This window comes from Procambarus clarkii, chromosome 43, assembly GCF_040958095.1.
Source record: "Procambarus clarkii isolate CNS0578487 chromosome 43, FALCON_Pclarkii_2.0, whole genome shotgun sequence".
Lineage (NCBI taxonomy): Eukaryota > Metazoa > Arthropoda > Malacostraca > Decapoda > Cambaridae > Procambarus > Procambarus clarkii.
The window spans coordinates 37,181,087-37,302,625 of record NC_091192.1 but is presented as its reverse complement, the minus strand read 5'-3'; the positions used below and the strand labels follow the sequence as shown (position 1 = coordinate 37,302,625).

The window sequence follows — 121,539 nt, the reverse complement described above, 5'->3', positions numbered from 1 at the left end:
TTTCCTGGTGAAGCCTTGTGGTGTCTTACTCAGATAAATTATTTTTATTCCAGAGTTTTGTAGTTATATACTGTATGCTCCAAGACAGTTACATTTCATGTGTTTGCAACTGTTTGTTATTGTTTACCCTTAGTGCTCTCATGGCCTTGAGTCCTTCACCCTTCTCATCCTGTGTCCAGTATTGGTTGTACCTCATCCTCAGCAGATGAGTCTGGTTTTGCTAGGTTCCCAGCTAGCCAAAATGATCTAGCAGATGATGATGCTAGATTATTTTGGCATAAACATAAAGGTGATAGTTATAGCTTCTCCCAGAAGCTTGTGCCTTTATACAGGTTTATACTTGTACCATTATCCACAAGTGCTGGAAATAACAAATTATGCATTATCAAATATGGCCTTCCTCCTGTCACCAAAATAAAAATTGGGAACTTCTCTAACTAGGTCACGTATTAGTTCACAAGATTTACCTACGAGCACTTGATGGAGACAGTATTGCAGGAACAAATTCACAAGGGCCGTGATGAGGGTTTGAACCTATGTCCGAGAGATGATCCCAGATGCGCCTTAGTCGATTGCACCACGACATGGAAAAGAATTGCAACTGGGAGGAGTACTATCCTCACACGGATCCTGCAGTCTCTCAGACACAAACCGGGATCATAATCTCGTACACAATTTCCCCATGCACCCGGTGTTATGACCCCCTGTAGCCTGGGTGGAACAAGTCTACCCCAGTGAGTTATTCTGCTTTTCGGACCTAAGATTAAGAGGTCAGAGAGAGAAAATATATAATAAACGCTAGTGAATAATTTAAAAATACAAACAGAGGATGAGTGTTTGGTACTAAGCGACATGAAATGAGATGTCACGTCAAGTCACGAAAGTATCGATGTTAGCAGGTCATCGTGACCTCACTTGAGCAACAGCAGTCGTCAGAGATGACTGTACTTCGTTGATCTCCTGGAAGGCGGAAGAATATAGTTCCCTGTATTAGTGGTGGAGTGAAGGCTACTTGTTTGCAAGTGTGAGGAAGCTGTTGGGGACATAGTACACCATTTCTCTGTAATTTTCATATATTAGAGGTGACCTGGGAGTGTGTTAATCGTGCCTTTGTGGAACTCTAATTGTGTGCCTTCAAGAGGACGGAAGTAAGCAGGCATTTCTGTGTGGAGCCTGCTGGGCAACTCTGTGCACTCAAGTCATGGACTAGAAGAAGCCTTGCGAAGCTGTTCTATAGCGATTTTGTGGGCGGCCTGTGTGAGCGCCAGGGCCTGAACAACCCTGTGTCATAGATCCCTGCGGTAAGCCTGTTTAATAAGTTGTTAGATTAGCTACCAGTATTTGATCGTGTGCCCAGCGTTATTGTTGTTATAGATTCAGCCACTCGGAACAAAGTTCCAAGTAGCACGGGCTATGGTGAGCCCGTAATTTACCTGGCACAGGAGCGGGGCAAGCAGCACTGGCTATGGTGAGCCCGTAGTGGACTTACCTGGCACAGAAGGCTACTTGTTTGCAAGTGTGAGGAAGCTGTTGGGGACATAGTACACCATTTCTCTGTAATTTTCATATATTAGAGGTGACCTGGGAGTGTGTTAATCGTGCCTTTGTGGAACTCTAATTGTGTGCCTTCAAGAGGACGGAAGTAAGCAGGCATTTCTGTGTGGAGCCTGCTGGGCAACTCTGTGCACTCAAGTCATGGACTAGAAGAAGCCTTGCGAAGCTGTTCTATAGCGATTTTGTGGGCGGCCTGTGTGAGCGCCAGGGCCTGAACAACCCTGTGTCATAGATCCCTGCGGTAAGCCTGTTTAATAAGTTGTTAGATTAGCTACCAGTATTTGATCGTGTGCCCAGCGTTATTGTTGTTATAGATTCAGCCACTCGGAACAAAGTTCCAAGTAGCACGGGCTATGGTGAGCCCGTAATTTACCTGGCACAGGAGCGGGGCAAGCAGCACTGGCTATGGTGAGCCCGTAGTGGACTTACCTGGCACAGGAGCGGTGCACACGTGCCCAGCAATCATAGTGAACATATGTACAGTGGTACCTCAGCTTACAAATTTAATCTGTTCTCAAAAATGGTTCGTAAGCCGAAAATTCGTAAACTGAAGTGAATTTCCCCATAAGAAATACAGTAATGGAAATTTAATTAATCCTTACCATACTCCCCAAAAAATTAACTTCAAAGTAAATTTATACCAAATTCACCCAAATCTTCAGTACTAAAGTATATACAAGTTATTACTTAACCTTTACTGATGACTCTTGTTGGCATATGGAAGACGGGGAGGAGGAGAGGTGTTAGTGTTTAGAAGGGGAGTCTCCTTCCATTATAACATAAGGCAGTGATGACTTTTCTGGGGTAATCTCTTCTACGTTTTGCAGGCATACCACTAGGATCTGCTTGTGGCTCACTGCTTGATTTTCTCACTATAAAACGATCCATAGAGGATTGTTCTTCCCTTCATTGTAACACTTGTCTGTAGTGAGGCATCACATTGTCATTAAAAAAGTTAATGCAACGGCCTACTACAGCTTGCTCTGGGTGAGTCGTTTCAACAAAAGTTTGCAGTTTGTATCGTTGACATAAATTTGTTGTACTGCCTAGCTAGTTCAACAACCCGTGTACCATTTTCATGTTTACGATTGATCTCTTATTTTTCCTCTATGGTCATTCTCACATGTGTTTTCTTGGGTTGAACCTTACCACTGGCTTTCTTGGGACCTATGGTGAGATATGTAATAAAAAAAAATATGTTCAAATAACCCAAAATCCAAAAAATATTTAATTCTCTACAAAGAATTCAGGCACGATTGTCATTAGGTGAGAAGCACTGATAAACTGAGGCGCGATCTCTGTGCCACCACATGCTAGGTTGGCCATATGCGTATCAACAAATTGGTTTCCCGAGGCAAAGCTCGTAACCCGATTAAATTTTTCTGAAGAAATTGAGCTCATAACCCAAAAAATTCGTAAATATGGGCATTCGTAAGCCAAGGTGTCGCTGTATATATAGAGTAGTAACTTTATTGGGCCAGTGAACTGAAATAAGAGAATAGAGATAGGAGAACTTGCTGGAGGGAGGAGTGGTACATCTTTTCTCGAGTGGATGACTGAGGGGGTAACTGCCCCCCCCCACCCCTCCCTGTGTCGTGACGGGAGCGGCGGCCCCAGCGATATGTCAAGACATGTTCCCAGGTGGACACGACCAGGATGTGGGGAGGACCCACCTCGGCGGTGCCGTAGTGTTTAAAAGGGTGGAGGAGTTTATTTGCTGTGAATACGTTTATTTATGATTGGTCATGAAAACACTTTATATTGACATGGTGATGGATTTGCAGATTTGTGTGGGAGAAATTAGTGAAGGAACTTCGTACCAGAGGAACAATGTATGCTGAACTCCAAGTGTGAGCTGAAACTCCAAGTGGGAACTAAACTGCAAGGTGGAGTAGGACTTCCAGTAAGGAGTGGAACTCCATGGACATAGTGAATCTTCAAGTCTGAGCTCTGTCAACAAGCTGTTCTAACTCTTCACCCTTACTTCAATACACACAGAAATCACAATAGGTGATACATCAAATGAACAAATCAAGTATATTGAAGTAAGGGTGAAGAAGTAGAACAGCTTGTTGACAGAGCCCGGGTGCATGGGGGGAATTGTGTAAAACCCCGGTTTGTGTCTTGAAGAGACTGCAGGATCCGTGTGAGGGCAGTAGCACTCCAGGTTGCAATTCTTTTCCATGTCGTGGTGCAGTTGACTAGAATCGACAGTCTGGGATCATCTCAGACGTAAGTTTGAACCCTCATCGCAGCCCTTGTGGATTTGTTTATTTGATGTCTCATGCTATTGTGATTTCTGCGAGTATCTGCATCTTGCTATTGGAACTGCAGTGTTGCGCTAACAGTTGTTCACCTAATCATGAAAGTCTTGATTTTTAGAACAGTTGGAAATTTTGTTTCCCACTTCCTGTGATTCAATTGTCCCTCGGTAAAATTCTTGTAGAGTCTTGCTCCCTTGACATTGCTTATCTTGTGTCTTTCTACTTTTGTGTTTGTCCTATATATCCAGAAACTACTTACCATATTGAATAATATACTGTATTTTGTATCAGATATTGCTATAGACATCTTGGCTTAGTGCCAGGATGTCTATAGCAATAACTTTTCATAGGTCTATTATAAGCAATTACTGTATACAATCTTAGGCCTAATTCTCACATGTGCTATACTGCATTAGATTTAGGAGAAATTAGGTTTGGATGTTGACCGATTTCTTGGGCCCTTTGAAGTGAAGTTGAAAATGTTTCTTTGGGTGCCACATGCCACTTTTTTACAGTAATTTGTAGGAAATAGGCTGTAAAGTTGTTACATAGCTCTTGGTATAGTTTCCTATTATTGGGGATGAGAATGTTCTTAGGCTTATTGAGGTCACCCCCTATAGATGAAGGGTGGTAAACCAAAGGCACGTGGCATAAATGCGGCTCCTAGATTCTTTAAACCCCATCCATAATAAATGAATATAGAATGATTTTCTGGGAGAAGCCTCTTGTAGTTCCAAGGACTACAAATGCAGATGAAGTCACAATAACGTGGCTGAAAAATGTTGACCAAACCACACACTAGAAAGTGAAGAGACGATGACATTTCAGTCCGTCCTGGACCATTATCAAGTCGATTGTGATAAGAGGAAGGAGGCAATGGCAATAAATAGGCAAGAGAGAGGTGAGGAGAAGGAAATCTTAGAGGAAGAAAAAGCAAGGCAACAGGAACTGAAGGTAAGGTGTAATAAAGGGGGGGGGATGTAATAATAGGAATAAGAAGGAATCGTACGAGAAAACAAGGGAAAGAAAAAAAAGAAAGGTAAAAGGAAGGGATAGGCTTATAAAGCAGAGTTGGTACCATCCACTAGGTCGTATCAGCAGTGGCGTTCTGTAGGCCTACTGGGGACCAGCACCAGAACTTGATCCCCCTCACAGAACCGCAGGGAGCGGCGACATTATATTTTCATAACCTTGCTTGGGATAGCAACCAGAAAGTTAGCAAGTCAAATCACTGCTGGATTCAAAAGACTGAAGCACCAAGACCCACCTAAAGAAGTTACAATCAAATTGTCTTGGAACCAGCACAAGCTCGTTCACCCCACTTTCCCAATTACTGTAGTTTGGGAAAAGGTAGCTCACTGCTCACCACGATCTAAGCTCCTAGTTCTACAGCTGATGTAGTGTGTACCAGGTGGCTTCTCTTCCATGCTGGCTCCAGAGTGGTTTATTCAGCCAATTGGTGGTGTTTCCTGTACAGTGTGGTGTAGCATGAGTCAAGTTTTGAGAGTGGAGCTGCATGTGCACAGGGTTACCTTTCCTGTGTGCTCCCTAGCACTGCCCTTGCATTGCCAGGATTATCTTCCTGAAGTGTTCGGGAGATGCTTCCTCCCTTCCTCGCTTGTGGTGGCCCTTGCTCAGGAGAATCAAGGGTCTTGGGAACTTCCAACTTGGGTTGGGAACAACTTCGGCTGGTGGGATGCACTGGGGTTTCATGTGCTTCTCTCAGCGCACAGAGGTTGGCCTTCAACCAGCCTACACAGTCTGGTTGAACCAGACTGTGTAGTCTTATTCTAGGGTCAGGGCGTAGTTATTCCAGTACCTGAATGTCATACTTGGTTTACTCTTCAGGCCCTGGAAATCCCATTTGGGTTTGGTCATCCTATGGATATTTCCCCCAAACCTACTCTCGCTTCATGCGAGTGAGGTTGTTTGTCGTCCGTGCCATGGGGCAATGATCATTCGATCTGCCTCCACCATGCTGCCCATTGGGTTCGTGAGACCTTCGACCTCGAGTCCGTAGAAGTTGCTCTCCCCATGTGACTTTTTTTTCCTGACCCTCCTGATGAGGTTAGGGCTTATCAGGCAGCTACCACTTTATGTATTCATATTGCTATTATTGTTGTGTGCTCAGTTGGATGCCCCAGAACTGCCCAGTTGGTGTTTAGGGACCCAGAATTGGAGGGGTTGGTGAAGTCTACCTTGGCTTCCTCTGCACCTCTTCCTTCCCCTTCAGGAGTGATTTGCCCTTCCTCTGATCCTTTAGGTTTAGCTTGCGTTTCTTTGTTCCTTCCTCTCAGTTTATGGTGTCCCTTTTTGTCAATGATTGTTTCCTTAAGGGGCCTGGTGCATGTGGAGACTTTTCAAAATATTAAATATAGTGAAAATTTTAAACAAATCTCCTGTTATTTGGCATCAGCATCGAGAAAATTTCATCCCAATATGTTAAGAAATGGATTTTTTATGATTTTTTAAATAAATGCATGTGCGACGGGCAGCAACCTGTACTGATAATAACTATAACACATCCAATTTACTGGCAATCAGTGATAGAGAGATGCAATCACCTGTCCGATGCACAAGGAAGACAAGAAGTAGTAGTAGTAAGGAGGGGGCCTGTTCATCTGCAGCCAGCTCCTTTTCTTTTGAAGGAGTCAGTTGGCTTCCAGTGGGGTCCTTTGATGCTTGGTTGGTTCGGCTGGGGGTGCATCATGTACTGTGTCTAGTGGAGGCTCTCCACTGCTACCTTCATTCCACTAATTCTGCCTCTTTGGATACCTTGAGAGTTGATTCTCTTTATTAACTTGGCTCCCTGTTCTAAGACTCGTCTTTCTTAGGTCATCTGCAGTGTTATTAATCCTAGCCAGCCTACAGTCTACCCTTGTGCGTATGTTAGGAAATATGCTGGTCTTTCAGCAGTCTTTGCGAACATGTTCTAATAGTTGGGTGCATGGGTTTTGGAAGTCCAACAGAGATCTGGTACCTAGTCAATGTTCCTGGGCCTCGGCCTCCTAGTATGGCCTTGGGTTCTCTCTCTCTCAGATGGGAATCTCATGTTCATCATGATTCCTGGAGCAATTCCTCCTCCCTTGTGAGTTCCCATTCATTTTCTTTCAATGTGGGTAGTTAATTTCAGGGATCTACAATGGGCTTCCCCCAGAAAATCAGCGTTGATTGTAATGACACTTGAATTTCTGGGTGATCCCCGGTGACTTCCTGATCTCCTGCCTTTCTAGGTCGTCAGTTGGTTGTCTACATCTAGAACTGGGCTTAGATGCCAGCTGATAGTAAGGCATCTTCCCCTCCATTTACCAAATGAGTGGAGGTGGTGGAGCGAACATGCTCCCAATGGTTGCGAGACTTTTGACTGTTTAAATAGTCAGTGGAGTTCTGCAGGCGTGTTTGAGGTGTCGGTTTCTAGGTATAAGCCAGGTATAATTTTTCTTTTGAAGCCATCAGTTGTTTGTTTAGACTCGATTTTTCTGGTTACCTTTCCTGGTTAGGTAGTGAAAATCAATGTTACCGTTCCCTGTGCCTCATTGAGGGGACCAGGTTCTACCATTGATCTCCTGTAGGTCCATAGAACTCCACGGCTGATGTGACCTAGTAGATGGTATCATCTCAGCATAGACAGGTGCAGGAAGCTACTGGGGCTTACCCAAAAATCAGCGTTTCATTACATTCGATGCTTTTTTTTTTTTTTTTTTTTTTTTTTTTGTTCTGAGAGTTATGAATTGGTAATCACTGCTGGGGAGTTCATTTAATACTTCCATTTAGTGGATTCTGCAGGAATAGTTGTGCTATGATTTACTAGAAATGTGTTACTAATTTACACGGGAGCAAATGATATGGCAAGAAATGCAGCATAGAACCAGTGAGGAGTAGAGATGTGATAAGTGTAATCAGAGAACACTTTATGAACATCGGAGGTCCATGGCTATTCAATACTCTCCCAGCAAGCATAAATATTTCCAGAACAAAAGTAGTCTTCTTGCAAGAAGTGCTAGACCAACCGGGTTGTAGTGGATCTGTGCTCTAAGCAACAGACGGTTGGATCAAGTTGCCACAAGTCGAGCCTTGCCCCAGACTAGGGTTGAGGGATAGAACTCGCAGAACCCAGTCCAGGTATAAGCCAGGTATAATTTACAAATCCTAAGATCATTAGCATTATTGTTATTTCTTAAAAGTTCTAATATCAAACACCATTATTAAGTATTGGTCAAAATATTGTATTGTTATTGGCACAGTTCAAGTTTGTTATCGTCCTCTCTGAGGTGAGTTGGAGGATACAAAAATTTGTTAAAAAAAAAAAAAAAAAAAGGTAATCTTTCCCAGCTGACAAAAGAAAGCAAGACCAGATTAATGTTATCTTATATTAAAATTTATTAAAAGTATTACAAGTCTAAACTCTGATACTACTTACATACCGCAATCCTTACTAAAGTTGCAGGACACACTCAAAACAGAACAAATCACAATAGCACTAAAATCTGTGCAACTTTAGCTTAAATTCTATAAATAACTGACCATGTGGTACAAGTACACAAGTTTAAAACTACTGGTAATACTTTACAATTTTCTCTTGTAATGTAAACAACTTTTCCGAACTAATGTTTTTAAAATGTGTGTCGAGATCTTGAAAAATACAAATTTTGTACTGAGAGAAGCTTTTAAGAAAAGTTAATGATGATGTAGGTAGCAGGCTACTGTAGAAATGGAACTGTCCTCTACAAAAAGCCAATTCCATACATGGAATAATGGTTCCATGATTCCATACAGGAACCCTTTATCATCTTAGAATATTTACATTTAAAAGAAACCCATTCCATTGAACTAATAATGGTTGAAAGAGCAGTCACTTGACCTCGTAAACATACATAGTATAAGAGTACAAATAATCTGATTATCATATTGGTAACTTGCAAAGCAATTTAGGTTAATAAGTTGAGTGAAATTGCCACTTTCATCCCAAATGAGGCTTAAGTACATTTGTGATACAAAGTGTACAATATTTACATTTTCAAAATATATTAAACTGATGATTCAGTGAATGACAATGAAATGTTTTGAAATGGTGGAAGAACCTGATCCACAGAACTCCAGCGTGTACGTTAAGGACTAAGGCGCTGCTGTGCCCGATATTCCTCGAGTTGAGGGAACTATACAATACTATAATGGGGGCAACGCGTGAAATGTGAGAAGCTAAAATATAAATAATATTTTTCATAATACAGGGTACATGATTGTGTATTACTGGCCAGTTTAATACTATAAGTTATCTTCCTAAAAATGTCCCTGATCATGAGCAAACTATATTAGTAGATGAATTAAGAGTATCACAGTTTGTAATTCTACCAGATCGCTCACATACGGCAAATATCCAACCCGTCCTCTTAAAAATAAAGTTTCTTTTCGCTCGAATGCGCGCCATGGCCAAAAACGGACGTAATTTGAAATGAAATCGGTTTTCGAAAGTGATGTACTGTCCCGTTTTCTGTTTGAGTTGTCTGGCTTATTTGGTAAGGTTAGGAGAGGAAGCTTTCAATTAACGTTTTTCATGACGTTTTGAAACTTTAGGAGAATTTCCTACCCTCCTAACCTACCAGAGAACCCTTAACTGTTTTGGAAAAAAGTTCAAAATTTATTTTAATTTTTTTTTTTCATTTTCAAATTACATCCATTTTCGGCCATATGGGCAAGCGGGCAAATTCAGACATAATTTGTAAGAGAACAGATTGAAATATCAACCATCCTCACACTTGCGAAACTTGTCAAAATGCCTCGGCCTAATCTTGGCAGTCCCATTGTGAATTTTGTTTTTAAATGAATTATGATACTTGACTTTCCAATTTCCCAGAGTGCTACAATTACCTTAACCAACAGGTCTCATTACTTAATAACATATGCAATTAAACTGTTTAAGGTAAATATTACTGTAGCTTTAAATACCACGTTATTTACAAATATAGTAAACCAATGGATTAATATTTACAGATACGTATGTACTGTAAAATAAATTGCTGTATTATTAGATGTAACCAGCCAAGGCTCTATTGCACACTACACTTTATCTATGCCCATCCAACTACTAAGCCTTTGAAGAGTACAATAAATTACACTAACTGCAATGTATCAGTTAGCTTTACTGTTCTTTATTACTAAAAAACTTAATTAAGTTTTCCAAACCAAATATATAGTTTTCATCCCTTTCACCAGAGGAATGAAGGACATGGGCAAAATCTATCATCTTCACTCTTACTTTGGGTGTGAGCTCACACACACCTGGTTCACCATTTACTGCTGCTGTTACAGAATCATTACTTGATATTTTAGGTGTCTCTAGCTTAGCGGCATCATACAAAATGAGTACGGAACCACACCGTATCTTGTAACTACGTTGCTTGAGGAACCATTCATGAATGCACATGAGCTGTGTGACGAAAGCACAGCACAGACTGCTGCAGAAATTGGTGTCCTTCTGGCAGAATTTATCCAAGCCTGTCCAATAAAGTGAAGCATATGAGATTAACATCAGGTGGCATATGTAGTTAATATCAGATAGCACATTACAACAATCCACACACTACCACACAACAATCCACACATTTGGGTGGAGCAGGAAGCCACCCATAAAAACAAAATATTAAAGCAATGGATGTATGAAACAATTGTGAGGCTATGTATCCTACCTTCATGTACTCTGTCATTCCAAGAAAATAACATAATATCAACAGCAGTATTTGGGCCATTTCTAAAATTATAATTCAATACCTCTTAACAGATTCCACTCCAACTTGTTGGACATATTAGATTACCCTTCACAAACCACATCAATCACACTTTTATTCATTATATCTCGTACACTTGAGGGAACAATACAGTCCAGTACAATAGTGGAGTCGCATCTCTGCCAAATGCCAGGCCTTTTACCAAGTTTTTCACACATATTCCTTTTCATTTCTCTTCTCTATTTTTGCATTCACCTCATCAATATCTGATGACTTCCAATATCTTTACTCTGTAGATACTCATACTACTAGTACTAGTATTATCTATCTTTTCCAAGGATGTCTCTTAACCCTTAAATTGCACATATTGGGGGCCCGAAAGCAAAAAATATTTGAATTATGTAAAAATAACTTAAAAATGTTAAACAAATCTCCAACTTATTGGCTTCAGTGTCGTGAAACTTTCATCAAAATATTTTCAGAAATTGATTTCAGACGAATTTTTAAAAAATAAGAGCATTTTGTTGATCAGGAGAACACCTAATAACTGGAACTGGGGGATAATGCAGTAATAGAGATGCAAGCACCTGTCCGACACTCAAAGAAGAAGAAGAATTGTAGTAAGAAGTGTCCACAAAGTGGATATACAGCTGGTGCCTTTATATCTTGAGATGATTTCGGGGCTTTAGTGCCCCCGCGGCCCGGTCCTCGACCAGGCCTCCACCCCCAGGAAGCAGCCCGTGACAGCTGACTAACTCCCAGGTACCTATTTACTGCTAGGTAACAGGGGCATTCAGGGTGAAAGAAACTTTGCCCATTTGTTTCTGCCTCGTGCGGGAATCGCACCCACGCCACAGAATTACGAGTCCTGCGCGCTATCCACCAGGCTACGAGTAATTGCTGAGTAATACATAACACCACAAATAATAATAATGAGTAACTATGTTATTATGCTCTATTTTGTTATATATCATATACGTACATTGTCCAATGCTAATATATGCTACTTTCATCAATGTCCCAAAAATATTTTTGTTTTAGGGGAATTTTTTTTTTTTAAGATTTTAGTTATTCTTTCTCCTTTGTTTATTATCTGATTTTGTTGTAACGTCTACATCCTGGAGAGTGCATACCCGTCTCTAACTATGTCAACATAGAATGAAATTGTCAACAAATAAGTCAGTCAACTCACGGAACTTTGAACTTTGAATTTTTTTGGGGCTGATTTTTTCTCAGATATCAAATTCTATTTTCTTTGTCTCTTTGGGTTATTTTGATGATTAGGGACCATATTAGGGCTTTTTCACTTAAAGTATACCCTAAATATATCCCCTAAATCATCATTATAATTATAATAATTATACCTATATTTTGTTTTTGGGGATTTTTTTTTTCTTGACTTCAACACCTATTGACCTACAACTTTCATATATTTAGGTACGAATGCCAAAAAATGTTTATTAAAATATACAATTAAATTAACGAATTAGAACTACCGTTATTCATTGTCGATAACTTCAACTTCAATTATCTCTGAAACTAGAGTTTCAACTTTGAGCAACTTCTAAAATTCCAGTTTTTGACCGATTCTGTTCTACAATCCCTTGACAATGGATTTTTTTTACAAACACTATATGTTTGGAGTTATAAATTTTTTTTGGTCTAAATTTACCGCATATTTCAAATGCCATATTGACAATTTTTTTATAGTAAACTATACTGAAAACTTATTTTCTAATTTCATGAAAATAAAGATCATATGCTATTCTGAGAGAATAATAACACCAAATAAACAATTGGTGATAGTTTATATTTTTTATTCTGATTTGAAAATTTGGAATTTTCAATATTCAATTTAAAATTATTTATGATTCTCTTGTTTTTCAAAGTTACATTGTGATCACTTGACAAAGTTGGAGCATTTGCTTAGTTGATTATGCACAAAAAATTGGAAAGTGTTTGTGCAAGTTTTAAAACTTCATCTATGTCAAATCGTATAAAGTATGTATGTTTTGCGTGGTTTAAGGTTTAATGTTGTATCTTGCTCTCCTCTCCCACTATACCTCTTAATCATCTTCACAATTTTATCATCTCAAAATACACTTCTACTTTTTAATTCCATTATGTGACATAACCCCCTCTAATTAACCCCTGCCCCTTAACCCCCTCCCCTTATCCCCTGCCCCTTAACCCCTGCATACTCATCCTTAACGTTCCCACACCCACCAGTATCCTTCCTCCAGTCACTTTTATATTTCTTATAAATATAAAGAATTATTTATTTACCAAGGACCTCGCTCGCCCCTGACTCCCCATTTTTTATGCTACAAGTCTTTTTGATGAACCTTTCATTAGGTTTACTTCCTTAACCACTGCACTGTGCAACGCGCCTTGAGGCTCTCGACGGGTGGTGCACAACGTGCCTCAGGGATCTTATTGGTATAGCGTATCATTCAAAACTCCCACAGCTACACGGGGTTCACATCAGCTTCCTCAGGGCTCTTCTAAACAGACGCCATTAAAAAAAAATTGTGGGCAACATTCCAGGGTGTGAAGGCTTCAGTACTGAGTGAGCAACCAAGGCTGGTGCATGCAGCATGAGCTAACAGCATTGCTGTTCAGCTTTTGACCACAGCATCGCCTAAAATTTTCCAAATATATATGTATCTTGTTTTATTTAGCCATGAGAGTATTACAGAAGAGCCTGACTGTGATAAAGACTGTATATAATGTTCAGAAATCAGTGAATAAATGCTGTTCAAGATGTTCACAGTGCTAGCCACAGCACACTGCCATTATTTCGTCCATCTAATATTCTTCAAATGATTTCTCATGTTCCTTTATAAAATAAACATGTGGAAAATTATTCATTTACATGATTTAGTGACCAGGATTCTGATAATAGCAGGATTGTGGTGAGAATTAGCGATGTGAATTCGCAGTGGGAGGAGTACTGTTGGTGAGGGAGGGAGGGAGAGGTGGCGTCGACTGCTGGCTGGTGTGTGGCAACATGTTATTGTCTGGAATCACTATACCAGCTTTGTGGTTCGCTATGGGGAACACAAATGTAGATACTTATATATAACATGCGTATAGAGTGTAATAACAGCTAAAGGCTTATGTTTGGAGGAGCCATTTAGGTGATAGAATGAAGCTGTCATCTGCTGTATGACTTGGCACAGTGGCCACTATGCTGTTTGGACACCATACCAGCTTATTAGTATAGTTATGGTGAATAAAGCACGTAGATACTTATATATAATGTGTATGTATATATAGTGTAATAACACCATAAACAGTATTGTGGGAGGAGTAATATTGGCAAGTTAGATGTTGAAGGAGTGAGGGAGGGCTGGCTGAGTGTGGCAGCCCACTCTTGTTTTTTGGGCTCACCATACTAACATAGTGGTTCGTTATGGTGAACACATATGTAGATAGGTATATACAATGTGTGCATATAGTGCAATAGCAGCAAAAACACTGTCTGATTGATCGTAGAATATAATATACATGACACATACATGAGCCCCATAATTTTGAGCATAGTGATGTTCCATACATTGAACTATATAAATTCCACAAATTACACACTTTTGAATAATATTACAGTACAGCACAAAACCTGAGAAAAAACGAATGAGAAACATAAAAATAACTGTGAAACATTATATTCGCTGCAACTGCCGCCCCACTGGGTGGCGGGGCCTAGCGACCTTGAGCGCTCCATCGCTCAGCGCACATAATATGCTCAACTTCCCAGCTCCATCGCGGCTAAAGTATGTGACATACAATATTTTTTTTAGTTTTCCGTGATCAGAGATTGCATTTTAACAACATAAGAAGAGAAAATAATTTGTTTGAAAGAATTTATTTTCGGTGCACCACGGATGTGTTGTATTTTAATGCAGAGCAGTGCAGTGGTTAGGAAGCATGTTAGGCTTATTGGCGTCCCCCTAAACCAATGACTGTACTATACTTTCCATTGGATGCAATTCACAAGTTATTTAACTCCCAGGTGCCTATTTGCTGCTAGGTGAACAGATGCATCAGATGAAAGGAAATGTGCCAAACTATTCCTGTTCTACTAGAGTACTGAACCCAGGCTCCTTAAGTGTGAGTCTTGAACATAGACCACTGTATACAGTGGTCTATGTTCAGTACTGTACAGTGTAGCTTACCAAGCTTGGCATTTTGCATATTCCATAGATTACCATACAAACTGAGAATGTTAAACTATATTTCTGGCTTTTTTCACTTCTTTTTATTAAACACTTCCTTGTATTCACCCACATGCCATTAGTTTATAGCTCAACACAACCTTCCATTACAGTACTGTATTATACTGTGCCTTATGTACATTTGAGAGTACCCATCATCATGCCAGTATATACCTTATTATATATCTGGGTGGTACCATTTTACCTTGACAGTACCTTGTGTACATTTGTGAGGTACTGTTATGTGTGCCATCTGCGTACATGCCTTACCCACCTAGTATCATATTCCTCCCTGTAAATACGTAAAATGGCTTCCTCCTTCATTTCTAAAATGTCAATAAGGAGGCAGGAAGCCCAGAAATTTTAATTTGCTACATTTTAACTTTCTGCAGGGGAAGAATCCTAGTCATTTATTCAACATGCTGGGTGCCAGGTGCTGCTGCAGAGAGATTCATGCTAAGATTTGAGAGGGAAAGCAAGATAAATGGGCGCTTGCTAGCATAATTTACCAATGAGTTGTCCTAAGGTCACGCGATACACTGAAGGAACCCTGACTAGTGCAGGCAGCCACCTTGGGCGAAACTGCGCTCTGAATTATCAGAAAGGATGTTATGTGGTCAGCTCTGAGGAATTAAGAGTATTTCATGCGGTGTGAAGAGCCTTGGTGTAAGAATCTGAAGTAACGAAGGAGTGACAGATCAGAGTTTCCCGGGGAAGTATTCAGAGATAAAATTTGCACAAAGTTGAAACTCAGAAAATGTTTGTGATCTGGGATTACCTGTGGCTACCTGAATGGCTGGGCTCAGGAACCAAGTGGTGGTTACACTTCGCAGCCTCTTCATCCTCTATGCATCCATGTGAAATTATTGTGTAGTCCTGGTTAACATCAATCATCAAAAAGAAGTACAGGTGAGCAGTGCGAATTCCAAGTGACCAGTGAGGCAGTGCAGTGTGTGTGTATAGGATCACTGTTATTTCAGTGTAAAGCAGCAAGTGAACTCCAGCTGTGAGGAATGTGTAGAGTACCGTAGGGTGCTGCATCACTCTAGTTAGGATACCAACAAGCATGCCGTGCACCCAGTAAGGTATCAGTGATGTTCTGAGGCATGGTTGCCTGAAATGCATAAGTTACCATTGAAATTCTGAGGCATGGTTCCTTGACGTGTGAGTAGCCACTTGGACTCCTAGTGGGAGTAGTAGTGACATCCTGTGTGAGTGAAGGGGTCACCAGTCCACAGTTGTCGGTGCACAGAGGAGTATTGTTTTCGCTACAATTGATGAATAGTATGGTGGTTTTCTTGTGCCAATGAGAAAAATGTATCACTCATAGCTAGAAGAGTAAGGGGAGGCATGATAACCACCTACAAAATTCTCAGGGGAATTGACAGGGAGGACAAAGACAACTCTTCAGCATGGGTGGAACACGTACAAGGGGGCACAGGTGGAAACTTAGTACCCAAATGAGCCACAGAGAAATTAGAAACAATTTTTTCAGTGTCAGAGTAGTTAACAGATGGAATGCATTAGGCAGTGATGTGGTGGAGAAAGACTCCATACACAGTTTCAAATGTAGATTTGATAGAGCCCAGTAGCCTCAAGAATCTGTACACCAGTTGATTGACAGTCGAGAGGTGTGACCAATGAGCCAAAGCTCAACCCCCGCAAGCACGAGGTGAGTACATCTCACACCATATTTATAACATGGATGCTGTCATTTGACACTTACAGATACATAGGCAACATTATGTGCAGGACAGAAATACCACTTTCAGGAAGCCTGTTATGCTTATAGAGGTCATCCCCTGTCTAAGATGAGGCTATATGCACATTCACCCATCTAGTTTCTGGGCATACCCGGGAGTGCCTAACCTGACACTAGGTGACGTGTACATTATCTACCGTCTACATACAAAACAGCCAAGAACATACATTCACATACATGGGTCCACAGAGAACCAACTAACCTTCAAGTGTTTCAGAGATGGAGAGTTGTTTGCAGGTATTAGGTCGTAGTTCGGTGATCAAGCGACCACTTGCTGGATGAAAGACTCTAAGGCCTGTCACACAAAAGCCCAGTTCACTCTGAGTAGCATATTTGATCTGTAAATTTCCACACAAGAACAGTAACAATTATGAGCCATTGCAAGCATCTTATCTGGCAAACTGGATCACTACATTAACACCGGGTCATTACCAGTGCCTCAATACACCGGGTCATTACGAGTGCCTCAATACACCGGGTCATTACGAGTGCCTCAAGTAATACACCGGGTCATTACAGTGCCTCAAGTAATACACCGGGTCATTACGAGTGCCTCAAGTAATACACCGGGTCATTACAGTGCCTCAAGTAATACACCGGGTCAGTACAGTGCCTCAAGTAATACATCAGGCCATTACTAGTGATAGTGCTACAGGTCTTCCTCCACCATGATAGTACAGTGACTTTATACGAGGGACATTCTGTATTTAATGAGGGAGGGTTGTATTAATAAGTAAGGGCTGTATTTAATGAGGGATGGCTGTATTTAATGAGGGTGGGCTGTATTTAATGAGGGAGGGCTGTATTTAATGAGGGTGGGCTGTATTTAATGAAGGTGGGCTGTATTTAATGAGGGAGGGCTGTATTTAATGAGGGAGAGGCTGTATTTAATGAGGGAGGGCTGTATTTAATGAGGGGAGGGCTGTATTTAATGAGGGGAGGGCTGTATTTAATGAGGGAGGGCTGTATTTAATGAGGGAGGGCTGTATTTAATGAGGGATAGCTGTATTTAATGAGGGGATGGCTGTATTTAATGAGGGGAGGGCTGTATTTAATGAGGGAAGGCTGTATTTAATGAGGGAGGGCTGTATTTAATGAGGAATGGCTGTATTTAATGAGGGGAGGGCTGTATTTAATGAGGGAGGGCTGTATTTAATGAGGGTGGGCTGTATTTAATGAGGGAGGGCTGTATTTAATGAGGGATGGCTGTATTTAATGAGGGGAGGGCTGTATTTAATGAGGGAGGGCTGTATTTAATGAGGGAGGGTTGTATTTAATGAGGGAGGGCTGTATTTAATGAGGGTGGGCTGTATTTAATGAGGGAGGGCTGTATTTAATGAAGGAGGGCTGTATTTAATGAGGGAGGGCTGTATTTAATGAGGGAGGGCTGTATTTAATGAGGGTGGGCTGTATTTAATGAGGGAGGGCTGTATTTAATGAGGGTGGGCTGTATTTAATGAGGGAGGGCTGTATTTAATGAGGGTGGGCTGTATTTAATGAGGGAGGGCTGTATTTAATGAGGGTTATATTTAACGAGGGAGGGTTGTATTTAATGATGGAGGGCTGTATTTAGTGAGGGAAGAGCTGTATTTAATGAGGGAGAGGCTATATTTAATGAGGGAGAGGCTGTATTTAATGAGAGGCTATATTTAATGAGGGAGAAGCTATATTTAATGAGGGAGAGGCTGTATTTAATGAGGGAGAGGCTGTATTTAATGAGGGAGAGGCTGTATTTAATGAGGGAGAGGCTGTATTTAATGAGGGAGAGGCTGTATTTAATGAGGGAGAGGCTATATTTAATGAGGGAGAGGCTATATTTAATGAGGGGGAGGGCTGTATTTAATGAGGGAGGGCTGTATTTAATGAGGGTGGGCTGTATTTAATGAGGGAGGGCTGTATTTAATGAGGGATGGCTGTATTTAATGAGGGGAGGGGTGTATTTAATGAGGGAGGGCTGTATTTAATGAGGGAGGGCTGTATTTAATGAGGGGAGAGCTGTATTTAATGAGGGGAGGGCTGTATTTAATGAGGGAGGGCTGTATTTAATGAGGGATGGCTGTATTTAATGAGGGGAGGGCTGTATTTAATGAGGGAGGGCTGTATTTAATGAGGGAGGGTTGTATTTAATGAGGGAGGGCTGTATTTAATGAGGGTGGGCTGTATTTAATGAGGGAGGGCTGTATTTAATGAAGGAGGGCTGTATTTAATGAGGGAGGGCTGTATTTAATGAGGGAGGGCTGTATTTAATGAGGGTGGGCTGTATTTAATGAGGGTGGGCTGTATTTAATGAGGGAGGGCTGTATTTAATGAGGGTGGGCTGTATTTAATGAGGGTGGGCTGTATTTAATGAGGGAGAGGCTGTATTTAATGAGGGTGGGCTGTATTTAATGAGGGTGGGCTGTATTTAATGAGGGAGAGGCTGTATTTAATGAGGGAGAGCTTTAAATCTCTCATAATTCACTAATATATTCCCATATCTTTTTAATAATTAAAGTTATATTATTACAAATTATTGGACAGAATATTTCACTGGACAATATATTTAGCACAAAAATCAATATTCCCAACAAATAAGGCCCAAAGTTACAAGTCACAGCAACAATGTACGACAAATTAAGTCAAGAGAGTAAATGTGTGTTGTTTCCATATCCAACATAATTTGACAACAACATTCATCAAATGTTTTAACTGTTAACCCTTAAACTGTGCAAAACGTCATATGATGTGTGACATTGAAGGGGGGTGTAATTTGAAAAAAATATTTGAATCATGTAAAAATTACTAAAAAATGTTAAACAAATCTCCAACTTATTGGCTTCAGCTTCGTGAAACTTTCATCAAAATATTTTCAGAAATTGATTGTAGACGAATATTTAAAAAAAAAAAAAAGCGTTGAATGTAATGAAACGCCATTTTCTGGGTGAGTCCCAGAGGCTCTCCGGAGCTTACTAGGCTGATATGCTAATTTCAGACTTTGACATCAGTCATGTGTATGGAGTTTTTATGGGCCTACCGGGGACCACGAGCCAGAACCTGGCCCCCTCTAGAGAGGTAAGGGGAGCAATGGCCTATAGAAACCCCTGTGTGGTTGGAAGCATTCTATGTCTGCCATTGACCGGGTTAGGCACCCAGAAAGGTAAGCTTCCCAAAACAAACCCCTATTCTGGTGAAAATTGCAACCAAAAGCCAAACAAGTGGATAGAACTCCCAAAACAAAAACGAGCAAACTAATATGACGTCGTTGTCGTCGTGCCGCTGTCTGCGCAGCTCCCCCCTTTCCCGGGAAGGGGTAGCTCCAGTCCCACTGTGCCTGTGATCCACACCCCAGTTCTGAGGCTGGATGTCAAAACACACGAAAAAAACGCAGACTGGAGGGAGGGAGGGATGCCGGGAAGCCTCCGGGACTCGCCCAGAAAATGGCGTTTCATTACATTCAACGCTGGTTTTCTGGGGGAAGCCCCCTATGGCTTCCCGGAGCTAACTACCCACAGAGGAAAAGAATAGGGACTTACTCGGGAGGCAGTTGCTGCTCACTCCTCAACCCGAAGTCGAGACAACTGGCTGCATCCACCGACCCAAAGCGACACAGGCCCGACTGAGCCCCAGGAACGTTTACAAGGTAACGACCAGCCAGGACCCCGTTCAACCGCCAAAATCCCTGCGCCTGAATGTCAGCCCAGGACATATTGCCAAAGATAGCGGCAAGAGCCGCGAACTTGCGGATGTCATGGGCATGGGGATAGACCGCAGGCTGGCTAGCCTTAATAACCCTGCAAGCGACCTGGGAGACCCACACCCGCGAAGAGGGAAGAAGGGAAACTGGATCAACCCAAAGCATGTCCATGGACACAGAAGCCATGGCGCACAAATAACGGTGGAGAGCCGCAACCGGACATAAAACATGATGCACCCCCAGGCCTAACCAACCAGGCATCAACAACCCAGGGACCCCTCCTGAAAGCAGCAGTCTAATTCTTTGCCAGAAAAGAAGGAGAAGGCTGCAAACGAATAAACCAATCTCCCCGACCGAAGCAGAAACCTCTGCGCCGGAGGAGATCATGAAGCTCACCAACCCGACTCCCAGAGGCCAATGCCAACAGGAAAAGAGCCTTTGAAAAACAATCCGGAAACGAAGGGGTCACAACAAAACGAGGGGAAGAAAGAAAAGAGAACACTCTGTCCAAAGACCAGGACGGCTCAGGTGGCGCATGGAGCCAGATCGTCGACCCACAGGCGACTAGAAGCCTTCGAATAGCAAACCACACTGCTGCAAGCTCCCACATAGTGCTGTGGGCTCGACGGAAGGACAGACCCCACCGTCCCTAGCCGACCTGGTGAGCACTGGTCACAAAGTCCCAGCCGAGAGACAACGAGTCCGTGAACACATCGAGCAAAGGCTCGGGTAGGCGCCAAGGCACTGAACCCTGAAAAACCCGAAGAGGTAGCTGGCGACGCAGCAACTGATGCAAAGCCCCCGGGGACCGAACCCAGCGATCATGAGAGAGGTGGAAGGGACGTCCCCAAAAGAACCAGAACAGCCGATGAAGCCAAACCCAACCCAGTGGGTAGACCAGCATCGCAAAGTTCAGGCTCCCGCACAGACCCTCGAGCAACCGCCGGATAACCCGGGAACCCCCCAGAAAAAGGCACATGCAGGACTGCAGCTGCAGGAGAGACTCCGGAGGAAGAGACAAGGAAGCGGTCCGAGAGTCCCACACACAATGCCCAGCCAGGTCCGAACCTGGGAGGGAACCAGATGGGACTTCCTCCAGTTCACCAAGAACCCGAACCCGGTGAGCTGAGAAAGAACCAGATCCCTGGCCAGCAGACAAGCGGACTGGCGGGGAGCCCAAACCAGGCGGTCGTTGAGGTAGGCCAACACTCGAAGACCTAACAGATGCAGACGGGTCACCACGACCTGCGTGTGGTGGGTGAAAACGTGTGGTGCCAGGTTCAAACTGAACGGGAGACAACGAAAGCTGTAAGCATGAAGCCCCACAACAAAACCGAGCCAGTCCCTGAAACCCGGATGAATTGGGACGTGCCAATAAGCGTCCCGGAGGTCCAGGGACACCATCCAAGCGCCCGGCTCCAACAGGAGCCAAACCTGGGACAGCGTGGTCATCCGAAAGGAGGAGCAATGAACCCAGGGGTTCAGACATCACACGTCCAGAATGAACCGCAAGTCCGCGCAGTCTCGTTTCGGGACTGGAAACAGACGGGAAACCTATCTGAGTGACGTCGTCGTTTCGACCACGCCCAAGCAAACCCTCTCCAAGACGACCCGACAGGGAAAGAAGCCTGCCCTGCCAGCCCCGAACCCCCCACAGGGGGAGGGGCCACCCAACGCCACCAGAGGCCGTGCGAAACGACCCAAAACGCCCACAAATCGTAGGACCAGGCGTGAAACAGCGCAAGCCTTCCCCCCCTCGCCCCATCAATGGGGCGAACCACGAAAGGGCCGGTGCCCCTTATGAGACCCAGAACCTCACACAGAGCGAACACTGCACCGACCAGATGAAGGGGGGTCTGAAGGAGGAACCGAACCTGAACCCGACACCGGTGGCCTACCACGACGAGAGGAACCCAGAGCCTTGGCACGACCCTTCCGGGAAAGTTCACCACTGGACCCCTGGAGAACGAGCAAGTTCGATATAGGATGGCAAGAAGCCGAAGCAGCCTGTATATACCGCGCAATGGCGGAAGCCTCAAACAAGAGAGGACAAAAAGGGGAAGACATCCTAAGAGCCAAGGCCCAAGCGGATTCCACAGAGGAGGCAAGCACCGTCTGCCAACACACGAGCCGGAAAGCATAAAACAGAGCCACTGCATCTTGCAAGATCGGCGCGAAAAGCTTCAGCAAGGCAGCCGATGAGCGAGCCGTGAGGCCAAGGCGCTAGACCCAGGAACAGCCCCAAGAGCCCCCACATCCTCTGTGAGCCAGTTGGAAGACAGCTCCAGGAAGGAAAAGAAGTGCAAAGCTGCAACCAAAAGGCCCCGAGCTCGCAAGTCCTCCGCTACCTGCACCGCCGAAAGGAGGGGAACCTGCGCATGGCGCTGAATGACACCAACATTCCAGGAAAGGGCAGGAGCAAACAAGCACTCACTGAGGTGCTCAAGGTCGCTCCCCAGGAAAACCTGAAGCACTGTCGAAGCCTTCCACCACTCAAGCGTGCGGGAACGGCAGAAGGAGTGCCAAGTTTCCAAGGCAGACAGGACAGTCCGCCAGCCAGGACGACTCCGGAACCTCGTAACAGAGCCAGAAAGGGAACGAAGTCCCAAACCTGAAAGCCGAGTGATCCATTGCCGAGGCATAATCCGGGTCACGCAAGAGGTTTGCCACAAGGGCCGCCCGCACCGCAGCAGGTTGGATGTGATAAGCCGAAAACCTCTGGAAAGATGGAGCCGAAGCACCCAGGGGAACACAGAACCGAACTAGGGGAGGGGCAGACACCAAGTCCAACTCATATGTAGAGGGGGAAAAGAAAACCCCACTCCTTTTAACAGTAAGCCCCACTCAGAGGGTACAAAAACCCAGGCGGGGTCCAGCGAGGCTCAAGGCCCCCAAGTCAGCCCCTCCCCAGTCCCAGGGTCCTCCTCCACAGGACCCGGGGCTGAGTCCTCCCCCCAAGCACCGACCCCACCAGACAAGGCCGGCGCAGCCGTAGAAGGTTAGAATGAGGCCCATTGGTCAGACCCAGAGGCTCCGGTCGGGGGAGGAGACTCGAATGCCTCCGTCGCCACACCGGAAGGGGCATCCCCCGAGGCTGCCCAAATCTCAAGACCAACTAACCCCTGCCCCGACTCCGAAACCCTCCGACGTTTCGGGGCCGAAAACAGGGGAGGGGGACCAGAATGAACAACAGAAGGGGAAGGACTAGGAGGTGCAGACTGAACCAGGGTCGAAGCGACCCCCACCCCCAAGTCCGGGTTTCTATAGGCAAAACGGGGCAGCTGTGGGGCATCCGGATGAGCAACCAACCGAGCGCGTTGCAAAAAACGAAGCCTAGAATGCAACGCCTGCGCAGCCTGTACCCGAAGATGATCATCCTCAGATTGGGTAAATTAGGTCACCAGCAAGCAGCAATGCTCACAGGACTCAGGGTCGAAAGTGTTACCGACCCAACAGGCTGCATGACGGTGGCAAAAACAGTGAGCGTCGCCCTGAAACAAGGGGACCGAACAACCCTCAAACTCGCATGAAGCGAGGGGGGACTCCGGGGTCACATCCATCGGACCCACGCGTCCCCAAAGAGATTCCCAGGGTCCCGAGCATTTACTATAAGAGGACTCGCGCCCAGGTAAACCCAGGCAGGGTACTGCTAACCGGCACCCAAAACTACCAAACAAACTGTCTACAGTTGAACCCTAGGGACGTGTACGCTCACGGGGACCTAGCAGGGGGCACCACTAAGTATCAGGATGAGGTCAAACACCAGTGGCAAGTAGGGCAGAACCCTCTACCATGGCAAAAAGAAAAATAGAACCCCGCAAGAGGACAACGTACCCCAAGGAACAGAGCCGGCCGCTGTGATAGGTGACAACAAACTGCACAGCACCCTGCACCCGTTACCAGTGCAAAACTGCCTCCTACCCTAAGGTAAACTAGGTAGACAAAACACCCAAGTACCCAAAGGGAGGCCGGGAAACCGAGCAGTAAAACGGACACACAGAGGCAGACCTCGAGGAACTTGTGGAAGGTAACCCCAAGCTCCAAGGGCAGTACTTACAAGGCACCTAGGGTAGGGAACCCTAAGCACATGCAGCCTGAGTACTGAAGAATAACTCCTGGCTCTCTCACCCCTGGAGTACAGCCGCCACACACACAAGGCACAGCGCCACAAAAAGACCGGAGCCAGAGCACACAACCAAGCCGATAGCATCAGCCTCAAGAACTGGGGTGTGGATCGCCGGCTCAGTGGGTCTGGGGCTACCCCTTCCCCCTCCTGGGGAGGGAGAAGCTGTGCAGACAGTGGTAGGACGACGTGTGACGTCATACTAGTTTGCTCGTTTTTGTTTGGGGAGTTCTATCCACTCGCTCGGCTTTTGGTAGCAATTTTCACCAGAATAGGGTTTTGTTTTCGGACGCCTACCTTTCTGGGTGCCTAACCCAGTCGATGGCAGACATAGAATGCTTCCAATCACACGGGGGTTTCTATAGGCCATTGCTCCCCTTGCCTCTCTGAGGGGGCCAAGGTTCTGGCTCGTGGTCCCCGGTAGGCCCATAAGAACTCCGTACACATGACTGATGCCAAAGTCTGACATTAGCATATGAGCCTAGTAGGCTCTGGGAAGCCGTAGGGGCTTCCCCAAGAAAAGAACGTTTTGTTGATAAAGAAAACAGCTCCTATTAACTGGAACTGATGGATAATGCAATAATAAGAGACACGCACAAAGAAGAAGAATAGTAGTAAGAAGTGTCCACAAAGTCAATATACAGCTGGTGCCTTTATAGCATTGATGAGTAATACATAACACAAATAATAATGATTAATTATGTTATTATGCTCTATTTTGTTATATATCATATAAATACATTGCCCAATGTTATTATTAGTTACTTTCAACAATGTCCAAAAAATATTTTTTTTAGGGGAAATTTTTTTTTTAGGTTTAAGGTTTTTCCTCCTTTGTTTATTATTTGAATTTGTTTTAACCTTTACATCCTGGAGAATGTATACTCGTCCCTAACTATGTGAAGCCAGAATTAAATTGGTCAACAAATATATCGGTTACAACTCTCAGAACTTGGAACTTGGATTGTTTTTTTGGCTGATTTTTTTCACAGATTTCAAACTCTATTTTCCTTGTTTCTTTAGGTTGTTTTGATGATTAGGGACCAGATTAGGTTTTTTTTTACTTATATAAAGTATACCCTAAATATATTCCCTAAATCATTATAATTATCCCTATATTTTTTTTTTTTTCGGGGGGGGGGGGGGGGGGTGTGATTTTTTCTTGACTTCATTTCTACACACATTGACCTACAACTTTCACATACTTGAGTATGAATGCCAAACAGTGTTTATTACAACATAAAAGTAAATTCATGAATTAGAACTGCCTTATTCATTGTCGATAACTTCAACTTCAGTTGAAGTTATAAGTTGAACTTCTATAACTAGAATTTCAACTTACTTCAGTATCCAAAAATCTAGTTTCTGACTGATTCTCATCATTTTACATATAGTGTGCACAGCTGTCTGTTCTACAATTCCTATAGAATTGATTTTTCATAAACTCTAAACGTTTGGAGTTATAAATTTTTGTTGTCTAAATTGGCGCGTATTTCAAATGCCATATTAACAAAAATTTTTTTACAGTAAACTATACTGAAAACCTATATTCTAAATAAATGAAAATGAAGATCATATGCTATTCTGAGAGCATAATAACACCAAATGAACAGTTGGTGATATTTTTATATTTTAGCAGCTGATTTCAAAATGTGAAGTTTTCAATATTCAATTTTATAATTAATTTTTATTTTCTTGTTTTTCAAGTTACACTGGTATCATTTAGACAAAGTTGAAGCATTTGCCTAGTAGATTATGCACAAAACATTTGAAATTGTTTCAGAAAATTTATGGAACTGAGTTCAAAGTCACACACATGACATTTTGTGCAGTTTAACACTATCGGCTGCGCCACACGCGCACCGCAGACTTTGACATCATGGGGCTATTGGTGTGGGCAAGCGTGCGGCAACGCCTAAATGTGTATACTCGTTTCAGTTTTCTCACCTTAATTCTTGTGCTACGTCATTCGTTTTGGTATCATTGTGTTCGCAATGAAATTCCCTGCAGATGTATATGCATATAATGTCCAAAAGCCTGGCGAGACTCCCCGCAGCAAAGCCTAAAGTTACCCGTGAACGAGCACCAATTTGCACACCACAACCTAATGTGTATACTCGTGCAGTTTGTTAACGTCAATTTTCATGGTACATCGCTCATTTTGGTATCAAATTGTTCACAATATAAAGGCACGCATTTTAAAACTAGTTCCATAATAATGGCACAATAAATAGAATTTTAACAAATATTTAAAAATTCAAATTTAGACCCAAAAACGTATTTATAATCTTTCAAGTGTTCTGACATCAAGTTTCGTGTTACATCTTTCATTCTGGTATCAAATTGTGCGCATTCTAAAGGCGTGTATTTTGAAACTACCCCGAGGTCGATCGGATAAAAAATGAATTTTATACAAATATTTTTGTTATGGATGCGAGTCCTGTCCACGGCTAGGACTCAAGAGAAAAAAAATAGACGTGATCGGTGTCCAAAGCGAGCGATAGTGTTAAGGGTTAAGTATACAAGCATGATAGCCAAAGGCAAGGAATAACTCGAGAGAAATATCTTTAATGCAGTGTAGCTAGGACAAGCTTCATAGCACACCGACGGGGTATTTGGAATACTACAGTAGCTAGATAATGAAGAGAGGAAACTATCAATACAGAACACAACCCTAATTTATCCAACACTTCAAACTTTTTGGCAATTTTTTCCAAGTCACTGATAGCCTCTGTACCTTATAACTATACTTTATATTGAAGAGTAAAAAAATAGCTGGTACCTACCCTTTGTTTATTCTTTTCTTGGCCTGGGTAGTAGAAGTTACTGCCCATTTTGATGTCTGCCACACAAGGAAGATCAAAGCCTGCAGCCAAGTCTTCCAGGATCAAGTGAGGAATGACTGTACAAAGAAAGATTTACAGTAATATTTGCACTGAACAAAACACTTTTGTACTTCACTATCCCATTGTATTTCCTAGTAAATGGTGATGGAACAGATGCCAAAGCCTGATAGTGATTTTAACCTCCCTAATAGGATGATTAACTACATAACCTTCCTTGGACTACACAACTATATGAAAGTACTACAATGAGATGAATAAGAAAAAACCAGCGTTGAATGTACTGAAATGCCATTTTCTGGGTGAGACCCAGAGGTTCCCCAGAGCTATCCAGGCTGATATGTATATTATTAGACTGGCATCAGTCAGTGTGAATGGCGTTCTAGACCTACCGGGGGCGAGCCAGAACCTGGAGAGGCATGAGGAGCAATGGCCTATAGAAATGCACATGTGTAATTAAGTGTAGCTGCAGGACGAGAGCTATGCTCGTGGTGTCCCGTGTGTGGAGCATTCTGCATCTGCCATCAACCGGGCCGGGCACCCAGAAAGGTAGGCGCCCCAAAACAAACCCCTAATCTGGTTAAAACTACTACAGAAAACTAACAAGTAAACAGAACTCCCTAATTGAAAAACGAGCAAACGAGCATGACGTCATACTTGTCGCGCCGCTTGTCTGCGTAGCTCCCCCGCCCTGGGAGGGGAAAGGGGAAGCCCCAGACTCGTCGCGCCGGCTATCCACCTGTCAGTTCGAGGCTGGATGTCAAAACACGACCCCACTGACTGGGGGGAGAGAGGGTTGCCGGGGAGCCTCCGGGTCTCACCCAGAAAATGGTGTTTCATTATATTGAACACAGGTTTTCTGTGGGGAGCCCCTTTGGCTCCCTGCAGCTACCTACCCAAAGCCACGAACAAAAGAGAGACAAGCCCGGTAGGTGGAAACCCCGCACTTAAAAACCCCCAAAGCAAGACAACAGGCAACACCGAAAGGACCCCGCAGACGACCCGGGAGACCTGAACCCCAGAACAGGGACGAAGGGAGCCCCGGGCAACTCAAAGCGTGTCTATGGCCACAGAGGCCATGGCACGCAGGCAATGCCCGAGAGTCACAACCGGACACAAGAAGATGCACCCCTGGCCAAAACCAACCAAGCAACCACCCCAGGGACTCCTTCGGAAAAACAGCCGATCCAATCTCGCCAGAAAAAGAAGAATGGCTGCAATAAATAAACCTAACACCAGAACCCAAAGGAGCAGAAACCTCTGAGAATCGTTCTAGAACCAAAGGGGCTACAACAAACCGAGGAAAAGAGATAAGAGCATTGTGTCCAAAGACTACGATGGCTCAGGCGGCGCATGAGCAGGCCAGAGGTGAAACAACGCCCGAGACAGCTTGCGAAACAGTGCAGAAAGAACATCAAAATCGAAAGCAAGCCATAGCGGCTCTGCCAGCGCTGCACGATACGAGGCAACAGAATGCGGCATACGAAGACGGTCCTGAAACAACCATGAGAGAAAAGAACAAGACCACCTCAACAAAAAGCAAAGTATACCTATGAAGAGGCAAAAAGAAAAAGGAAGGACCGCCAGGAAACCCCATACTGCCACCTCGATGAAGTACGCAGGTGGGAGGCCGTCAACAAAGCCACCTGATCACCAACAGGAGGTGATAGACTCGAGTCAAAATCACCAGACGCGAAGGCTTGAGGAGAAGACCAAACCAGCCCCGTAAAGGATTGGACCGAGCATCTGAAAGAGGCGGAGCCGTGTGAAACCCCTACAATAATAAAGCAAGACAGACACCAAGTAAGCAGCACCTGAAACCAAGGCTGTCAGGGAACCAGATGGAATATCCAGCAGGGCACCAGGAATCCGAACCTGGTGAGCTGGGAAAGAACCAACCCAGGGCGAGCAGACAGGCCCTGTCCGGGAGGATCCCCCCCAGGACCCTTGAAGGACCAACAAGGCTGATAACGGATGACAACGTGAAGAATCCGCTTGCAGAAACAGCCCAACCGCAAACCCCGCAAACAGCAAGGAAAAAAACCAGCGTTGAATGTAATGAAACACAATTTTGTGGGTGAGTCCCGGAGGCTCCCCGGAGCTATCCATGGCTGATATGGATACCCTAACTATTTTGCATCAGTCGATGTGGGTGGAGTTCTAGGCCTACCGGGGACCACGAGCCAGAACCTGGCCCCCCTCAGAGAGGCACGGGGAGCAATGGCCCATAGAAATGCACATGTGATTTGGAGCATTCTATATCTGCCATCGACCGGGACAGGCACCCAGAAAGGTAAGCGCCACAAAACAAACCCCTATTCTGGTTAACAACAAAAATCGACAAACGAGTGGACAGAACTCCCCCAGGAAAACGAACTAACAAGCATGACGCTAGCTTCGCCGCTAGCTTCCTCTTCGGGGGTTTGGGGGTTCAGTGCCTTGGCACCTACCCGAGCCCTCGCTCGACATGTTCATGAACGAGTCGTCTCTCGACAGTGCTCTCCAGGCCGGCCAGGGGCGATAGGATTCCGTCCTCCCATCGGGCTAACAGCACAACGTGGGAGTTTGAGGCGGTTTGACTTTCGCTTCAGAGGGTTTGGGTCGCTCGGGGTTCAACCATTCAGCTCCATTCAGACTGTTCTCCAGTGGTTCATTGTCTGAACCATGGAGGGTTCCCTTCGGTCCTTACCTCTTTGAGACAGGTCACTTCAAGTGGCTCGTCTGCTTGCTTCTCGGGGGGTTTGGCTCTCCGTGCGATTCATATCCGAGGAGTGTCCAACGTCCTGGCAGACTGCCTGTCCCAGTTCATTCCTCTGTCCACAGATTGGATGGTTGAAGCCAACTCCTTCAGTTGGCTCTCCCGGCAGTACAAACTCCCGGACGTGGACCTGTTCGCGTCAGCGTGGTCTCAGCATCTCCCGATCTACACGGCACCCTTTCCCGACTGTGAGGCTGTCATGGTGGACGCCTTTTGGAGGGACTGGTCGAGGTGGGGTTACCTATACCTCTTTCCCCCAGTCCAGCAGTTGCTTCAGGTTCTGGACGAGAGAACAGAACTTCAGTTGGCGTTCTACCAAGGGAGAGAAGTCCTCATGGCCCCTTAGTGGCCAGCCCAGCCTTGGTTCCAGGCACTGCTTGCTCGGTGTGCGAACCCCGGGGTGTTTTCCACGGTTCCACCTTTTCCAGCTGGTTGGACCTGTACAGTACACTGATCTGGTCTTCTCCTCCTCCTCCGCTCTTCACGTCTGGTCTTTTTGATGTGGGTTTATCACCAATTGTATGGTGGTCAGGTGGCTTCATTGATGGTGTTCCACCTGAGAGCTTTGTCTTGACGACAGTATGAAGTTTTCTGGCGTTCTTTCCGCCATTTTCTTTCTCTCTTTGTAGGTTGTCTTGTCCTTTCTGTTTTGTCTTTTCAGGACCATTATTTAATGCCTAATACTATCGCCTCATCTCGTGTGGTGCTGGTGGAGCCACTCTAGCTTGTGTTCGGGGTGGATGTTACTTCTGTCTGACCACACAAACCGGCCGAAGGTTTGACCAAACAAACCGACCACCAGGACCGAAAGAGCAGAAACCCCTGCGTCGGAGGAAAGAATGTAGCTCACTGACCCGACCCCCAGAGGCCAATGCCAATAGTAACAAAGCCTCGGAAAAACAATCTTGAACCGAAGGGAGCACTACAAACTAGCCCTCAAGTTTGTTTTTCCGAGGCTCTGTTACTGTTGGCATTGGTCTCTGGGGGTCAGGTCGGTGAGCTACATTCTCTCCTCCGGCTCAGGGGTTTCTGCTCTTTCAGTCCTGGTGGTCGGTTTGTTTGGTTGCAGCCTTCTCCTTTTCTGGCGAAGAATGAGATGGCTGTTTTCCGGAGGGGTCCTTGGATCATTGATACTTGGTTGATCAGGCCGGGTGTGCATCACGCGTTGTGTCCGGTTGAGGTTCTTCGCAGTTACCTGCATGCTTCGGCTTCGGTGGCTGCGAATATGCTTTGGGTTGATCTGATTTCTCTCGTTCCCTGTTCCAGGGTTCAGGTCTCTCAGGTCCTCCACAGGATTATTAAGTCTATCCAGCCTGTGGTCTATCCTCGTGTCCATGCCGGTAGATGGTTTGCTGCACTGGCTGCTGTATTTGGCAACATGTCCTGGACTGATATTCGGGCACGGGGATTTTGGAGGTCGAACAGGGTCCTGGCTGCCCATTATTTGGTTAATGTTCCTGCTCCTGGGTGTTCCTGTGTTGCTTTGGGTCGCAGGTTGCAGCCTGTTGTCTCAACTTCACATTGAGGAGTGTGTGTGGCAGCCGGCTCCCAGGTAGGTTTCCTTTTTTATTATTTTTGGTTATGTAGCTTCAGGGAGCCAAAGGAGCTCCCCCACAGAAAACCAGCATTGAATGTAATGAAACACCATTTTCTGGGTGAGCCCCAGAGGCTCCCTGGCAACCCTCCCTCCCTCCTGTCGGCATTTTTTTTGCGTTGTTTGATGCTTAGCTTTCGAACTGGAGTGCTGGGCAGCCAGCACAGGGAAGTCCGTGACTCCCCCAGCTCCCCCTCTTGGGGAGGGGAGGGCTGCCCAGACGAGCGCCACAACAGTGGAGCGTGACGTTTGCTTGTTTCCTTGGGACTGAAGGGAGTTCTGCCCCTTTTTTTTTAATTTATAGTTGTACTTTTCTTACCATGTGGGATATGTTTTGTTATGCCTACCTTTCTGGGTGCCTAATCCCGGTCGATAGCGGATAAGGAAACCCCCCAACCACACGGGGGGGGGGGGGGGTCCAGGGTCATTGCTCCCTGAAACCTCTGAGTGGTCCCCAGTAGGCTGAACTCCATAGACTAATGCCCCGGTCTAATATATCACACATTAGCGCGATAGCTCCAGGGAGGCTCCGGGGCTCGCCCAGAAAATGGCTTTTCGTTACATTCAATTACATTCATTTTTTTTCCGTTATCTAATTATAAATTCATTGTGGTTATTATAACTCTTGTTCCATTATTTCAGATAATTGTCGTGTATTACTTCCATGCACTTGTCATTGACACATGATGATAATTTTGTTTTAAGCAATACTTTTTAAGTACGTATTGTTCTTATCTGATACTGTACATAGACATGTATATGTTCTTCATGCTCTTGCTCCAATTAATGCATTGTTACCATGATTTTTCACCGAGTAAGATTATGTTCTAATTTTTGTGCACATGCCGAACGGTGTCAGTATTAATGCACACCCGATCTGTCTTTTAATGTGTAATCTGATATTTTACATGCAAGTTATTATTGTATGCCACCAAGGTCCTTCAGAATCCATGTACAGTATTAGCTAGATAAAGTTTTGTCAACAAGGAACGTCGACTTGGTAGCACGTCCGAGTGGTGTCAGACTTTAAATTGTAAGCGGTTGGAGTATAGCCAATTGCAGAGGCAGCTAGGCCTCTGACGTCATTTCCTACAGAGCCGACAGGTCTGCTCTTAAGTGGCTGCTGGCAGTATTGCACAGACCCATGACAGGGTAGGACATCAGTGCTTCAGAACTATCTTATTACCATACTCAATAAAGTCCTGTGAACCGATCTACAGTGTCTCTCTCTTCAGTCTCAAGTAAGATCCAATCAACAACCAACCAAGCACAAATACTGGGATGAATACAAAGGCAATGAAGAACCCTCAAACTCAAAGAAGAAAAGAGTGGGCCGTGAAGAGGTATCCATTATACAACAGAGCCTGCAGGGGTTTTCCAAGGCCTGTAGGGTGAACGAGCCCGACACAAAGCCCAGGCACTGGGGCCCGCTATGCCAGTAAACCCCTGTCGATGCAGACAACCAGACCACTAAATACAAATACAAATATTTATTCAGGTAAAGTACATACATACAAGGTGAAATACAAAAGTTGATGGATTTATAGATAGAGCTAATACATACAATGCCTAAAGCCACTATTATGCAAAGCATTTCGGGCAGGAAAAACACTAAGACTAAAACTTAATACTAATCGAGATTAAAGTATAAATTATGTTGAGAAAAATAAGAAAAAAATGAAAAAAAAGGGGGGGGGGGAACATGGCAGAAACAAGCAAAAATACAATTTAGTCAACAAACAGCATTTTTAAAATCGTAGACATGGGTTGACATTTAGGGGTGAGGTAGGTTACATTGAGTTAATTAGGTGGTACTTAGTTTTTATCTTAAACTGGTTGGGAGAGGTACAGTTATTAACATAATTGGGAAGGTCATTCCACATTCGAGGTCTCTTGATTTGTAAAGCATTTCTAGTTTGACTAAGTCGTACTCTTGGAATATCAAATAGGTATTTGTTTCTGGTGTGGTGCTCATGGGATCTGTTACAACCTTCTAGGAAACTTTTAAGGTCAGGATTGACATTACAGTTCAGCATTTTATATACTGTATATAAAATACACATGAGAGGATGTGCAGTGACTTGATATCTAACATATTCAGAGATTTGAGTAAGGGTACTGAGTGATGTCTAGGGCCAGAGTTAAATATTGCAGCTAATAGCAGCTTTGTGTTGAGTAATTAGAGGACGTAAATGATTTTGGGTAGTAGAACCCCAAGCACAAATACCATAGTTGAGATAAGGATAGACGAGAGAGTAATAGAGTGTCACCAGGGCAGGGCAAGGTACATAATATCTGATCTTAGAGAGAATGCCAACAGTTTTTGAAACTTTTTTTCATATATTTAGAATGTGTCCCTGGAAATTCAGCTTGTGGTCAATGAGAACGCCAAGGAATTTGCCATCTACTTTGTTACAAATTTGGGTATTGTTAATCCTGAGATTTATTTGATTTGAAGATTTATTGCCAAACAAAATACAGGTATAGAAAGTTTTGTCAATATTGAGGGTGAGTTTGTTAGCCAGTGATGGACTTTATTTAGCTCAGTATTCACTGTGACATTTAGAGCAAGGGGGTCAGGACTGGAGTAAATGAAGGTCGTGTCGTCAGCAAATAGAATTGGTTTGAGTTGTTGGGAGGCATTTGGAAGGTCATTAATGTAGATGAGAAAGAGGAGAGGGCCAAGTATGCTGCCCTGGGGAACACCAATGTTGATGGGTAGGGTGGGAGAAATTGAATTACTCACAGAAACATATTGGAGCCTGTCAGTAAGGTAAGACTTTAGGTATTGCAGGGAGTGACCTCTGACTCCATAATGTTGTAATTTAAGAAAAAGGTTTTGGTGGTTGACAGTGTCAAAAGCCTTACGCAGGTCCACAAATAACCCAATAGAGAACTCATTTTTATCAAGAGCTGCTTGTATCAAGTGCATCGTTAGTGCTTTTTTGGGGTCTGAAGCCATATTGACAAGAGATAAGTATATTGTGTTTGGCTAGATAAGAGCAAAGCTGCTTGTAGATAAGTTTTTCAAATATTTTAGACAAGTTTGGCAGAATTGATATAGGTCTGAAGTTAACATCAGTGGGATCACCACATTTGTGGACAGGGGTTACTCTTGCTTTTTTTTAGAATATCTGGAAAGGTTTGGAGTTCAAGTGACTTGTTGAAGAGCAATGCAATGGCAGGAGCTAAAAATCTGGAGGCTTTTTTGTAAATAAGAGTTGGTATCTCCTCAAGGGCTCTAGACTTGGTTTTAAAGGAAAGGATTATGTCAGTAACATCAGTGGAATTAGTAGGCATTAGGTACAGAGACTGTGGATAGTTACCTGTAAGATAGTCCTGAATATTAGTACTGGAAGATGGAATATCATTTGCAAGGGATGACCCAATGGAAGAGAAGAACCTATTGAACTCAAAATCAGTGTCAGAGGCTGAAAGCTGACCATCATTATTGGACTGGAGTATTGGATTGTTATTTAAAATCTTCTTTGATCCCAATATTTGTGAAATTGTGCTCCATGTTTTCTTAATGTTGCCCTTTGAGTGGGGAAATTTATCTTCGTAGTATTTAATTTTGGCTCTCCTAATTATTTTAGATAGCAATGATGAGTAATTCTTTGAAAATTCTTTGGAGACGATTCCTAACCTATACTTCTCAAGGTCATGTTTTTTATTAATAGATTTAAGTATCCCCTTTGTAAGCCAAGGAGTGTTTAGCCTTTTAGTTGTGACTTGTTTCGTTAGCATAGGACAGTGGGTGTTATAAAGGCTGAGAGTTTTTTGAAGAAAAGATTGCACTGCTAGGTTGATGTCCCCTATGTTACCTAATTTGGACTCCCAGTTGACATTAGCAGCAGCAGCTATAAAATTGCCTATGGCAGCTTCATTGTGCAGCCTAAAGCTTATCTCCCTTGTCTCTAGAGGTGGTTTGTTAATGTTAATTAGGAGAAATGTGGGGTAATGGTCTGTAGTGCTATCAATGATTATCCCTGAAGTAAGCGGAGAGGTTATGTTGGTCCAGATGTGATCAAGAGCTGTGGCAGTACTATCAGTGATTCTAGTAGGTTTAGTGATTAAGGGTATGAGGAAGCAGGAATTCATACAGTTGAGGAAGCTGGCAGAAGTAGGGGTTTCAGGCTCGCAGAGGTCAATGTTAAAGTCCCCTGCGATAATTAGATGGTTTTTATTCAGTCTGTTGTCTAGTATTAGATTTCTGAGATTAGAGTTGAATTTGGACACATCAGTGTTAGGAATTCTATAGACTGCACCCACAGTCAGGACAGACTCAGCACCCTTGACTCTGAAACTGGCGAAGATATACTCCCCACAGCAGTCTCTAGTTCTAATTACTTTTAAGCATGTTAGATCCTGGTGGTAGTAAAGAGCAGTACCACCACCTCTCTGAATTGGTCGACAGTTGTGAATTGCTGAGTAGTTTGGCATGTTTAAGAGTTGAGTAGTATCCTCTTTTAATCACGTTTCAGTAAGTATAATAAGAGAATTTGTTGTCAATAGTTTCAATCAAGGCACTAACATCATCGAAGTGTTTGCTTAATTTTTAATGATCTTACATTCAAGTTAATTACAGAGATACTGTGATTATGTGTTAATACATTGTTTACATCATGAGCTGTAAAATATCTGCAATTTTGATCATTAAAGTGATGATTGTCATAGATAAGAGGTTTAGTTCTGGGTCTATACTTGTTTGCATAAGAAAGCTGGTTGTAGGAAAACAAGGCAAGAATGGCAATTTCAAAACAAAATTTTGATATAAAAGGGAGGAAAAAAAATTAAAATATAATCAAGACTATACAAGACAAACACAAAATGAAAAAAAAACCAGCGTTGAATGTAATGAAACGCCATTTTCTGGGTGAGCCCCGGAGGCTCCCTGGAGCTTATCGGGCTAATGTGTGTTATGTTAGACCGGGACATTAGCTAAGGAGTTCAGACCTACCAGGGACCAGCGCCAGAACCTGGCCCCTTCAGAGAGGTTTCAGGGAGCAATGGCCCTGGAAAACCCCATATGGTTGGGGGTTTTCCTTATCTGCCATCGACCGGGGTTAGGCACCCAGAAAGGTAGGCGTAACAAAACAAACCCCACATGGTAAGAAACTACAACAAAAACCGAACAGAGAGGTAGAAAACTCCCTACAATCCCAAGGAAACAAGCAAACAAGCAAACATCACACTTTACTGCCGCGCCGATCGTCCGCGCAGCCCTCCCCACCCCGGGAGGGGGAGGGGGAAGCCCCGGACCTACCGCGCCGGCTGCCAAGCTCCAGTTCGGAAGCTAAGCTTCAACCAACGCGAAAAAACCGCCGACCGGTGGGAGGGAGGGTTTCCAGGGAGCCTCCGGGGCTCACCCAGAAAATGGCGTTTCATTACATTCAACGCTGGTTTTCTGTGGGGAGCCCCTACGGCTCCCTGGAGCTTCATACCCAAAGAGAAGGAAAAGAAAGGGCTAACCCGGGAGGCGGCCGCCACAAACTCTGCAACGCGAAGCCAAGACAACCGGTCGCAAACCTGCGACCCAAGGCAACAAGAACGCCCAAGAACAGACGCACACATGGATGGGCGGCCAAAAACCTGTGCGACCCACAATTCCCTGCGCCCGAAATGAGCCCGAGACGTCACCAACACAGCAGCAATCGCTGCAAACGTCTGAACAGCACGGGCGCAAAGACAGACCGCAGTAAGAAGGAAAACACTGCGGACGACCCGGGAGAACACAGGACGCACCCCCCGGCCAAACCAAACAAGTACTAATACCCCAAGAACCCCTCCGGAAAGCAGCCGTCTCGACCGTCGCCAGGACAGAGAAAGGCTGCACACCAATAAAGCTACCACCAGTACCAAAGAGGAGGAAACTAAAACCGAAGGGGCTACCACAAACTGAGGGGAAGAGAAGAAGGCACCCTGAACAAGGACCAGGATGGCTCAGGAGACTCATGAGCAGGCCGGGGGGGAAACAAAACGCGAGAAGACGTAAGAAACGTCATACAGTCTCCAAGACGAAGCTCGCAGGTGGGACACCGTCAACAAAGCCACCTGAACACCATAGAGATGGCGATACCTGCGTCAAAATACCAGACGCGAAGAGCCAAAGAGAAGGCCGAACCAGTCACGGACAGGACCGATTCGGCCTGCTGAAAGAGGCGAAGCCTCAGGAAAAACGCCCCGGGTACGGACACCTATCAAGCAGCGTCTGAAAAGAAGGCCGGGCCGGCCACAGTGGAACCATAAGGACTGTTCTCGTGGGAATGGGCTGCAACTGATCCAGAACCCGAAGCAACAGCTGGACCGGGAGAAGAGGTACCGGTACCCCCCCACCTCGACCAGGCCTGCCGAAAGCCTCCAACGTGAAGTCCTCGCAGGTGGGAAGGGCGCCACAAAACGGGCGACGCCTAGACCACGCCGACCCGAAGACGTCCATGGCCAGGAGTCCATAAGCCCAACAGAGCCAACAAAACGAATCGGCGACGACTGGCCAACCCACGAAGAGGAATGAACCGAGACAGCTGTCCACCAGGACGCAGGACACACCCCGGACACGAACCACACAGTTAACCAAACCCCCTGTGGTTCCGGCAAGAACCACCAGAGAACAGTCCAAACAGAGCTGAATGGGAGAATACCTAGTGACCCAAACCCTCCGAAGCGCAAACCAGACAGCCATGAACACCTGAACCGGGCTGTGAGCCCGATGGACAGACAGACTCCATCAACCTCGGCCGACCTGGTGAACACTGGTCACAAAGCCCCAGCCGAGAGACGACCCGTCCGTGAACACATCGAGCGAAGGCTCGGGGAGCCGCCAAGGCACGGAACCCCGAAAACCCCAAAGAGGAAGCTGGTGACGCAGCACCAACACCAGATCCCCAGAGGAACCCAAGGAATGCAAGAGGCGGAAGTGGAGTCTCCGGAGGAACCAACCGACGCCGGAGCCAAACCCGACTCCGCGGGCAGATAAGCACGCCGAAGTGCAAACTCCCGCACAACCGCCCAAGCAACCGCTGAGCAACCCGGGACCCCCTCCTGAACAGCCAAAGGCGGGACCACAGCCACAGCAACACTTCTGGAGGGAAGACAATGAGGGGCCCAAGAGCCTGAAACAAGGCCCAGGTCCGAACCCGGGACGGAAACAGAAGGTAAAACCTCCAGATCACCAGGAAACCAAACCCAGCGATCTGGAAAGAACCATCCCCTGGCGAGCAGACAAGCGGACTGACTGGGAGCCCACTCCAGCCAGTCGTCGAGGTAGGCCAGACACCGAATCTCAGACGCAGACAGGGCACTAAGATCCGGTAAAGATGCAAAGAGTATACAAAGTGCCCTTCACAAAATAGGGAATGCAATAATCAAGGCATTATATGACAAAGAGTGCCGGGAAGACGGGACACCACGAGAGCAGCGCACATCCTGCAACCACACTGAGGCAAGTACACATAGGGAATTACCAACCGTGCTAGCCCCAGAAAAACTGGAGAGGAACGTGCCAAGAAGTGACCTGGAGGTCCAGGTCCACCAACCATGCACCCGGCCCTAACAGAATCCGAACAGGAGACAACAGTCCCCCGAGCAGGGCAGAGGATCCAGGGCGCAGACGGAAGTAGTCCAGAAGAACTGCAGACTGGAAAAACTCATGACTGCAAGGAGCAGACGGGAAAAGCTCATGACTGCAAAGAGCAGACGGGAAGCCCAGAAGGATGGGGCGGATCGACCACGCCCCACGCACCCACGAAGAGGAAATGACGAAGCGCAGGGAAGAAGCCCACCCCGCCAGCTCTGAACCCCCCCCAAGGGGGAGAAGCCGTCCTCCGACGCCAGCAGAGGCCGGAAGACAACCCAAAGCGCCCACCAACAGCGGGACCAAGCGAGAGGCAACAGAGCAAGCTGCTCCCCCAGCGCCCAGTCAACAGAGAAGGGAACAGAACCCCTTCAGAAAGAAAAAGTACACTACCGAAGTCATGAGGAGAGACTACGGAATGAAACCACACTTCGCTGGAAGAGGAAGTGAGGGGAGACCTGATCACCACATACAAGATACCCAAGGGAATCGACAGGGTTGAGAAGGACAGGCTATGTAACACAAGGGGCACACGCACTAGGGGACACAGGTGGAAACTGAGTACCCAAAAGAGCCACAGATAGAATTAGTTTTTTTTTTTTTTTTTTTTTTTTTTTTTTTTTTTTTTTTTGGGAGTGTCAGAATGGGAACGGGAAAGCACTAAGAAGTAATGTGGCGACTCCTCACACAAGGAACGAGGCTGACCCCCATACAATGTCACATGTAGACATGACAGAGCCCAAGAGGCACAGGAACCGATACACCTGTTGACGGACGGTTGAGAGGCAGGACCAAGGAGCCAGAGCTCAACCCCCACAAGCACAACTAGGTGAGGACAGTGTAAAAGCACAAGCCGCCGACTAGTGGCAAAGAGCACTACGCCGGCCAGGCAAAGAAGGCACAAAACAGCATCAAAAGGCCCACCTCGACAGCAAAACCACAAAGTCCCAGCACAACCACAACATGTGCCAAGACCCAAAAAGCTCAGTCTGCAAGCCAGGAAGACCCCGGAACCCCAAAAGGCAGAACCGGGTCACATGAGGAAACAAAGTCCCCAGAACCCACAAAAGGGGGCCCAAGAGGAAGAAACCTCCAGAACGAAACCAAGGAACCCAAAGGAACCCAGAATCGAACCAGGGGGAGCCCAAACCACCACATTTGCCAGCGGAGAACACCACTAAAAGGCAAAGCACAGACCCCAGCAGAACGCCCTGGGAAAACGGTCCCAACAGACCGAAAACCGAGGGGCAAGGTGTGGGAGCAAGCATACCAGCCAGGGGCACTGAGCCTAAACCCAGAGGCTCAGACCCAAACCAACACCCAAACGTTCCCAGAGAAACAGGCAACGGCAAGAAAACACCAGAAAAACAAAGAAACGACAACAGGAGAACAAAAACCCTGCAAATTGTTTGAAAACTCACCAGAGACGCTCGCTCGCACACCCAGGCGCATGTAAACAAACCGCAACGCCGCCCTGGTGGCCACGCCGGGAAACCGGCAGACGAAAATGGCCGCCAGCAGGGGCTGTGACTGACGCTTAATACACAAAAACACGCCAGCAAATGTGGGAAGCTAGCAGACTGGAAGGGCGAAAAACGACGCCCAACAGCAGAAAAACCCCTGAAGGGGCAAAACCGCCCCAGAACTGCTAGTAGGCATCCCCCACAGCCCCGGGAACCAACAACAGAGGCCCCGGGGCAGAGCCGTCCTCCAAGCCCTCCGCCCTGAAAGAAAAGCAAGAGCCCATGGGAAAGGCAACAAGAAAGGGCCGCTGGTAAGACCCAGAAGCCTTGGCAGGAGGCACAGGCTCAAACCTCCGTCCCCAACCCGAACGGGGCATCCCCCGAAAACCGCCCGAGTCTCTGCCGCAACTGAACCCCGCCCCGACCCAGAAACACGCAGACGGTCCGGAGCCGGGAACATGGAGAGAAAGGGGCGAGCAGCACCTAACCAAACGGGGCGGCCACGGGGCATTCGAGTGGGAAACCAACCTAGCATGTTGCAGCAACCTAACCTAGCTTGCAACACGGATGCCGCCTGTACTCTGAACAGTAATAACATCAGGAGAGTACTGGAGAACAAGCAGAGAATCACTCGCAAGACTCCGGGTCAAGGTGTCAGTGACCCAACAGGCAGCATGACGGAGGTAAAAATGGCGACTGTCACCCGGAGACAAGGGAACAGCAACCAACGATCCCGTACAAGACGGGTTGGAACCCGGAAGACACATTCAATGGTCCCCCGAGCCCAGACAGGGGTTTCCAGGGCCCGTAGGGTAACAACTACGGGAAGCCCGGGCAAGGTGTTGCTAACCGGTTAAGAAACCCAAACATAACAAGAGGGTAGATTATAGCACTGAAAACCCCTCGAGACGTGTACAAGCACGGGGGCCTAGCAGAGGGCCGCCAAACACTACCAGTGGAACTATAACCACCTTAGGCAGACCCCCACCAGGCAAGAAAATGAAAAACAAAAGAAAAACCCCGCAAAAGTACACCGTCTCCAGAGGCAACAGAAACCGGCCGCCGCTTAGGTGGCAGGCTGCGCAACACCTTGACGCCCTAACCAGCACAATACCAATCCCTACCCAGGGCCAAACAAGGGCCCCAAGCCCCAGCTGGCCCCAAGGGCGAGGCAAATGCCGAGCAGCAAGAACCTCTACGGGAATGGTTCCCAAACGCCCCAGGGAAGATAACCCTGTAACGCAAGGGCAGTACTCACAGGGCGCTTAGGGAAGGCAGCCACTAAGCACATGCAGCCCCGGCACTGATGAAGTACTCCTGGCCACCGCACACCACAACACACGGCAGTGAACGCCACACAAGGCAAACACCGCCTAGGAAACTGAGGCCAGAGAAGCGTCAATCCCGGTTGACATTAGCGAACGAACTGAAGCTTGGCAGCCGGCGCGGTAGGTCCGGGGCTTCCCCCTCCCCCTCCCGGGGTGGGGAGGGCTGCGCGGACGATCGGCGCGGCAGTAAAGTGTGATGTTTGCTTGTTTGCTTGTTTCCTTGGGATTGTAGGGAGTTTTCTACCTCTCTGTTCGGTTTTTGTTGTAGTTTCTTACCATGTGGGGTTTGTTTTGTTACGCCTACCTTTCTGGGTGCCTAACCCCGGTCGATGGCAGATAAGGAAAACCCCCAACCATATGGGGTTTTCCAGGGCCATTGCTCCCTGAAACCTCTCTGAAGGGGCCAGGTTCTGGCGCTGGTCCCTGGTAGGTCTGAACTCCTTAGCTAATGTCCCGGTCTAACATAACACACATTAGCCCGATAAGCTCCAGGGAGCCGTAGGGGCTCCCCACAGAAAAAAAGGAAAAATGAGGTAAATTGTTTACAAGTACTCTCAGGTACACTGTAAGTAATAATTTGCATTATGAGACACAGGCAAAGCCAGGGGTACAATGGAGTAGGGGAGTATGGCGAGGCTAGGCAACCTAGGTAATAAATGAAAGCAAAGAAAAAAGTTGAATAATAAACATAGACAGATTTAAGCTAATGATTATTAACTATAAATAGTTTAGTTATGATCATATAATTAATAAGACCTAAAGAAATATTAATGCACTCAATTAATTAAGTCCAATAACTGACTAATATAAATTAAATGATAATTCACTTTAAAAAAGTGTAACAAAGAGACTTAGGATACCTAGCCCGCACTAGGTGACAAGGGGGTTAATTATGTTGACTCATTGAGAGGGATAATAAGGTGGGACAAACCACATTGGGAGAGGAAAGTGTTGAGGTTATCCTCATTAGCAATTGTAAACATTTTACCGTCTGAAGTCTTTCTCACTTTAATCATGCCATCTCTAACGAAGCACTGATGAATCGCAGCTGGGTTTTGTTTACGGATTTGACGCAGGCGGTGGAGGAGTTGCTGTCTTTTTCTAGTCAAGCACTCGTTGATGTAGATTCCCTTTCATTGGGATACAGCTGTCCGGACAAGATGCGATTTTGTGAACTGGGAAGCTAGCTTGAGGCGAATTTTACGCTGGTATAGACCTGATGGATTCGTTTTGCCTACTCTGTAGGCAGCAATAATGTCTGTTTTATTTAGAGTGACATGCAATTCGTCTTTTATGAGACCATGAACTATTTCGATACACTTCTCACCTTCACGTTCCACAGGAATATAACTTGGGATGACACAATAACAGTCAAGCAGCTTTTGCTGGTCCTGTTCATCCTGGGAGATGGAATGTTGGGCGGATAATGTACTGATACATGCAGTCATTTTGTTGAGAGCTTCCTCTTGTTTTTTTATGGCTTCATCAGTTTTTAAGACGCATATTTTCCTCACAGAGATCATTCAAGTCATGCTGGAGTTGATCTTGGCTAGCCTTAAAGCTTCTTATATCCTCCCGGAGAAGGGTTATTTCTTGTTGTTGTTGATGAGGGCTCGCGACGTTCGCTTGATTCTCAGTTTGAAGACTCAGGATGATCGTATTTTGAGTCTCAAGGACTAGGCACAACTTTTTTTTTATTTTTTCTATTTCCACTAGAAGCCACTGGAAAGCCCAGGGGGGGTAGCAAGGGAATTCTACCGCATGCACCCTAGGCATGTCTAATAAGGCAAAAAGCAAGAACTCCTCAGCAGAAGCAAGTGAACAAACCACCAGCAAACAAAGTGAGACAGAAAAAAAAACCTGAGACCCAACAGTGACAAGCAAGAAGCCTGGGAGAAATGTAGGTGCGCTGTTCACTAGCTGAAGAGCTGGCAATGCCAGCTGCAGAGCACCCCACCAGCCAACAACACTCCCTAACCCAGAGCAAGATGGAAAGCCCAATACCCCCGACTTACCCCAAGAGAGAGGACCACCACAAGGAAGCAAGCCCCCTTAATGAAATATTTTCCAAATGCCCCAGGGAAGGAAACCCTGACTGAGCAAGGGCAGTACTTAAGGAGCACACAGGGAAGTGAATCATGAACTTGTGCAGCTCCAGTACACAAAACTTCTGCCCAATGCACACTCTTGTCTTTTTAACTGTTCCTACACAAGACTCCACCAAAACAGGAAATCGTGGCCAGAGCGCACCAATGATCGCCAAGCACAAAGATCATACATCAAGGGAACATCATACAAACAATCATACATACAATCATACAAACATTAAACACCAAGGGAGCCGGTGGCTGAGCGGACGGAACACTGGACGTGTGATCCTGTGGTCACGGTGGGTTGAATCCGGGGCGCCGATGAGAAACAATGGGCAGAGTTTCTTTCACCCTGATGCACCTGTTACCTAGCAGTAAATAGGTACCCGAGAGTTAGTCAGCTGTCACGGGCTGCTTCCTGGGGGTGGAGGCCTGGTCGAGGACCGGGCCGCGAGGACACTAAAAAGCCCCGAAATCATCTCAAGATAACCTCAAGATCAGTCAAGAACTGGTCTGTGGCAGCCCTGGCTAGCCCTGGTCCGCTACCCCTTCTCCCAATGAGGGAAAAGGTGGAGCTAACTAGCAGGAAGCTGGTGAGACGAAGTTTTGGCTGTTTGTTTTCTTATTGAAGAAGTTCTTTTGATATTTTGAGGGTGTTGGTCTCATTTTTCAACCATGCAGTAGTCTGTCTTGATTCACCTATCTTTCTGGGTGCTTCCCTGGTCAATGCCAAGATGATGAACTTTACATTTAAAGTGTTCATGAGCCAGTACTCCCTGCACCTCTGTGAGAGGGGCCCAGGTTCTGGCTCGTGGTTCCTGGTAGGCAAACAAGAACTCTGCGACTGATGACTCCAACTAGTACGGCACTTAATCAGTAAGCTACATACAGAAAATGTCTTAAGTCTTTGTAATACATGTTTACGTATATGAATTTAGGTGATGAGACTCGAGAGTTTAGTGTCTTTATGTTTATTTAATATAATCTTGGTTACAACAGTCAGTAGTTGGAGATGTAATAATATGTTGTGATAGCCAAGACGAGGCCTGGAGTAAAGAGCCGAGTGCTTGCGTGAGGCCGGGGGATGGGGGGGGGGATGAGAGCTCGGATGCGGGATGAGAGTGTAGAGCTCGAATATGGGTGAGGTCTTTGAGCTCAAAAGCAGAATTAGAGCTGAAAGCTCAAATACAGCCAGAATCTGTCTGCTCTGTAGCAATACTTGAACACAAGTAGGAACTGGACTCGAGTATCACATTGTTGCTGGTATATGTCGATGGTGTTGAAGATCTGAGGTTTATCTCTAGAGCACGTTACTGAACCACTATCCTAGTTAAACGGATCATGATCTATAAATTGATGGCTTATATTACAAGCTTCTCCCGACTTTGCCAAATCAACATTTAGGTTATATCTTGGCTGGGCCTGATTGATCCTGTACCCTTGGAAAAAGATATTAATAGTAATTAGTGCATATAATATTAATGTAGAACTTCAATAAATGTGGAATTATTTGGGACACGTTATTTGGAATTAACAAGCACACCTAATTACCTGCTCTGAAACTTCTGAGAATTCGGAACAATTTTATCTCCCATTAATATAACGGCAATGTTGTAATAGGGTTTTCTCAACAGTTAGTCATAAAGACCCAACACCAGAGTATCCTTGACAACACCAGAGTGAGCTTCACCATCACTGACAACACCAGAGTGAGCTTCACCATCCTTGACAACACCAGAGTGAGCTTCACCATCATTGACAACACCAGAGTGACCATCATCATTGACAACACCAGAGTGAGCTTCACCATCATTGACAACACCAGAGAGAGCTTCACCATCCTTGACAATACCGGAGTGAGCTTCACCATCACTGACAACACCGGAGTGAGCTTCATTACTGACAACACCAGAGTGAGCTTCATTACTGACAACACTGGAGTGAGCTTCACCATCATTGACAACACCAGAGTGAGCTTCACCATCACTGACAACACCAGAGTGAGCTTCACCATCACTGACAACACCAGAGTGAGCTTCACCATCACTGACAACACCAGAGTGAGCTTCACCATCGCTGACAACACCAGAGTGAGCTTCACCATCACTGACAACACTGGAGTATCATTGACAACACCAGAGTGAGCTTCACCATCACTGACAACACCGGAGTGAGCTTCATCTTTGTCAACACTGGAGTGAGCTTCACCATCATTAACACCACCGGAGTGAGCTTCACCATCAATGACTACACTGGAGTGAGGTTCATCTTTGTCAACACTGGAGTGAGCTTCACCATCATTAACACCACCGGAGTGAGCTTCACCATCAATGACTACACTGGAGTGAGGTTCATCTTTGTCAACACCGGAGTGAGCTTCGACTTTGTCAACACCAGAGCTTCATCTTTGTCAACACTGGAGTGAGCTTCACCATCATTAACACCACCGGAGTGAGCTTCACCATCATTGACAACACCGAAGTGAGCTTCATCTTTGTCAACACCGGAGTGAGCTTCGACTTTGTCAACACCAGAGTGAGCTTCATCTTTGTCAACACCAGAGTGAGCTTCACCATCATTGACAACACCGAAGTGAGTTTCATCTTTGTCAACACCGGAGTGAGCTTCGACTTTGTCAACACCAGAGTGAGCTTCATCTTTGTCAACACCAGAGTGAGCTTCACCATCATTGACTACACTAGAGTGAGCTTCACCATCATTGACAACACCGAAGTGAGTTTCATCTTTGTCAACACCGGAGTGAACTTCGACTTTGTCAACACCGGAGTGAACTTCGACTTTGTCAACACCAGAGTGAGCTTCATCTTTGTCAACACCAGAGCTTCATCAATGACACTATTGGAGTCAGCTTCACTGACAACACTGAAATGAGCCTCACCATCATTGACAACACTGGAATGAGCCTCACCATTGACATCACTTTTACAACCTAATCTTAAGCTTGAAATATTACTCAAAACAAGGTCCTTGTGTGACCCAGTCAGTTTAAATCAGTTCCATTGCAAGTTATTTTCATTACCAGAGTCATGTCTCATTAACCACATAACTTGGTGTTGATCATGTCAAGTATGGGTGTGGCCAGTAATTGAATGGGTGGTTGGAGAAATGCAGCACTGGCCAGTGCATCTTAACAAGCCTTGTGGGGTTCTTGTCCCAACATGGTATACTATACCCTTCGTACAAAATATTAATCCAGAGCTCATTTCAAATGCATCCTCATCTGCAATACTCTATTCTCCACATTACACCTGAGTCCACCTGCGTCCTACACACTACATTCCAGTCCACCTCTGTCCTACACCCTAGTCCACCTCCGCCCTACACACTACACCCTAGTCCACCTTCATCCTACATACTACACCTGTTCTAAATTTTGTCCCCTACATCCCCTTGCCACTTCAGGGGGTGTAGTGTTTTTATAAAGCTTCAGGGCATCCATTTCCCCCCAACCACTAGGCGTGAAGAGAAATAGGTACCTCAAGGACACAAATTTCCCAAACAACACAAACGAAAAAAATATATAATAATGGTTAGATGGTAATCTCACCCACAAGAGTTATGATGATGATGATAATGGGTTAGTATAATGGAAAAATCTTTTGTATTGGTTTTTCTTATATAAGACACAGCACACAAAGGGAGAGGTGCACAGTATATCATTAAAAAGAGAACTAAAGCCGAGGGCAAGGCAACAGGCTGCCTAAGTGGCAGGTTTGGTGACTTGACAACTGCATACCATGGAAAACAATTCAAAGCGGAAGCTCCTAGCAAGGCCCCGGAACGGGAAGGTTGTTATGTATGCGCACGGGGTCCCTCCAGCCAACTGCCATACAACAACTGGGCCACCTAACACCCTACATCACACCCAGCCTACCTGTACCATCCTCGAAAACAATTTGGCGACTTCCATAATATGCAGGCATCAGAGACTTGAGCAACACATCATCCTGGCTGGTGGAAGTCATCACATGGTTGTAGAGCTGTAGTTCGTCCCTGCAAACTGGGGCGATTTCTGGAAAAGATGCGTTAGTTAAAGTAAACCATGGGCACTAAACAGACGCTTCGGAGCCAGACGCAGTGGAGGAAGGGGAGGGGGACCAGGATGAACAACAGAAGGGGAAGGACAAGGGGGCACGGGCTGAACCAAAGTCGAAGCGACTAACACCTCTAAAGTCCGGGTCCCTATAACCAAAATGGGGCAGTAACCAACCTAGCGCGCTGCAGCAACCTAAAATGAGCATGCAACGCCGAAGCTGCCTGCACCTGTAGATCATGAACAGTGGACTGGGTGAATTTGAGTACAAACAAGAAACAAAATTTGCAGGACTCCGGGTCGAAGGTGTCACTGACCAACAGGCAGCATGAAGGAGGCACAAACGGCAAGTGTCACCCTGAGACGGGGACAGAGCAACCTTCAAACTTGCACAAAGCGAGAGGGGACCCAGGGGTCACATCCATTGGACCAAAGAGCCCCGCAGGGTTTCCCAGGGCCCTTAGTCGTGTATCTTGCTAAGGGAAGCCCAGGCAGGATACTGCTAACCGGTGCCCAAGATTACCAAGCAAACTGCTAAAAGCTGAATTCCCGGGGCGTGTACACTCACATGGGCCTAGTGGAGGAGCACCGAGATATAAATGGGTGTGACCAAAACCAAGGGAGCAGACCCCAACCAGGCAGGAAAACAAAAACAAAAGAAAACCCCCGCAAGAGGACAACTTGCCCATGCGGAACAGAGCCAGCTGCCATGAGAGGTGAAAACTAGCTGCACAGTACCCTGCACCCCAACCAGTGACAAAAACTATCCCCTACCCAGAGGCAAACAGTGGTGTATGAAACACCGCAGCTGACTCCAAAGGCGGTCAATCACCGAACAGCAAAAGAGCTTGCGGAGGTAGACCCCAAGGTGACTTGTGTAAGGTAGCCTCAAACCCCAAGGGCAGTACTTACAGGGCACCTAGGGAAGGGGACTATAGGCGCATTCAGCCCGAGTACTTGTGAAATTACTCCTGGCTCGTGCACCACTTAGTAGACTGGACCACATCACAAGGCACAGAACTGGAAAACACAGGAACCAGAGGCACACGACCTTGTCAGTTCACATCAGCTACAGAACTGCAGGGTGCATAACCAGCGTGAGGGTCTGGGGCTCCCCCTTCCCTCTCCCGGGAGGGGGGGTTGCGCAGACAGCGGCGCAGTGATGTGGTGACGTCATGCTCATTTGCTCGTTTTTCATTTGGGGAGTTCTGTCCACTAGTTCGGCTTTCAGTAGCAATATTTTAATCGGAGTAGGGGGTTTGTTTTGGGGCGCTTACCTTTCTGGATGCCTGACCCAGTCGATGGCAGACACAGAATGCTTCCAACCACACGGTGATTTCAATAAGCCATTGCTTTTCGTGCATCTCTGAGGGGGCCAGGTTCTGGTTCTGTTTCCTCCCCGGTTGGCCTAGAACTCTGTGTGCACTGACTGATGCCAGAATCTAATATATTTATATCAGCCCGGTTAGCTCCAGAGAGCCTCTGGGTCTCAACCAGAAAATCATGTATCATTACAGTCAACACTTGTTTTTTGTTGCGCCTGGTGGTGGAATTTTAGACAAAAATACAAGTCACAGCTTCGTATCATCCTTTGTAGATGACACAAAAATCAGTATGAAAATTATCTCGGCTGAAGACATTGAAAAACTTCAAGCTGATATTAATAAAGTTTTTGACTGGGCATCAGAAAATAACATGATGTTTAACAGTGATAAATTCCAGGTACTCAGGTACGGTAAAAATGAGGACCTTAAACATAATACAGGGTATAAAACACAATCAAATGTACTCATAGTAGGAAAACAGCATGTAAAGGATTTGGGAATAATAATGTCTGACGACCTAACGTTTAGGGAGCATAACCAAGCAAGTATTGCATCAGCCAGAAAAATGATAGGATGGATTACGAGAACTTTCAAATCCAGGGATCCCATCACAATGGTTGTACTCTTCAAGTCACTTGTGTTGTCCTGTCTTGAGTACTGCTCAGTACTCACTTTCCCCTTCAGAGCAGGAGAGAGTGCTGAAATAGAGGGAATACAGAGAACATATACGGCACGCATAGACGTGATAGAGCACCTAAATTATTGGGATCGTCTCAAAGCCCTCCAAATGTACTCACTAGAAAGAAGACGAGAGAGATATCAAATAATATACACCTGGAAGATACTGGAGGGCCAAGTACCAAATCTACACAGTAAAATAACAACGTACTGGAGTGAACGATATGGAAGAAAATGCAGAATAGAACCAGTGAAGAGCAGGGGTGCTATAGGCACAATCAGAGAACACTGTATAAACATCAGAGGTCCACGGTTGTTCAACACCCTCCCAGCAAGCATAAGAAATATTGCCGGAACAACCGTGGACATTTTCAAGAGGAAACTAGATTTATTCCTACAAGGAGTGCCGGACCAACCGGGCTGTGGTGGGTATGTGGGCCTGTGGGCCGCTCCAAGCAACAGCCTAGTGGACCAAACTCTCACAAGTCAAGCCTGGCCTCGGGCCGGGCTTGGGGAGTAGAACTCCCAGAACCCCATCAACCAGGTATCAACCAACCAGGTGGTGTTGAAGGAATTTAAGCCCATAGCAGCATAAGTAGCTAACACCTGCACTGCACCAGTCAACATATTAAGAGTTGTGCTGGTGCACCAGCCGACATGTTATTATGTTAGTACAGTATATCTTAAGATTCGAAACTTCCATGTATTCAAGGGAGGGAGGAAAGGAGGGAATTATCAGGGAAAAGTGTCAAGCAATTACGACTATATAGCACTTGGAAGGGGTCAGGATAAGGATTTGGGATGGGACGGAGGGAAGGAATGGTGCCCAACCACTTGGACAGTTGGGGATTGAACGCCGACCTGCATGAAGAGAGACCATCGCTCTACTATTCAGCCCAAGTGGTTGGGCAAATGTGCACTTCAAGGGAGCGAACATCTGCTTCCTCAGGCCTCCTGTAACCATCCCCCATTTTGAAAACACGTCCCAAGTCTCTCACTTTCTATCCATGACCTTAGTAACGTGGTCTAGGTTACCAAGGCCTATGAAACGTTCTTAAGGCCATGGTTTAGAAACGTGTAGGGCAGCCATACTATGAGCCACTGAAATTTTAACAACAGCAAGTGATTACCACTATATATTTCAGGCAAAATGTGCACTATGTCCAATTACAGGATTCAGGCTTATATACTGTACTGTATATGTATTTGTATGAATAAATACACAGTGTGCATACATTAATACACATATCTGTATATATGTATACAGTATTTTCAAAGTTATACAAAATGAACACCATCTTTGACATACAGATACAACTTGTCAATGCAAAAAAAAATAAAAAAATCAAGTGAGAAACATTGAAAATAAATTGACAGTTATTCCCATGCAGCAACTTGCCTCATTTTTACCCCAAAAACACTTCTCCAGCCCACTATAGCTAAACTACAAGAGGTTGAGACTTTTTATTTGGATTTTCATGCTTCCTGAGTACTAATTAACAGTACCAAAAGGAAAAATACTGTTTTTGGAACAATTTATTTCTGGCACACCACGGGAATGTAATTTTAAAAGGTGCACATTGCAGGGGGTTAATTAGCTTACCTGATCACATGACTATGCATACATGCGTGTACAAAAAAGTCGCAAGAAGAGTAATCAAAAGAGCAAAAACTGGCCTTTATCAGTATACTTGCCAGAGTAATTATTCAAGTTTTGCATTTGCCAACATACAAGGTATCAAAACACTCAAAACATTGCTGCAAACTGCAGCAATGTTTTGCTGCAGTTTGCAGCAAACACTCAAAACAAACACTCAAAACATAAAGCTTTAACTGAAACTCGTACAAAGGACTTATGACAGAGTTAAGGTTACAAGAATTCAATCTTTTCAGACGTGATAGGAAGCATAGGCTACAGGGTGGGATAATCTGCAGAACTGCTAAACACCTCAAACGATATCGTGGAAATGATAATCAAAATAGAAATTCTGATTATGGTGATTATCCTTGTATATAAATCACCAGATGCAAATCCTCAGCAGTTTAAAAGATCAACTTACAAAAATAGAATACTGCTTAGAAAGCCTCTCAAACCATGCACCAAATATTATCTTGCTTGGCGACTTCAATTTATGAACCCAGCAATCGCAAGAGCGGTGGAAGGGACAGCCCCAAAGGAACCAAAACAGCCGCCAAAGCCACACCCAACCCAGTGGGTAAACCAACACGGCAAAGTTCAGACTCCCACACAACTGTTCGAACAACCCCTGAGTGACCCGTGACCCTCTCAAAATCAGCTGAAGGCGGCACTGCAGCAGCAGCAATCCCACCTGAGGGAGAGACAAGGAAGCGGTCCGTGAGTCCCACACAAGACGCAGCCAAGTCTGAACCCGAGACTGGACCATATAAAACTTCCTCCAATTCACCGGGAATCTGAACCTGGCAAGCTGGGAAAGAACCACTTCTCTGGTGAGCAGACATGCAGACCGACTGGGAGCCCACCTCAGCCAGTCATCGAGGTAGGTCAGAACCCAAACCCCTAACAGACGCAGATGGGTCAAGGAAGCATATCCATTCCAAGACAACCCGACGAAGCACGGGAAGAGGCCTGCCCTGCCAGCCCCGAACCCCCCAGGAGGAGGAGGAGGAGGAGCCACTCACTGCCACAACAGACCGGAGGAGACGACCTGAAATGCCCACGAATTGTGGGACCAGGACTGAGCAAACACCGCGAGCCTTTCTCTCATTGCCTCTTTAACAGGGCAATCCTCGAAAGGGTCAATGCCCCTTACGAGAAGCTGAACGATGAGCAGAGTGATCACTGCGCTGGCTCCGAAGGAAGCACCAACTGGCACCACTGGCATACCACAACTGGTATGCCAGTGGAGAACGGACAAAAAGGCGATGAAAACCAAAGAGCCAGAGCCCAAGCAGATTGCAAGGAGATTGTAAGCACAGCCTGTCGACACACAAGGAGAGAAGCAAAAAACAGAGACACCGCCTCCTTGTGAATCAGTGCAAACAACTTCAACATGGCTGCCGACGCTTGAGCCACGGAGGGAAGCGCACCAGACAAAGATCTGGCACCCAATGCCTCCACACCCTTTTCAAGCTAATCCAAGGACACCTCGAGAAGGGAAAAGAAACGCAAGACCGAGGCCAAGTGCCCACGGGCGCACAAATCCTCAGCAACCAAGGTAGCTGAAAGGGAAAGAACCTGCACATGGAGTTGCACAATGCCAACGTCCCTAAGAAGCACAGGGGTGCACAAGCATGCATTAAAGTGCTCAAACGTGCCCCCCCAGGTGAACCTGTACAATAGTAGAAGTCTCATGCCACTCAAGCATGCGGGTCCAACAAAACCCATGCCATATGCCCAATGAAAAGAAGGGGCAGTCTGTCAGCCAGGAAGACTCCAATACCACATAATGCACCCAAAAGGGGGAAAGTCAAACCGAACTCAAAAGAAGATGGATCCATCACCAAGGCATAATCCGAGTATCGCAGGAGGTACGCAGTGAGGCCCTCCCGAACCTCCCTAGGCGAGATTTGAGAAGTCGAAAACCTCCTGAAGGAAGGAACCGAAGAACCCAAGGGAACCCGGAACCAAACCTGGGGAGCCAACAACAAATCATACTCATACAGGAAGGGGGAGATAAGAAAACCCTTCCCCCCTGCAACAACAAGCTCCACGAAGAGGGTACCAACAACTAAGCAGGGTCAAATGAGGCCCAAGCCCTCCAAGTCAACCCCTTCCCAGCCCCAGGATCCTCCTTGTTAGGACCCGGGGCAGAGCCGGCCTCCACACCTTCACCCTCCATGGAAAAGGCCGAGTCCAGAGGAAAAGCAAAAAAGAAGGGGGTCTGCTGGCAAGACCTAGAAGCTTTAACAGGAGATACCTGTTCAAATGCCTCCATCGTCAACCCGGATGGGGCAGCCCCCAAAGCTGCCCGAGTCTCACTTCCATCTAAACCCTGTTCCGACTCCAAAATCCTCAGATGTTTGGAAGCCGGGAGCAGGAGGAGGGGGAGTAGGACGAACAACACCAACCTGGGAAGGACTTGGGAGTGCGGACAAAACCAAAGTTGAAGCGACTAATGCCCCCAAGTCAATAACCCAAACGGGGCAGCCTCGGGTCATCTGGGTGAGCAACCAACCTAGCGCACCGCAGCAACCGATATTGTGCATGCAACACTTAAGCCACCTATAACCGAACATAAATATCAGCAGAATGGGTAAACTGAAGCACAAGCAAGGAACAAGACTCAGGATTCTGGGTCAAAGGTATCATCGATCCAGTAGGCGGCATGACGAAGGCAAAACAGGCGAGTGTCACCCTAAGACAAGGGGATAGAGCAACCATCAACCCCGCACTCGGTGGGCTGGAGCCCTGAGGACACATCCATAGGTTCAATGAGCCCCAATGGGGTTTTCCAGGGCCCTTAGGGTGACTGCTAAGGGAAGCCCAGGCAAGGTAATGCTAACCGGTTGGGCCCAAACTACCAAGAGAACTGCTAAAACTGAACAGCTGCAATGTGTACAAGAATGGGGGCCTAGCATAGGACCACCAGTATATCAGAAGGTGGATGAAAACCACAGGGGCAGACCCCCACCAGGCAAAAAAAAAAAAAAAAAAAAAGAAAAAAAAAAAAACACGAAAGCACAATGTCCCCCAGGAGGAACAGAACTGGCCGCTGTAAACAACGGGAGACAAGCTACACAGTACCTTGCACCCCTACCAGCAATAACACCACTTCCTACCCAAGGCCAAACAAAAGGAATGAAAACCCCAGCTGACCCCAAGGGCGGCCAATTGCCAGGCAGCAAAAGATCCCTACAAAAGCGGTTCTCAAATGCCCTGTAGAAGGGAACCCCAGTATGCAAGGGCAGTACTTACAGGGCACTTAAGGAAGATGATCTTAAACACATGGAGCCCCAATACTGATCAATTACTCCTGTCCTGCACACCGCACCGCAGAAAAACACCACAAGGTACAAGACTACACAGAATGAGAGGCCAGAGTCGATGACCGCCACAGACAGACATCAGCCGAGAACTGAATGCTGGAGCACCTGGCTCGGAGGGTCCAGGGACCCCCTTCCCCTCCCAGGGGTAGGGGGGCTGCACGGACAAGTGGCACGGAAGTGACGTTTGCTTGTTTTAGTTTGGGAGTGCTGCCTCCCTGTTTGGCTTTTAGGTAGCAATTTTTACCATGTGGGGTTTGTTTTGTTACGCCTATCTTTCTGGGTGCCAACCCCGGTCGATGGCAGACTTGGAATGCTTCCAAATGCATGGGGGTTTCCATAGGTCATTGCTCCCCTAGCCTCTCTGAGGGGACCAGGTTCTGGCTTGTGGTCCCCGGTAGGCAAAGAATTCCAATCGACTGATGCCACGGTCTAATCTATTTCTATTTCTATTTATTTATATACAAGAAGGTACATTGGGCTGCGAGAGTACATAACATATATTAAGAGGTACATTGTAGCAAGATTTGAGATTAAAGGATTTATTTATTTATTTATTTATTTATTTATTTATTTATGCATATACAAGAATGTACATAAGGAATGTGAGGATACAAATATGGTAATTACAGTCTTGTAAAGCCACTAGCACGCGCAGCGTTTCGGGCAGACATAATACATACATATCAGCCCGGTAAGCTCCAGGGAGCCATAGGGCTCCCCCACAGAAAAAGAACTTGATAAACACTTCAAAGGATACCTGATCAAGCAGGCTGTGACTCTGACATGGCTGTTTGCAGCCTAATGCACAACAGCCTGGTTGACCAGACTACCAACCAGGAGTCCTGGTCAGAGACTGGGACGTTGATCCTCAGAATCCTCAAAAGGTATATAATAACGCTCTAAAAACACTTGTAATAAAATTTTAGACCTTGACTGAAATATAGCAGAGATTCTTAGAAGTATAAAATATTAAGAAACAAAATACAGAAGACCCTTGCTTTGCTGTGGATTAGTCTGAAAAAACAAATTTAAGACGTGCAATTTTGATTTTAACACCAAAATTCAAACTGTATAAGTGTTAGTTGGCTTGTACACAATTAGGGTTATAAGCTCAAGTGATGCTAATAGAGTAACAACTAAATTTGAAAGAGAAAATTATCCAAGTCATGATTAGTAAGATTCTTGAGAAAACAAAAATTACCCGAGGATCAACATCTCTAGTGGCCTCGACTGGGACAGGAAGCCAGTTTGTCAATATGGGACCGCTATATATTATGCTCTAATATTACCTCTCTATATTATGCACTAATCTATCCCTATCTCAACTATGGTATCTGTGCATGGGGTTCAACCACTGCAAACCACCTCAAGTCCATCATCACCCAGCAAAAATCTGCTATCAGAATAATATCAAATTCTGCTTTCAGACAACACACAGCCCCCTTGTTTAACTCCCTAAACATGCTAAACATAATCTCACTCCACAAATTCTCTTGTGTCAATTACATTTACAAAACCCTGTTCTTAAATGCAAATCCTTGTCTGAAACTCTTCCTGGACAGATGTAATAGGACCCATTATCACCACACCAGAAATAAATATCTCTTTGATATCCCCAGAGTTAAACTTAATCTGTGTAAACACTCTATGCAAATAAAGGGACCCAGTTTATGGAACTCACTCCCTACTGAATTGAAAAGCTGTCCAACTTTTACATCATTCAAAATCAATACTAATAAGTACCTAATTTCATCTTCATAGTTTTTCAATTTTTTTCTTAAAATTGCACTGTATCAATTGCTACCCAATCTCCCAACCTTTATGTTCCCAATTTGAACATCTTTACCATTGTGACCATTGCTGTTTTCTTATATGTGCTGCCAATCTGTTGTATGGTGTTTATAAATTTTGTTTATCTGTATCTTTTGCTACCCAATCTCCCAATCTTTATGTACCCAATCTGAACATCTTTACCATTGTGATCATTGCTGTCTTATATGTGCTGTCAATCTGCTGTATGGTGTCTATTAATCTTGTTTAAATTACTAATCAAGCTGTCAATGTAATCAATCAGAGCTTTAATATAACAATGTGCTTTAATATACTTACTTAGCTCTCTCATCTCATTTTTCTCTTGCAATGTATCTTTATCATTTATCAATTCTGATAGAAATTACCTACTTAAAATTATCTGCTAGATTAAGGACCTGCCCGAAACGCTGCGTGTACTAGTGGCTTTACAAGAATGTAAATACTGTACTATCCAATGTATTCTCACAAACCCAATGTACCTTCTTGTATATATATATATAAATAAATAAATAAATAAATAAATAAATAAATAAATAAATATACACCTGGAAGATACTGGAGGGCCAAGTACCAAATCTACACAGTAAAATAACAACGTACTGGAGCGAACGATATGGAAGAAAATGCAGAATAGAACCAGTGAAGAGCAGGGGTGCTATAGGCACAATCAGAGAACACTGTATAAACATCAGAGGTCCACGGTTGTTCAACATCCTTCCAGCAAGCATAAGAAATATTGCCGGAACAACCGTGGACATTTTCAAGAGGAAACTAGATTTATTCCTCCAATGAGGAATAATCCAATAATCCTGAGGATTCTTTCCAGCTGAATTTTAAACAGAAGTAATGTCTTTGCATTTATGGCTTTGGCAGGTAGGCAATTCCATAGGTTTATAACCCTATGAGTGAATAAGCATATTCCATTTTCTGTTGTACATTGTGGCTTGTTGAACTTAAACCTGGTTGCTCCTTGCATGTGTTACACTGGACCTTTTAAAGAAGTGGTCTGGATTAATATTTTTTGTCTTGTTTAGTAATTTAAAGGTCTGAATGAGATCAGACTCATCATGTCTGATTTCTAGTGTTAGTCCTGTGGCCCTTAACCCTTCCTGGTGTGAGAGTTGACTTAGTTCTAGTACAACTTTCATTGCTTTGTGTTGAACTTTCTCCAAAGCAGATATGTATGTCGTTTTGAAGGTAAGGTTCTCCATACTTGTAAACAGTAGTCCAGATAGAGGCACACCAGAGATTTATACAGCTGAGTACCCACTTTTTTCCTTCATGGCAAGAGGATGGATGGAAACAAGGAGGATTAGAGTAACATACAATGTTATTCTTCAGCTTTATCATGTGCTTATTTAGTCCCATGTCAATTATGCAATTCAGTTTTGGGCAATATGCTATAGAATAAACAATATGGCTTTAATAGGTGCTCTTATTTTTTGGTATAATGTTGCAAGCAATTCATGCAGCAAGGCTATTTGATGTAACATTAAAACAGGGCAGTCTGACATCATGATTTCTTTCTATTATCTTGCATTATGACACCTTCCAAGGCATGATGATTCCTAGTCTGGCCTTACTGCCTTTTTTGTATCTATATCCTTCAGGTGCCTTAAATCCCCTCTTCGGTGATCACTATACAGAATAGTATTGCTTCTGCTTGTTCACTTTCCTCCACCCTCAGTTTCTACTCTACTTCTGTTAGATTATCTATGACTCTTGTTTCCACAATTTTTAATTTGGAATCAACCTCCCTAATCTAGTTTAATTAACTTACCTGAACATATGACTGTGCATGCAGGTGTGTGCAAATAGGTCACAAGAGTAATCAAAATATAAAAACTGACTAATGCCAGCTGTTCAACCAACCCTTATCAGCATTTTTCCCAGAGTCATTATTGAGGTGTGTGATGGGGGATGTTGACCCTGTCGTATCATAGGTGGGATTAGCATTCAGCTTTACTGGCTTCAGAATATGACCATCCTCATCCTTCAGCACACCTGCCAACATAAAATTGTCCCGATATATTTAATGACATTCAATCACATCAAGAGTCCTGACAATCCTTTAATCATCACTCACACATGCCATATGAAATTATGACAACAATTTCAGTCACTCAAAACATATGTGTTCCTTATATCTTCATGAAAGAATGCGCAAAAATATGAACACACAGGCGAGACTTCATTTTAACGTATTCATTCATTAAGAGACACTAAATATGAAGTGACCTACTGATGCTTAAAAATTTAAGAAATCTTTAAGTGTCCAGCTTAACCAGTATAGAATCTTACTTACGTGACTGAATGCCTTTATGCCAGCCTCCGACCTGGTGCACGTAAGGAATGAGGTCGCTCATGGTCATCGATTATAATTCAGCATGTGACATATATGTGCCTGAAATGAGAAATAAAGATACCATAGATAGATAGATAGAGCTAGATAGATAGATATAGGTATATTTTGGAAGCTGTCTTTCTTCTAAACATATGTTGTTAAATATGACCGAAAAGGTAAGATTAATGATTCTAACATAAATCTTCTCAATATGTCTTATGTTTTTCTTCACTGTCGAGGGAAGTTGAAAAATTAACTCGTCACAGTTCATTTCCACACTATATTTATGATCTGATGCCTAGGGACGCATTTTGCAAGTCACTTCTCACATTTTTAAAGAAAAATTTTCTATACTCTGCTAATGTCAAAATCAATACTAAAAAGTACCTAATTTCATCTTCATAGTTTTCACTTTTTGCCTTAAAATTGCACTGTATCAATTGCTACCCAATCTCCCAACCTTTATGTTCCCAATTTGAACATCTTTACCATTGTGATCATTGCTGTTTTCTTATATGTGCTGCCAATCTGTTGTATGGTGTTTATAAATCTTGTTTATCTGTATCTTTTGCTACCCAGTCTCCCAATCTTTATGTACCCAATCTGAACATCTTTACCATTGTGATCATTGCTGTCTTATATGTGCTGTCAATCTGCTGTATGGTGTCTATTAACCTTGTTTAAATTACTAATCAAGCTGTCAATGTAATCAATCAGAGCTTTAATATAACAATATGCTTTAATATACCTACTTATCTCTCTCATCTCATTTTTCTCTTGTAATGTATCTTTATCATTTATCAATTCTGATTGAAATTACCTACTTAAAATTATCTGCTTGATTAAGGACCTGCCCGAAACGCTGTGCGTACTAGTGGCTTTACAAGAATGTAAATACTGTACTATCCAATGTATTCTCACAAACCCAATGTACCTTCTTGTATATATATAAATAAATAAATAAATAAATAAATAAATAAATAAATGCTTATACAGTGGCACCTCGACATACGATTGCCCCTACTTACGATAATTTCAAGTTACGATGTAAATTTAATCGAAAAATGCGACTCGACATCTGATGGTGTCGTCTACTTACGAAATTGGTACACGTTCAGGTCGACCGAGCGCGTGGTTCCCAGTCACGCGGCCGATCTGCCTCAGTTTACTACAGCTGCCCGCTTAGTGACGATCGCGCCTATAAGAAATTCCGCTTTTGTGGTGATTTTTTGCATTTTGAACATTAAAGTAATTATTATATATCACGCCATGAGTCCAAGGAAAGTCAGTGGTAAGACTCAACATTTGAAAACCCATGTAAGGATGACCATAGAGCAGAAACAAGAGTACAGAATGTCTCTTCCTCAACAATTAAGAAAATATGTGCAGCATGGGAAGAATTGCAAACCATTGCTGAAATGACTCATCCAAATCAAGCTGCAGTAGGTCGTTGCCTTCACCTATTCAATGACACTGATGTATCTTTACAGACAAATGTTAAAACGAAGGGAAAAACAAATGTCTCTTGACAAATTTGTAGTGAGACAAACAAGCACTGAACCACAACCAGGTCCTAGTGGTGTTCAGGCAAAATGTAGGAGAGAGAGTACCCCAGAGAAAGCCTGATGTGATAATGGAAGGGGACTCCCCTTCCAAACAGTAACAACTCACCTCCTCCCCCCCTCATCACCATCTTCCATACGCCATCAAGAGCCCTCCATAAAGGTAAGAGAAACTTAGATACTGTATTGTAGTTAGAAAAAACATTGTATTTAGTATAAAATGTATTTGTATGTTAATATTTTGGAGGGTGAGGAATGGATTAATTCAATTCCCTTTATTTCTTATGGGAAAAATCGCTTCGACTTACGATATTTTGACTTACGATCCGTCTCTGGGAACGGATTAGCATCGTAAGTCGAGGCCCCATTGTATTCACTTGGGGTGAGGTGATACAGGACATGATTGAGGTGAACAAGTGGATCAATGGCACAATGGGTATAATAGGCCATTCTGTGTTCTATCTTCTTGTTTCTATGTTGGTTCGGGGTCTTGAAGTTGGTAGAATGTAGTTGTGTGTTAATTGGCTGTTGATTGCTGGTTTTGACTTTTTGATGTGTGGGGCCTTGCTGATGTCGAGTCTCCTGTTGTCGTTATTACTACTGTTGTTTTTGTTAAATTTTTGGAGACAGAAATTGCATGAATGTGATTTTTACTGAATATCAAGTGCCAAAACCATTAGGAGAGTAATCATTAGCAATACAGTATTTTACATGTACTGTATTGTAAGCAAAAATAACATACAGTACATTAATATCTATAGAAGATTATGTGCATGTCTGTTTGAAGTTGGAGGTGAATTTATAGGGAGTGTCATAGGGGGTTTGGGGTCGCCCTTCATGCCCACTTCACCAAGTCAGTGACTATGAAATGTGCCACCCAAGTCCACATTGTTTAGCATTTGTCTACAGTCTCCATGGTTTCAGTTTTACAGTCTCCGTGGTGTGTGGTAAGACACTCGCCTGGCGTTCCGCAAGCGCTTTGTCATGGGTTCGTATCCTGGCCGGGGAGGATTTACTGGGTGCAAATCCTTAACTGTAGCCTCTGTTTAATGCAATAGTAAAATGTGTACTTGGTTGTAACGATTCTTCGCGGTGGGGATCGTATTCCAGGGATCTGCCCGAACTGCTACGTGTACTAGTGACTGTACAAGAATGTAACAACTCTTGTATATATATAAAAAAAAAAAATAAATATTAGTGAATACTGTACCATATTCAGATATTAACTTGCAAACCATATGTTCAGATGACAGACTTGCATTTAGAACCCAACCTTTAGGTTACAGTGATTGATATTGCGAAGAAAAAATGGTTAGTGATAGGGGGAAATAGAAGTTATATGCTGGAGGATACCCAGGCACCAGGTTGACCCGGGCATTGTCGGGCATCTCGGGCACCCCACCAGGGCTACCCCTTATTCAAAAGCAACACCAAAAAATACCTAATTTCATCCTCATAGTTTTCTACCTTAGTGCCTCACACTCGCACTGTATTGTGTGCTACCGCAAAATATGTGCCTAAGCCATATAACTTCACTGTTGTAATCACTGCCATCATCTTATATCATAGTTGTTATGTTAAACACAAATTTTACTACAATGTACCTAGAAATAATCCTCAAATTATGCTACAATGAATCTGTTGATAATCCTCAAATTTTACTAAAAATGTACCAACTAATTTTCTTCAAATTTTCTTACAATGTACCTGTTAACTTTTTAAAATTTTGCTACAAATTACCTACTTAAAATGACCCATTAGATTAAGGCCCTGCCAGAAACACTATGCGTGTTAGTGACTTTACAAGAATGTAAAAACATGAAATGGCCACTGCTTCGCAAGCGGGGATGTTTCTGATGGGGGAGAAAGAAACAATTGCGCAGCGCGTCCCGCGGCGTTGTGCGGGCAGTCTGGGGCCATATAAATACTGGGGTAAAGAGGGGCTCTGCCCTCACTTCGCCTGCCATCGCCGCTGCCCTCATCCAGCAGTGAATGGGTATCTGGTTGTTAAATGATTTGACAGGTCATATTCCGGGGAAAAATTAGGATCAAGGTCCTGTCCAAAACGCTATGCGTGCTGGTGGCTTTACAAAAATGTTACAACTCTTGTATATATGAATAAAATTAACATTAAATTGAACTTCTACACAGTTTTACCATACACAAAAGCAATTCTTTGCAAACATTTACTCCTTTAACCCCTGTACTGTGCTCACCAGGATCTCTCGTTTGACAGGTGAGGCACTCCCAAAGAAAACTGGTTTGTAGATACTGTACTGTATTATAGCAGCCAACACTCGGGAACCTGTACACCAGTTGCAGATGAAGTCACAATAACGTGGCGGAAAAATGTTGACCAAACCACACACTAGAAAATAAAGACGACGACGTTTCGGTCCATCTTGGACTATCAAGTCGACTGTGACAGTCAAGAGGCAGTTTATTGACAGTTAAGAGGCAGTGTATTGACAGTTAAGAGGCAGTGTATTGACAGTTAAGAGGCAGTGTATTGACAGTTAAGAGGCAGTGTATTGACAGTTAAGAGGCAGTGTATTGACAGTTAAGAGGCAGTGTATTGACAGTTAAGAGGCAGTGTATTGACAGTTAAGAGGCAGTGTATTGACAGTTAAGAGGCAAGACCAAAAGAGCCGAAGCTGGACTCACACAAGCACAATTAGACAAATACAACACCTACACTACAACACCCAGCATGATGACCTGTCTTCACAAGAGCATCTCCCCCATAGTATATATAGCCGGGGACCTGACCCACACGGTCTTGACCCCTGGTGGGGCTATACCTTATACGAGTCCTGTACGCTATAGTATACTACACTCTCTACCATTAGCTTTTCCAATACTACAATCATTACATTCATTTTATTACAAGTAGCATACCAAACATAGTCTACAGTACCATATCAGTGTGTTGGCAGTGCCAGCTGCTGGAACACGAGTGACCACAGTGCCACCTGTGCTGGAGCTCCGTGTGGCAGACGTGACAACAGTGCCACCTGTGTCGTGTGTCAGGAGTGACGCCAGTGCCGTGTGCGAGGAGTGACGCTAGTGCCGTGTACGAGGAGTGCCGGCAGTGCTGTGTGGCAGGAGTGACGCCAGTGCCAGGTGTGCCGCCAGTGCCAGGTGTGCCAGGTGCCCGGGGACATCAGCTGATCCGCTCCCTCCCTGCGGATGCCACCTCCGCTCCACTGAGATTGTCCCTCCGTGACAGGAAGGTGTATGAGGGAGTGACGGTGAGAGAGAGAGAGGGAGGGAGGGAGCGAGAGAGAGTGAGGGTCACCAACACTACTCCACTGCCACGCTAACACTATAGATAACACTAGAGATAACACTACTATCACACCGGCTATATTCCTTATCTGGCAACTTTTCCTCTCAGCTGACTGGCGGCAGGTTTAAACTTCAATAATAATTTATTTTCTTGGGACAGGAAGCCTGTATTCACCTAGTTGTAGTCATCTAGTTGTGCTTGCGGGGGTTGAGCTCTGCTCTTTCGGCCCGGCTCTCAGCTGTCAGTCAATCAACTGTTACTAATCAATCAAATCAATCAACTGTTACTAATCAATCAAATCAATCAACTGTTACTAATCAATCAAATCAATCAACTGTTACTAATCAATCAAATCAATCAACTGTTACTAATCAATCAAATCAGTCACTGTTATTGTCTTTCTTCTTGTTTTTTTACTCTATTTTATATTTACTCCATACTCCCTTGTTCCAATGTACAGTGACTTTGCCTCTGTCCTCTAGTATAAACTTTATCATTCAGTGTACCTGACTGTATCTCTAAGTAATCTACCTCACTTTTACACACAAAAATCACAATAACGTGATGCATCAAATGAACAAATCCACAAGGGCCGTGACGAGGATTCGAACCTGCGTCCAGGAGCATCCCAGATGCTGCCTTAATCGACTGAGCTACGACATGGTAAAAAGAGTTGAAACCGAAGTTCTACTGAACTTACTGGATCCTGCAGCCTCTCCGAGACACAAACCAGGGTTTTACACAACTCTCCCCTGCACCCGAGCTATGTCAATAGGCCGTTCTCCCTCTTCGCCCTTACATCATTACACATAGAACTTCGGTTTCAACTCTTTTTACCATGTCGTAGCTCAGTCGATTAAGGCAGCGTCTGGGATGCTCCCAGACGCAGGTTCAAATCTTCGTCACGGCCCTTGTGGATTTATTTTTATTTATTTATTTATGCATATACAAGAATGTACATAAGGAATGTGAGGATACAAATATGGTAATTACAGTCTTGTAAAGCCACTAGCACGCGCAGCGTTTCGGGCAGCGTTTCGTTTCGGAATTTGTTCTACCTTATTTTTGTTTTAGTGTAACTTTAGTAATTAACTAGAGTGTAATTATATTATTAAAGTAAGCTATTGTTTTATAGAATTATCAATTGTTATTTGCTATTACTCTCTCATTTATGTCATCTTCATTTTATATTATTTGTTTCTATTATATATATATATATATATATATATATATATATATATATATATATATATATATATATACACACATGCATATTTTCTCTTTTTTTTATCTGTTTACGATAATTATTTTATATTTTTAGCAGATTTAGTATTTTGTTGCTCTGTACTTGCTTTCCTATTGTACCTTGACTCCATTGCATCCACATTTCAATTTCAATTTCCACATGCAAGCTGATATTGATCCTGAACAAAATCTACTAGCTCAAATATACAATAACCAACACACTGATCATCACCACTGCAGGTATCACACAGCTCACCAGGCTAAAAACAAACTCTATAACAACACTTGCTTATCAGTTTTCAACCAAAATGTCAGATCACTTGGTAAACATTTTGATGATATAAATGCACTAAGGGCCCAAGCTTCGTCTTGAGGCAAAGGTCAACGCCTTAAGCCATATTGGTGCTCTCTCTACAGAACATTTTCTCTCTCAAATCATATACACTGATGGTTCCCTACACCGCCCCACGGGTGCAGCTGGAAGTGCAGTTGTTCTGACAATGGGCGATGGCTTGTACTTTGAGTGGGGAGTCCGTCTAAACAACTGGACCTCTACCCTTCATACCGAACTATTTGCCTTGCTTCTTGCACTGGAATGTGTACAAGTCTCCAAACTTGATACATTAATTGTAAGTGACTCTTAATCATCCTTAAATGCTCTCAACTCTTTAAGACATAACTGTAACATGCTCGTGTCCACAGCTAGACACAAATACAACAAAATTATTAAGGATGGTAACAGAGTCCAGTTCATGTGGTCTCCATCTCATGTTGGCCTCCGAATGCATGATAGAGCTGATAAGTTAGCCAAAGAATCTGTCTTTAAAGGAGCCGTTGAGTGTAACCTTGGATTGTCAATGAGCAATCTGAGAGCAGCAGTACACCGAGAACTTCAACAAGATCTTGCAGATCTGAGGCAAAGTGAAGTCGACACCAGTAATTCCATCTATCATCATACTATCATGCAAGAGGAGCCACACATCTATGGATCATCCAATAAAATCAGCAGACTTCTAGATGTTACTACTGCTCGGCTTAGACTCGGTTACAAGTATCTCTGGGAATTCTCATTATCTGCTGATGTAGACCTCACCAAATGTAAACTGTGTCGACAAAATTATTCGCACACCCTCCGTCACTATGTGATGGAGTGCGAAAAGATACGTAAATTTAGAGACAATTCTATAACCAATGTTCCAACGATGTGTAAATATTTCATTCAAAATTATCTGCTACCAGAAATTTTAGCCAAATATCCCCAGTTTGCTAACTGTAGGTAGTAACTGAGTGATTGTAACCTATCCACCGCTGCCCACTGGATGGGGGGCGGTGTGCAGGACAAACATATAAATTGTGACACTAGCTCTCCACATATGTCAGTTGCTTAATTTAGAAACTGTACTTGAGGTCGATCTCGAACCCATTGTTGATGTGACGACTTATACTGAATTTTGTAACTAGCTCATCAAGATTGTAACTTGCTTAGCTAAATGAATTATGGGGTTCAGTCCCTGAGCCCATTATGTGCCTCTGTAACCCTTTCCACTACCACCCACAAGATGGGTATGGGGTGCATAATAAATGAACTAAACTAAAAAACTAACTCATCATGTATGTATATACTTTTACCTGAATAAAAATTTGAATTGATTTGATAAATTAATATTATTATACATACAAATTTTATGTATTGTTATGCGTATGTTTGATGCTTTGGTTCTTTTGGCAATTATTTGTATTATAAGTATGTGGGTGAAGCATTTATGTGGTTCGAACACAGGACGTGAGCGAAGCACTTGTTCCGGAAGTGTTCGGAGGTCATCAGGTGTAAGTCGTGTATAAACCACTTTTCATTCATAAACATTGGGTTTGGCGGCTGTATTAACGAGCTTAGATCTTTGTTGAGCCGGTCCTCGACTCAAGTCCATTACATAAATTACCGAAGACGAAAATATGACGAGCTGAGGAACTTCCTCAGGGGAATACCATGGGAAACAGAACTTAGAGACAGACTGTGCAGGACATGGTGGATTTTGTCACCCAGAAGTGCCAGGAAGCTGCAGACAGGTTTATCCAGGTCCAAAAGGAGTGAAACGAAAAAAACAGAAAAACCCATGGGTCAACTAGGAATGTAAGGTAGCGAAGCAACTGAGTAAAAGAACATGGAGAAACTACAGAAATAACAGAACACCGGAGAGCAGGGAGAGATACCAGAGGGCCAGAAATGAGTACCTCAGAGTGAGGAGAGAAACAGAGAGACAGTTTGAAAATAACATAGTGAGTAAAGCCAAGACCTAACCAAAGCTGCTCCACAGCCACATCAGGAGGAAAACAGCAGTGAAGGAACAAGTGATGAAGCTGAGAAAAGGGGAGAACAGATACACAGAGAATGACAAGGAGGTGTGTGAAGAACTCAACAAGAGATTCCAGGAGGTCTTCACAATAGAACAAGGAGAAGCCCCTGCACTAAATGAGGAGGCAAACCAAGCAGCCTTGGAGGAATTTGACCTCACCAGGGATGAGGTCAAAAGGTGTCTGCTGGAGCTGGATGTGACAAAGGCTGTTGGGCCTGCCAGAATCTCACCATGGATACTAAAGGAAGGTGCACAAGCACTAAGTGTGCCACTCTCTATGGTGTATAATAGGTCACTGGAAACAGGAGACATACCAGAAAGTTGGAAGACAGCTAACGTAGTCCCAATATACAAGAAGGGCGACAGGCAAGATGCACTGAACTACAGGCCAGTTTCCTTAACTTGTATACCATGCAAGGTGATGGAGAAGATCGTGAGGGAAAGGCTCGTTGAGCATCTGGAAGGAAATAACTTTGTAACGCCCCACCAACATGGGTTCAGGGATGGTAAATCGTACTTCACAGGTTTAATAGAATTCTATGATCAGGCAACAAAAATTAGGCAGGAAAGAGAAGGGTGGGCCGACTGCATTTTCCCGGACTGCCAGAAAGCCTTTGACACAGTACTCCCATAAAACGGCTGTTAAAAAAGTTGGAGCAACAGGCAGGAGTAAAAGGGAAGGTGCTCCAGTGGATAAGGGAGTACTTAAGCAACAGGAAACAACGAGCACTGTGAGGGGGGGGAGACATCAGAGTGGCGAGAGGTCACCAGCGGAGTCCCACAGGGCTCAGTACTTGGACCCATCCTGTTTCTAGTATATGTAAACGATCTTCCGGAGGGTATAGACTCGTTCCTCTCAATGTTTGCTGATGACGCAAAAATTATGAGAAGAATCAAGAAGGATGAAGATAGACAGAGACTACAGGACAAACTGGAGGAATAGTCTAGAAAATGGCTGCTAAAGTTCAATTCAAGAAAGTGAAAGGTAATGAAATTAGGCGAAGGGAGCAGGAGGCTGAACACAAGGTATCATCTGGGAGGGGAAATCCTGCAAGAGTCAAATAGAGAGAAAGATCTGGGGGTTGATATCACACCGAACCTGTCCCCAGAGGCCCACATCAAAAGAATAATATCAGTGGCATATGCTAGTCTGGCCAACATAAGAACTGCCTTTAGAAACTTGTGTAAGGAATCGTTCAGGACCCTGTATACCACTTATGTAAGACCAATCCTGGAGTATGCAGCTCCAGCCTGGAGTCCATACCTAGGTAAACACAAGACAAAGTTAGAGAAGATTCAGCGGTATGCCACTAGGGTCGTCCCGGAACTGAGAGGAATGAGCTACGAGGAAAGGCTAAAGGAGCTGAACCTCACATCCCTGGAAAACAGAAGAGTAAGGGGAGACATGATAACCGCCTACAAAATTCTCAGGGGAATTGACAGGGTGGACAAAGACAAACTCTTCAGCACGGGTGGGACACGAACAAGGGGACACAGGTGGAAACTTAGTACCCAGATGAGGCACAGGGACGTTAGAAAGATTTTTTTCAGTGTCAGAGTAGTTAGTAAATGGAATGCATTAGGAAGTGATGTGGTGGAGGCTGACTCCATACACAGTTTCAAGTGTAGATATGATAGAGCCCAATAGGCCTTCCGCAGTTACGTCCATACTTATGTTTTCATACCCATTATTTCGTGTTCTGTCTTGTGTTTGTCACCTCACCCAAAGCGAGTATAAGTTCAATGAATTTTTATGTGTTAACTAAGTCTTTGAAAATGTAATAAAAATTACGATATTTATATATATATATATATATATATATATATATATATATATATATATATATATATATATATATATATATATGTGTGTGTGTGTGTGTGTGTGTGTGTGTGTGTGTGTGTGTGTGTGTGTGTGTGTGTGTGTGTGTGTGTGTGTGTGTGTGTGTGTGTGTGTATATATGTATATATAGGCTACAGCACGTTGGCTTGAACAGCGACACAACTTACAAAGTGTGGGGAAGAGGTCTGGTCACCGGGCGCACTCCTGCCCTGCCTCGCTAACACTGCACATAACACCACCAACACACGTGGTATATGTGAGGCCTGGCAACCCTCCCCACACGCTGACGGATGTGTCAACTTGCTGTTCGTTGTATTAGACTCAGCTACTCCGAACGACACGTCCATGTAGTACGGGCTATAGTGAGCCCGTAATGTGTCAACTTACCTAGCGCTACCCTTTCATATATACTACACCTCTCTACTATATTTATCTATTTACATACCAGAAGCTACATATTGGGTTATGAGAGTACATATTATTGGTGATTAAGCGTTACATTCTTGCAGAGCAACTAACACGCATAGCGTTTCTGGCAGGTCCTTAATCCAACTAATATTAATAGATACGTTGTAGCAGAGTGTGAGCGGGCAGCACTAGATACAGTGTGAGTTAGAAGCACAAGCTGGGAATAAACTATGAGGATATAATTAGGTACTGTTTGGTTTTACTTCTGAATAAACCGTCGGTTGGCTCTATTCAACCACTTGGGCTGGACGGTAGAGCGACGGTCTCGCTTCATGCAGGTCAGCGTTCAATCCCCGACCATTCAAGTGGTTGGGCACCATTCCTTCCCTCCTTCCCATCCCAAATCCTTATCCTGACCCTTTCCCAGTGCTATATAGTCGTAATGGCTTGGCGCTTTCCCCCTGATAGTTCCGTTCCCTTCTATGATTATATATATATATATATATATATATATATATATATATATATATATATATATATATAATAAATTATTATATATAATATAATATATTATATATAATATATTTTCTATAAAAAAATTCTTATGAAATGATAAAGCTACCCATTTCATTATGTATGAGGTCAATTTTTTTTATTGGAGTTAAAATTAACGTAGATATATGACCGAACCTAACCAACCCTACCTAACCTAACCTAACCTATCTCTATAGGTTAGGTTAGGTTAGGTAGCCGAAAAAGTTAGGTTAGGTAGTCGAAAAAACATTAATTCATGAAAACTTGGCTTATTAGGCAAATCGGGCCTTGCATAGTAGGCTGAGAAGTGCGTTCTGGCTACTAGGTACGACATATATATATATATATATATATATATATATATATATATATATATATATATATATATATATATATATATATATATATATATCATTTAATGACTACTACTTGATCAATGTACCATCATTTACTGATGGTACATTGAAATTGTACCCGCCCAGGTCTACCAACACACCACAATTACATTGTTAAGTAATACACAAAGATATGTCTGTGAATTAACACCTGACTATAAAGACCGGCTTTGTGCATTAGTGGATGTATAAATTATACAATTTCTGTACCGACTAATTATGTCCACTGTAACATGTTCTTATATATCTATATTTTATTATTATTACTATTATTATTATTATTATTATTATTATTGTTATTATTTTTTTTGAGATATATACAAGAGTTGTTACATTCTTGTACAGCCACTAGTACGCTTAGCGTTTCGGGCAAGTCCTTAATCCTATGTTCCCTGGAATACGATCCCCCTGTCGATTATTATTGTCTTCTAGTGACTGTACCAAACTGGTAGGCAAAGTGCTTTGCTACGGAAGGAAAATAGTTTGATGGGGGCGTCCAGCAGTGAGGAAATGTGTGATGTAAGCGACGAGTACACTAGGCTGGTGAGATTGTTTTCCCAGTGTGAGGCCCGGAGTCAGAGAGGAGGAGGCTGAGTCCGCCGCTGACTCTCTCATTACTACTTCACCTCACACTCTCCTCTCACCTTGTGCCTCTCTTCACCCAACAGTAAATAGGTATCTGGGTTGTGAGGCCGCAGTAGTCACAACTCTCCCGTATGAGGCCGCAGTAGTCACAACCCTCCCGTATGAGGCCGCAGTAGTCACAACCCTCCCGTATGAGGCCGCAGTAGTCACAACCCTCCCGTATGAGGCTGCAGTAGTCACAACTCTCCCGTATGAGGCCGCAGTAGTCACAACCCTCCCGTATGAGGCCGCAGTAGTCACAACCCTCCCGTATGAGGCCGCAGTAGTCACAACCCTCCCGTATGAGGCCGCAGTAGTCACAACTCTCCCGTATGAAGCCGCAGTATTCACAACTCTCCCGTATGAGGCCGCAGTAGTCACAACCCTCCCGTATGAGGCCGCAGTAGTCACAACCCTCCCGTATGAGGCTGCAGTAGTCACAACTCTCCCGTATGAGGACGCAGTAGTCACAACCCTCCCGTATGAGGCCGCAGTAGTCACAACCCTCCCGTATGAGGCCGCAGTAGTCACAACTCTCCCGTATGAGGCCGCAGTAGTCACAACCCTCCCGCATGAGGCCGCAGTAGTCACAACCCTCCCGTATGAGGCCGCAGTAGTCACAACCCTCCCGTATGAGGCCGCAGTAGTCACAACCCTCCCGTATGAGGCCGCAGTAGTCACAACCCTCCCGTATGAGGCCGCAGTAGTCACAACCCTCCCGTATGAGGCCGCAGTAGTCACAACCCTCCCGTATGAGGCCGCAGTAGTCACAACCCTCCCGTATGAGGCCGCAGTAGTCACAACCCTCCCGTATGAGGCCGCAGTAGTCACAACCCTCCCGTATGAGGCCGCAGTAGTCACAACCCTCCCGTATGAGGCCGCAGTAGTCACAACTCTCCCGTATGAAGCCGCAGTAGTCACAACTCTCCCGTATAACCAAGTTATATTGGATGATAATAGGGCAGCTAACACTGAGAATGAATACTTCGCATCAGTGTTCACACTAGAACGATTGAACATCATAACCCACTCAAATGTTTGAAGGAAGTGACGAGAGTGAATTAATGGATATATCCATTACGTGCGACACAATCAGGAAGACCATTAACAAACTAAAAGACTCAAAAGCCCCAGGTGTGGATGGAATTCAAAGTCGTGAAGGAACTGGTTAATGCACTTTGCATACCACTGAAACTCCATTTCAGAAAATCCCTTGACCATGGGATAGTGCTCCCTGGATTGGAAATTTGCAAACATTACGCCTATTTTCAAAAAAGGCAGAAAGAGCTCGGCAGAAAACTACCATCCGATCAGCTTGACATCACACATCTTCAGATTCATGGAGAGAAACCTCAGGGAAGGAATCATCCAACATCTCACAGAGAACAATCTTGTAAAATCAACGCAACATGGGTGTGTTAAAAATAGATCCTACCTCACTGACCTGCTCATATTTCTGGAAACAGTAACCGGCAAATTCAGACAAAGGATTTCCGGTAGATGTAGCTTACATGGACTTTGTTAAAGCTTTTGACAAGGTACCACATGAGTGACTGGCAAGGAAATTACAAGCACATGGAATAAATGGGAGAATACTGGAATGGATAAAACAATGGTTAAAACGTAGAAAACAAAGAGTCGTGCTAAATGGGAATGAATCTGACTGGAGAAATGTGCTAAGTCGGGTGCCACAGGGGTCCAATTTGGGGCCAACGCTTTTTGTCATAAACATCAATGACATAGATGAGAATATTACAAACCACATCATTAAATTTGCAGATGACACTAAGATCTATGGTAAAGTGGGAAGTGAAATTAATACTGAGACCTTACAATATCTTCATGAACTCCATAAATGGTCAGATGACTGGCAAATGCTTTTTAATGTCGATAACTGCAAGACCTTGCATGTGGGCACAAGAATCTACGTCACAACTGTCAAACTGACAGCATTACCTTACAATAGATAGATGAAGAAAAGGACCTTGGAGCCAGAATACATCATTCACTAAAAGTTGCACAACAAATGGGAGCGGCAGTAAAAAAAGCGAACCAAACCCTGAGAATAATCAGTCGTACCTTTACCTTCAAGGAAAAGAAAGTAGTTGTTCAATTGTATGAGTCTGGTGTGCCCCCACCTGAATTATTGCATCCAGGCATGGAGACCTCATCTTCAGAAAGACATCCCCCCTCCTTGTCCGGCCTGTTGCTGCCGTGAGGCGACTTAGAGGGCAGCTGCCAGAGTGTGATGCTTCATGGGGCAGTCCTCTGTCCTTTTGTGGCCTTATGCTCCTGCTGCTGTCCTCTCGAATTCTGCCGGGCAACTTTTCCTTTTGCTTATGTTTCGTTTATGATATATATATATATATATATATATATATATATATATATATATATATATATATATATATATATATCATTTAATGACTACTACTTGATCAATGTACCATCATTTACTCATGGTACATTGAAATTGTACCCGCCCAGGTCTACCAACACACCACAATTACATTGTTAAGTAATACACAAAGATATGTCTGTGAATTAACACCTGACTATAAAGACCGGCTTTGTGCATTAGTGGCTGTATAAATTATACAATTTCTGTACCGACTAATTATGTCCACTGTAACATGTTCTTATATATCTATATTTTATTATTATTATTATTATTATTATTATTATTATTATTATTATTATTATTATTATTATTATTATTATTATTGTTATTATTTTTTTTGAGATATATACAAGAGTTGTTACATTCTTGTACAGCCACTAGTACGCGTAGCGTTTCGGGCAAGTCCTTAATCCTATGTTCCCTGGAATACGATCCCCCTGTCGATTATTATTGTCTTCTAGTGACTGTACCAAACTGGTAGGCAGAGTGCTTTGCTACGGAAGGAAAATAGTTTGATGGGGGCGTCCAGCAGTGAGGAAATGTGTGATGTAAGCGACGAGTACACTAGGCTGGTGAGATTGTTTTCCCAGTGTGAGGCCCGGAGTCAGAGAGGAGGAGGCTGAGTCCGCCGCTGACTCTCTCATTACTACTTCACCTCACACTCTCCTCTCACCTTGTGCCTCTCTTCACCCAACAGTAAATAGGTATCTGGGTTGTGAGGCCGCAGTAGTCACAACTCTCCCGTATGAGGCCGCAGTAGTCACAACCCTCCCGTATGAGGCCGCAGTAGTCACAACCCTCCCGTATGAGGCCGCAGTAGTCACAACTCTCCAGTATGAGGCCGCAGTAGTCACAACCCTCCCGTATGAGGCCGCAGTAGTCACAACTCTCCAGTATGAGGCCGCAGTAGTCACAACTCTCCAGTATGAGGCCGCAGTAGTCACAACCCTCCCGTATGAGGCCGCAGTAGTCACAACCCTCCAGTATGAGGCCGCAGTAGTCAGAACCCTCCCGTATGAGGCCGCAGTAGTCACAACCCTCCCGTATGAGGCCGCAGTAGTCACAACTCTCCAGTATGAGGCCGCAGTAGTCACAACCCTCCCGTATGAGGCCGCAGTAGTCACAACTCTCCCGTATAAGGCCGCAGTAGTCACAACTCTCCAGTATGAGGCCGCAGTAGTCACAACTCTCCAGTATGAGGCCGCAGTAGTCACAACCCTCCCGTATGAGGCCGCAGTAGTCACAACCCTCCCGTATGAGGCCGCAGTAGTCACAACCCTCCCGTATGAAGCCGCAGTAGTCACAACTCTCCCGTATAACCAAGTTATATTAGATGATAATAGGGCAGCTAACACTGAGAATGAATACTTCGCATCAGTGTTCACACTAGAATGGTTGAACATCATCACCCACTCAAATGTTTGAAGGAAGTGACGAGAGTGAATTAATGGATATATCCATTACGTGCGACACAATCAGGAAGACCATTAACAAACTAAAAGACTCAAAAGCCCCAGGTGTGGATGGAATTCAAAGTCGTGAAGGAACTGGTTAATGCACTTTGCATACCACTGAAACTCCTTTTCAGAAAATCCCTTGACCATGGGATAGTGCTCCCTGGATTGGAAATTTGCAAACATTACGCCTATTTTCAAAAAAGGCAGAAAGAGCTCGGCAGAAAACTACCATCCGATCAGCTTGACATCACACATCTTCAGATTCATGGAGAGAAACCTCAGGGAAGGAATCATCCAACATCTCACAGAGAACAATCTTGTAAAATCAACGCAACATGGGTGTGTTAAAAATAGATCCTACCTCACTGACCTGCTCATATTTCTGGAAACAGTAACCGGCAAATTCAGACAAAGGATTTCCGGTAGATGTAGCTTACATGGACTTTGTTAAAGCTTTTGACAAGGTACCACATGACAGACTGGCAAGGAAATTACAAGCACATGGAATAAATGGGAGAATACTGGAATGGATAAAACAATGGTTAAAACGTAGAAAACAAAGAGTCGTGCTAAATGGGAATGAATCTGACTGGAGAAATGTGCTAAGTCGGGTGCCACAGGGGTCCAATTTGGGGCCAACGCTTTTTGTCATAAACATCAATGACATAGATGAGAATATTACAAACCACATCATTAAATTTGCAGATGACACTAAGATCTATGGTAAAGTGGGAAGTGAAATTAATACTGAGACCTTACAATATCTTCATGAACTCCATAAATGGTCAGATGACTGGCAAATGCTTTTTAATGTCGATAACTGCAAGACCTTGCATGTGGGCACAAGAATCTACGTCACAACTGTCAAACTGACAGCATTACCTTACAATAGATAGATGAAGAAAAGGACCTTGGAGCCAGAATACATCATTCACTAAAAGTTGCACAACAAATGGGAGCGGCAGTAAAAAAAGCGAACCAAACCCTGAGAATAATCAGTCGTACCTTTACCTTCAAGGAAAAGAAAGTAGTTGTTCAATTGTATGAGTCTGGTGCGCCCCCACCTGAATTATTGCATCCAGGCATGGAGACCTCATCTTCAGAAAGACATCCCCCCTCCTTGTCCGGCCTGTTGCTGCCGTGAGGCGACTTAGAGGGCAGCTGCCAGAGTGTGATGCTTCATGGGGCAGTCCTCTGTCCTTTTGTGGCCTTATGCTCCTGCTGCTGTCCTCTCGAATTCTGCCGGGCAACTTTTCCTTTTCCTTATGTTTCGTTTTTTCCCCCATCTTCTTCTTTCTAATTGTCATTTCCCGCCGACCTTTTGCCTGTTTTGATTATTCTTTCGGCCTTCTTTTGTTTTGACGCCTGGGTGTTTGAGGAGGCATAATCCTGCACCCGTAGAACTGTGGTACCCGACGTTGTGGGCGAGGGGGCGCTTTTATTGTCAATCCTCCTTTCGTCACTGAACCTGATCTCGATGGACTGATGGTTCTTAAGGTGGCATTTGTGGGGCGTATACTCACGACGCATCCCTAGGGGGCGCCAGCAAGATCGGCGATATGTCTCTTGTTGGGTGTCCTATCCTCTAATTGTGGTTCCGTGGTGGGTGTAGGGGGGGCACATTCGTGAATGAAAGTTTTCCTCTCGTTTTTATGTCACATTCTGTTCCTCTTGTACCTTCTCGGGCTCGTGGGGTGGGCGACCAAGCTCCTGAGTCGGACTATGTTGGAAGACTGGGCTCTGTAGCCTCCGCTGCATTGGGCCTCGACCTTGCTCCTCCTTTGACCCTCCTGACTACTCTCCTTGCTCCCGTCCCACCTCTGTGGTTGGGTCGAGTCACAAGCCCACAGTGGTGACCACCTCGTCCCCTGGCACAGCTCAGTCTCTCATTGTGACTACTGCGCCTTTTAACCCCTGTCTCTCTGGGGGTTCTCAACGCCGTCCATGCCACGGCCGCACTTGCTCGATTCCTTCCAGTACTAATGAAGACCAAGCCTTGTTTGGTCCCACTTCGTGGGCCAAATACTTTGATCTCCTCCCTCTGGGTTCTACACCTGACGATTTCTCTCTCCATAGGCACCTTGTTGATTCAGATGCCTCTGTTATTTTCAACCCCACCTGTCTCAGTACACGTGTCGTTGCTGCTCCTTCTCAGGGTGCAGCTACCTGCTTGGTCACCTTATCCTGCCTTGGCGAGATCCCTGTTTGGGTCTCCAGGAACGCTCGGTTGAATATCAGTGTTAGCACTGTTCTCCTCCCACCCCATGTTGCAACCAGTATTAGGAATCTACAGGACTGCCACGAAGATATTAGGCATATCCTTGAAGCCCATGGCCATTCTCTCCTCCAGGTAGACAAGTTTACTCGTCCTCCTCGTGGTCGTCGCTGTCAGCCCCTTTGGGTTGCGAAGATTACCTTTGATGGTAGGACCCTTCCGCCCTCTGTCATTCTTGGTGGTGCCAGGTGCTCTGTCCAGGAGTACATTCCCTCCTCTCGGCTGTGTAATAAGTGCTGGAGGTTTGGGCATGGTGCCCTCCGATGCTCCAGTACTGTCTCTCTCTGTCCCTTGAGTGGGGACGAAGGTCACTAAGTCAGAGTGCACTTCTCCCCGAGCTCGCTGCCTCAATTGCGGTGAGACCCATCCTACCTTCTCCCGCGCATGTGTACATTACAAACTTGAGGCAATCATCCTAACCTTGAAGCACCAGAAACGTTTGTCTTTTCTTGAGGCGAGGCGCCAAGTTTGCCGTCTCCCCCTTTCGCTGGTGTCTCTTATGGTCGCGTGTTGCGCTCTTCCTCTCCTCGTCCTTCCCACCTTCCTCAGTCTCACAACCGTTTCCAGGCCTTAGACCCAGACGCACCCACCGTCTTCTTCTCTGTTCCTTTAAGTTCTGTCTCGAAAGGTCCCCCCCCCCCCCATGGTTCTCTGTCTGGGATTCCCCTTCTTTCTACCCAGTCTGTCTTGTCTCCTGTGTCTTCTTTGTCGTCTCCCGCCGCTCCTCCTTCCCATCCTTCTCCTCCGTCTCTTGGCTCTCCACGCCGCCTGTCTGTGCGGGGCTGATGTCCATCACTCTCCTAGCGATCATCGTGTTGTTTGCTCTCGTTCTTCTTCCCCTGTTGAGACGCTTGAATCTGTTGCCCAGTACGTTGTTGCTGGGATGCCGGTCGAGCCGAGCGGAGCCGAGCCGAGGGAGCCGGTCGGCCGAGTGGACAGCACGCTGGACTTGTGATCCTGTGGTCCTGGGTTCGATCCCAGGCGCCGGCGAGAAACAATGGGCAGAGTTTCTTTCACCCTATGCCCCTGTTACCTAGCAGTAAAATAGGTACCTGGGTGTTAGTCAGCTGTCACGGGCTGCTTCCTGGGGGTGGAGGCCTGGTCGAGGACCGGGCCGCGGGGACACTAAAAGCCCCGAAATCATCTGAAGATAACCTCAAGAAGAAGATGCCTGTCTCTTTGAGTCAGAAGCGAAAGCCTGGCTCATCTCCTTCCTCTGCCTCGTGGGTAAAAAGGCTTCGCTTTCTTCCTCGCCTCCTTCCCCTGACTCTCTCGCTCCGTCCCTTCCCGTTTCGGTGGTTGCGCCCCCTGTTCCTGCTCTGGAGGTTTCTTTGGCCTCCGCTTCTCACTCGGTTGCCGCCCTTGCTGAGGTGCACTCCCTGATTTCTGCCCCTCCTGCTGCTGTCCTTGATCCTCGGTTGTCCCTCCCGCCTCCTCCTCCTCCTCTGGACCCTGCTCGCCTGCCTCTGGTCGGTCCTTCCGCTCCCTTCGCTCCATCCTTACTCAGTTTATCCATGCCCCTAACCCTAACTTCGCTGACCCTGATCCTGTTCTTCTTTAACGTGCTGTGTTCATTTTTCACCTTTGTTTCTTCATTGTCTTCTGTTGCTGTCCTTTCTCTTCTTGTCGATGTCTATTCTTCAATGGAATATTCGTGGATATTATGCCAATTTCCATGATCTCTGAAATGATTTAATTTCCTTGAAATTTCTGATTTCACAGTTTTCGCCCCTTTGTGTCTGTCTCCAGGAGCCGATGCTTGGTGCTTGTCCTGGTTGCTTCCGTGGCTATTCCTGTCTCCCCCCCCCCCCCCAGCTGTTGCTGGGACCCGTTCCACTTCTGCTCTCTTGATTTGTTCTGATGTTCCCTTCGTCCCCCTACTTTTTCCGTCGCCTCTCCAATGTTCTGCTGCCCGTATCTTTGTATGTAAATGGTACACCGTTTGTTCCATTTACCTCCCCCCAAATGTCCCACTTTCTCTTCCCGATCTTAAACACCTACTGGACTCCTTGCCGGAGCCTGTGCTCCTGCCGGGGTGATTTCAATTGTCGACATACCCTGTGGGGTGATGTTCTGACAAACACCTGGAGTTGCCTTCTCGAACCGTTCATCCTCTCTTCTTCCCTGTCTCTTTTGAATTCTGGTGAGCCCACTCATTTGGACTCTCGGACTCGCACCCTTTCCTGTCTTGATCTTTCTCTCTGCTCGTCGTCTTTTTACTTGGATTTCACGTGGCGGGTCCTTCATGACCTCCATGGCAGTGACCATTTCCCCATCCTTGTTACCTTTTTCTCTTTTCACCCTCCCCTCTCCTTCCCTAGGTGGCAGTTTGCTAAGGCAGACTGGAACCTATTTACCCTCTAGGCTGCTCTCTTCTGACCTCTCCATTCTGCCTCTCCCTCGTGCCCTCCTCCTTTTTCATGACTCCATCTATGATGCTGCCCTCAACTCTATTCCTTGCTCTTCCTCTCGGGGACCATGGAAGTGCATTCCCTGGTGGAATGTGGACTGTGCTCGGGCTGTCCGCTGTAAGCGTGCAGCCTGGAAGAGACACCGCCACCGGTAGACGGCTGATTCTTTTCTTTTGATATGGAAGGCGATTGCGGTGGCCCGTAAAGCCATCTGTACAGCTAAGCGTGAGTGTTGGAAGTCTTATGTTTCCACCATTACGTCCGAAACTACTCTGCCGCAGATTTGGAAGCGTGTCCGCAAGAAAGTGGGTAAGTTCGTTCCCGATGTCTTGCCGGTGCTTCAACTCCGTGGTACTCTTGTGGTGGAACCGTTGCAGGTCGCGACCGAACTGGGTTCCCACTTTTCTTCTGTTAGCTCTGGTTCTCATCTTCCTCAACCTTTCCTTCTTCGTAAACCTGTCCTTGAATCTCGTCCTTTAGATTTCTGCACTTATTTCAGACTTCCCTATAACGATCCCTTCTCTCTCTCTGAACTTCAGTCTGCCCTGGCCCTCTGTAGTTCTATGGCGGCGGGCTCCGATGGCATTTATTATGAGATGCTTTGCCATCTCCCTCTGTGCATGTCTCAGTATTTACTGAGTCTGTATAATCGGATCTGGGAGTCGTCGTCAGTCCCTGAGGACTGGCTCGATGCTGTTGTCCTCCCTGTTCGCAAACCGGGGTCTCTGGGAACATCCCCTAAGGACTTTCGCCCTATTGCCCTCACAAGTTGTGTCTGCAAACTCTTTGAACGTATGGTTAACGTTCGTCTGATGTGGTTCCTGGAACACTATCACCTCCTCTCTCCTTCTCAATTTGGTTTCTGCATGTGCCGCAGCACGACTGATGTCCTGGTGAACTTGGAGGTCTATATTCGTATTGCTTGTGCTGCGAAGACCACCTTCGTTGTTGCCGTCCTTTTTGACCTGGAAAAGGCTTATGACACCACTTGGCGATATCATATTTTGTCTCAACTTCATTTTTTTGGCCTTCGTGGTCATCTCCCTCTCTTTCTCCAAAGCTTCCTCTCTCGTCGTTCCTTTCGAGTGAGGCTTGGTACCACTCTCTCTGCCTCTTTTCAGCAATACGAGGGTGTGCCCGAAGATAGTGTTCTGAGCACTACTCTTTTCCTGGTTGCCCTCAATGGTCTTCTTTCCTCTCTTCCTTCTGGCGTCTTCTCCGCTATGTCGATGATTTTACCCTTTGCTGTCGGGGTGATGATTCGCCTCTCCTTCAACGGCGGCTTCAACTTGCGATTGATGCCGTGTCATCTTAGGTCACCGATCATGGCTTCAGGTTCTCTACGTCTAAGACTTGTGCTATGACTTTTACTTGGAAGCGTGTTGTTCTTCGTCTCTCTTTGTTGCTTTATGGTCACCCCCTTGAGTACAAGGATTCTGCTAAGCTTTTGCGATAATCTTTGACACTCGTTTGTCTTGGTTGCTCCATATCTCTTACCTCCGAGTTGAATGCTCTAAGGCCCTTACCTTCCTTCAGGTATTGTCCCATACTTCTTGGGGAGCGGATAGGCGCCCTCTCCTTGCTTTACATTCCTCTCTCGTCCTGTCTAAACTCGATTATGGTTGCCCTGCTTACTCGTCTGCTTCTCCTTCTACTCTTTGCCGTCTTGATGCTTTGCACCATACTGGGTTGTGCCTCAGCTCAGGTGCCTTTCGTTCGACTCCCGCACTCAGCTTGTATGTTGACACTGGCTTTCTATCTCTCCAAGACCACCATGATTGCTACTGTCTTCCCTATCTTGCGCGGCCCTTGCAGCGTCCTTCCTCTCGTCTGTGTCGTGCTTTAACTTTTACCTCTCCTGTGGTTCCTGTTCCTCTTCACCACCTCCCTCTTTCTGTCCGGTTATCTCGCTTACAGGATTCTCTTTCAGATCGTATTTGTAACATTTCGGCTCGTATTACCAATGTTTCTCCTCGTATTGTACCTTCCTTGCCCCTGTGGAAAGTCCCCCTTCCGCAGTTTTGTACATCCTTGACCCGCATTACTAAAGCTTTTACCTTTCCTACGGTTCTGAAACGCATTTTCCTTGAGCACTTTTCTTCTCACTCCCGCTCCGTTTCCATCTTCACCGATGGCTTTAAGTCTGCAGACGGTGTTGGCTACTCTGTTGTTTTTCCTGAGCGCACTTATGTGTCGCTTACCTACGGAGACTAGCATCTTCACAGCAGAACTTTATGTTATTTACTATGCTCTTCATCAACTGCTTTCTCGTTGTCAATCTTCCTCTGTAGTTGGCACTGACTCTAGTAGTGCCCTCGTGGCTCTCGGGTCATTTAATCCGGTCAATCCAGTGGTCGTCGAGATTCAGCATTGGCTGTTTCTTATTTCTAGTAAATTTAAGTCATTTGAGTTTTGTTGGGTTTCCAGCCATATTGGTGTCTCTTTAAATGAGCGTGCAGACGCTGCCGCTAGGGAAGCTGTCCACTCTTGTCCCATCTCTCATAAAGGTATTCCTTATTCCGACTTTTACACAGTTATTCATTTCTCCATCCTTACCCATTGGCAGGATTGTTGGACTTATGTTACTGGCAACAAACTGCGTACTCTTAAGAGTAGTGTGTCCTCATGGCCATCCTCCCACCACCGTAACCGGCGATGAGAGACGGCTCTGGCGAGGTTGCGTATTGGCCATACACGATTAACTCACGGTCACTTAATGGAGCGCCGCCCTGCTCCTTATTGTCCTAATTGCATTGTCCCTCTTACCGTCATGCATATCCTTGTTGAATGTCCTGACTTCCAGGACGAGCATGTGTCTTGCTTTCCGACCGTCCCTCGCCGTCGCTTGTCCCTCGATAGAATTCTTGGTGAATCGGATACTTTTAATATCGTTCGTCTTATGCTTTCCTCCCCTCGTATTGGCATCCTTGATAATATCTAGCGCCCTCTGATTATTCCACACATTTGTTGGTGCTACATAGCCTTCTCGGTTTGGTGCCTACTTTTGATAATTACTTACTTCAGAAAGACATAGTTGCTCCAGGGCGGATCTCATCGAAACCTTCAAAATACTGAGCAATTTGGACGATGTTGATCCGGACACTTTCTTCAAGAGGTCAGATGTAACACGAACAAGGAGAAACGGGTTCAAGCTCAAAAAGCCACAATATAGGACAGAAAACAGGAGATGCTTTTTCACCCATAGGGTTGTAAACCCATGGAACTGCCTACCCGCCGAAGCCGTAAACGCCAAAACTCTGCTGAGTTGTAAAATACAGCTAGAAAAGATCATCAGGGAAAATGGAGGAACTTTTGACAAACCGTCGGCTTCCTGTCCTCGTCGAGGCCCTCAGGTAAATTCAGGTTTGAGGTTGCAGAAGACACAACCCTCCCGTATGAGGGAACAACCCGTCCTCCTGATAGAGCGTCGCATTTTGACGTATACTTTACCCAAGGCCTAAAACTGGTATACAAATAAATGTTACCAGCTCGGGAAAGTGACACAATGTCCAGTTTTCTGTCTCGTGGGTCCTCTGGTAGGTTAGGGTAAGGCACTTTAGTACCACAGTTTATTGACGTTGGGAACATGTAGATAGATGAAAGTGTACATCAAGGGTAATATTACTAGGCTACTGAATATATCTCAACACAAAATAGAACACGAAACTATAACAACAAAGCTGGATAAGTTTTGGTAAATATGTTTGGGAATATGGGTGCTGATTTATAGACCAGATTACTAAGTATTATATAGGCACGGGATCTCTGGAGTGAGGAAAGCTGTTATTAAACTGTTCAAATCTTTGGTGCGCCCGTCTGGACTGTTGTATCCAAGCACGGAGACCTCACCTACACTCTGGTGCGCCCGTCTGGACTGTTGTATCCAAGCATGGAGACCTCACCTACACTCTGGTGCGCCCGTCTGGACTGTTGTATCCAAGCATGGAGACCTCACCTACACTCTGGTGCGCCCGTCTGGACTGTTGTATCCAAGCATGGAGACCTCACCTACACTCTGGTGCGCCCGTCTGGACTGTTGTATCCAAGCATGGAGACCTCACCTACACTCTGGTGCGCCCGTCTGGACTGTTGTATCCAAGCATGGAGACCTCACCTTCACTCTGGTGCGCCCGTCTGGACTGTTGTATCCAAGCACGGAGACCTCACCTTCACTCTGGTGCGCCCGTCTGGACTGTTGTATCCAAGCATGGAGACCTCACCTTCACTCTGGTGCGCCCGTCTGGACTGTTGTATCCAAGCATGGAGACCTCACCTACACTCTGGTGCGCCCGTCTGGACTGTTGTATCCAAGCATGGAGACCTCACCTTCACTCTGGTGCGCCCGTCTGGACTGTTGTATCCAAGCACGGAGACCTCACCTTCACTCTGGTGCGCCCGTCTGGACTGTTGTATCCAAGCATGGAGACCTCACCTACACTCTGGTGCGCCCGTCTGGACTGTTGTATCCAAGCACGGAGACCTCACCTTCACTCTGGTGCGCCCGTCTGGACTGTTGTATCCAAGCATGGAGACCTCACCTACACTCTGGTGCGCCCGTCTGGACTGTTGTATCCAAGCACGGAGACCTCACCTTCACTCTGGTGCGCCCGTCTGGACTGTTGTATCCAAGCATGGAGACCTCACCTACACTCTGGTGCGCCCGTCTGGACTGTTGTATCCAAGCATGGAGACCTCACCTACACTCTGGTGCGCCCGTCTGGACTGTTGTATCCAAGCACGGAGACCTCACCTACACTCTGGTGCGCCCGTCTGGACTGTTGTATCCAAGCATGGAGACCTCACCTTCACTCTGGTGCGCCCGTCTGGACTGTTGTATCCAAGCACGGAGACCTCACCTACACTCCGCTGACTTTCACCCAGATGCTGAAGCATTCCCTTCCACGTTGTTGGTGAAACAACTGATGACGGAATATGTATTGTTTGTTCATTAGTGTTGTTAATGTTTTACGAAGCTAATAACTTTTTCGATCAACATTTATCATATAGCAGTTTATTTTCTACCACAGACGTGGCCACACATTTACAATGCTAAGCAGCATATATACATTTTCTTCTGTCCTCCATGGACAGGGTGAGAGATGTGTTAAACATATAGTTCAAGGGTTTATTGAACACTCAACCACAGAAGGTGATTCGGTGCTTTTAAAATGCTAAGCTAACCTACATGCGTAAATATATAGATACACAGATTTACGTATGCCCTACATAAAGTGTTCGATGTGTCTTTTACATTGTGTCATTAATGTGAATTTACAAAAGTAAAATGTAATTCTGATCAGCTTCCATATATACTTTATACACACGCATGTACATACACACACACACATATACGTACACATACATATATATATATATATATATATATATATATATATATATATATATATATATATATATATATATATATATATATATATATATATATATATATATATATATATATATACACACACATGCATTCACATACATTTGTCTCTTTTACTCTGACAGGGTGAGATAGCTGATAGAGAAACTAGTGTGGAATTAAGCACTTAATCACTAAAGGTGATTAAGGTGCTTTTACACGCTTAGGTTATATAGTTACATCACATACATACATTGTACAATTGATACATTACATGGTTAATCTTGGGTACAAATCCAATATATCTCATGTAGCAGTGCATGGCCCGTCTTCCCAGTAGAACGTCGTATTTTGATGTATGCTCTACCTAAGGGGATGGTACTACGGGTGACAGGTGGGGATGCACCTGGGGATGGTACTAGGGGTGACAGGTGGGGATGCACCTGGGGGGTGGTACTACGGGTGACAGGTGGGGATGCACCTGGGGATGGTACTAGGGGTGACAGGTGGGGATGCACCTGGGGGTGGTACTAGGGGTGACAAGTGGGGATGCCCCTGGGGGGGGTACTACGGGTGACAGGTGGGGATGCACCTGGGGGTGGTACTAGGGGTGACAGGTGGGGATGCACCTGGGGGGTATTACTAGGGGTGACAGGTGGGGATGCACCTGGGGGGGTATTACTAGGGGTGACAGGTGGGGATGCACCTGGGGGGGGGTGGTACTAGGGGGTGACAGGTGGGGATGCACCTGGGGGTGGTCCTAGCGGTGACAAGTGGGGATGCACCTGGGGGGGTACTAGGGGTGACAGGTGAGGATGCACCTGGGGGGGGTACTAGGGGTGACAGGTGAGGATGCACCGGGGGGGTGGTACTAGGGGTGACAGGTGGGGATGCACCTGGGGTTGGTACTAGGGGTGACAGGTGGGGATGCACCTGGGGGTGGTACTAGGGGTGACAGGTGGGGATGCACCTGTGGGGGGGTACTAGTCGTGACAGGTGGGGATTCACCTGGGGGGGTACTAGGGGTGACAGGTGGGGATGCACCTGAGGGGGTGGTACTAGGGGTGACAGGTGGGGATGCACCTGGGGGGTACTAGGGGTGATAGGTGGGGATGCACCGGGGGGGTACTAGGGGTGACAGGTGGGGATGCATCAGGGGGGTGGTACTAGAGGTGACAGGTGGGGATGGACCTGGGGGTTATTGCTAGGGGTGACAGGTGGGGATGCACCCGGGGGGGGGGGTACTAGGGGTGACAGGTGGGGATGCACCTAGGGGGGGTGGTACTAGGGGTGACAGGTGGGGATGCACCTGGGGGGGTTGTAGGGGTGACAGGTGGGGATGCACCTGGGGGTGGTACTAGGGGTGACAGGTGGGGATGCACCTGGGGGGGGTGGTACTAGGGGTGACAGGTGGGGACGCATCTGGGGGTAGTACTAGGGGTGACAGGTGGGGATGCACCTAGGGGTGGGGTACTAGGGGTGAGAGGTGGGGATGCACCTGGGTGGGTACTAGGGGTGAAGGGTGGGGATGCACCTGGGGGGGGGTACTAGGAGTGAAGGGTGGGGATGCACCTGGGGGGGGGGGGTTCTAGGGGTGACAGGTGGGGATGCACCTAGGGGGGGGGTGGAACAAGGGGTGACAGGTGGGGATGCACCTAGGGGGGTGGAACAAGGGGTGACAGGTGGGGATGCACCTGGGGAGGTGGTACTAGGGGTGACAGGTGGGGATGCAAATGGGGGGTGGTACTAGGGGTGACGGATGGGGATGCACCTGGGGGGGTGATACTAGGGGTGAGAGGTGGGGATGCACCTGGGGGGGTACTAGGGGTGACAGGTGGGGATGCACCTGGGGGTGGTACTAGGATTGAAGGGTGGGGATGCACCTGGGGGGAGGGTTCTAGGGGTGACAGGTGGGGATGCACCTGGGGGGGTGGTACTAGGGGTGACAGGTGGGGATGTACCTGGGGAGGTGGTACTACGGGTGACAGGTGGGGATGCAAATGGGGGGGATCTACTAGGGGTGACGGGTGGGGATGCACCTGGGGGGGTGGTACTAGGGGTGAGAGGTGGGGATGCACCTGGAGGGGTACTAGGGGTGACAGGTGGGGATGCACCTGGGGGTGGTACTTAGGGTGACAGGTGGGGATGCACCTGGGGGGTGGTACTGAGGGTGACAGGTGGGGATGCACCTGGGGGGGTACTAGGGGTGACAGGTGGGGATGCACCTGGGGGGGTACTAGGGGTGACAGGTGGGGATGCACCTGGGGGTGGTACTAGGGGTGACAGGTGGGGATGCACCTGGGGGTGGTACTAGGGGTGACAGGTGGGGATTCACCTGGGGGGGTACTAGGGGGTGACAGGTGGGGATGCACCTGGGAGGTGGTACTAGGGGTGACAGGTGGGGATGCACCTGGGGGGTGGTACTAGGGGTGACAGGTGGGGATGCACCTGGGGGTGGTACTAGGGGTGACAGGTGAGGGTGCACCTGGGGGGGGTATTACTAGGGGTGACAGGTGGGGATGCACCTGGGGGGTACTAGGGGTGATAGGTGGGGATGCACCGGGGGGGGGGGGTACTAGGGGTGACAGGTGGGGATGCATCAGGGGGGTGGTACTAGAAGTGACAGGTGGGGATGCACCTGGGGGTTATTACTAGGGGTGACAGGTGGGGATGCACCTGGGGGGTACTAGGGGTGACAGGTGGGGATGCACCTAGGGGGAGTGGTACTAGGGGTGACAGGTGGGGATGCACCTGGGGGGGGGGGTTGTAGGGGTGACAGGTGGGGATGCACCTGGGGGGTGGTACTAGGGGTGACAGGTGGGGATGCACCTGGGGGGGGTGGTACTAGGGGTGACAGGTGGGGACGCATCTGGGGGTAGTACTAGGGGTGACAGGTGGGGATGCACCTAGGGGTGGGGTACTAGGGGTGAGAGGTGGGGATGCACCTGGGGGGGTACTAGGGGTGAAGGGTGGGGATGCACCTGGGGGGGGGTACTAGGAGTGAAGGGTGGGGATGCACCTGGGGGGGGGGGGTTCTAGGGGTGACAGGTGGGGATGCACCTAGGGGGGGTGGAACAAGGGGTGACAGGTGGGGATGCACCTGGGGAGGTGGTACTACGGGTGACAGGTGGGGATGCAAATGGGGGGTGGTACTAGGGGTGACGGATGGGGATGCACCTGGGGAGGTGATACTAGGGGTGAGAGGTGGGGATGCACCTGGGGGGGTAATAGGGGTGACAGGTGGGGATGCACCTGGGGGTGGTACTAGGATTGAAGGGTGGGGATGCACCTGGGGGGAGGGTTCTAGGGGTGACAGGTGGGGATGCACCTGGGGGGGTGGTACTAGGGGTGACAGGTGGGGATGTACCTGGGGAGGTGGTACTACGGGTGACAGGTGGGGATGCAAATGGGGGGGATCTACTAGGGGTGACGGGTGGGGATGCACCTGGGGGGGTGGTACTAGGGGTGAGAGGTGGGGATGCACCTGGAGGGGTACTAGGGGTGACAGGTGGGGATGCACCTGGGGGTGGTACTTAGGGTGACAGGTGGGGATGCACCTGGGGGGTGGTACTGAGGGTGGCAGGTGGGGATGCACCTGGGGGGGTACTAGGGGTGACAGGTGGGGATGCACCCGGGGGGGTACTAGGGGTGACAGGTGGGGATGCACCTGGGGGGTGGTACTAGGGGTGACAGGTGGGGATGCACCTGGGGGTGGTACTAGGGGTGACAGGTGGGGATTCACCTGGGGGGTACTAGGGGGTGACAGGTGGGGATGCACCTGGGAGGTGGTAATAGGGGTGACAGGTGGGGATGCACCTGGGGGGTGGTACTAGGGGTGACAGGTGGGGATGCACCTGGGGGTGGTACTATGGGTGACAGGTGGGGGTGCACCTGGGGGGGGTATTACTAGGGGTGACAGGTGGGGATGCACCTGGGGGTGGTACTAGGGGTGACAGGTGGGGATGCACCTGGGGTGGTACTAGGGGTGACAGGTGGGGATGCACCTGTTGGGGGGGGGTACTAGGGGTGACAGGTGGGGATGCACCTGGGGGGGTACTAGGGGTGACAGGTGGGGATGCACCTGAGGGGGTGGTACTAGGGGTGACAGGTGGGGATGCACCTGGGGGGTACTAGGGGTGATAGGTGGGGATGCACCTGGGGGGGTACTAGGGGTGACAGGTGGGGATGCACCTGGGGGGGAGGTACTAGGGGTGACAGGTGGGGATGCACCTGAGGGGGTGGTACTAGGGGTGACAGGTGGGGATGCATCAGGAGGGTGGTACTAGGGGTGGCAGGTGGGGATGCACCTAGGGGTATTACTAGGGGTGACAGGTAGGGATGCACCTGGGGGGGGCGGTACTAGGGGTGACAGGTGGGGATGCACCTGGGGGGGTGGTACTAGGGGGGACAGGTGGGGATTCACCTGGGGGTGGTACTAGGGGTGACAGGTGGGGATGCACCTGGGGGATGGGGTACTAGGGGTGACAGGTGGGGATGCATCTGGGGGGTGGTACTAGGGGGTTACAGGTGGGGATGCATCTGTGGGGGGTGGTACTAGGGGTGACAGGTGGGGATGCACATGGGGGTGGTACTAGGGGTGATAGGTGGGGATGCACCTGGGGGGGTACTAGGGGTGACAGGTGGGGATGCACCTGGGGGGTGGTACTAGGGGTGACAGGTGAGGATGCACGTGGGGGGGTGGTACTAGGGGTGACAGGTGGGGATGCACCTGGGGGGTACTAGGGATGACAGGTGGGGATGCACCTGGGGGGTGGTACTAGGGGTGACAGGTGGGGATGCACCTGGGGGGTGGTACTAGGGGTGACAGGTGGGGATGCACCTGCGGGGGTGGTACTAGGGGTGTCAGGTGGGGATGCACCTGGGGGGGTGGTACTAAGGGTGACAGGTGGGGATTCACCTGGTGGGGTACTAGGGATGACAGGTGGGGATGCACCTGGAGGGTGGTACTAGGGGTGACAGGTGGGGATGCACCTGGGGGGTGCTACTAGGGGTGACAGGTGGACATGCAAAGGGGGGGGGGAAGTGGTACTAGGGGTGACAGGTGGGGATGCACCTGGGGGGGGGGGGTTGTACTAGGGGTGACAGGAGGGGATGCACCTGGGGGTGGTACTAGGTGAGACAGGTGGGGATGCACCTGGGGGGTGGTACTAGGGGTGACAGGTAGGGATGCACCTGGGGGGTGGTACTAGGGGTGACAGGTGGGGATGTACCTGGGGAGGTGGTACTACGGGTGACAGGTGGGGATGCAAATGGGGGGGATCTACTAGGGGTGACGGGTGGGGATGCACCTGGGGGGGTGGTACTAGGGGTGAGAGGTGGGGATGCACCTGGAGGGGTACTAGGGGTGACAGGTGGGGATGCACCTGGGGGTGGTACTTAGGGTGACAGGTGGGGATGCACCTGGGGGGTGGTACTGAGGGTGGCAGGTGGGGATGCACCTGGGGGGGTACTAGGGGTGACAGGTGGGGATGCACCCGGGGGGGTACTAGGGGTGACAGGTGGGGATGCCCCTGGGGGGTGGTACTAGGGGTGACAGGTGGGGATGCACCTGGGGGTGGTACTAGGGGTGACAGGTGGGGATTCACCTGGGGGGTACTAGGGGGTGACAGGTGGGGATGCACCTGGGAGGTGGTAATAGGGGTGACAGGTGGGGATGCACCTGGGGGGTGGTACTAGGGGTGACAGGTGGGGATGCACCTGGGGGTGGTACTATGGGTGACAGGTGGGGGTGCACCTGGGGGGGGTATTACTAGGGGTGACAGGTGGGGATGCACCTGGGGGTGGTACTAGGGGTGACAGGTGGGGATGCACCTGGGGTGGTACTAGGGGTGACAGGTGGGGATGCACCTGTTGGGGGGGGGGGGTACTAGGGGTGACAGGTGGGGATGCACCTGGGGGGGTACTAGGGGTGACAGGTGGGGATGCACCTGAGGGGGTGGTACTAGGGGTGACAGGTGGGGATGCACCTGGGGGGTACTAGGGGTGATAGGTGGGGATGCACCTGGGGGGGTACTAGGGGTGACAGGTGGGGATGCACCTGGGGGGGAGGTACTAGGGGTGACAGGTGGGGATGCACCTGAGGGGGTGGTACTAGGGGTGACAGGTGGGGATGCATCAGGAGGGTGGTACTAGGGGTGGCAGGTGGGGATGCACCTAGGGGTATTACTAGGGGTGACAGGTAGGGATGCACCTGGGGGGGCGGTACTAGGGGTGACAGGTGGGGATGCACCTGGGGGGGTGGTACTAGGGGGGACAGGTGGGGATTCACCTGGGGGTGGTACTAGGGGTGACAGGTGGGGATGCACCTGGGGGATGGGGTACTAGGGGTGACAGGTGGGGATGCATCTGGGGGGTGGTACTAGGGGGTTACAGGTGGGGATGCATCTGTGGGGGGTGGTACTAGGGGTGACAGGTGGGGATGCACATGGGGGTGGTACTAGGGGTGATAGGTGGGGATGCACCTGGGGGGGTACTAGGGGTGACAGGTGGGGATGCACCTGGGGGGTGGTACTAGGGGTGACAGGTGAGGATGCACGTGGGGGGGTGGTACTAGGGGTGACAGGTGGGGATGCACCTGGGGGGTACTAGGGATGACAGGTGGGGATGCACCTGGGGGGTGGTACTAGGGGTGACAGGTGGGGATGCACCTGGGGGGTGGTACTAGGGGTGACAGGTGGGGATGCACCTGCGGGGGTGGTACTAGGGGTGTCAGGTGGGGATGCACCTGGGGGGGTGGTACTAAGGGTGACAGGTGGGGATTCACCTGGTGGGGTACTAGGGATGACAGGTGGGGATGCACCTGGAGGGTGGTACTAGGGGTGACAGGTGGGGATGCACCTGGGGGGTGCTACTAGGGGTGACAGGTGGACATGCAAAGGGGGGGGGGAAGTGGTACTAGGGGTGACAGGTGGGGATGCACCTGGGGGGGGGGGTTGTACTAGGGGTGACAGGAGGGGATGCACCTGGGGGTGGTACTAGGTGAGACAGGTGGGGATGCACCTGGGGGGTGGTACTAGGGGTGACAGGTAGGGATGCACCTGGGGGGTGGTACTAGGGGTGACAGGTGGGGATGCACCTGCGGGATGTACTAGGGGTGACAGGTGGGGATGCACCTGGGGGGGGTACTAGGGGTGACAGGTGGGGATGCACCTGGGGGGTGGTACTAGGGGTGACAGGTGGGGATGCACCTGGGGGGTGGTACTAGGGGTGACAGGTGGGGATGCACCTGGGGGGGGTACTAGGGGTGACAGGTAGGGATGCACCTGGGGGTGGTACAAGGGGTGACAGGTGGGGATGCACCTGGGGGGTGGTACTAGGGGTGACAGGTGGGGGATGCACCTGGGAGGTGGTACTAGGGGTGACAGGTGGGGATGCACCTGAGGGGTGGTACTAGGGGTGGAAGGCGGGGATGCACCTCGGGGTGGTACTAGGGGTGACAGGCGGGGTGGTACTAGGGGTGACAGGTGGGGATGCACCTGGGGGGGGGGTGGTACTAGGGGTGACAGGTGGGGATGCACCTGGGGGTGGTACTAGGGGTGGTACTAGGGGTGACAGGCGGGGATGCACCTGGGGGTGGTACTAGGGGTGACAGGTGGGGATGCACCTGGGGGTGGTACTAGGGGTGGTACTAGGGGTGACAGGCGGGGATGCACCTGGGGGTGGTACTAGGAGTGACAGGTGGGGATGCACCTGGGGGTGGTACTAGGGGTGACAGGTGGGGATGCACCTGGTGGGTGGTACTAGGGGTGACAGGAGGGGATGCACCTAGGTGGTGGTACTAGGGGTGACAGGTGGGGATGCACCTGAAGGGTGGTACTAGGGGTGACAGGTGAGGATGCACCTGCGGGGGTGGTACTAGGGGTGACAGGTAGGGATGCACCTGGGGGGGGGGGTTGTACTAGGGGTGACAGGTGGGGATGCACCTGGGGGGGTACTAGGGGTGACAAGTGGGGATGCACCTGGGGGTGGTACAAGGGATGACAGGTGGGGATGCATCTGGGGGGTGGAACTAGGGGTGACAGGTGGGGATGCACCTGAGGGGTGGTACTAGGGGTGGCAGGCGGGGATGCACCTGGGGGTGGTACTAGGGGTGACTGGTGGGGATGCACCTGGGGGGTGGTACTAGGCGTGGCAGGTGGGGATGCACCTCGGGGTGGTACTAGGGGTGACAGGCGGGGTGGTACTAGGGGTGACAGGTGAGGTTGCACCTTGGGGTGGTACTAGGGGTAACAGGTGGGGATGCACCTGGGGGGGGGGTGGTACTAGGGGTGACAGGTGGGGATGCACCTGGGGGGGTTGTACTAGGGGTGACTGGTGGGGATGCACCTGGGGATGGTACTAGGGGTGGCTGGTGGGGATGCACCTGGGGGTGGTACTAGGGGTGAAAGGTGGGGATGCACCTGGGGGGGTGGTACTAGGGGTGACAGGTGGGGATGCACCTGGGGGTGGTACTAGGGGTGACAGGTGGGGATGCACCTGGGGGTGGTACTAGGGGTGACAGGTGGGGATGCACCTGGGGGTGGTACTAGGGGTGACAGGTGGGGATGCACCTGAGGGGTGGTACTATGGGTGACAGGTGGGGATGTAACTGGGGGGGAGGTACTAGGGGTGACAGGTGGGGATGCACCTGAGGGGGTGGTACTAGGGGTGACAGGTGGGGATGCATCAGGAGGGTGGTACTAGGGGTGGCAGGTGGGGATGCACCTAGGGGTATTACTAGGGGTGACAGGTAGGGATGCACCTGGGGGGGCGGTACTAGGGGTGACAGGTGGGGATGCACCTGGGGGGGTGGTACTAGGGGGGACAGGTGGGGATTCACCTGGGGGTGGTACTAGGGGTGACAGGTGGGGATGCACCTGGGGGATGGGGTACTAGGGGTGACAGGTGGGGATGCATCTGGGGGGTGGTACTAGGGGGTTACAGGTGGGGATGCATCTTTGGGGGGTGGTACTAGGGGTGACAGGTGGGGATGCACATGGGGGTGGTACTAGGGGTGATAGGTGGGGATGCACCTGGGGGGGTACTAGGGGTGACAGGTGGGGATGCACCTGGGGGGTGGTACTAGGGGTGACAGGTGAGGATGCACGTGGGGGGGTGGTACTAGGGGTGACAGGTGGGGATGCACCTGGGGGGTACTAGGGATGACAGGTGGGGATGCACCTGGGGGGTGGTACTAGGGGTGACAGGTGGGGATGCACCTGGGGGGTGGTACTAGGGGTGACAGGTGGGGATGCACCTGCGGGGGTGGTACTAGGGGTGTCAGGTGGGGATGCACCTGGGGGGGTGGTACTAAGGGTGACAGGTGGGGATTCACCTGGTGGGGTACTAGGGATGACAGGTGGGGATGCACCTGGAGGGTGGTACTAGGGGTGACAGGTGGGGATGCACCTGGGGGGTGCTACTAGGGGTGACAGGTGGACATGCAAAGGGGGGGGGAAGTGGTACTAGGGGTGACAGGTGGGGATGCACCTGGGGGGGGGGGTTGTACTAGGGGTGACAGGAGGGGATGCACCTGGGGGTGGTACTAGGTGAGACAGGTGGGGATGCACCTGGGGGGTGGTACTAGGGGTGACAGGTAGGGATGCACCTGGGGGGTGGTACTAGGGGTGACAGGTGGGGATGCACCTGCGGGATGTACTAGGGGTGACAGGTGGGGATGCACCTGGGGGGGGGTACTAGGGGTGACAGGTGGGGATGCACCTGGGGGGTGGTACTAGGGGTGACAGGTGGGGATGCACCTGGGGGGTGGTACTAGGGGTGACAGGTGGGGATGCACCTGGGGGGGGGTACTAGGGTGACAGGTAGGGATGCACCTGGGGGTGGTACAAGGGGTGACAGGTGGGGATGCACCTGGGGGGTGGTACTAGGGGTGACAGGTGGGGGATGCACCTGGGAGGTGGTACTAGGGGTGACAGGTGGGGATGCACCTGAGGGGTGGTACTAGGGGTGGAAGGCGGGGATGCACCTCGGGGTGGTACTAGGGGTGACAGGCGGGGTGGTACTAGGGGTGACAGGTGGGGATGCACCTGGGGGGGGGGTGGTACTAGGGGTGACAGGTGGGGATGCACCTGGGGGTGGTACTAGGGGTGGTACTAGGGGTGACAGGCGGGGATGCACCTGGGGGTGGTACTAGGGGTGACAGGTGGGGATGCACCTGGGGGTGGTACTAGGGGTGGTACTAGGGGTGACAGGCGGGGATGCACCTGGGGGTGGTACTAGGAGTGACAGGTGGGGATGCACCTGGGGGTGGTACTAGGGGTGACAGGTGGGGATGCACCTGGTGGGTGGTACTAGGGGTGACAGGTGGGGATGCACCTAGGTGGTGGTACTAGGGGTGACAGGTGGGGATGCACCTGGGGGGTGGTACTAGGGGTGACAGGTGGGGATGCACCTGCGGGGGTGGTACTAGGGGTGACAGGTAGGGATGCACCTGGGGGGGGTTGTACTAGGGGTGACAGGTGGGGATGCACCTGGGGGGGTACTAGGGGTGACAGGTGGGGATGCACCTGGGGGTGGTACAAGGGATGACAGGTGGGGATGCATCTGGGGGGTGGTACTAGGGGTGACAGGTGGGGATGCACCTGAGGGGTGGTACTAGGGGTGACAGGTGGGGGATGCACCTGGGAGGTGGTACTAGGGGTGACAGGTGGGGATGCACCTGAGGGGTGGTACTAGGGGTGGAAGGCGGGGATGCACCTCGGGGTGGTACTAGGGGTGACAGGCGGGGTGGTACTAGGGGTGACAGGTGGGGATGCACCTGGGGGGGGTGGTACTAGGAGTGACAGGTGGGGATGCACCTGGGGGTGGTACTAGGGGTGGTACTAGGGGTGACAGGCGGGGATGCACCTGGGGGTGGTACTAGGGGTGACAGGTGGGGATGCACCTGGGGGTGGTACTAGGGGTGGTACTAGGGGTGACAGGCGGGGATGCACCTGGGGGTGGTACTAGGAGTGACAGGTGGGGATGCACCTGGGGGTGGTACTAGGGGTGACAGGTGGGGATGCACCTGGTGGGTGGTACTAGGGGTGACAGGTGGGGATGCACCTAGGTGGTGGTACTAGGGGTGACAGGTGGGGATGCACCTGGGGGGTGGTACTAGGGGTGACAGGTGGGGATGCACCTGCGGGGGTGGTACTAGGGGTGACAGGTAGGGATGCACCTGGGGGGGGGTTGTACTACGGGTGACAGGTGGGGATGCACCTGGGGGGGTACTAGGGGTGACAGGTGGGGATGCACCTGGGGGTGGTACAAGGGATGACAGATGGGGATGCATCTGGGGGGTGGTACTAGGGGTGACAGGTGGGGATGCACCTGAGGGGTGGTACTAGGGGTGGCAGGCGGGGATGCACCTGGGGGTGGTACTAGGGGTGACTGGTGGGGATGCACCTGGGCGGTGGTACTAGGCGTGGCAGGTGGGGATGCACCTCGGGGTGGTACTAGGGGTGACAGGCGGGGTGGTACTAGGGGTGACAGGTGAGGTTGCACCTTGGGGTGGTACTAGGGGTAACAGGTGGGGATGCACCTGGGGGGGGTGGTACTAGGGGTGACAGGTGGGGATGCACCTGGGGGGGTTGTACTAGGGGTGACTGGTGGGGATGCACCTGGGGATGGTACTAGGGGTGGCTGGTGGGGATGCACCTGGGGGTGGTACTAGGGGTGAAAGGTGGGGATGCACCTGGGGGGGTGGTACTAGGGGTGACAGGTGGGGATGCACCTGGGGGTGGTACTAGGGGTGACAGGTGGGGATGCACCTGGGGGTGGTACTAGGGGTGACAGGTGGGGATGCACCTGGGGGTGGTACTAGGGGTGACAGGTGGGGATGCACCTGAGGGGTGGTACTATGGGTGACAGGTGGGGATGTACCTGGGGGGGGGTTGTACTAGGGGTGACTGGTGGGGATGCACCTGGGGGGGGGGTACTAGGGGTGACTGGTGGGGATGCACCTGGGGGGGGTTGTACTAGGGGTGACTGGTGGGGATGCACCTGGGGGGGGTTGTACTAGGGGTGACTGGTGGGGATGCACCTGGGTGTGGTACTAGGGGTGACAGGTGGGGATGCACCTGGTGGGTGGTACTAGGGGTGACAGGTGGGGATGCACCTAGGTGGTGGTACTAGGGGTGACAGGTGGGGATGCACCTGGGGGGTGGTACTAGGGGTGACAGGTGGGGATGCACCTGCGGGGGTGGTACTAGGGGTGACAGGTAGGGATGCACCTGGGGGGGGGGTTGTACTAGGGGTGACAGGTGGGGATGCACCTGGGGGGGTACTAGGGGTGATAGGTGGGGATGCACCTGGGGGTGGTACAAGGGATGACAGGTGGGGATGCATCTGGGGGGTGGTACTAGGGGTGACAGGTGGGGATGCACCTGAGGGGTGGTACTAGGGGTGGCAGGCGGGGATGCACCTGGGGGTGGTACTAGGGGTGACTGGTGGGGATGCACCTGGGGGGTGGTACTAGGCGTGGCAGGTGGGGCTGCACCTCGGGGTGGTACTAGGGGTGACAGGCGGGGTGGTACTAGGGGTGACAGGTGAGGTTGCACCTTGGGGTGGTACTAGGGGTAACAGGTGGGGATGCACCTGGGGGGGGTGGTACTAGGGGTGACAGGTGGGGATGCACCTGGGGGGGTTGTACTAGGGGTGACTGGTGGGGATGCACCTGGGGATGGTACTAGGGGTGGCTGGTTGGGATGCACCTGGGGGTGGTACTAGGGGTGAAAGGTGGGGATGCACCTGGGGGGGTGGTACTAGGGGTGACAGGTGGGGATGCACCTGGGGGTGGTACTAGGGGTGACAGGTGGGGATGCACCTGGGGGTGGTACTAGGGGTGACAGGTGGGGATGCACCTGGGGGTGGTACTAGGGGTGACAGGTGGGGATGCACCTGAGGGGTGGTGCTATGGGTGACAGGTGGGGATGTACCTGGGGGGGGTTGTACTAGGGGTGACTGGTGGGGATGCACCTGGGGGGGGTACTTGGGGTGACTGGTGGGGATGCACCTGGGGGGGGTTGTACTAGGGGTGACTGGTGGGGATGCACCTGGGGGGGGTTGTACTAGGGGTGACTGGTGGGGATGCACCTGGGGGCGGTACTAGGGGTGACAGGTGGGGATGCACCTGAGGGGTGGTACTAGGGGTGACTGGTGGGGATGCACCTGGGGGGGGTTGTACTAGGGGTGACTGGTGGGGATGCACCTGGGTGGATTGGGGTACTAGGGGAGACAGGCGGTTCAGCTTCAGTACGGGTCCAAACGCGGAGTGGGACACACGCGCGCCGGTCCGCCCGCGACCCTCGCACGCCCTCCAAGGTATTGTTACAGCTGCTCTTCCTTCCCTAGTGCTGTGATATCCTACCTGGCTCTACTGACCCTCTATATCTTGGTGCTATCCTTCCTGTCTCTACTGACCCTCTATATCTTGGTGCTATCCTACCTGTCTCTACTGACCCTCTATATGTTGGTGGTATCCTACCTGTCTCTACTGACCCTCTATATCTTGGTGCTATCCTACCTGTCTCTACTGACCCTCTATATCTTGGTGCTATCCTACCTGTCTCTACTGACCCTCTGTATCTTGGTGCTATCCTACCTGTCTCTACTGACCCTCTGTATCTTGGTGCTATCCTACCTGGCTCTACTGACCCTCTATATCTTGGTGCTATCCTACCTGGCTCTACTGACTCCCTATATCTTGGTGCTATCCTACCTGTCTCTACTGACCCTCTATATCTTTGTGCTATCCTACCTGGCTCTACTGACCCTCAATATCTTGGTGCTATCCTACCTGGCTCTACTGACCCTCAATATCTTGGTGCTATCCTACCTGTCTCTACTGACCCTCTATATCTTGGTGCTATCCTACCTGTCTCTACTGACCCTCTATATCTTTGTGCTATCCTACCTGGCTCTACTGACCCTCAATATCTTGGTGCAATCCTACCTGTCTCTACTGACCCTCTATATCTTGGTGCTATCCTACCTGTCTCTACTGACCCTCTATATCTTTGTGCTATCCTACCTGGCTCTACTGACCCTCAATATCTTGGTGCTATCCTACCTGGCTCTACTGACTCCCTATATCTTGGTGCTATCCTACCTGGCTCTACTGATTCCCTATATCTTGGTGCTATCCTACCTGCCACTGCTGACTCCCCATATCTTGGTGCTATCCTACCTGGCTCTACTGACCCTCTATATCTTGGTGCTATCCTACCTGTCTCTACTGACCCTCTATATCTTGGTGCTATCCTACCTGGCTATACTGACTCCCTATATCTTGGTGCTATCCTACCTGGCTATACTGACTCTCTATATCTTGGTGCTATCCTACCTGGCTATACTGACTCTCTATATCTTGGTGCTATCCTACCTGGCTCTACTGACTCCCTATATCTTGGTGCTATCCTACCTGGCTCTACTGATTCCCTATTGCTTGGTGCTATCCTACCTGGCTCTCCTGACCCTCTATATCTTGGTGCTATCCTACCAGGCTCTCCTGACCCTCTATATCTTGGTGCTATCCTACCTGGCTCTCCTGACCCTCTATATCTTGGTGCTATCCTACCTGGCTCTCCTGACCCTCTATATCTTGGTGCTATCCTACCTGGCTCTCCTGACCCTCTATATCTTGGTGCTATCCTACCTGGCTCTACTGACCCTCTATATCTTGGTACTATCCTACCTGGCTCTCCTGACCCTCTATATCTTGGTACTATCCTACCTGGCTCTCCTGACCCTCTATATCTTGGCGCTATCCTACCTGGCTCTCCTGACCCTCTATATCTTGGTGCTATCCTACCTGGCTCTTCTGACTCCCTATATCTTGGCGTTATCTTACCTGTCTTTACTGACCCTCCATATCTTGGTGGTATCCTACCTGCCTCTACTGACTGCCTATATCTTGGTGCTATCCTACCTGCCTCTACTGACTCCCTATATCTTGGTGCTATCCTACCTTCCTCTACTGACCTCCTATATCTTGGTGCTATCCTACCTGCCTCTAGTCATTCTCTATATCTTGGTGCTATCCTACCTGCCTCTACTGACTCCCTATATCTTGGTGCTATCCTACCTGTCTCTAATGACCTCTTATATCTTGGTGCTATCCTACCATCCTCTACTGACCCTCTATATCTTGGTACTATCCTACCTGTACCTACTGACCTCCTATATCTTGGTGCTATCCTACCTTCCTTTACTGACCCTCTATATCTTGGTGATATCTTACCTGCCTGTACTGACCTCCTATACCTTGGTGATATCTTACCTGCCTCTACTGACCTCCTATATCTTGGTGCTATCCTACCTGCCTCTACTGACCCCCTATATTTTGGTGCTATCCTACCTGCCTCTACTGACCTCCTATATCTTGGTGCTATCCTACTTGTACCTACTGACCTCCTATATCTTAGTGCTATCCTACCTACCTTTACTGACCCTCTATATCTTGGTGCTATCTTACCTGTCTCTTCTGACCCTCTATATCTTGGTGCTATCCTACCTGTACCTACTGACCCTCTATATCTTGGTGCTATCCTACCTTCCTTTACTGACCCTCTATATCTTGGTGCTATCTTACCAGTCTCTACTGACTCGCTATATCTAGGTGTTATCCTATCTGCCTCTACTGACCCCCTATAACTTTGTGCTATCTTACCTGCTTCTACTGACCTCCTATATCTTGGTGCTATCTTACCTGCCTGTACTGACCCTCTATATCTTGGTGCTATCCTACCTGCCTCTACTGACCCCCTATAACTTTGTGCTATCTTACCTGCCTCTACTGACCTCCTATATCTTGGTGCTATCCTACCTGTCTCTACTGACCCCCTATAACTTTGTGCTATCTTACCTGCCTCTACTGACCTCCTATATCTTGGTGCTATCTTACCTGCCTCTACTGACCTCCTATATCTTGGTGCTATCTTACCGGCCTCTACTGATCCTCTATATCTTGCTGTTATCCGACCTGCCTCTACTGACCCTCTATATCTTGCTGCTATCTTACCTGCCTCTACTGACCCTCTATATCTTGGTGCTATCTTACCTGCCTCTACTGACCTCCTATATCTTGGTGCTATCTTACCTGCCTCTACTGACCCTCTATATCTTGGTGCTATCCTACCTGCCTCTACTGACCTATATCTTGGTGCTATCCTACCTGTCTCTACTGACCCCCTATAACTTTGTGCTATCTTACCTGCCTCTACTGACCTCCTATATGTTGGTGCTATCTTACCTGCCTCTACTGACCTCCTATATCTTGGTGCTATCTTACCTGCCTCTACTGACCCTCTATATCTTGGTGCTATCCTACCTGCCTCTACTGACCTATATCTTGGTGCTATCCTACCTGTCTCTACTGACCCCCTATAACTTTGTGCTATCTTACCTGCCTCTACTGACCTCCTATATGTTGGTGCTATCTTACCTGCCTCTACTGACCTCCTATATCTTGGTGCTATCTTACCTGCCTCTACTGACCCTCTATATCTTGTTGCTATCTTACCTGCCTCTACTGACCTCCTATATCTTGGTGCTATCCTACCTGCCTCAACTGACCTCCTATATCTTGGTGCTATCTTACCTGCCTCTACTGACCCTCTATATCTTGGTGCTATCCTACCTGCCTCTACTGACCCCCTATATCTTGGTGCTATCCTACCTGTCTCTACTGATCTATATCTTGGTGCTATCCTATCTGTTTCTACTGACCCCCCATATCTTGGTGCTATCCTATCTGTTTCTACTGACCCCCTATATCTTGGTGCTATCCTACCTGTCTCTACTGACCCTCTATATCTTGATGCTATCTTACCTGAATCTGCTGACTCTATATCTTGGTGCTATCCTACCTGTTTCTACTGACTCCCTATATGTTGGTGCTATCCTACCTGTCTCTACTGACCCTCTATATCTTGATGCTATCTTACCTGCCTCTACTGACCTCCTATATCTTGGTGCTATCTTACCTGCCTCTACTGACCCTCTATATCTTGGTGCTATCCTACCTGCCTCTACTGACCTATATCTTGGTGCTATCCTACCTGTCTCTACTGACCCCCTATAACTTTGTGCTATCTTACCTGCCTCTACTGACCTCCTATATCTTGGTGCTATCCTACCTGCCTCAACTGACCTCCTATATCTTGGTGCTATCTTACCTGCCTCTACTGACCCTCTATATCTTGGTGCTATCCTACCTGCCTCTACTGACCCCCTATATCTTGGTGCTATCCTACCTGTCTCTACTGATCTATATCTTGGTGCTATCCTATCTGTTTCTACTGACCCCCCATATCTTGGTGCTATCCTATCTGTTTCTACTGACCCCCTATATCTTGGTGCTATCCTACCTGTCTCTACTGACCCTCTATATCTTGATGCTATCTTACCTGAATCTGCTGACTCTATATCTTGGTGCTATCCTACCTGTTTCTACTGACTCCCTATATGTTGGTGCTATCCTACCTGTCTCTACTGACCAACTATATCTTGGTGCTATCGTACCTGACTCTACTGACCCCCTATATCTTGGTGCTATCCCACCTGCCTCTACTGACCCCCTATATCTTGGTGCTATCCTACTTGCCTCTACTGACCCCCTATATCTTGGTGCTATCCTACCTGTCTCTTCTGACCCCCTGTATCTTGGTGCTATCTTACCTGCCTCTACTGACCCTCTATATCCTGGTGCTATCCTACCTGTCTCTACTGACCCCTTATATCTTGGTGCTATCATACCTGTCTCTTCTGACCCCCTATATCTTGGTGCTATCCTACCTGTCTCTACTGACCCCTTATATCTTGGTGCTATCCTACCTGTCTCTACTGACCCCCTATATCTTGGTGCTATCATATCTGTTTCTACTGACCCCCTATATCTTGGTGCTATCCTACCTGCCTCTACTTACCCCTTATATCTTGGTGCTATCTTACCTGTCTCTACTGACGTATATCTTGGTGCTATCCTACCTGCCTTTACTGACCCCCTATATCTTGGTGCTATCTTTCCTGCCTCTACTGACCATATATATCTTGGTGCTATCCTACCTGCATCTACTGACCTATATCATGGTGCTATCCTACCGGCCGACCGGGAGCCGGTCGGCCGAGCGGACAGCACGATGGACTTGTGATCCTGTGTTCGATCCCAGGCACCGGCGAGAAACAATGGGCAGAGTTTCTTTCACCCTATGCCCCTGTTACCTAGCAGTAAAATAGGTACCTGGCTGTTAGTCAGCTGTCACGGGCTGCTTCCTGGGGGTGGACGCCTGGTCGAGGACCGGGCCGCGGGGACACTAAAAAGCCCCGAAATCATCTCAAGATAACCTCAAGATAACCCCCTATATCTTGGTGCTATCCTACCTGCCTCTACTGACCCTCTATATCTTGGTGCTATCCTACCTGCCTCTACTGACCCTCTATATCTTGGTGCTATCCTACCTGCCTCTACTGACCCCTATATCTTGGTGCTATCCTACCTGCCTCTACTGACCTCCTATATCTTGGTGCTATCCTACCTGCCTCTACTGACTCACTATATCTTGATGCTATCCTACCTGCCTCCACTGACCCCTTATATCTTGGTGCTATCCTACCTGCCTCTACTGACCCTCTATATCTTGGTGCTATCTTACCTGCCTCTACTGACTCACTATATCTTGATGCTATCCTACCCGTATTATTTTTACTGGAATTATCTTAGTGCTGGAAATATTCCACGTCTGGTGTTACCCTAGAACTGATGTTATCCTAGCACTGGTGTTACCCTAGAACTGATGTTATCCTAGCACTGGTGTTACCCTAGAACTGATGTTATCCTAGCACTGGTGTTATCCTAGAACTGATGTTATCCTAGCACTGGTGTTATCCTAGAACTGATATTACCCTAGCACTGATGTTATCCTATCACTAGTGTTATCCCAGCACTGATGATATCCTAGCACTGATGTTATCCTAACACTGGTGTTATCCTAGCACTGGTGTTTTCCTATCACTGGTGTTATCATAGCACTGATGTTATCCTATCACTAGTGTTATCCTAGCACTGGTGATATCTTAGCACTGATGTTATCCTAGCACTGATGATATCCAAGCACTGATGTTATCCTAGTACTGATGTTATCTTAGCACTGATGTTATCCTAGCACTGGTGTTATCCTAGCACGGGTGTTATCCTAGCACTGGTGTTATCCTAGCACGGGTGTTATCCTAGCACTGGTGTTATCCTAGCACGGGTGTTATCCTAGCACTGGTGTTATCCTAGCACTGGTGTTATTCTAGCACTGGTGTTATCATACCACTGTTGTTATCCTAGCACTGGTGTTATCATGCCACTGATGTTATCCTAGTACTGGTGTTATCATGCCCCTGATGTTATCCTAGCACTAATGTTATCCTAGCACTGGTATTATCATGCCAATGATGTTATCTTAGTACTGGTGTTATCATGCCACTGATGTTATCCTAGAACTGATGTTATCCTAGCACTGATGTTATCCTAGCACTGGTGTTATCATATCACTGGTGTTATCATAGCACTGGTGTTATCCTAGGACTGATGTTATCCTAGCACTGGTGTTATCATAGCACTGGTGTTATCCCAGCACTGGTTTTATCATAGCACTGATGTTATCCTAGCACTGATCTTATCATAGCACTGGTGTTATCCTAACGCTGGTGTTATCCTAGCACTGATCTTATCATAGCACTGGTGTTATCCTAGCACTGGTGTTATCCTAGCACTGATGTTATCATAGCACTGATGTTATCATAGCACTGACGTTATCCTAGCACTGGTGTTATCCTAGCACTGGTGTTATTCTAACACTGAGGTTATCCTAGCACTGGTGTTATCCTAGCACTGGTGTTATCCTAGCACTGATCTTATCATAGCACTGATCTTATCATAGCACTGGTGTTATCATAGCACTGATGTTATAGCACTGATGTTATCGTAGTACTGGTGTTATCCTAGCACTGGTGTTATCCTAGCACTGATCTTATCATAGCACTGGTGTTATCATAGCACTGATCTTATCATAGCACTGATGTTATCATAGCACTGATGTTATCATAGCACTGATGTATCATAGCACTGGTGTTATCCTAGCACTGATCTTATCATAGCACTGATCTTATCATAGCACTGGTGTTATCATAGCACTGATCTTATCATTGCACTGGTGTTATCATAGCACTGATCTTATCATAGCACTGATCTTATCATAGCACTGGTGTTATCATAGCACTGATGTTATCATAGCACTGATGTATCATAGCACTGGTGTTATCCTAGTACTGGTATTATTCTAACACTGGTATTATCCTAACACCACTGATGTTATCCTAGCACTGGTATTATTCTAACACTGGTGTCATCCTAACACTGGTGTCATCCTAGCACTGGTGTTATCCTAGCACTGATGTTAACCTAGCACTGGTGTTATTCTAACACTGGTGTTATCCTAGTACTGGTGTTATCCTAACACCACATGTTATCCTAGTACTGGTGTTATCCTAACACTACTGATGTTATCCTAGCACTGGTGTTATCCTAGCACTGGTATTATTCTAACACTGGTGTTATCCTAGCACTGGTGTTATCCAAGCACAGGTATTATTCTAACACTGGTGTTATCCTAGCACTGGTGTTATCCTAGCACTGGTATTATTCTAACACTGGTGTTATCCTAGCACCGGTGTTATTCAGCCACTGGTGTTATCCTAGCACTGGTTTTATCCTAGCACTGGTGTTATCCTAGCACAGGTGTTATCCTAACACCACTGATGTTATCCTAGCACTGGTGTCATCCTAACACTGGTGTTATCCTAGAACTGGTGTTATCCCAACACCACTGGTATTATCATAACACTGGTGTTATCCTAGCACTGGTGTTATCCTGACACCACTGATGTTATCCTAGCACTGGTGTAATCCTAATACTGATGTTATCCTAGCACTGGTATTATCCTATGACTGGTATTACTCATGGTATTATTACTGTTAATATTTGGTATAATTACTGGTATAAATAATATACCAGTAATAATAATTACTGGAATTATTATTATTACATAAAATTAATGTAAATCAGGTAATGGTATTAAGGACGTGTTATTTTTATCCTTGCTCTGATATAACCCAGGTGATGGTATTATCCTAGCTTGGTATTAAATAAGAGGTATTATCCGGTCCTATCCTAGCATGTCTATGTCATAAATTGTTTCTGTTTGGGTAATAGACTTTCCCAACATTGTTATGTTATTAGCAAGGGTATTGTTATCCTAGCAAGGGTATTGTTATCCTAGCAAGGGTATTGTTATCCCAGCATGGATATTGTTATCCTAGCATGGATATTGTTATCCTAGCAAGGGCATTGTTATCCTAGCATGGATATTGTTATCCTAGCAAGGGCATTGTTATCCTAGCATGGATATTGTTATCCCAGCAAGGGTATTGTTATCCTAGCATGGATATTGTTATCCTATCAAGGGCATTGTTATCCCAGCAAGGGTATTGTTATCCTAGCAAGGGTATTGTTATCCTAGCAAGGGTACTGTTATCCTAGTAAGGGTATTGTTATCCTAGCATGGATATTGTTATTCTAGTAAGGGTATTGTTATCCTAGCAAGGGTATTGTTATCCCAGCAAGGGTATTGTTATCCTAGAAAGGGTATTGTTATCCTAGCAAGGGTACTGTTATCCTAGTAAGGGTATTGTTATCCTAGCATGTATATTGTTATCCTAGCAAGGGTATTGTTATCCTAGCAAGGGTATTGTTATCCTAGCAAGGGTATTGTTATCCTAGCATGGATATTGTTATCCTAGCAAGGGTATTGTTATCCTAGTAAGGGTATTGTTATCCTAGCAAGGGTATTGTTATCCTAGCAAGGGTATTGTTATCCTAGCAAGGGTATTGTTATCTTAGCAAGGGTATTGTTACCCAAGCAAGGGTATTGTTATCCTAGCAAGGGTATTGTTACCCTAGCAAGGGTATTGTTATCCTAGTAAGGGTATTGTTATCCTAGCAAGGGTATTGTTATCCTAGCAAGGGTATTGTTACCTTTGCAAGGGTATTGTTATCCTAGCAAGGGTATTGTTACCTTTGCAAGGGTATTGTTATCCTAGCAAGGGTATTGTTACCTTTGCAAGGGTATTGTTATCCTAGCAAGGGTATTCCCGCCAAACACACACCGAAACTACGACGTTGGTACAACGTTCGAACAAGTTTTAACACCACCTAACCAGTTATAACAACCAATATAGCAAGTTGTAACAACGTTCTAATACGTCATAAACACGTTAAACCAAGATGTAACAACTTTATTACAAGTTGTAACAAGCGGAAAATAGAGACAGTTACGGTTTGTGTTTCCAGGGTTGTTACCCTAGCAAGGGTATTGTTATCCTAGTAAGGGTATTGTTATCCTAGCAAGGGTATTGTTATCCTAACAAGGGTATTGTTATCCTAGCAAGGGTATTGTTATCCTAGCAATAACACCAACTAGCAACACTAACACCAGCTGGCAACACTAACACCAACTAGCAACACTAACACCAGCTAGCAACACTAACACCAATAGCAACACTAACACCAACTAGCAACACTAACACCAACTAGCAACACTAACACCAGCTAGCAACACTAACACCAACTAGCAACACTAACACCAACTAGCAACACTAACACCAGCTGGCAACACTAACACCAGCTAGCAACACTAACACCAGCTAGCAACACTAACACCAATAGCAACACTAACACCAACTAGCAACACTAACACCAACTAGCAACACTAACACCAGCTAGCAACACTAACACCAATAGCGACACTAACACCAGCTGGCAACACTAACACCAGCTGGCAACACTAACACCAACTAGCAACACTAACACCAACTAGCAACATTAACACCAACTAGCAACACTAACACCAACTAGCAACACTAACACCAACTAGCAACACTAACACCAACTAGCAACACTAACACCAACTAGCAACATTAACACCAACTAGCAACACTAACACCAATAGCAACACTAACACCAACTAGCAACACTAACACCAACTAGCAACACTAACACCAACTAGCAACATTAACACCAACTAGCAACACTAACACCAATAGTAACACTAACACCAACTAGCAACACTAACACCAACTAGCAACACTAACACCAACTAGCAACACTAACACCAACTAGCAACACTAACACCAACTAGCAACACTAATACCAACTAGCAACATTAACACCAACTAGCAACACTAACACCAATAGCAACACTAACACCAACTAGCAACACTAACACCAACTAGCAACACTAACACCAACTAGCAACATTAACACCAACTAGCAACACTAACACCAATAGCAACACTAACACCAACTAGCAACACTAACACCAATAGCAACACTAATACCAACTAGCAACACTAACACCAACTAGCAACACTAACACCAATAGCAACACTAACACCAACTAGCAACACTAACACCAATAGCAACACTAACACCAGCTGGCAACACTAACACCAACTAGCAACACTAACACCAGGTGGCAACACTAACACCAACTAGCAACACTAACACCAACTAGCAACACTAACACCAACTAGCAACACTAACACCAATAGCAACACTAACACCAATAGCAACACTAACACCAACTAGCAACACTAACACCAATAGCAACACTAACACTAGCTGGCAACACTAACACCAACTAGCAACACTAACACCAGGTGGCAACACTAACACCAACTAGCAACACTAACACCAATAGCAACACTAACACCAATAGCAACATTAACACCAACTAGCAACACTAACACCAGCTGGCAACACTAACACCAACTAGCAACACTAACACCAATAGCAACACTAACACCAACTAGCAACACTAACACCAGCTAGCAACACTAACACCAACTAGCAACACTAACACCAACTAGCAACACTAACACCAATAGCAACATTAACACCAACTAGCAACACTAACACCAACTAGCAACACTAACACCAATAGCAACACTAACACCAACTAGCAACACTAACACCAGCTAGCAACACTAACACCAACTAGCAACACTAACACCAACTAGCAACACTAACACCAACTAGCAACACTAACACCAACTAGCAACACTAACACCAATAGCAACACTAACACCAACTAGCAACACTAACACCAGCTAGCAACACTAACACCAACTAGCAACACTAACACCAACTAGCAACACTAACACCAACTAGCAACATTAACACCAACTAGCAACACTAACACCAACTAGCAACACTAACACCAACTAGCAACACTAACACCAATAGCAACACTAACACCAACTAGCAACACTAACACCAGCTAGCAACACTAACACCAACTAGCAACACTAACACCAACTAGCAACACTAACACCAATAGCAACATTAACACCAACTAGCAACACTAACACCAACTAGCAACACTAACACCAACTAGCAACACTAACACCAACTAGCAACACTAACACCAATAGCAACATTAACACCAACTAGCAACACTAACACCAACTAGCAACACTAACACCAATAGCAACACTAACACCAATAGCAACACTAACACCAACTAGCAACACTAACACCAATAGCAACACTAACACCAACTAGCAACACTAACACCAGCTAGCAACACTAACACCAACTAGCAACACTAACACCAACTAGCAACACTAACACCAATAGCAACATTAACACCAACTAGCAACACTAACACCAACTAGCAACACTAACACCAATAGCAACACTAACACCAATAGCAACACTAACACCAGCTGGCAACACTAACACCAGCTAGCAACACTAACACCAACTAGCAACATTAACACCAATAGCAACACTAACACCAATATCAACACTAACACCAGCTGGCAACAATAACACCAGCTGGCAACACTAACACCAACTAGCAACACTAACACCAATAGCAACACTAACACCAACTAGCAACACTAACACCAACTAGCAACACTAACACCAATTAGCAACACTAACACCAATAGCAACATTAACACCAATAGCAACATTAACACCAATAGCAACATTAACACCAACTAGCAACACTAACACCAATAGCAACACTAACACCAACTAGCAACACTAACACCAGCTGGCAACACTAACACCAGCTAGCAACACTAACACCAACTAGCAACACTAACACCAGCTGGCAACACTAACACCAGCTAGCAACACTAACACCAGCTGGCAACACTAACACCAACTAGCAACACTAACACCAGCTAGCAACACTAACACCAGCTGGCAACACTAACACCAACTAGCAACACTTACACCAACTAGCAACACTAACACCAATAGCAACACTAACTCCAACTAGCAACACTAACACCAGCTGGCAACACTAACACCAACTAGCAACACTAACACCAACTAGCAACACTAACACCAGCTAGCAACACTAACACCAACTAGCAACACTAACACCAGCTAGCAACACTAACACCAGCTAGTAACACTAACACCAGCTGGCCACACTAACACCAACTAGCAACACTAACACCAACTAGCAACACTACACCAGCTAGCAACACTAACACCAATAGCAACATTAAAACCAACTAGCAACACTAACACCAACTAGCAACACTAACACCAACTGGCAACACTAACACCAACTAGCAACACTAACACCAACTGGCAACACTAACACCAACTAGCAACACTAACACCAACTAGCAACACTAACACCAACTAGCAACACTAACACTAACACCAACTAGCAACACTAGGAACACAAAAAAGATAAATTAGATTCAATTGGTTGTTCATTCAAGTAATTATAAGTGGGCCAATAGCAGCAACCGTTGTCTTCCGGCTAAACTGCGTACGGTTCAGTGCCACCAATCACAGCCGCCTACCTCAGTACCCAGCGGGACACAGTCTGTGGCGCTGTTGTCAAGACCCACCAGCACACGGTCTGTGGCGCTGTTGTCAAGACCCACCAGTTACAGCACACGGTCTGGGGTGCTGTTGTCAAGACCCACCGGTTACAGCACACGGTCTGGGGTGCTGTTGTCAAGACCCACCGGTTACAACACACGGTCTGTGGCGCTGTTGTCAAGACCCACCGGTTACAGCACACGGTCTGTGGCGCTGTTGTCAAGACCCACCAGTTACAGCACACGGTCTGGGGTGCTGTTGTCAAGACCCACCGGTTACAGCACACGGTCTGTGGCGCTGTTGTCAAGACCCACCGGTTACAACACACGGTCTGTGGCGCTGTTGTCAAGACCCACCGGTTACAGCACACGGTCTGTGGTGCTGTTGTCAAGACCCACCGGTTACAGCACACAGTCTGTGGTGCTGTTGTCAAGACCCACCGGTTACAGCACACAGTCTGTGGTGCTGTTGTCAAGACCCACCGGTTACAGCACACGGTCTGTGGTGCTGTTGTCAAGACCCACCGGTTACAGCACACGGTCTGTGGTGCTGTTGTCAAGACCCACCGGTTACAGCACACGGTCTGTGGTGCTGTTGTCAAGACCCACCGGTTACAGCACACGGTCTGTGGTGCTGTTGTCAAGACCCACCGGTTACAGCACACGGTCTGTGGCGCTGTTGTCAAGACCCACCGGTTACAGCACACGGTCTGTGGTACTGTTGTCAAGACCCACCGGTTACAGCACACGGTCTGTGGTACTGTTGTCAAGACCCACCGGTTACAGCACACAGTCTGTGGTACTGTTGTCAAGACCCACCGGTTACAGCACACGGTCTGTGGTGCTGTTGTCAAGACCCACCGGTTACAGCACACGGTCTGTGGTGCTGTTGTCAAGACCCACCGGTTACAGCACACGGTCTGGGGTGCTGTTGTCAAGACCCACCGGTTACAGCACACGGGACTTACAGCTTACTGTACCCAATAGTAATAGTCGCCAATAATATTGCACATTACATTTAGGTGCTCCTAGCAAGTCGACCAATCAGAGGGGACGTCACATCCAGCCACGGCTTGACGTAAACAAACACCTCGCTCACATCCGCCAGGGCACCACATTTTGGCCTCTACTCCCTAAAGTTCCAGCAGTCAAGTCGGCGAGAACGATTTTGGCGCATACGACTTTGTTTTGGAGGATCTGGAATTCGAATTCGCGAAGTTTGAAGCAAGTTAGGCAGTGGAGGGTCCCAGCGGCCGCTCTGGGATGATGTTGATGGGTAATGGAGGCCGGTCAGGGTAACCTACCTCCCTTGGCACCTCTTCAGGGGGTGATGAGGAGATTGTAAACCCTCTCTGTTGTGATGTTATTTAACAATAAAAACAGAGCTTTCTTGACGTCAACAGTAGGAACTCTCATGATATCCTGTTTTCCCACATACTATCTAACTTATTTTAATTTATTGACAGCTTTTACATTTTACTAACCGATGTCTAATTTAATATTTCGATGTAAGTTAACAACTTAATTAGCAACAATACGGAAATTTTCACAGCTTACTTAGCAGCATTATAGTTATTTTTCACCGCTAAATTAGCAACATTATTTTCATTTTCACAACTTAATAAGAACATTATGCTTGTTTTCGTATTACAAGTAATCTTACGGAATAATTATACTCAAACAAGTCATAAACCAACGGCTAGTAGTAACCTTTATTTGAATACGATATAAATTTATTTATCCTTAAAATTTTTATATCAGTAACCCCTTGAAGGAAGTAGGTGAGATGAAGGTAGTATCGTCAGGGTGTTCTCATAGCCTAGTGAACATTGTGTATCTAACAGGGCCAGAGTGTTCTCATAGCCTAGTGAACATTGTGTATCTAACAGGGCCAGAGTGTTCTCATAGCCTAGTGAACAGTTGTGTATCTAACAGGACCAGTGTTCTCATAGCCTAGTGAACAGTTGTGTATCTAACAGGACCAGAGTGTTCTCATAGCCTAGTGAACAGTTGTGTATCTAACAGGACCAGAGTGTTCTCATAACCTAGTGAACAGTTGTGTATCTAACAGGACCAGAGTGTTCTCATAGCCTAGTGAACAGTTGTGTATCTAACAGGACCAGAGTGTTCTCATAACCTAGTGAACAGTTGTGTATCTAACAAGGACCAGTGTTCTCATAGCCTAGTGAACATTGTGTATCTAACAAGGACCAGTGTTCTCATAGCCTAGTGAACAGTGTGTATCTAACAGGGCCAGAGTGTTCTCATAACCTAGTGAACAGTGTGTATCTAACAGGGCCAGAGTGTTCTCATAACCTAGTGAACAGTGTGTATCTAACAGGACCAGTGTTCTCATAGCCTAGTGAACAGTGTGTATCTAACAGGACCAGTGTTCTCATAGCCTAGTGAACAGTGTGTATCTAACAGGACCAGTGTTCTCATAGCCTAGTGAACAGTCACGGCTTCCAACGCTCTGCACCTCCAACTCTGTTTATCTCTATCTTACTCCTCTCATTTACTCCCTCTCCCATACTCCTTCTCCCTTGTTCCCTCTACTTTGCTCAGGGTGAAGCAGAAGAGTGGTTGAAACATTGTAAACAAAGTCTCCCTCTGGAAAGCGAAAAACGTTTCACCCTAGTCAGCTCTGTCCGCGTCTTTCACTCTATCTCTCGCTTCCTTTCATCTTCTCTTTATTGCTCCCTCCGTCTCTCTTCTCTGTCCACCTGCAATGTAAAAATTGCTGGTCTACGGTGGTACTGTCTACACACACAGTTGGTTTGTTTATATGCTGGTCGTATGCTGTGTATACTTTTGTATTCTTAATTGAAAAACATGTTTCTTTTTTTTTTGCAGTGATGTACTTAAACCCTACGGTGAGCACGGCGACACAGTAAAGAACCATCTACTGTGCTACAGTGCACGCTGCAGCTGAGTGACATTCAGGACTACAGTGACTATATATGTGTGAGATGTGTATTGTGACTGGTGTATTGGAACAAGCACCTCTATAATTCGTCTTGAGCCATACTTGTGACCATCTGAGGAGCATCACTGTTGCCAGCTGTGCTGCATCTACACCATCACCTTAAGTCATCTCCAACTTCTTACATGGCCAACTTTACCTCATGATAGCTATAATCTTTGACTAATCTGCCCGCTTGACATCTTAACCTCATGACAGCTCCAAGCATTTGATGCAATCAGTGTTTGACAGTCGACTTCATGACAGCTTTGACCCCTGCCAGTCTTAATGACACGACAAGCGCCGCTCTTTGACAGACAGTTCCCTTGATACTTAAGTCACTTGTCAGTTGAGCCTTTCCACATTTGACCCCTTATAAAGTGGGACATTTGACAGTTTGAAACGTGACAGCTTGATAAATGACAGAGGGATATTTGACACACTTTGGCCCTCTGAGAGTTCAATATTTGACAGTTGGTGTTCGCGAGAGTTGAGTGTGCAACAGTGAGGTCATATAAAGTTAGATTCTTGGAAGGTGTGTTGGTAAACGCCTGGGTATTGACAAGTGGATCCTTGAGAGTGTTTGCCAGTGGCAGTCCGCTGGGAGAACTGACCATGCCCCCCTGGGGTGTGGGAGGCGTGGCCGCGCGCCCCCCTCACCCCGGGAGCGATCACCCCACCGTCACCCCACACGCCCACACCACGTCCACCCACTAGTATGGGTGGCGGCAGTGGGCGGGCGGGCGCTAATCTCCTGCTGCTGCTACTCCTGGCCACCCACGTGTGTTCCTCGCCGGTGCCAGAGGCCGCCCGCCACGCCCGCCATGCCAACCTCACCCACCACACCGACCCCACACGCCCACGAAGCATGGCACCCGCCCACCACACCCTTGGCACGCCCGCGCCACATACTCACGAGCCCGGCAAGGCAGCGACTAGCGTGGGACGTGGGCGTGGGTGGAGGAGGCGTGGGCGTGGAAAAATAGAGTACACCCTGGAGGTGCTACCCTCGCCGGCCTCCAGGGAGGAGGCGGAGAGCGGGCGGCTGGCCTCCCAGGTGACGGTGGAGGCCCAGCTGCTCCCCTGGCTATTGGATGGAGATATTGGAGGCCGCCCACGCTGCGTGGAGGCCAGCTTGGCCTCCAAGGCCGCCCATCAAGCCCTGCAGCATCAACCTCCCCCTGCAGGAGTCTCCGTGGTCATCCTTCCTCCACCCCCAGGTGAGTTACTGCCCTTGTTGACTCCGCCCACCCATATTAGGCCCAATATACCCCATCATCCGGCTATATTAGACACACTATGGCCCCAGCACAGGCTGTGTTAGGACCAATATAGCCTCACCATTTTCAATATTAGGAACAATATGAGCCCTATATATACTATTTTAGTGCAACATAACCACAATACCTATCATATTATGGCCAATATGACCGCAATGTTCCTCTCTAACACCGTGCAATAGTCTCGTGGCTCCACGACTCCCGAGTCCTGTTACCAGGCTGAGAGCTTCCCTTCCCATAGCTCATGGTAAACCTGAGGTACCCAAACACTGTGAGTGGTACCCAAACACTGTGAGTGGTACCCAAACACTGCTGTGGTACCCAAACACTGTGAGTGGTACCCAAACACTGCTGTGTGGTACCCAAACACTGTGAGTGGTACCTAAACACTGCTGTGTGGTACCCAAACACTGTGAGTGGTACCCAAACACTGCTGTGTAGTACCCAAACACTGTGAGTGGTACCTAAACACTGCTGTGTGGTACCCAAACACTGCTGTGTGGTACCCAAACATTGCTGTATGGTACCCAAGCACTGTGAGTGGTACCCAAACACTGCTGTGTGGTACCCAAACACTGCTGTGTGGTACCCAAACACTGTGAGTGGTACCCAAACACTGCTGTGTGGTACCCAAACACTGAGTGGTACCTAAATACTGCTGTGTGGTACCCAAACACTGCTGTGTGGTACCCAAACTTTGCTGTGTGGTACCCAAGCACTGTGAGTGGTACCCAAACACTGCTGTGTGGTACCCAAACACTGCTGTGTGGTACCCAAACACTGTGAGTGGTACCCAAACACTGCTGTGTGGTACCCAAACACTGCTGTGTGGTACCCCACACAGCAGTGGGGTACCACACAGCACTGTGTGGTACCCCACAGTGCTGTGTGGGTACCACACAGTACCCAAACACTGCTGTGTGGTACCCAAACACTATGAGTGGTACCCAAACACTGAGTGGTACCTAAATACTGCTGTGTGGTACCCAAACACTGCTGTGTGATACCCAAACATTGCTGTGTGGTACCCAAGCACTGTGAGTGGTACCCAAACACTGCTGTGTGGTACCCAAACACTGCTATGTGGTACCCAAACATTGTGAGTGGTATCCAAACACTGCTGTGTGGTACCCAAACACTGCTGTGTGGTACCCAAACACTGTGAGTGGTACCCAAACACTGCTGTGTGGTACCCAAACACTGCTGTGTGGTACCCAAACACTGCTGTGTGGTACCCAAACACTGCTGTGTGGTACCCAAACACTGCTGTGTGGTACCCAAACACTGCTGTGTGGTACCCAAACACTGCTGTGTGGTACCCAAACACTGCTGTGTGGTACCCAAACACTGCTGTGTGGTACCCAAACACTGCTGTGTGGTACCCAAACATTGTGAGTGGTATCCAAACACTGCTGTGTGGTACCCAAACACTGCTGTGTGGTACCCAAACACTGTGAGTGGTACCCAAACACTGCTGTGTGGTACCCAAACACTGTGAGTGGTACCCAAACACTGCTGTGTGGTACTCAAACACTGTGAGTGGTACCCAAACACTGTGAGTGGTACCCAAACACTGTGAGTGGTACCCAAACACTGTGAGTGGTACCCAAACACTGTGAGTGGTACCCAAACACTGTGAGTGGTACCCAAACACTGTGAGTGGTACCCAAACACTGTGAGTGGTACCCAAACACTGTGAGTGGTACCCAAACACTATGAGTGGTACCCAAACACTGCTGTGTGGTACCCAAACACTGTGAGTGGTACCCAAACACTGCTGTGTGGTTCCCAAACACTGTGAGTGGTACCCAAACACTGTGAGTGGTACCCAAACACTGTGAGTGGTACCCAAACACTGTGAGTGGTACGAAAAACACTGTGAGTGGTACCCAAACACTGTGAGTGGTACCCAAACACTGCTGTGTGGTACCCAAACACTGTGAGTGGTACCCAAACACTGTGAGTGGTACCCAAACACTGTGAGTGGTACCCAAACACTGCTGTGTGGTACCCAAACACTGTGAGTGGTACCCAAACACTGCTATGTGGTACCCAAACACTGTGAGTGGTACCCAAACACTGTGAGTGGTACCCAAACACTGTGAGTGGTACCCAAACACTGTGAGTGGTACCCAAACACTGCTGTGTGGTACCCAAACACTGTGAGTGGTACCCAAACACTGTGAGTAAACAGAGAAGGAAAGTGAAGAATTAGCACCTAGACGAATCTTCCCCGCCAGGATTCGAACCATGACAGTCAATCACATCACATCGGTAACTGAACATTGAACACCTTCTCGTTGAACACCAATAATTAGCATTGTCGGGGGACAGGCAGCCTGTGTGTATATATATAACTTAGACCAGTATCGGGGTCGTCCCTTAAGGTGGAACTACTAACCCTCCCTGGATGCAACCCCTCAACAGGCGACTAACTCCCAGGTACCTATTTACTGCTAGGTGAATAGCGGCATTAGGTGATAGGAAACGTAGTACCGAGACCCATATATGAATTATGAATATATGTGCGATACAAATTGTGGAGATGTCGGTACTGGGAGCTCGGGCTCCAGCCAGGCGAGCATGAAAGTACATATTAACTTTTAATAGGTGGTGTTATGCGTGTTAATAACATGCATAACACCACGTTAACAGGACAGTTAATTAGACAAATATTACAAAAAAAGAAAGAGAGAGCATATGTAGGTTATTCAGATCCCCCGTAAAGCCATTATCTTAACAAAATAGAATACTAACTTAGCCTAACCTAGCCTTAGTTAACATAACCCGTCCAGAAACTCCAGGAAAAGCTAGGCTTGCTGGAAGGAGCCAACTGCCAGGAGACAGCTACTAGCAGCTAGCTGGCAGGAGTCGCCCTCTCCACCTCCAACCTCCTACGTCACTGTAATTTATTTATTTATTTATATACAAGAAGGTACACTGGGTTCATGAGAGTAGAGAAACTTGAAGTTTTATATTCCTGTAAAGCCACTAACATGTATAGCGTTTCCGGCAGATCCTTAATCTAACATAATTTTAAGAGGTTAATTTCTAGCAAAGTTAAAAAAAATGTTTACAGGTACATCGTAGGATATTATAAAAATACATTGTAAGAAGGTATAAATATATATTGTAAGAAGGAATAAAAATACATTGTAATGAAGTATAAAAAAAATTGTATAAGAAATTTGACAGAAAAATAGTATGTACATTAAAGTAAATTTAAGGGTTATCCACATGTACATTTTAGCATAATTTGAGGATTATTGCAAGATATAATGTAGCTAACTGTGTGTTTAACATGATATAAGATAACAGCAAAGATTACAATGGTAAAGTTGTATGGCATAGGTACATATATTGGGGGAGTGGGTAGCACTAGAGACAGTCAGAGTTTCAAGCAAGAGGCAGGAAACTACGAAGATGAAATTAGGTACTTTTTGGTTTTATTTTTGAATAAGGCAAAAGTTTGACAGCTTTTCAATTCGTTAAAGAGTGAGTTCCATAGACCAGGTTCCTATATTTCTATGGAGTGTTTACACAGATTAAGTTTGACTCTGGGGACATCAAAGAGATATTTATGTCTGGTGTGGTGAGTATGTGTTCTATTACATCTATACCTATGCCTATATATGCACAATATGCTAATTTATATTAATATTAATTTATATTTGAGAAAACTCCCGTTTTGAATGAACAACATGTTACAATTTATGAATGCGTCTGTGGGGTCGACCGCTGGATGTAATGGACCTGAATCGAGGACGGGTTGGTCTGAGGATTGGTTCATACCTGTGGCGGGTAAACGGCTGGAGGTGACGTAGTGGAGAGCCATTGGTTGATTGTGGCGGGTAAACATCTGGAGGTGAATTTTTTTTTTTGGCAGAGCTATTCCTGTGTGAGCTCTAAACTGGCCCACTAAGTGTTGCTTGTTTCTATTTTACTTGGGCGGAGTATTTATGACTCGTATGATCGCTTCAGGAAGATTCTGCCCAATGTGTTTAACAACTTCTTCTGCTCTGTTGAATCTAAGTTGAAATCTTAATGGGTTTGTAACTGTGCACTGTGTTAGATAATGTTCCAGTGGTCTGTTGTGGCTGTAACTGTGCTCTGTGTTAGATAATGTTCCAGTGGTCTGTTGTGGCTGTAACTGTGCACTGTGTTAGATAATGTTCCAGTGGTCTGTCGGGCATTTCTCCACAGTGCTGACATTTCTTCTCATCTTCCGGAACTTGTAAGCCTATTTCCTATGCACATGGGTATCCAAGCCTGATGCGATGTAAGTGTACTTCTGTTGCTCTACTGCTCCCTTTCATCAAACTAAGTGGTTCGTAGTTGGTTAAATTCTTGTACCAACCCACAGATCCTGATGTTGCAACTGCTGTGTTGTGGTCACTGTACATCTTTTGCATTGCTCTGTTTCTAATTACTTTCTTAATCTGTGATATGTAAATGTCACGTATTGTTGTGGTATGTAAATGTCTACATTTTTTCTTAGTTGCAAGTTTTGCAGCTGTGTCTGCAATGTCATTTCCTATTATTCCCACATGACTTGGCACCCAGTTGATAAGTACCCGTTGGCCTTGACGTTCGAGTGTTTGCATTAATGATATGACATTTTTTATCTGGTGGATGTTATCAATTATGTGTGTGTTCTTGTTGCAAGGTTTCAATGGAGGTTCTCGAATCTGTATGTATGATAATATGTTGTCGGCGTTCAGCAAGAGCATGTTCCAAAGCCTTTTGAATGGCTAGCATCTCTGTTTGTAAAGTCGAACACCCATTTGAGAGCCTCCAACTATTTACAAAGTTTTCTGCTTTAACTGCAGCTCCGGTTTCTTGTCCCTGCTGGTCTACTGATCCATCTGTGAAGTAAGTGAAGCTGTCGGATGCCATGTTTGCTTCTATATGCATCTGTGCAATGTTACGTAGACGATGAGGATTTGTCTGGTTCTTTTTTCCTTCAAGAACCATAATCTTAATTAAAGTCTGCTGGCGGAGATTCCTAAGGGGCTTGCATAACAAAGTCTGCATGTATTTCGTCGACACCCTTCTCAGTGACTGTGTTTGTTATATCGAATGTATTGATGGTGTTTATCGCACAATGGGTCCACCTGTTGCTATTGGAGGCTCTTCAGTCCAGAGTTAGTGCTCCAGTGATTATATCTTTAAGTGAACTGATTCTAAGTCTAGTCAATATCTTGGTCAGCATGCACGCCTTTTACCCTTATTTCAATCGACATCAGCTTGGTTCTAGTCTTAGGTTCAGTATTTTAGTCCATCTGGGAGCTCCTGTTATGATTCGCAATGCATCATTTTGAATAACCTCAACGTTTGCCCACTGACCAGGAGAAAGAGTGAGTAAGGCAGGCGCTGCATAATCAACTAGGGAACGAACGGCGTGTATGTAACACATTCTTAACACTTTGTGTCCCGCTCCTAGACGGGGCCCTGTGATTGCTATTATATTTAGTCGTGATTTTGCTTTCTCCTTCAAATATTGAATTTGCTTGTTGAATGTCATTTTAAAATCTATCCACACTCCGAGATATTGATATTGTGTAACTCACTGAATGTTAATGTCTTGAACAGGCGTAGGTGCCTGTCTGGAGTGTTGCCGCCTAGTCTCATTGCCTGTGCAGATATTTTTAGCCCTAAAATGTTGCATTCAGATGTTACTTTATCTAATGCACCTTGTGCTTTATTTAGAAGTGAAGGACCTGTAATGATTAATGCTATATCATCAGCATAGCTTAGCAATTTAACCCCTTCTGTAAATGTCATGGTAACGAGGTTTTCCATAAGGATGTTAAAAAGACTAGGACTGAGGACTCCTCCTTGTGGAGTCCCATTCTCATGCAAGTGGTAGTCCGACACTTGTCCTTACAACTTTACTCTGGCATGCCTGTGACTTAGGTAATCTTGAATCCATGCTAACATATTTTCCTTTACACCTTTTTTAACTAAGGTGTGTAAAATTGCTTGCGGGCTTGCAAGTTCGAATGCTTTTTCTAGATCAAGGAAGA

The 121,539-nt window shown here is 47.0% G+C and overlaps 2 protein-coding genes across 14 annotated transcripts; both read right to left on the bottom strand.

The window, feature by feature from the left end:
- Positions 1-8,174: 8,174 nt before the first annotated feature.
- Positions 8,175-69,765, bottom strand: LOC123755794 (Inositol phosphate kinase 2). 13 transcript variants are annotated; one of them, XM_069300282.1, is made up of 9 exons: positions 69,609-69,765; positions 67,913-68,055; positions 60,248-60,346; positions 59,110-59,208; positions 58,677-58,808; positions 47,863-48,000; positions 27,105-27,220; positions 16,725-16,860; positions 8,175-10,313 (listed from the first exon to the last, which is right to left on the bottom strand). In XM_069300282.1, the coding sequence occupies exons 4-9, from the start codon at positions 59,174-59,176 to the stop codon at positions 9,958-9,960; spliced, it is 945 nt and encodes a 314-aa protein (XP_069156383.1). In that variant the 5' UTR covers positions 59,177-59,208; positions 60,248-60,346; positions 67,913-68,055; positions 69,609-69,765; the 3' UTR covers positions 8,175-9,957. The 13 variants fall into 13 exon arrangements, with proteins under 13 accessions (XP_069156383.1, XP_045594559.1, XP_045594558.1 ...); XM_045738603.2 differs by lacking the exon at positions 67,913-68,055 and adding an exon at positions 63,628-63,893 and having other exon boundaries at positions 69,609-69,761; XM_045738602.2 differs by lacking the exon at positions 67,913-68,055 and adding an exon at positions 63,628-63,916 and having other exon boundaries at positions 69,609-69,737.
- A 1,653-nt stretch (positions 69,766-71,418) lies between these two features.
- Positions 71,419-76,790, bottom strand: LOC138349959 (glutamine-rich protein 2-like). Its single transcript, XM_069299963.1, has 4 exons — positions 76,579-76,790; positions 75,300-75,420; positions 74,477-75,111; positions 71,419-72,373 (listed from the first exon to the last, which is right to left on the bottom strand). Exons 1-4 carry the CDS (start codon positions 76,788-76,790, stop codon positions 71,419-71,421), a joined length of 1,923 nt encoding a protein of 640 aa, XP_069156064.1.
- Positions 76,791-121,539: the final 44,749 nt, after the last annotated feature.

What these genes read in the sequence shown, in the direction of transcription:
- LOC123755794 (XM_069300282.1), bottom strand. Translation starts at nt 59,176, where the DNA reads ATGACCATGAGCGACCTCATTCCTTACGTGCACCAGGTCGGAGGCTGG. An exon ending in GCATAAAGGCATTCAGTCAC is followed by an intron (nt 58,809 to 59,109) that starts GTAAGTAAGATT and finishes TTATGTTGGCAG; the next exon opens with GTGTGCTGAAGGATGAGGAT. An exon ending in CATCTCTGAAACACTTGAAG is followed by an intron (nt 10,314 to 16,724) that starts GTTAGTTGGTTC and finishes TTTATTGGACAG; the next exon opens with GCTTGGATAAATTCTGCCAG.
- LOC138349959 (XM_069299963.1), bottom strand. Translation starts at nt 76,790, where the DNA reads ATGCGTCGTGAGTATACGCCCCACAAATGCCACCTTAAGAACCATCAG. An exon ending in ATAATCAAAACAGGCAAAAG is followed by an intron (nt 75,421 to 76,578) that starts GTCGGCGGGAAA and finishes TTTCCAATCCAG; the next exon opens with GGAGCACTATCCCATGGTCA. An exon ending in TGGGTGAAGAGAGGCACAAG is followed by an intron (nt 72,374 to 74,476) that starts GTGAGAGGAGAG and finishes ATTCATTCTCAG; the next exon opens with TGTTAGCTGCCCTATTATCA.